Source organism: Gasterosteus aculeatus, chromosome 17, assembly GCF_964276395.1.
Source record: "Gasterosteus aculeatus chromosome 17, fGasAcu3.hap1.1, whole genome shotgun sequence".
Taxonomy (NCBI): domain Eukaryota; kingdom Metazoa; phylum Chordata; class Actinopteri; order Perciformes; family Gasterosteidae; genus Gasterosteus; species Gasterosteus aculeatus.
The window spans coordinates 14,944,151-15,086,470 of NC_135705.1; the positions used below are offsets into that span (position 1 = coordinate 14,944,151).

Sequence of the window (142,320 nt, forward strand, 5' to 3'; positions counted from 1 at the left end):
CACATCTATGCGTGTGCGCGTGTGTGTGCGTTTCCCTGCGTTTATCAGCCCAACCGTCTGTCTGGCGTTACAGTGTAGATCTTGCACTCACGCAGTCCACACACATAAATAGTCCTGTGTCATCAGGGTAAATAGGTTGTGGTCTGTTTGTTCTCGCAGGAAGCCCACAGCCGCCTCTGGAAGCCTTCCTTCCAGCACCGCCAGTCCAGTTTGTTTTTGTGTGCACATACGATTAATAAAAGGTTAAGGCAACCTTCAGTCAACTGTTGGAGGGACCTGTAAATCTCCCCCACAATCTCTTCCTTCCTCTCCCTTTCTCTCCTCCCTTTGTCTCTCTCCCTTTGCCACACCTTTCCCTGGGGGGTGGAGGGATTGTGATCAGGGGGAACGGAAGTGAGGCTCCTGGCGCAGCCACAGGTGTGTGCCTGTTTCCTCCCTTCTCCTCTCTCATGTAATGATTTCTTTGGCTCGCCACCTGCCAGGTGGAAAAAACACCCACAGCAAATGGAGTGCTTCCGTTTTAAAAGCCCCTTTTTTTGTCTTCTTGCTTGGTTTGTCTAGATCCTTTAACAAACATTCCATGTGGATCCCTTTTCATTATCTGCATTTATAGGGAGCAGTCTTCCTGGAGCTACTTGTTGCTTGTTCATATTTTGCATGACATGCAAATGATGGCTTTTCGTTCTCAAAACTGCTGCAAAGCTTACAGCGGCTTACAGCTGCATGCTTCTCGCTTTTTCAATGGTCAAAAGCTGCCTTTCGAACTCTTTTCTTCCGAGATGCTCTACTCAACTCTCTTTCAAATGGCCTCGAGGGTGGTGGGGAGCAGGTCCCAGGCCCTGGATGGTCAGAGGTCGCCCACAGACAATGTGTTCCCACTGTGGGTCATCGGTGGTCAAGGAAACAAAAGCGGTCAAGACTTGGGTTGGACAAACTATCGCAGTGTTTTAGGGTGGAAGAGTGACAACAGGACAGAGGGAGGGAGACAAGAGAGGAAGGAGTAAAGAGTGCAAAGTGAGCGCAGCAAAAGCCTCTATCACATTCGTACATTTCGCCTTAGAAAAGTGGTTCTCAAACTTTTTCTGTCGGGCCCCATTTTGGAGGAATAAAAATGTTTGGGCCCCAACGAAAATGTAACAAAATAGTCCATGCTGAATTTTTATTGACATAACGACATATTGTGACTCCCTGTGTGCTTTTATTAATAATGGAATAAAGAAAATTTAAGTCACTTTCATGTAAACCAGTTTGCTCCATCAGACAAAAACAAATAAAATGTGCAATCACTTTGTTTGAACAATGCAAATTTGTGTGACGTTTTACAGTGCGGTTCGATCCGTGTTCTCTCCATAGTTTGCATGTTTCAGTGTCCTTGAGCAAGACACTGAAGCCCCAGTGCTTCAAAGCAGCACACTGCTCCTTAATTACTAAGGATGGGTAAAATGCAGCGAATCATTTCCCCATGTGGGATCAATAAAGGATTAGAAATCAAATAATAATTAAAAAAAAAGAAAAAAAGTAAAACAATCTACAGAGGGTCACGCCCCACAGTTTGAGAACCACTGCTTCAGTGCATTCTTTACCAAATAAATAATAAAAAATAAAAAATATTATGCCCAAATGGAAAAAGTCAGCCAAAGTTGCTTAAAGGCTGGACGTACAGTAGTTTTTTCACCGTCCTCTGTACTTGTTAAATATACATAGATGAATGTTCACTTTCAAATAAATGCATTATCTAATTATCAAGAGTGTTTTTGCTTTACTCTGCCCGTATCTTTTCAAATCGCTCCCCTCCCCCACGCTACCGTATTCCTCCTCTCCTTTTTATTCAGTGCCATTGATCATGCATGCAGAAGTTCAGCACGCCCAACCATAGCTCTCGCCAGGATAGGTTAGCAAGTGCAGGGCCTTGTCCTACATACTGTTCTCTTGCCATGGTCCACCAGGCCACAGTCGCACCCTCCCACTGATACGCCTCCCCTCACTGACTTCCCCCACCGCCGAACACACACACACACACATCCTGCACAGAACCAGCACATGCACGGATCATCATGTGGTGCACGGAATGTTAACTCGTTATTACCAAAAACGTAAAGTCCCTTCTGGGTGTGATTCAGTCTCACTCCTAACACACACAAGCAGGTGTTTAAGTCAAGTCTCTATCCTGCACAAACCACAGAAAACTAAATCTTTGCTTGGTACATTTCCTCGGTGATGATCCCATCAAGAGAATTTGGTTGGTGCTGCTTGATTTTGCTCCGCTGGGTGTCAAGGTCACCATCTGACGAGTTAAGGCAAGTGCATTTCACATAACTATGTTAGCACTTGTTTCACTTTTACTGGAGTAGCTGAGGCATGTGACAAACTGCTCAGCTGACCGGGCTTGGCCTGGCCAAAAGAGAGGCTGACTTAGAGGTAACACTGCTAATCTACCACTTAGCTGGTTGGGACGGCCCGTCACGTGGGCTGAAAGAGCAGCCTGATCTCCAAAACCTGTTCGTAAAAATGTATACGAAAATCTTGAACATACAAATTCGTAGTTCTACATACTAAATAAATACGGACTGCAACTGATGACGTCACCCTATTCAAAGTGAACGGGGGCCTGCGCCCCGTAAACACACTTTGTGAAGTCTAACGATGTAAAATAAACGTGTTATGATTTTTAACGAGAAATCAATGTTAAATTGTAAGAATACAATACTAAACCTAACCCCCATCAAAAAATCCAACATGGCGGAGAGACGTTCACTCAAGAATCCGACATGGTCCGCCATGTTGTTCACTCAAGGGGCGTGGTTAACCACCGCCAGTTCGTATGTATTGTTACGAATTTGTATGTTCAAGATTTTCGTATACATTTTTACGAACAGGTTTTGGAGATCCCGTTGGAAAGAGAGGAGGACCGGTTCAGATGAGGGTTGAACTGTGATTGGACGAAGGATGGAGAGTGGTGATCACAGCTGTTTTGGATGCAATGGATTAGGATAAGAGCTCGGCAGCAGGAACAGGTGGGCCGAGGGTTGTGTGAGGGTTGGACTGGGAAAAGACGATTGATGGATGAGGAGGAAATATAAGAAGGCGGCTGCATCGGGTTTTGAAATGCTTCGGGTATGTGGGGTTAATGTTGATGATATAAAAATAAGGTAAGTTAATGAACACACATACTGTCATATACTATGACGTAACACCAGGTCCAGATTCATGTCATATCAGATGACACCGTATTAGATCACATTAAATTAAAGCTTAGCGGAACACATCACATAGGATCACAGCACATTACATCATATAATATCACATAATCTGGCATCACAACTCACAGAACGTGTGACAATATCATATGATTGTATCCCGTATATAATGATCACATTACATCACATATGATGCCATAAAGGATGATCACATTACACTGTATGAGATCACATCATAGAATCATGTTGTTGTCCTCTTTGCAATCTGAAACTAGAAGAATGACTTCCATATCCTGTTTTATATAACATGGTGAAGTCCCTGATCACAGATGCCTTATTTCACCAGAGACCTAACCTGGTACCATGGGGAGACATCATTTTCCATCAGCAATACTATACAACTATCAAGAAAGGCCAACAAATGACTGACAACGCATACGTCTATAATTAGAAACGCACCTTGCATGGAAACATACAGCGTTATAGTATTTATGTATTCTAATTGGTTTCTAAATATTTATTCTTCTGTTTGCATTGCGATGTTAAAATAGCGAAAAGCTGCGGTGCATCTGAGACGCGTTTAACGAACCGTGCTGTTGTGAGCGCGCAATGACGAGGACGGAGGGGAAACACTACAGAGAGAGAGAGGCGGGGGGGAGACAGATAGAGAGACAGACAGAGCGAGAGAGAGAGAGAGAGAGAGAGAGAGAGAGAGAGAGAGAGAGAGAGAGAGAGAGAGAGAGAGCGCCACTGGCAGCATGAATAAAGGCAGGCAACGTGCAGGAGGGAGGGGGAGGTCCTAGGCCCCGGGTAGGCTACGGGAAAACGAGGTAGAGGCGGGGCTTATCTCCTTGCGCGCACGCATATGTGTGTGGTGTATTTGTGTGCTTCCTCGCTCACCCCTCCTCCTTTTAGCCCCCCTCCCCCCCTCCCTCCCTCCCTCCCTCCCCGCTCGTCCCCTCTCGGCTTGCCCGCCCCTGAGTCTGGAGCAGCACAGCAGCGGAGCTTCACTGCCTCTCCTCGCCTCACAGTGCGGGAATACAGCAGCGGAGAGCGGAATGGAGACGGAAGGGAGCCAGAGCAGCCTGTCCTCCGACAACTCCCCCCACGACCCCTGGTAACAGCCCGCGCCCGCCTTTCCGCGCGCCCCCCTCGGCCGACGATTCCGAGTTCACCTTGGACTTTAGCGGAGTTCTGTGCGGGAGCCGCGCCGAGACAAAAGACGAGCACGCCGCGTGTGTGTGTGTGTGTGTGTGTGTGGGATGGATCCACTCAGCGAAGGAGACACAGACGCGCCGCTGCTTTCCGCCTGCCCCCCCTCCACCATTCTTGTTTGTTTATTTGTCTCGGTCTTTCCGCCAGAAGGCCACATTGCAACTTCTCCCCCATCATCTGGGGGGGAGAGAAAAAAAATCCTCTCGTTTTCCCTTTTTTCCCCTCCTCTAGGGGATTATAACGGCGCGACTGGCCGATTGGTGACTTCGCAACATGGCCGATGCTTTCTTCTTACTTTATTCATGCTATATTACACACACACACCCTCCTCCCTCCCCATGCCGAATGTGTTGTACCCTAAAGACCGCGTGTTATTTACCTGTGACTTACCGCTTGTGTTTCTCTCATTCAGCAAAATGTTCATCGGGGGTCTGAGTTGGCAGACGACACAAGGTGAGCTGTCCCGCACGCTACTTTAACAAGTGTGAACGAGCGCCCGCTGTTCGCCGCACGCACGCGCGTCACCCCGCGAGATGCTTCCCGAAGTTGAGCGCGAGCTCCGCTTTTAACACTTCCACATCCAAATGGGGACCGCGGCGTGGATTCCACGTGAACGCGCGTCTGCCTCCGCGCGTCCTCGGAAGGGCATCGCGGGTGGAGGCGGTCGACGGTTCGCCGCTCGGGCAGAACTTCGGACCGTCCTCGTCGCCTGCACCGTGTCGCTGAATCCATTCATTCGTTTTTAAGACCGGCACAGGCGCGCGCTTGATGCGCGAACACAGTTCTTTTTTTTTTTACCCCCGTCACACACACACGCGCACACAGAACAGAAACAAAACAAAAACAAGCGATCGTCACCAAGTGCAGCTTTGTTTGTGGTCCGCGGGGCCTTAATGGGCTATTATTCTGTTGGGTGTACAGTCTCTTAGGACCAGGAGGGGGGGGGGGGGGGGGGGGGGCACAAACACAACGTGGTCCTCCGTCCCTATTGTCTCTGTGCAGCCACTGCCAGCACATCATCGGGGCCTGAAATAAAAAAAAGTCACATCGGTTTTCTGCATTTATGTAACCAGCCCCTTGCTGTCTCCGCAGAGGGCTTGAAGGAGTACTTCTGTAAATTCGGCGAGGTGAAGGAGTGCATGGTGATGCGGGATCCCGTTACCAAGCGGTCGAGGTAAGAAGGAGGCGTGTGCGCGCTGCCGTCCTATCGCTGCGCGCCTCATGCCTCTTCCACATGCTTTTTTTCCTCCTTCTCCTTTTTTTGGGGGGGGGCGGTGGGGAGGGGGTTGTGATGTTGCGAGTTTGCATTCTGGCTGGTTTTAAGAGTTGCGTTTGCTTACGTCCTCTCCTCCGCAGGGGCTTCGGGTTTGTAACGTACGCGGAGCAGGCCGGCGTGGAGAAGGTTTTGGCGCAAAACAGACACGAGCTGGATTCCAAAACGGTGAGTTCTTCATTTTTTTTTTGAAGAGCTGGATGCTGAGGGTAAACTTTAGCAAATCCGTGTTGTGTGTCCCCCCTCGGTGCGCTTTGCCTCCCACCGTATGGCTTGTAAAGTTGAGCACCCCCCCCCCTCTGCTCATTTCCCTCTACAAATCCCGGTTCAGGGCGCCAACATGAAAGCGTTCTTTCTTGGTCTTCATTGCCATGGTTACCTGGGGGACCTGAATGGGGTAGGAGCCCCTGCTAAACCCCCGTACAGCGTTTGTGCAGAGAGCTCACTTTTTTTTTTTTTCTCATAGAAAATATCAGCCAGTTTTTTTTAGTGGCAGAAAGAAAAACTTTGAGGGAAGGAAACAGTTGGGGCATAAAAAAGGAGTCAGGAGGAAGTCTGTTAGGTTCAAATGAGTCTTAAGTTGATCAGGAGGGGGATTCTCGGTGATGTCCCACACAAATGTGGGTAAATTAAAACAAAGATAAAGGTCCCATGGTTGCTTGTGTTCGGCTACGTGGGGGAGAGTAGGACTACGAGGACGTTGGAGTCAAAGCTGCTTATTAAGGTATAAACATCTATGAAGGTGTGAATTTTGCTGTCTCAATCTCGGAGTTTCGTTGCAGAAATGGCGGCTGGGCGTGTCGGTTTGTGGCCTCCTCCTAACCACGCGGTCTCACACACACACACACACACACACACACACATCAGGATCATTTGAGAGTGAAAATCGGTGGCACAGAGAGGCATCGGAGCCCAGGGATGGAGAGAGGTAGAGTCGGTTAGTTGTTGGAGCAAGCCTGTTGCCGGGGGTGACGCTAGCCACAGGAGACAGAGCAGTGACTGCACAGCCTGATGGGATTTATGTCTCCATAACAACTTCTGAGCTATTTTGCATTAACTTAAGACACTTTGCTCGGTTGGGCCAGCAGAGCTGTGACACACACACACACTCCTTTAATGTTGTTTCAACAGAAACGCTTAGCTTGTTTGTGCGTGATGGGGACGTTATCCGTGTGCTCGAGAGGTTTTCAAATGTGAAATTGGACCTTTCTGCACAGTTACTGTGAGGTTGATTACAAAATAACCTTTTTTTTTCTTCTCCAGTAAGCTTTGGAGCGAGTTCTGAGCAACTCACTGTTACTCAGTGAGTCAAATTACCTATTAAACCCAGGTATAAAAGAAAAGCCGGAGCCGGATCACGGCTGTGTGTTTTGTGAACCTCCAGTTGGCAGGGCGCTGGTGGCTTATGAGTTTCCCTGTTATAAACCAAAATACAGCATACGACTAAACAATAATAAGGATAATGTTAATCACTGAAATGCAGCTTTGGTTGCTCAGGTTGTCGTGGCAGCAGCCTGTGGGGGAAGCGCACACCGTGGTAACATTTACCCAACCAGGCGTTTTAAATAGGTTGCCATTTTGTCGTTCCATTTTCGAAATCAAAAGCTAGAACAATAATAATGCTACTTCCCCCCTTTTTTTATTGCATATAGCCTAATTCTACGAGAATACGTGAAAAATCACAACCCAGCGGCAAGACAGCGTATTCCTCAACGACTCGGCCCGGCTTTGCTTCCTTAAGAATAATTATGAATAAAGTCTTGCAATAGTATTTTTCATCAAAGCTTAGAGTCAACCGCGGGTCAAATTCGGAGGCGAATATTTTTTAATAACAAGCGCAGCTTTATGGGATCAGTGTCAACCTCTCTGTAACATTTCCAACACCTGTCCCAGTTTAATTATTGTTTCGACATTTATTTATTTCCATGCACTTTGTGTCTGGCTCACACCTGGGCCCTTTCCCGCCTCCCTCCGTAGTTAGAGCAGATAGCTATTGTTTGATCAGCAGGAGATGTGAGAAGGACATTCCTCCCCGGAACGAGGAAGAATGTCCGATGCTCGGATCCCCCCCCCCAGTCTTTTTATTTTTTCCGGAGCCTTTGGTTTCGCGGGAGAAGACACTACGGGGCCCGAAGCAGGAAAGGAGGGAGACGAGTAAAGTGAATGAAGGTGACAGAGCGACGTGGGGCTGTGTAGGGACACAGAGGTGAGAAGGAAACAACATTACCCGGAGCCAAGGTTCATGCCTTGGTTAAGTGGTATTAAACATTTACAGTCCTGTTACGTCCAATATTGTAAAATCCCCCCGCTGGAAGGCTCCAGCAGCGATTGAACATAATGGTTACTTTCAATACCTGTGGGGCGAACAATTTGAATGCTACGAATGGGGGGCTGTCTATTGTTTTTAGAGCGCGGCTGTTGTTTCGGTTTGGAGGTTAGATGTCCGGCCTCAGGGCAGCGGCGTGCTGACGTATTTCTCTGGACAGAGAAGAAGGACACAACTGGTGTTTGTTTTTCTCGGGGAAGAAGAAAGGACGGGGCAGACGTTCTCTGAAACGCACTGGCTTCTCGTTCGCTACGGTGGACAAAGGGGGGCGATTTTAGATTTCGGCATGTTCTTTTTTTGGTGTGAGTGTAGTTGCGAGTTGAGAGTCTTCAGATGAACCCAAAAGCAGCGCTCAGCGGTTTTGTGACAGGAAATGTGAGGAAAATGCGACTTGGTTTTGTGCACATTTTTGTTCTTATGATATTCAAATATCAGACAGCTCTTGATTCCGCGTTGTCATTTGTCGAATTGTTTTATTTAAAGGGATGTGGCCAAAACAAACCCTAAAATATTAAATGAAAGAAAAAGCTATTTTTAGAGAAGGGAATTAGAAAAATAAACAACATACAAAAAATGATTTCCTTTCCGTTTGCTTTTGTTTAACTAAATAACAGTAACATTGCCACGTTTACTTGGTCCAAACTTTCATCGTCATTTTGACACAAAGCCGACAGTGAATGTGCATGTGGGCGGGGTGGGGGGGGCGCGGGGGTGCTGGTATAGCTGCTTCCTTCCATGTCCTGTGCACTGTAACAGCATATGTTAGCACGGCCCAGTCGAACACATGCTTAGTGGGGAGTCGAGATGCCCGCACCGGCTCCTCGTCCTGCCTGGAGATTAGCTGGTACTGCTGACGTGGAGCAAACTGGGGATGGGGGGATGGAGAGAGGCAGAGCGAGGGAGGCCCAGCTTCCCGTGCTGTAATTAGTATAGATCTGAAAAGGAACTAATCCGATTGAGGGACACAAACTGGATTGGGTGTCCGAGGCCCGTGCACGGCCTCAGATCCGGTGATAACGGCGGGACGGGCTCAGAAGGAGGATCGAGGGTTCTCCCTCCCATGCTGCGTGTGCACAAACCCACCCCGCCACCACGCATGGCCTGACGAGGCACCCCACCAAGGTCACAGGGGTGGGGTTGAGTTTTGGAGCGGGGGGGGCTCCTCATTAGTGAGCTTCATTAACTAATTACAGTGCCGTTGTTCAGCTGTGCAGGTTGACCTTACTGGCCTGAGCCCGGACCGGGTCTCTCTCTCTCTCTCTCACCCCGCCTGCATGCATTGACGAGCCAACTGCTTTTGTCTCCTCTTCCTTTTATAGCGTTTTTTGTTTAGTTTATATTGATTACATCGCCATAATGGGGCCCGTGGTGCTTTTTTTGTGCGTGTTTGCCATTTTGCTGCAAGGGTGTGCTGGCCTACGTGTCAGAGCCCAGACGTGACTGAATATATGTGACGGGTGGGACGGCAGTACACTTGTTGTCTGTGGAGGGGGGGGGGGGGGGATTAGTGCCTGTGCTTATTTAATTACATATATGCGTCACTTTCTGTACATGTTGTTGTGTTTATGTTTATGCTAGATTATGTGTGTGTGTGAGTGTGTGTTTGTGCCTGTGGGGGTAGCAGGGGAGCCCCAGTTCCTCTACGGGCCCCATCTGTTTTGTGCTCTTTGTCCTGTTAATTAATGAAATCAGAGGGGCGGCCTGCTGGGACGGCCCTGCTGCACCGCCACACTGGACAGGCCCACTTTCTCATGGGCTCACTCTGTTTTCCAAATGAATGCCTTCTCTTTCTCTCCCCGTGCTCCACTCACCTCCCTCTCCCTCTCCCTCTCTCCCTCTCTCTCTCTCTCTCTCCCCTGTTTATCTACCCATTGATTTTGACGCCCACTTTTTTATTTTTTTTTGTTTTCCAGTTTGTAACACTGGTGGACGTGGCGGGCCACACGAGGTGACTATTGGTCGTAGATGAGTCTAGTCTTAAAAAGCTAAACCACTAAAATCATATCGTAGGCTCTGCCGTCACTTTGCTACTTTAGATGGAGCGCAGGTTGGATGTCACCAAGCAGGATGTTAGTCAGACCATTTCCAGAACACTCAGTCATAACTCTTCGTTGTCAGTCCGGGAAGAGCAACGTCGTCCTCCTACAAATGTTTAAACACCATTGACGAGCGGGTACGTTTTCACCACGGCTGATCGGGACTGTTACATCGCAGAGCCGCTTCTCAAGTGTCAAACCTCCGAAGAGTTATTTCTGAGTGTTGCAAACTTTTTGCTTTGTGGCCTTTCTGTCTTCTTTAAGGCTAATCAGCCAGTCTGATAGATGCTTTGAGTGCAGCCAGATTTAGAAATGAGTAGATATATTTTTTCGCTGAAGTGGAATGATTTGTTAACAGCATGGCATGACTGTAGCCGTAGCAGCACTACTGCAGATATTGCATTAGGCCTAACCTAGTCTAGTTGGTAACCTTCTGATTTTCAGGATGTTTTTTTGTAAGAGCTCTTGACGATTTAAAAGCTTTGAAATGACGTTGTTGTGACAACATGTGAAATGTGGGTGGAAAATATGATTATACATATGACGAGACATTTTTCTCCACCGCTTGCAGCGTGGATTTGATATTTTTAATGTGTCCGTTCTCATTGCATTAACAAGATTGTTGCATTAACGTGATGACGTTTCTCGTTACGTCCGGTGTTTCATTTACTGAATAAGCCGTAAACAACGGTTTTCCAATCAAGCTTAAAGAACACATGTATTTAAAAATAGATATATAATCAACATTACTGATCTCGAACGCCTAACCCATAAACATATCTGTTCCCAAGCAGAATTAAAGAAGAAATATCTCTCTCAAAGACTGAGTATCAAAATCACAACGTGCAGTTGTGATAAAAAAAATGATTTCTTGCATATACTCTGTACTGTACTGTGTCGAATAAGGGAGTTGGTCTGTGCCTGATGTCATCGTCAGCTCATAGTCTGCGTCTCTGCCACATTATGGCCTCAGGGCTGCACCTGCCCGCTAGTTTGTTAAAGCAGTTAAAGGCACCTCTCAGCAGCTGCGATTCCCTCCCACTTTACAGACGGTTCAGTCGGGGGGGGGGTTAAAAAAAATGCATTTACAGGACAACATGTGAACACAATATTGAATCGTCACGAGGAACGTTCGTCTCTAGTCTTCTGCTGTTATCCTGTCGGGTCACTGCAGCTACTCCTCTGGTTATTATCGCTTGGGGTGTTTTTGCACATGAAATACATGTGCAGGATTTTCTTTCAGGCGTACAGGTGCACTGCACTTGCATTTGTATTTGTTTCCTTTGCGATAAGGTCACCGTATGGGGGGTAATGATAGAGTACGCACGCTACATTTGGAAATGCGCTGTCGTCATTGTTTGTGAGGGCGCTCGGTTGTTGCACTGCTGTTGCCGATAGTCGCCAGTGGCTTTGCGTGTCCTTGTCACCGTTGTCTTTGTGCTCGGACCAGCTGGAGGTGACACCACTCCTCTCGTCTTTGTGGCCCACTTCAAGGTGCAAAGACCTTCTGCAATCCCTCCCAAGGACGCTGCAGCTGCATCTTAGTTACACAGAGCCGTGCTCTCAAAGCAGTGTTAAATCGGAGGTACTTAAGGTCCTCGTGGGATATTTTTGTCTGTAGATTTGTCATCAAAAGCAGGGAATCATTGCAGGAAAGAGATGAAAGTATCGTTTGAATATTGAATGAACATCCCCCCCCCCGTATTGTGTGCATTGTTCACGTTAGGAGTACTTATTTCTGGCCTTTTGATAGGCTCCCTTTTAGTTGCCAATATCAATTCAATACCTCTGATAGCGGTTGTGTGAGACACTAGGGCTCTCACTTCACACATCCAATTATCAGAACAAAGATGGAACTCTAAGACCATAATACACCACAAGGTCCTGTGACCTGAAATCATCCCTCCCGTTGGCTTGAGTGAGAATACCACAAGATTCCTCACAAATGTAAAATGCCAGGCCGGGCTTTGCATATTTAGCATTATTAAAGGCCAGCTCATTCAAAACTCATTTGCTTCTAATTTTATCTGTAACCTTGACCACAGCGAGGACATTCCACTTGGGAGAAATGTGGATACAGTCAAAAGTGGCTAATCCAAAATAGAGGCTGTCTAGATTCGTGAGATTTACCAAAAAAAAAAATATATATATAAAACGTATTCAGAATATGAAATGCTCTGTCTGGCTTGTGGCGACGATGCATTTAGTTGTGTCTCAGCACACAATTTAGAGAATGTACGTATTCACGTCTCGCTGTGTGTATTTTGTTCGCCGCGCCTCTTTGTTTAGATTTTTCGGCGCTTGCATAAACAAGGGTCTACTATACATGCTAGCGGATTAGCATACGTTCTATTTCTGGACACGTCGGCCGTCAGATGGGCTCAGACTTAGAGGCTCCGTAAGTCATTCTAGTTAGTAAACAGAGCGATAATTCATTGGTGCCCAAAAGTGAGATGTACATGATCGGCTACTGGACAACATATCCGGAGCCGCGAGAGTCTTCGCTCAAATAAACTCAAGCTGGGGGGGATGCGTTCAAACGGGGGTCTCAGATGAGACAGGAACAAATGTTTGCTTAACGCTTTTACACCAGCAATATTTGTTGTGTTTGTGCCCTCCATAAATGCTCAAAAATGCATCTGACTCAAATAAATAATTTTGCAGATACGATTTCAGAACTGATTGTTTGAAAGACACATTACTCCCAAACAGTCCCAAACAGAAGTAATGAAATAACTAAACTAAAGAAATATTTAAAATATATAATGCATATTGCTACGTACTATCTACAAAATATAAAATATTTCCTTTCTTCGCTTTAGTAACAATGTAATTATTTTTTTAAATAAAATTCTGTAAATTCATGTAAAAATGTTGCAATTATTATGACATTATTATATTATGTGCCCCTCCCAACATGTGTCAACAACGTCCCCCGAAATCTGTCATGAGCGAGTGCTACCTGTCACATCTACTCCCCAGCGGGAGGTCATTTAAAAAAATAAAACCAAATGTTTCACTGCAGCTCACGTTAACTCCTCTCTCCCCTACAGATCGACCCGAAGGTGGCGTTTCCCCGCCGGGCTCAGCCTAAGGTGAGTGGGCGAGGACGAGTAGTCAGGATGTCGCGTGTCACCGCTCATCCCTCTTGGCTGGGATTAGAGTCAGGCAAGGGACCAGAGATGAGCGGCAATCCACTTGTCCAGCCTGACCCCGTGACCCCGTGCCCCGACCTCACCCATCCCCCAACCAGCAGCAGCCAACATCTTACACGCACACACTGGCGCAGACATAAATGAATGCCGAGACGAATGTCTCGAGAGTAAAAGCCTCACATGTGACAGACCTAAAACTGAAGTGAATTAAGTTGAACGCGCCAAAGAGCTTTTAGAAACTTCTGAGATTAGATAAACTCCCACAAACACAAAGTCTCTTTTATTGCAGGCATCTAGCTGCGGCCTAAAGTGATTAGTGGTAAAGGAAGCCTTCTCCCTCTTCTGCGTTTCTAGCTGGTGACCAGGACAAAGAAGATCTTTGTCGGAGGACTGTCAGTCAATACCACCATCGAAGATGTGAAGCACTACTTCGACCAGTTTGGAAAGGTAATAGATACACAAATCCATCCCACTGTGATGAGCTCCTGCCTCGAGGACTTTTTTTTTGTTGTCAGAACTAAAAGCACCCTTTTCATCAACAGACCCCTAACATCCTCAACATTGAGTGTTTTAACAATTTGGATAATTCTAAAACCATAGTAAATAATTGTAATGATATTAAAGCGGTCGTGATAATGTTACAATCAACATTTGTTTTTCATAAAATGAAATGTGTTCAATACTTCAACCATTGAGCTACTTTTAGCTCCTTCAATCAATTTAATTAGATCAGCTGTTTATTACATTTTCAACCATTAATTCGGCACTTCTGGCTCACGTTAAATGTTTAGAGTTACAAACTGATAGTGGCGCTAAAGCGGTAAAACCGACTCAATCTGTTATCAGTTTTTCTTTCTATCAAAATCAAAAAATCTATTTCCTCAAATGAGCTGCTCCAGAATCTTCACCTCCGGACTGGAAACAGCAGAAGTGCCCCCTGGGGTACAAGTAGTGTTGCCCTGTTTGGGAATCAGCGCTCTAATGGGCTGTGGACCGTTGATAGATTAAACTCATCTGTTGGCTTTATTCCTTTGATATCTCTCTGCTTTTGAAAAGCTTGTTTTGCTCTTTTTATTCAACTCTTTCTCCCCTTTTCATTTGATTGAGGCGCAAAACAAAAGTGCAAGAGAGGTCTAATGTCAGAGAAAAAACAGCCAAGATCTTGGGGGATTGGAGAGAACTGAAAGAGAGGAATAAAGGACTAAACGACTAGAACAAAGCAAATAAAATGCTCTTTGGTCATCGATGATCTTCTCTGCCAGCTACAGTATTAGTCAGTTTGTTGGTTCATCTCTTTTGTCGGCTCTGCTGCTCTTTTACAATCACTTCTTGCTTTCGGGGTTCTTCATTTGTCCTGCTCAGCTCCTTTGAATGAAATTTGGTGAAAGGCAAACATGCTGTGGAGACAGATGAGTGGCCGGGGAGAGGGAGGCGAGAGGAGGGGAAGAGAAGCGGGAGACGGCGGGGGGCTCATAGGGAAGAAGCAACCCCCCGTAGAGACGGAGGGAGGTTGGAGGGGGGGTTGGAAGGGTTGAAGGGCAGAGAGAAGCAGGAATGTTGAGATAGTGGGGAGGAAAAGGGGAAAACACCAATCTGATGGGCCATAAATAAATCAAAGTGTCCATCATTCATGAGACGCTGGGTTACTTTTTTTTATCTTACTACACTTTGGGAGGTTCGAGAGTGTGTTTTTGAGTCAAGTTAAGGCTCTTCAGCATCAACTAATCAAATGCAACAGCTGCTCTTGTAACCCCCCCCCCCCCCAAACCCCACCACCATACCCACAATCTCCACCCAAGACACCAACTCCCCTCCCATCCCACACACACACACACACACCCTGTTCCAGTCCCTCTCTGCTCGTTGCCGTGGTGACCTGCTTTCGGGCCATTGTCCCACTCTAATCCAGATTTTTTTTTTTGTTTCCTTTAAAAAAAAAAAAAACAAGTGTGTAAGAAGTGCCCATTTGCATGAATGGAAAGAAGGGTGTGTGCGTGCATGGAAGTGTTACAGCCGCTTCGCTCGGGCTGCGACGGGAGGCAAGCTTGCATTCATTTGCACTGACTGCGAGGCCGGCGGCCAGTGATCCAGTCCTCACAAGCGTTGAGCGGCCACTTCCGCGGCTGGGCTGAGCAGGAGGACTGGAGTCTGAAAATGAGCATCGCTTCAGATCGTAGGCCTAATGGATTGGAAGAAATGAACAGCACGAAGCCGCCTTCTGCTTCGTGTCTGGGTGTGTTTTTCTCTCAGTTGGCCTTTGACTCATGTTTGGGCTATTACCATATTTTAGGTGCTAGTTCAAATTTGCGTATTTTGGATCCCGTAGATGTGCGTTTGTGTGCGTGACCATCGCGCTTTAAGGGGCATGCTGTGACATGTTGCCTGACTTGTGTTTTGTAAAATGGCAGCTCTGTGCCGAATCGGTTCTCCCCGGTGATCACAGACACTCGTATCTAAGACAACACTCCCTCTGCAGGATGAGGGAACATTTGGACTGTTTGGACACGTGAGACCAAAGCTGTATCACGGATAGCGGCAATCCCACAGTGCATTCCTGCTGAGCGGGAGGTATTTCTTGTTTATTATCTGAGCCTGGCTACAAGGCGCAGGTTAGGATGGAGCAGGACGCGGCGTACTGTTTATTTTCATACTGTAGCACCGCCTCGCAGAGGAAAACACAGAATGCACTATGCATTCGCCCGCAACTCTTTGATGCATGCTGTGGCTTATTTTTTCGAGTCCAGTTCCGAAGGCACACCTACGCAAACTTCATTAGACCGGACTGGAAAGGCTGCGCACCGCACAGTTCAGGTGTTTTGGACCGAATCGAGGAGACGTAGACGTTGCCGTTAACGCGAGGACTTGAAATCTCCTAATAGAGAGTTGAAAACGCCCGTGTGGATCTGAGAAAGGGTTTTTCAAACTGGTAATCAGGGTTGGATCATTTGATGATTAGCATTTCAGGTATTTTGGTCGTACGGTCAATTATGCGTAACTTAAAGGAAATCCCTGCTCTCGTTCTTCCTCTCCTGCCTCTCCGCACCGCTTTGCTGGAAGTACCCTACGCGACGAGCTACCATCAAAGTCCCTCTTCTGAAATGGAGTGAGGGAACAGGTCAGAGCAGCAAGCAAAGGAAGGATAAAAGATGAAAAATGCAGCATGGACGGGGCAGACGGGAAAAGTTGGGACTCCACTCACCCATGTGAGCTGGCGATTAGGAGGCTTGACTGAACACTTTGTCTGCTGGCCTGTTTAGAGAGCGATGGCTGGAGTGAGGGAGAGAGAGGGGAGAATGAAAGAGGGAGATGTGAGGAGACAGAAGGGGGGGGGGGGGAGGAAAAAAAATGTGAATGCCACCTTTCATAATCCCGCAGAAAGTGTAATGAACTTGTCAGCAGACGCTTGTTCTCCAGACAATAGCTGCACGCTTCGCTAAAACCTGGAAATGCTGAACGCTTCCCTCGGAACGCCGCGTGTGATCACGGCTGACCCTCGTGTTTCGGCACATCTGAGGATGTCAGAACCTCATGAGAATATGACCTTAACTTCTCTTCCCCTCTCTGCGTGCATGCTGACTGGTTAGTGATTGAGCCGCTTCTGAGCCAATCTCAGACCCCCGCGGCTGTCCAATCAGATCGTCTTACAGCGCCCCGGGCAGTGGACATCGGAGATCGTCTTCTTATTAGTTCTGGCAAGGGCAAGGGGCCGGTGCGTGCGACCACGGCAATAAGCTTGCGCACGTGACCCCGAATGTGTTTTTTTTTTCTTCTTCTTCTTTCAAATCAGCAAACGGCGCTCCGCTCCGACGGGAGACAATGCGACGAGCCGCATTAGCACGAGTCCGCGCAGCGCGTTGTCTCCACGCTAAAGACGCGCCTCATAAGCTCCTCGGACGGCCAGCGCTGACCGTCGTGCATCTCTTCCCACATAGATGCTGTTAATGCTAATGCTAATGCTAATGGAGGGGGGGGGGTGTAACTCCACTCTTATGATAACATGTTGGCTTGCAGCTGTCTACTTACTGTCCTGTTCTCTGGCTCTCTGCTGTGTCATTGAGTTTGGACGACCGGAAGGGGGGAAGGCAGGAGAGGAGGGGGGAGGCAGGGGGGAGGACTGAATGAAGGACAGAGAGCGGAGGGAGGGGGGGGCTGTATGTGTGTGTGTGTCCATGCTATATGTCGACCAGGAGGAGAGTTTAAAGGGTCAGGGAGGTTGTAGGAGCCGCCGTGATTCTCTCCGTATTCGGCGTTTAACAAAGATTTCGAAGTCCTTCCCCCACAGCGGCGTAACCTCCACGGGAAAGACGCGGAGGCCTTTCACACGTCAGGTGGCCTGCAGGTCCAGAGGCTTCCACCGCTCATGTTACGCTAGTTTGAGTTTCAGTGCCGGCTGCCGTGTGGAAATAGCCGTGTAGCAACGGCGCGATGGAGGAAGATCTGAGGAGCCGGTTTCAGGGAGGGTTCTTACAATCCTTTTTTGTTCCCTTTTCGGCACAAATAAACCGAACACACAGCGATCCGAGGCCTCGGCTTCCTTCTTCCTCTCTGTCTGTCGCTGCTCAGCAGAAGCTGCTAACTTTCCTGCCAGTGAAGGACAAGTGAGGGAGGGAGGAGAGAGGTTGAAAGGGGGGGAGGAGGAGGAGGAATATGAATAGGCGGCGGAGTGAGTGCAGAAAGGAAAGTGGAGGGAAAAGGAAGAATGAAAGGACAGCGTGTTGACAAAGACACTAGTTCACTTTGTTCTGGTTTTTCTCTGATCCGAAATGTTCATTTATCCTCCATCAAAACTTCACCTGCTACGATTCATCAGTGTCCCGTTTTATCCCCCTCGGTTACATGCTGTCTCTCCCTCTTTTTTCTCTCTCCTCTCCCTCCATTCTATTCATTGAAATTAGTTTGCGACGGGAAGGGGGGGGCTTCTAATTGAAATTCTTTACAGGGTCTCCATGGGAATAGTAAAGTTTGTCGAGAGGGAAAGAAAGACAGCAAGGGTGAGCGAATGAAAGGGGGAAAAGAGGGGAGAGCGCGGGGGACAGTGTGAGAGAACAGAGGGAAACCCTCACTTCTTTTTCACCTTGATAGATTGTATTTCATTTAATTCTTACACGCCCCCCCTCCCCCTCATTGCCCCCCCCACACACTCTCTCTCTCTCATTCTTTCTTCTTTCCTTGCTCCTTTGTCACCTGTCACCCCCTCCCGCTCCACCCTCTCCATCTGTTTTTCCCCATGCCAGTGTTAAAGAGGGACAATGGCACCCCATGCTGGGTAATGGTGTGTGTGTGTGTGTGTGTGTTAATGTGTCGAAGCTCATCTATTCTTCGCTCCCTTCTCACAGGTCGATGACGCCATGCTTATGTTTGACAAAACAACCAACAGACACAGAGGTACGTGTGATGCGCAGCTACGACGTTACTCGCGCTCGCATGTGTACACACACACACACACACACACACACACTATGTTAATATGTGTCGACACACTCGGTGAGGACACCTACGAACGTGTCCTCATTAATGAAAGTGGAAACAGCGCGATAAGAGTCTCCGCGTGAACTTTGACAAAAAGAGGAAGCAAAATGCAGATTTCTCCCCTCAAGTGAAAGACAAAAGAATGTGAGGTATTCTCTCGCAACGGTGAGGCGCCCGCCGGGGGGGCCGCAACGCAGGGTCAGTGTGGCTACATGTGACTTAATGAGACGGCTGAAGGGAAAGAGTAAACTGGAGTGAGACAAACTGAGTGGGCTAATTGTAGAAGGTGAATCTGGGCTAATTTCTCGGTGAACCGCGCCCCATTCCAGCTCCTCCACTCGATCGACAGGCCGCCCGGAGGATGCTGCCGTGTCTTTTTGCTTTTTGTGATCTGCTTTGTTCACAAAGAGAATTCTGTGTTTTTACATTATTTAACAACGAGTGTGTTTGTGTGTCTTCCAGGCTTCGGCTTCGTGACCTTTGAGAACGAAGACGTAGTGGAGAAAGTGTGTGAGATCCACTTCCATGAGATCAACAACAAAATGGTACGCATGTCCGCAGCCACACATTATCTCAGCCTGAAGAACTAAAAGTCCACTATTGAACACACCTCTGGTGCCTGTCGAGTGTTGACCATTACGATATAATTGGCCTGTTGTCTGTCTCAGTTCTTTTTACTGGACGTGTTAATGGACGCCGGTTCCCCTTATACTTAGGTGGAGTGTAAGAAAGCCCAGCCCAAGGAAGTGATGACGCCGACAGGTTCAGCCAGAGGCCGCTCCAGAGTGATGCCCTATGGGATGGATGCCTTCATGCTGGGCATTGGGATGCTGGGTGAGAATCAGATAAACAAATGGCTGATAGTAATAAATTGTCGTGAAAGGTTCAATTGCTGAACAGTGGATGTTCAGCGCAACACAAATATTAATGTGGTGGACTATTTTGTATAAAATATGCTGTCATGTAATGTCACGATTGGTTATATATTTAAGTGTTGAAATGAATGCGGTGTGTGGTTATCTATGGGAACCATTTTGGTTCCAAACGGTTCCTATTTTGTCAAAATATGTCTGTTTTTAGGCTCTAACAGAAACCTTTGGAGGCCGAATTTAATCTAGAACAGCTTTCTGCTTTCTAATTGTCATGCTTTATAACAAAACAAACCTCATGCCACGTTAAAAATGTCCTCTATGGCTCCTTAAATGTTGTGTTCTTTGACACAGAAAATCCAGTTGGCTAGAACTACGATTGGCGCCTTAATTGTGTTGATGTGAGAATCCGAGTTCCACCAATTCCAGCGCTACAAATCTATGATGTAGAAATTTAGAGGTCACAGACTGAAGGGCGACCGAGCTCTACACACATGGAGGGAAATATGGTTTGAAAGCATCCGCGTGGCATCATTGGTGCGTCACTGTTGGTCGTGTGGCTCCCTCTACTGGACGAGCATCGCAGCGCCCACCGCCTCAGAAACGCATTGTTCACTCGTGGGGTTTGGTTCGTTCTTACGGGGGGGAAAAGGGAAGACATCATCGCCTTCACTGTAGCAGAAGGAAATGCATTTTTTAATAATTAATGCTGATTAATGAACTGTGATGAACACACAGAAGGCTGCACAGATTCATGATGAAGATCCCATTACTAGTAGCCCGGCTTTTGAGGGAAAACAATTCCATACTTTATTCTAAAAGGTTCCTAATTTGTCTGTTAATAAGCAGAAGAGTCATCTAGTTTTTTTTATGACTCTTTATTCAGCCAAGTTTACTAAACAGATGATTCTTTTTTATTTCCGGCAGGTTACCCAGGTTTCCAGACTACTACGTACACTAGCCGCAGTTACTCTGGAATCGCTCCTGGTTACACTTATCAATTCCCAGGTAAGTCCATGTATCTATCATTTCTTGCACTTTATATGTCTCCTAACAGACAGAGAAGTCACTTTTAAGTCCATCTGCAGTTGATTCAGTTCTCAAGTGCTTGTCAAGCATACACATCTGTTTTCCCCTATTCTCGTGCTTATTTGATTTACGTTCGCAAACCCCTCTTTTTTAGCTCGTACATTTGTGCCCGTCCTCACAGGAGATCTTAAACTTTCTGTGCTTGTGCGTCCACGGTAGCGTTGTGCTGTGGGTAAATGTGTGCGTGGCTCTGCAGCCTCTCCGGCGCGTGGTTACCGTATTCACAGAGCGCCTCCTTTGTTTCCAGAGTTCCATTTAGAGAGGACCCCCCTCCTGACATCATCACACCCCGCTGAGCTGGCAGGTCAGTGTCTCCTTAACAAAAAAAAGACAAGCTATTTAGCAAAGAAAAGTTCAATGAATGTGAATAAGGATATTACTTAAATGTCACTACTATTTGTTTATTTCTATGTAAACTGACCTTCATCGCCTGGTTGTTCACTAGATCAGTGGACCGTTTAACCGAGGGGGACAAAAAAAACAAGAAATACTTCCTGTGCATGTGATTCTACAAATGATCATTAAGAATGTTGAGAATATTTTTTTCTGTGTATCTTCTGATGTTCAAATCCAAATTCCAAAACATACTTAAATGCATGTTATTTTTAATGAATTCAATTCAAATCAAATTCAATTGGATTTAAATAAAATGATCAATTTGACTGTAAACAGGCGTTTCCTGCCTTTAAGTCCTCTTCACAGTTTCTCCTAATTGAGTTTGGGAGCTGCTTTAAGCCTCCATGATGTTCTATGACTGGCCCTGCGTCTAGTGCTCACAGCGCCATCTGGTGGCTCTGACTTGTATTCGAGTTGTCATCCTCTCTGTTGTTATCATGATCTTTATTTAGTTCCTTATTCAAAACACGTGAAGTCAGATTTGATCTGATGTTATGGTTTTGATACGCAATGCTCTCCACCAGCTGGGTTTAAATCGGATGACAGATATTTGCACAGATGTCAAGTCAACCGAGACTCAGCTGTAGGTCGTGACTCCCGATGTGACGCGAGAGCCTTCCACAATGACAATGCAGTAATTTGGTTTGTTTGTCACCCTCAGCCATTCCCCTGACTGCTTATGGACCAATGGCAGCAGCCGCTGCAGCCGCAGTAGTTAGAGGTACTTCTGTGTGCTGAGACAAAGAAATTGTGTACTTATGCATATGCTTGCCTTCGGTAGAATGTGTGTTCATGGTTGTGCTTGGACAAATTAAAAAGTATTTATAGACGTGCGTGTGTGTGCGTGTGTGTGTGCGTGTGTGTGTGTCTGTGTGAAGCCCTCCAGTGCTGAAGCCTGACTTGTCTCCTCCATCTCTCAGGCTCCACCCCTTCACGCACAGCTGGTTTCCTGGGCACCAGCAGCCCTGGACCAATGGCTGAACTGTATGCTGCAGCCAATCAGGACTCAGGAGTCAACAGCTACATCAGCGCCGCTAGCCCCGCCCCCAGCTCAGGGTTTGGTCACGGTCTAGGGGTAAGTCATACGCCCCGCCAAAGCGCACGCACACACACCAGTATATGCATGGGCGCACGCATTATTCATAAATCTAATAGAAAGTCTACCCGCTGTTGTCCGTGTATCCCCAGGGCCCGCTGATTGCTACTGCGTTCACTAATGGCTACCACTGAGAAGACTCAGGGCACTGGAGCTGGGAGGGGCCTCTCTTCTGCTGACGAGCCAATCAAAATGCTGGCTGCCCTCCGATGGCACAACCCGATTGGCCAGCCACAGGCTTTACTGGCTCACTGTGGCCCACCGACTGAATATCTTTTTGAAACTGTTTCGCCGTACTAATCTCACTTCAACATAACGTCCCCACGTTTCTCCTCTTTCGTCCTCATGTAGTGTTATAACTAGACACCCCCCCTCCTTGGTTATCCATTATTTTCTTTTGAAGCTGAGAAAAGAAAACAAAAAAAATCTCTGCAGACCAAAAGCAGCAGAGGACCATTGTAAGTTTCTTTTTAATTATTATTATTATTTTATTTCAATGTGATATGTCGTCTCCTCATGAAATCAGCCGTTACTGATGTGAACAGAAAGAAGAAACTGTGCGACATGGGTGTTTGTCTGAAAACCATTTTTAACAAAGGAAGAACAAAATTCAACAGTCCTCTTTTTAACTCTAGCATCGCGAAAACATGGATAAAAACTGAAATGTATATTTTGGTAGTCTTTAAAAACAAAACCTTTGTAATATTGTTATTAATATTGACAAAATAATAATAATCTGTAAGGTATTTTATTCTGTAATTGGTTTTAAAGCAATGTTTTTATGTCTTCCTGTAAGATATTGTAAATAGACTAGGGATGGGGGGGGGGGGGGGGGGGGGGTTGTTTACCGAACCAGCTCGCATGTCATTGGTTGGTTTGAAAGGGTTAACAGCTATTTGATTGGCTGGCATCTGCTACTACGCGTGGTCATCTCACTCCTTCTATCAGCACGCGTACGGTGGTGTGTGAACGCTGTTGGCCAGTCAGCTCCAGCGCTCAGCGACCGATGGCGAGAAATGAAACTTCCAGGAGTTTGTCTGGCACATGCGTACAGTTTTGTCACAAAATCATCACTTTGTTTGCTTTACTTCTACAGAAAAAGCAACTTTGTCTTTCGTAATTTGATCACAAGGAGACAGATTTCTTGCATCTTCACAAACTACTTCAGATTAAGATGACGGACTACCGAAGCGTCACAGGAGGAGGAGTCCGGGGTTCATGGGGTGGGGTTTGACTTGACTTCCTCTTTTTTGAAAATACTGATATATATATTTTTGCGCGATTCACTTGTTAATGTTTGTGTTTTTATTGTTTTCTTCTTTTTTTTTTTGTATTATTCCTGTATGCGGTGTTCTCCGCCGTGAAAACAAATGAAGGACATTCTCAGAGAAGCAACTGTAGAAAACATCACCATCCTGTTCTGTCCTCTTATCGCTGTTGAAGGTGCATGTGATTGCGTCTGGGTGTGTGAGTGAGTGTTTGTGCGCATACATCAAGGTGTAATATGGAACTACTTTTGGCAATGAAGGAGCATTTTGATTGCCAATACTTTTTGGTACTGAAAAAAAGAAAAGAAGATCACCCTGTTCCATTGAGGCTCTTCTGCTCCTCTCCCTCGTCTCCCTCCCATTCCACAGTACGGCCTAATAAATTAGTGCACTCCTGCAACCAAAATGTTCTTGTTTATGTGCAGTTGCTGCTCCCCGTAGCGGTGGACAGAGGGGGGGGTTTGGTCGGTGAACCAGAAATGGAACAGGGTCTCGCTCCCAGTCGGCTCTGATTCAGGAGCTCAGTACAGACTGACCGGGCTGGCAGGAGAAGTGAAAAAGAAGTTGGAACTAATTCAACCTTTGCAAACACAAGCGGGCTGTTTGTTCAGCCTTCTTGCTGCAAGCCTGTTTGATGTTCAGCACAGCAGAACACTTCCTGATCCAGCCAGGTGTTCCTCTGTCAGACCGACCCGGGACACGGCATAAAACTACTGCTGGACACCAACACTGTAACTTTTTACCTTACAATAAAGCAATAAGTTATTTTTTACCTTACAAATGAAAATAGTACTATTATTGGTAAAAGCAGACGACGTGTGGATAATTCTGCGGCATTAAGACTTATTTTCAGAAAAAAAAAGAAACTATATTTTTCTGTTTTGAGATCTTGTTCCCCTTGTATATTGATTTTAATGATGTTTTTATTGTGTTACTGTAAGGAGGCCAATGCTTTGAACGGAGCTCGTCGCTCTACATGAGCTCTGGTCAAGTTTAAGATTTGGGCTGTCCCCTGCCAAGCTTTACAACACTGCTTTTCTTTTTTTCCCTTGTTTTATTTTTCTGATAATTTCAACTTTAAAATCCTAATAAATTATTCTAAAGCATTTGATTCTGATGTTTTTTTTTATAGAGCTGACTTTACGTGCACACTGATGTCACACCGGTCGAAGACTGCAGGCAAATCCAATTTGTTTCTCAAATCACATCTCTGACAGAAGCCGTGTTATTTGCAAGTGACCTGATTGAATTTGTGTGTCCACGCCGGCAACCTATCAGCTTGCCTTTCTGTGCTAGCAGCAATTGTCGTATGTAAAATGTAATTTGTTGTCGGCCCGCGTAGTGCTGCTCGTACTCTACTGTGGCAGCGTGGATTCTTCTCAGCACGCCAATCAGATTTAAATCTGATTGCAAACACCTCTCGATGTGCGTTTGATCCCATTTGCATTAATTGAAACCACCGACACAAGTGATCAGATAACGCACAAAAAACGAAACCTGTGACCATGTTTACGAGCTTCTCTCTTGGCCTACGTGACCTCGAAGACGAGGGAAATTAATTTGTTGGAAAGAAGTATAATTTCCAATTCACACAACTTCGTAAATAAACCAAAAGATAATCTCAAAGACAATCTTAGCGATTTCTCTCAAAAGGAAGCGTAAATCATATAGGATCAGGAAGAATTGTACGAAAAGCTACCAAAGAAGATCAATGCCAAGTTCAAAGAGTAAAAGGTAATAAGTTATATGCCGTTTTTTTCATGTGACAGCAGAATATCTGAGCCACAGCGTTCACAGGTGTTACCCGGCACTGAGCGGGGATCACTTCCACCCATCAGCGTGTTGTGCCAGCAGTGGTAATCAGAGTCTGATCCCTCACACTTGGTCTGAGGGTGGTGTCCTGGGTGGAGGCCAGCACGGCTAGTGATCCTCTCCCATCTCCCTCCTGATCCCTCCCCTCTCGGCAAACTTTGTTTTTCCAGCTTTGGAGGAGGACCACCACTTAAGACCAGTGTTTACAAAAAGAGTTTAGCCTGTTTGTGACTTTTCACTATGTCTCTTGGGGAGCTTCATTCGCAAGTAAAGAGTCCCCTGGGTGGGAGTGTGTTCTTCGACCCCGGTTCGGAGGAGGAAGCTCCGCCTCCCCTCAGCAGCTATCTTTGTTTGACTATTTTCACCTGTTTTTGTCCCGCATACCCCGTCAACATCGTGGCCCTGATCTTCTCGATCATGGTAAGCGTGGCTTCTCCCGCGTATATACATCACAGTATTCAGATGTTCACTGTGTTTCAGTTACAGTGTTTGAATGAATGTTTGGGACGCGAAGATGCAACGTCGTCACACACGCACACGTGATCTGCCTATCAAAACAAACCTACTTCCTCCTCCAAAATTGGCCTGTTGCAATCTATTGAGATTTAAGTCATGCTTTACAAAACATGACATAAAGTATTACAAGTGATCAGGTCAGAAAGCTTTAGATGATACTTTTAAGTGTTTGGTTCAGAATGATCATTGGCATTAAATGACCTTTTGATTTCCAGTGACTGACCAACAGCTCGACACGGTCTCCGAGGTGAAATCCACAAATGCATTGACAGACTTTGACGTGTAACGCAGTGGCTTCTGACTCTCAGTCTAGGAGCAGCTATTATCAGGGTGACTACGACGGGTCGAGGCGGCTGGGCAGGAACGCTCTTTATGTGGCTGTGGCCTCCATCATCATCGGCCTTCTCATCATCGCCATCTCCTGCATCGTTCATTTTACCGCTGTAAGACACGCCCCCAGAGTGGGGAAGAATGACTCTGCACCTTCCATTGCCTGGTATTTAATGCCATTGATTGGCTCATCTATCCTCACTCACCCCTCTGGCCCAGCGACCTTCCCATTAGAGGTGTTTCATAGTGTATACTAACATACTGCAGAATACCTCCTAAATAAGTATGTGCTACATAATGTCTGCTAAATGAAGAATTATGTCACAATGTGCGAGTGATACATTAGTGGCTTCAATTTCATTTTGTTACGCAGGCCTGTGTTGCATATGGAACCATTTTACTTGATCCATGATAATATCAGGTGGGAGTTTAATGATGTTTGCTTTTGCGTCATAATCATTTTCCAGGAATTAGTGCTACCTGTGTTATTGTCAAGAACGTATTCTTATGACTATTTATTTAATTATTATTTCTATTTAATATAACCAGAGCAAAGTTGTTTGCTATTTGCGTCGTGCCACATGATGTAAAAGGCAGCTGGTGAAAGAGATTAAAAGATAAAATCCCGATCGTATCTGCAATACGTATATTACGGCACATTGTTATGCAAGACAAAATATCTAATCTCACCATGTAAATAAAAGTAAATTCTACTTTTCGTGACATGACCGTGGCTAACGCGATCCTGTTGGTACCTCCTTTAAAAGATGTTTTTAATATCTGTCTGCTTGTGTTCCAGGGGGATTTTTGATGCTGTGGAGGTGGAGAGTGGGGGAGAACGCTGCAGGATAATATGGGCTCAGCTGGTTCGTTCATACTGCACCATCTGCCAGCGAAAGGACTACGACGCCTGACGTTTACTTCCATCTGTACATCACTTTGTCTCGGGTTGAACATTCTGCACGTGGACAATCACACACTATACAACATGGTGAATGTGAGCGTTTCAGGAATGAACACCAACAATGCTTTAAATATAAAAAGACAGCTTTCGACAAACGTTTTTGTCAGGCTTTGACTTTTATTAGAAAGATGCCTGTTGTAATTTATCAAGAATAGTGACAATAACTTGTCTATAACTGATCAGAATACCTATTATATATATTAAAAATACTATTTCTCCTTAAATTATGTTTAGTTTTATTAGAAAAAATTGAATTGTTTAATTCCACAACCTTTTGGGTGATTGTTATTATAATATCTCATTAATAAATTGATTAGCAAAAACTGCTAAAGTTTGAAAGACGTGGAAATTGAATTGGCAGTTTCTGAGAGGTCGACACTACTTAGTTATTTGCACAATGGGAAACAGGATGGAGCTGTTTTCTAATAATAACCCGTACCTGGGGTTAAAGGTCAGCACCAGCCTTTGTAGCTTCATTTTAATTACCGTATATTCCGGACTATAAGCCGCTACTTTTCTCCCACGCTTTGAACCCCGTAAGGGCGGCTGAGTCAGATTCACAAATATATGAATTCAACTAAGTAGCATAAGTTCACCATTCAACTGGCTGCTTGCACTTCGACTACTGGTTATGTTTCATATCCCGTATCGTATATTCTTTTATAATACGGGGCAGATGAAATCAAGCGTTCTGATTGGTTGATGATTGGTGCCGCTTATATTCAGGTGCGCTCTATTGTCTGGAATTTACGGGAGTAAATTGTTCAACTACTCCTCTAACATTATACTAATAAACAATTTGACCTTTTCTATGTCACATTAGATGTCTAATCAGTTGGCTCCAGACTATTCCACATTTGGCACAATATTCATGTCATATCATATAAAACACAAATCAAAAGATAACATTACATACTAAATATTTGAGATATGTTGCACCTGTTGCCTCTTACACCCCAAACACCACCCTTCTTTTAACCTTTAAAGGATGCTTAAAGAATTATGTACAGAAACCAATGTTGGCCTATTTCTAATTTATTTTCACCCACATTCATTTCGAAAACTCCCCCGAAGTTCAACCTGCTCGGCTGGGAGGTTTTCTTGTAGTTCGATATGTCATAGTAGAACTCTTCAACTTATAGACGATCCCGTCACACGGTCGAGCAGAGTACCTGTATCGAGGTAACGTGTGAAAAGTGTCACATAAGGCAGAGGGGAAATAAAGGGTTCAGATTGGTTCAAGCAGGATGTTCCTGATCCTTTACGTCCAATTTAATTTCATCTCAGTTCTTTCAGTGTTGCTGTTGAGCATCAATCCTTTTGGGCTGTTTTCATGTTTTCAGGGGAAACGATAACCTAACACCTACAATCAGTAAAGTTTTCATTTGTGATTTGCAGGATGTACATTTTCCTTCAGCGCGTATGGAGGTGGAATTCAAAGCAGTGCCTGTGATGAAACAGGCCTGCTGCCAAGTTTCACTCGGATGAATTCGTTTTGGCAGCGATCTTGTACTGTTATCTCCCAATACTCCAAAGGGCAATTTACAGCTTGTTTGTGGTGCCGCCTCTTTGATGTCACACCAAAGCAAAACTCAAGCCAACGAGGTGAAAAATGAAATGAGTGCTGGGATTAGGCGACTTGAAAGCACTTAGTGAGAACACTTTGTGATCAAGGTGGACTTTGTGACAGGAAGCGGATCACCTCGCTACGCAACGAAGCGAGTTGCATGAAAGATTCACACAAACAAAATGAATTAGGTAGTACAGTAAAGTAAATGTACTCATTACACTTTTTCCAGCATTGTGAGACAACTGCGTTTTTTTCTTCTCTTCTAGAACAATAAATGCTATTATTTTCTTGTTGGCATTCAAAGCTTTGCTGTTGTGTTGCTGGCTGCACTACAGCCCAATTCATTTGGAGAGACCACCATGACTCACATGAAGCGCTCATAAATAGGCCACTCAAAACAGCTGCTTCCATTAGCGCAAGATAGAGGCTCCGTGCGTACATATCCCATGACACATTCCTCCCAGGGAGCAGCAGTTTGAGCCGGTTTGAATACGTGAAAGAGGATAACTGTGGGAGTGATGCAGAGCGCAGACGTGCATTCGGCTACAGCCATGATTGAAATGTTTGTTGTAAATACCGATTTGTTCCTGTTTAATAAACTTTTTTTTCAAAATAAGCTGCAGAGGCAACATTGAAAAGGCATCAGCTGTTGCAATGTGTATTGTGTTTAAATGTCACCGTTTGAACATCCAGCAGACACGGAGCACATCAGCATTCACCAGAGTGGTGACCAGCTGCAGATCTAATGCTGTGGCTGCTAAATGCTCCTCTATATTCATTGACCGCCGCCTGTTGTGCAGGTGACGTGCAGCAGGGGAGCTGACTCAGGAAATAGTTTACTGAAAAGCTCTAATTGTATAGAAATTATTTATAGATTCCATTTCAATATTTTGCATTCAAATAAATTAAAAAATGACATGCTATTTTCTATTTTTCATGCTATGTTATCAGTTTCATCTTTTAATGCTGGCGAATAAATAAATCAATGCTTTTGTTTTGGGAACTTAATCCTTTAAAATGTGTTTAAGGCAGAGATTCAACGACAATAAATAGAAAATAAAAGGTTTATTTTCACTACTTTTCTCCCCTCAAACGTCGACTGGCCAATCACAGCTCAGCCTCGGGAAGCGACCCCCTGTGGCTCACAGAATGTGAGGCAATCCTTTCAGATTTCTTTATCTTCAGGCTGCTTTTGTGTATTTGAAACTAGTCATGATGGATCATTATATGTCCGTTTCTGGGACAGTTGGAAGGTAAACAATGTTTTTAAAATGACACGAATGAAAACCAGTGGACATATTTAGGAAAGTATGTTAGTACATCATTATTTCGCCTTGGTACTTGTATGCTTGACATCGATTGCTCACAATGGACATGGAAGGACATCCTTGACATCTGCAATGTTGTGAAGTTTAGTATTCAGTGTAAATTATGCAAATTTCAGCGCTAGCACAAGTTTCATTGGGGTGTTTTTGGCGTTACATCATGCAGTGTTTGTCATGAATCACAGTTCATATGAATAGCTGATGGACGTAGATGACTTTGACATTGCTACCACGGCACACGCACAGTCCACCAGGGAATATGCAGGCTCCTGATTTGTTCCATAAAGCCTGTTAGTCTGCACACATGTTTTACAAAGGTAAATCTAACTCTCCTACACTTGCCAGTAATACTGTTTGTGGCCTATAGAGGGGCCTCAAGCTAAGTGTAATGTACAAACAGTAAACAGACATGGATATGAAGAACAGAAAGTTCTAACAAATCAAACTCTGTCCAGCACACAGAACGAACCATGTCTGTACCGACTCTAAGAAGAACAACGTATTCCAATAAACATTAACATGCAACAATTGATCCACATGGTAGGAATGGACTTTTTAGGCGGGACATTTGCCTGTTGTTAGAGTCTGTCTTCATTTAATTTCTTTAAATTTCAATTCAATTTCAATTTAGATTGAAACCGATCATATATTCAAATTCAACCATCAAAACTCATTTCAGTTCACCCTCCTTGCGTAGCAACCACATGTAGGTTTAAACCTCACAAAGAGCCCATGTTGTGTCACAAGCCCCAAACAAATTGTCTCAGCAACTTGAGCATCCTGTGAGGGAGGTCATTTCCACTGACAAAGTAGAATCATTAAACTGACGCAGACGCCTCGATGAAAAACAACACAGAGTTTTTCCTTTGCAACAGAACATAATGTCCTGTGTGTGTAAACTCACCCCGCACACGCTGCCAGCTGCTTTTCAGCCCGTAAGACAGCTCTGTTCATGATAGTGACATATGATATGTAATATATATATATATATATATATATATATATATAAATAAATATATATATGTGATCCCCTGCCATACAATTGTGCGCAGCTTACATAAGAAAAGGAAGCATCAGGATGGAAGACGCAACAGAAACAACCATAAAACTTGGATGAACGAGGAAAGGTTCTGTACAAACTTAGCTTTTATCATTTGCAAAATGTCTGAAAACATTAAATTGAAGCCTGGGATGGAGCCTTTATTGGGGTTTCTCTCATGACATACGAGAGGGAGCGCTCCTCCCTTTGTTGCATTGTCTTGTCTGACAGGCGGCTCCATCCTCCCCTCACACGCTGCTGTCTGCAGGAGGCGCCCCGAATAATCACATCCAACCCATTCCCGTCTCCCGTACGCTTGATATCACTGCTGACATCGACTACACCCCCTCCTCCTCCCCCTCCCTCCCCCCCCCTCTCTCTCTCTCTCTCTCTCTCTGCTGTCAAAGAGCTCTCGCACCAGCGAGTGTGCGGTCCTGCATCGCCTTCACTTGTGTGCGTAGTGCAGCAGATGAGAAGGGAGGAGGTGAGGCAGAAGACGGAACTGTAACCCGTGTGAGCAGAAACGCAGGATGGAGGATGACTGAATTGCACAGAGGGATATTTACTCAGGGGACAAAGTGTTGGCGGGGCAACTGAGGTAAGTGAGCAACTAGTATGAATCTTCGGCATGTGACAATACACATAACGTGCGAGTCGTAGTGAGCTGAAGTAAACGTCCGGACTGTAGGAAAGATGTTTTTCAGTCCACAGCACTTAAAATGTGAGCTAATTAGACACTAAGTTAATCAACAACACACCAGGGGGGGTCTCGTGCAGTCTGAGTCTCTGGGATTGATGACAAGCCGCTGGAATTTCTTAAAAGTGGGAGGCTCCTCTCCACCCGAGACCAAACGATCTGGGACTTTATCAAATCCCTGCGTGAGCAACCTGGATTAGAGTTGTGGGTGTAGAGAATTCACTGAGGCAGGCAGATCAGACTGATTGAAAAGGAGCAGTGGTCTGGGTGTCATTGTGCTGTCAAGGTTTTTGCTTTTTGTGCGTTAATCACAGAAAGAAACAAACAAGTTAACGGTTGACTGATGTGTAGAAAGAAAAGGATTCAAGTCAGATAACATTGGAGTGATTTACTTCACAAGCTTTTCTCACAAAAAGTGAGTGCACTCGTGCTACTGGTCCCCTTTTTGACAAGGCAGAGCAATTGGGAACTTTTAGTTATTGTACTGCAAATTAAGATTCAAACTCAATAGTGAAAATATTTGTGAAAAAGAAAAGCTGCCTCTCTCGGCGCTGTTGTAGGATATCCTTGTCTCAATTGATTTAGCCATTCACCCACAAACATGATAATCAATTAAAATTGATGGCTTTGGTTGAATACTGAACTTTGCAAATTATTTATTTTAGGGACCAGAATGCACATTGAATGTCAAATAACTCAGATATCTCTAAAATGTCTTTGATCTGTTTCCAGGCTGAGTGAGTACTTATTAATCCAACGGGTCACAACAACAGTAACTCGGAAAAAGTTTTTATGATTGATAAGCACTCTCCAGATGAATACTATTCATGACGGTCACATTAATCCATTGTTAACTATGCACAATACAAGTGCAATTCCAATGTAAATTTATGGGTATGCAAATGTGCTTAATGGAAAACTAATGGGAGTGCATTTTCAGTACTGCAGTACTGCAGATGTTAATTTGAAGGACTATGAAGAAAGATGAGGACCTGGAGTGTCGATGTGTGCAGTATGTGTGAGGATAGTGCACGAGAAACCAAAAATTAAACCAATTACAGAATTAAATTTGATAAAGAATTTGGGTTTTATTTTGGTGAACTTTATTTTGTGAGTATCTGAAGGCTTGCAGTGTAGCAGAGGTGCGTGTGGAAAGAGAAGATGTTTGGGAGGAAGCCAGCATCATACATTTCCAGTCTTAGAATGTGGTTTGGGGCCAATAACAGTGATATTGCTTGTTACTGACATTTTATCAATGAGCATACTTTGATGGGTGACGTGCAGCGATTGAACATGACACGTGAAAATAGGCCTAAGAATATGGGATCACTTTAAATGTGGTTGTGTTAAACTAATTGAATGCACTTCATGGGCTAATCCAAGGAAACACTCATTCTACCAAATACAGCATAGTATCACGATATTTTGTGTGGCGATATTGTATCAATACACGGAAGCCAAGTATCAATCTTTAAGTATATGATTTATACTTTTTGGTCCGAGAATAATAAAATAAATTGCATTTTCAGTCCACTAGGTGGTGGTGTGTTTTATGGTGAGGCCAGCAGAGGTCACAGGCCAGTGTGATTGGGAAGTTGGTCGAAACAAAAATGGAGATACTGGAGAGAGAAAAGAGAAATGCGGCGCTCTGCATGTTTGTGAAGGGGTGGAGCTCCCCCTGCAGAAAAACAATAGGAATTTTTTATTTCAACGAAGGGAAGAAAGAACCTGAGACGTCGTGGCCACGACCCATAGATAACGTAACCAATAACGACCAAGCCAACGCTAAATCAGATCCACCGAAACATCAACCAACACCGGACACACCTTCCCTCGCTCCCTACGCATCTGATGAATGTTACGCTGTTGTAAAATAAACAATGAGAGAATGTAAACTGAGTAACACAAAGCTTGGTTCTACGTCCCATTTCATTCTTTGATTGTGTTCAATTTGCCCTAATCCTTCTATTTGTCCCTATTTTACAGGCCCCCGGAAGCCTCTCTTGGTAATCTCAGAAAATGCCACGAGGCTCATCCGTATGGTGGAGTGGTGGTGTTTCCCCGTAAAGAAGCTGAAGAGGAAAAAGGCGCTTTGAAGTCTTAACATTCAAAGCTGCAGTGAGATGTACAGGCAGGTTTCTCTGCTTCTGTCCAATCGAAATATTCAGCACAACGCAATGTGCATCGTGCCCCTTTTACATTCCCAGTACATATCGACTTTCTTCTCCTCACAACACCATGCATTTAGCTACGTGATGAGAATACACTGAGCTAAGTTCATCTGTGGACAAGAGCAATCAGAATCATACGGATCCAGGCTTCTGCAAATAAGTGTTAAATCAAGACATTGGATATATTGAGTCTCACTTGTTCCATAATAGTGAACTAAAGATCAACACCAGACTCTGCAGACCGGCCTTCATCATGGAATCTGAAGAGAGGATGACAGGCCTGTCCACAGCTGCCATGGTGGCCATAGCCTGCAACACATTCGTCGCCATCCTCCTCCTTCTTCTGTGTCTTATCCTGTACCGAGCCTGCGGGGTCCCCTCCAGCCAAGAGAGGCTGCCGGTGCTGGGCCTGAGTGAAGAAGAAACCCCTCAGGTGAACCAGCACAAGTACCTGTTGACCTCCTGACTGCCGACGGATGAGTCAAATGCAGCGTTGAGAAGCTGGCGAGGGAGCACTGGGACCGACTGCGAGCAGGAATTAGACTTTAGAATTAGATTTTAAACTCAGCTGCCGAGCTGGTGGCAGGAGTGTCGCTGAGCCTCCCGGAGGTAGCGAGGATGGATTGTGGTGGAAGTGAGTGGACTACTTTTCTTATGCAGCTGTCGCTCGTCAGATCGCGTCGTGTGGAGGAACGCTAAATGAGAATGTCTAGCATAGACGCACGCGCACACACACACACACACACACACACACACACACACATATGCATAGGAAATGACAAGGCCACAAAGATGGATGTAGGTTACATAAAGGCGGAGAGAGCGCGACGTTCAGTACACAAAGAGCGGCTGCCCTGTTGCTGGAGGTTTCTAAATATATCTTCTCTGTACTCTCTCCGGGAAAAAAGACAATGCCAGTATATTGCTGAAAACAGGGACTTCAGCCTGCACAGTGTGTGTGTGTGTGTGTGTGTGTGTGTGTGTGTGTGTGTGTCATTGTCACTCATAAAAAAACAGCGATCTGTGAGGCATAGCTCCTTGATGAGGGTGTTACATAAGGACTAGAGAGGCTTAGTCGAGATTTGTGTCCTCTTCAACACGGCCCTCGCGCTGACATCTGCTTGCGGCTGCACGTGACGTCCCACCCGCTCCGGACTGAATCACAGCTCGCACACATCAGTCATGTGGAGTTCTACAGATCACAAAAACAAACCACTGCAAATGATCAATACTTCTTTGTGTGTACGTGTATGGCCTGTGCTTCAGAGTCAACGAGTTGTAGAGTTAGAAGATATAATGTACCACTATGTACATTGTGTATGTACACAATGTAAACTTTAAAATCAGAGGACTCAGAATATATTAGTGTTGATGACATTAAAACAATTGTGTGACTACTGTGTGTAGAATTTAAGATTTCAAACTTCGGGGTAACCCGGGTCAGTGAGTGTGCAGCCGAGGCGCCCCGGGACGGTGGCATCGGACCCATCGTCCGATGGACCCTCCATGGAACTGCTCCACCACGATTTTAGTACCGCATTCCCCGGCTGCAGCCATCTATCCAATGCAACCGGGGAACCGGGCCCCTCCCTTGGTCCTCGAGGGGACTGCCCCAGCCGGTCCACGACGGCTCTTTTTACTTCTGCGTGGATGCGTCTGGCCTCGGGTGGAAGCTCTGGACGAGATGCTAGCATGCTAACACCCTGTTCGCTTGCAGTAACTAACCTTTTAGGTAGCGGAATATAGAATGGGTTTAAGAAATCCCTGCATTAAGAATGAAAATTCTAATGTTGCGTTGTTTAAAATGTATTAAGTACTACAGCATGAATAAATGCATTGATTATTCAAACTGAATCAAATGTAGACATCAGACAAAAAACATTTTTAATAAAGATATAGAAATACAATTTGTTGTTATGTTGATGGCGTTTTACTACAGGCCAGAATACATCTTTCTCTGTGTTGCTGCAACGTTAAGCTGGCAAGCTTTCCTCGGGTTCCCTCAGCAGACTGAGGAGCTTCTCCATCTTGGCTACTTCCACTTCTGTACGCTGCGGCGGATCCTGACCCCTCTTGGCCTACGCACGCACACACACACACAAACAGATGCAAAGAATAAGTGACAGTAATTGTAAATCATATTATGCTTAGCAGGCGCTTAGGGAGACCACCCAGCCTTCAACCAGAGGAGAACACAACACAATCAGACATACGTTGGAATGAATGTTAGGTAAATATCAGCAGAGTGGTGGTGTTAACTCTCTATATAGTAGTTTATTTCCACCCTATGTGATGTTTGAAGACATGAAGCTACTGCTAACAGGATGCTGATTCAATATACCAGTTCCCACTTTTCCAGAGAAAATGTTGAGCTCATCCAGCTGTCAGCCTGCGTACCCCTAAAAAAACATGATACAGAATGGATGATTAGCTGTGGGGAGACTAAGAGGTGTGCGCTCACTCACGGACGGACTCACACGCAAACTCACACTCGGACCAGGTCGCATGATCCTCCTTTTAGGGGTGGTGGTACCGATGGCTCGTTACATTTCCCACTATCTGCTACAATGATATTCCATCATGGCTGCTACGTAATGCTAATCTAACATTCAACATGAGGGATGAAACTACCTTTATGCATACTGAAATATACTTCATATATTTTGGAGTGAAATGTTGATGATGGACACCAGCATCCCATAACGCCACGAACAATACACAGTACAAAAACCTGGTTGCAACAATAAACACTTAAGTCTTCATGAATCTCTCTATTTAGATTATCTACTGTAAGTAAATTGGCACAAAATGTTTTTTTAATAGATTTATGAATAGAAGTGACTGACTGACCTCAACTCAGTAGAGAAAAATGAAGGGTGACATCAACTTGTCCTCTGAAGCTTGAGAACTGTAGATTGGTATTGTGTTATAGCGGTTTCAACGTTTCAAATGGATACAGTGAGTGGGTTGATCCAGAGAGACAGACGTGTTCCCAAAACAAATAAGCATCAGATCTCGCTGCAGCATAATATCTGTGCCATGATTAATGATCCAATAAAGCTTCCTCCACAGTGGAGAGGAAGGCTGTCCAGGTACAAACCGTCACTTCTATTGAATACAACTGCAAAAGTGAGCATAACCAGAAAATATTGTCTTCTCTAAAGACGTCAACATGTGTCCTGATTTATTTTCTTAATTTCTTTCTCGCTTGCTAAACACAGCAGTGAAATCCCAAACTTGTTCTTTCTAAAAGTAATAGGAGACAGGAGGGCCCATCTGCATCGTAAGGCCCAGACTGCCGTGTCTGCTCACTTTCTAGCATTCGTGAACACAGATATTCTGTATCCGGGGAGACGTTTGGGATTAGTAGACAATTACAAAATATTGCACAATGCTTCTTTTATGTTGCCACAAGAGAACACACAGGGGTCATCTGTGGTCATCTAAAAATGATGAACACTTCCATAGTTGACTACAATAAGCACTTTCGGTTGCCTAATATGCATTGTGTGAATTGTGAAGCGCTTTCATATAAAGTGAACTCTGCATAAACTCTATTTCCCTTTAACTCAGAGACAGCAGACAGTTGTTTCAAAACCACAGACCCTAAACGAGAACTCCACATCTCCACAGACACATCTGTGTGCATCAGGCACGCTACCTGTCAACCTCATGCTTACAACTAGGAAGTAACAGCTCAATTCAGCACAACAGCGAGCCCTCACCCTCTAAAATAAGTACTTTCTGTAGTTAATTCTGTTTTCTGACACTTGACAGAGTTACGACTTTTGACCTCTCATTTGGGAAACCGCAATCAAAGAATTCCTTTTGAGGTCAGCTACAAGTGGTATTGTGCCAATAGTGTGAGAAGGTTAATTGGCCACCATGTCCACTGTGCAGGTTTTAAAGGGCTGCCGGGCAATTTTACAACTTACTTTTACTAATAATATATTCCGCTGGATGTTGTAGCCTGATTCGTATTTGCCACACTATATTCCACTGTCACTGGCAATTAACTATGTAATTACTCCCGAAATTGTTTGCTTTAGAGTTACAGCCTGAGGTTGCTAATGAGGTAGCACTGTATGTGTATGCGTGGACAATGCCGTGCTCTTCCAAACTGGGTTCATTGTGAGTAGTTGACCAAGAATTGTTCCTGTGTGTTAAACTAAATTGTGCCACGAAGAAGATGTGTGACCAGCACAAAGCAACACAAAAGAAAAGGCTGGAGAGCTGCAGGACTGACTCTGAAGAGGCGCTGATTAAAGTGTTGTGACTCGGCGGGCCATTAGGTTTCCTCCTGCGTTTAGTGGGGCCGCTGTGATTACGCCACTGCTCATTTACCATTGTCACTTGGTGGAAAATAGCCTTCAGTGACTCATCTATTGTAAATGGAGGAGAGTGGAATTTGGTTTTACTGTATAGTGTATATAACAACTTTGGAAATCCATCATTTCTGTTGGCTTTCTTTTCTTTAGGATTATTTCCCCCATTGTGTCCTGTGATTTATAGTCTAGCTGGTTGTATTTTCGAAAGACAGGAAGATGACTGACAGATCCACAACCTTGTACAGAAACCGGCCTTTAAAACCACTGGGCTACCAGCAGTTGATTTGCAGTACCATTTGTATGTAATGACAATGACAATGTATGTTCTGCTGCTCCTTTGAGGGATTTTTACTAACAAGCTCATTAGATTACAAAGAATTATCTAATTTGCTGCGGCTGATTGCTTACTGGCCTAAATGACAAGGGAGAGAATAATACAGGCGATTAGTGATTCTAATGATGACCTGCTGAGGAGGGGGGAGAACAGTGTTGTTTTGATGAAATAAGCTTGAGGTCAGGACTTCACTGATACTGAACAGTAATACAAAAGGAGGACTTGCATGCACATCATTCTCGGACACGATGGCATATGGGGAGTTTAGAATGTTATCAGGTGATTGATTGGCATCATCAATGGTCATTACTATCAAGGAAAAGGTAATCACTAATGCAAGGAACTTTGTGTTTCACACAAGACTCAACCAATTGTGTACAAGGGGAAAGTCCTGTGGATGTTTGAACGATGCATCGCCACTGACCACCTTCCTAAATGGATTTTGTCCCAGCCTCCATGAAGACCTTTTATTAGAAGCAAATTACATGTAGTGGCCAAGCAGTGGAATTATATATCCACTCCACTTATATATCCTAAGCCGTCACTTAAGGACATTGGAAGGGAAAAACATCAGTTTCCTATACACTTACACTGGTAAACAGACCTTTGTAACTTGCAGTACATCAACCTCTCAGTAGTAAAACACAAATACAATTCAGTTCGTCTTCTTGTCTTTGTATCTGTGATCAAATACCCGCAGGCGAACCGGCGCTGATAATGCCTTTTCAATCCAATGCCTGGACAACCACACAATCGGCCATTCAAATGCCGTGGCATGCAGAACTCACGTCTCCACAGTGCTGAAAGTAGCAGAACATTTGGTACTAAATTTGTAATGTGGACGAGCTCCATTCCTTTGTGTCAATAGAGCCTTATTATGAAGAAAGAAAAAAAACATGCAGCAGTAAAGCAGCTGCATTTGGAAGGATGGGTTTATTTTCTCACCACTCATAGCCAGGCTTAGAACAGGCAGAGCTTTTGTGGTACTATACTTCAAACCATTGTGCCGGGATGGAAATTCCCTCTCTTGCAACTTGATCTGTTTCTTACCTTTGGTTTCTTGCGGAGGTTAGGGGAGAGTTTGAGGCTGATGACATTGCCTCGGTCATCACCCACTATGAGGAGAGGATAGATGGGATTGAACTCGATGTGAGTCAGCTCGGTTTTCTTTTTGACCACCACTGCCTGCTTGCAGATTTCCTCATATTTGTTGATGTTGAGGTCAAAGACATGAACCTGAAAAAGATGAGCAATCAAAAGAATGATTTTTTTTTTTACATTTCCGACCGACCGAACTGAGATTTGAAAAGTTTCCTTTCATTGTTAACACTGACTGATCTATCAGACCTCCAAATTCATGAGGGGCCAACGTGATCTCCAAAACCTGTTCGTAAAAATGTATACGAAAATCTTGAACATACAAATTTGTAACAATACATACGAACTGGCGGTGGTTAACCACGCCCCTTGAGTGAACAACATGGCGGACCATGTCGGATTCTTAAGTGAACGTCTCTCCGCCATGTTGGATTTTTTGAGGGGGTTAGGGTTAGTATTCTATTCTTACAAGTTAACATTGATTTCTCGTTAAAAATGCAATCATAACACGTTTATTTTACATCGTTAGACTTCACGAAGTGTGTTTACGGGGTGCAGGTCCCCGTTCACTTTGAATAGGGGGACGTCATCAGTTGCAGTCCATATTTATTTAGTATGTATCACTACGAATTTATATGTTCAAGATTTTCGTATACATTTTTACGAACAGGTTTTGGAGATCAGGCTGGAGGGGCAGGGGGCGGGCTGAATGCTCATCATCTAATATATGCATAATTGTAATGGACGCTGTAGAACGAGCGGCTTTGCGCAATACATCTTCAGTCTGGACGTGACATGTGGGTCTCCTCTCCGCGCTGACTGCGGCTGGGACTGCTGCGCGAGCCGTGAGGCTCCTGTGAGACTGAATCGCTGAGCTCAGGACAGTAACTGCAGAACTGTCTTCAAATTTGTTGTCCTAACACATTTTTTATAGTTAAGGCAACAAATACCTTTGAAAAAAGTTGAACTAACTCAAAATGTTAACTCTACTAATAAGTAGTGTAATCCACTGAAACCTTTAAGTAGAGAAAACCGCACCCTCAAAAGAGGAAGAACATAAGTTTCTCTTTTTCTTTACTTTGTACGTTACAATAAATCGCACCCTTTTCTTGTGCAGCTAGACGTGTATCCGAGTCCGGTGATTACACCCACACCCGTTGGTTTCCACAATACATATAGGGTACATTGCTTTTTGACACAGTTGTTGTTCTTTTTGTTTAGATACCTATTTTTCACATTTCATTTAATTGACATTTTACTTATACCTAAATCTTAATTGAGTAAGAATGACCTGCTGTAACAATGTCTGTTTACAAGTGTCCAACAAAGGGAGAAACACTTGCTAACCGCCGTAAAAGCACAAGGAGAAGAAGAGGAGAAATAGAAATACTTTTTCCACTGCGCATGTGCACGTCTGCAGGGGACAGCGCATCACAGCTCCAGTGTTGCTGCAGAGTGCCGTTCACTTCATGCATAATACCATGTCAGACTATTTTTATTCTTGACTAGTTAGTCAAGAGGGTTAACATTAACAACGTAACAGACTTTTCACGTAACTTCATGTGTATTCATTTAACGATGGCGATCCGAGCCTTGCGGTTTGGCTTTAGGGAACATAAAATGTTCAGTGTTGTTTTCAATCAAAAAAGAACACATAATTTCAAGTTCCTCAAATTTAATATGAGTGTTCTGAACTTAAGTACCCGAGTAGATGTGATTATCAAATGCAATATTTTGAGTAGAAGTATATTAGTAGGTCTGAATAATGATAATGTTATTCAGTAAGTTAGACAAACGTAGGATAGCACTTCTTATCAATCTAATCTATATATTAGTTGAATATACTTAAGTTAAGCAACTACTAAGTACTAAGTATACTTGAGTATTCTCAACTTTTTTTAGTTCGAGTTTAGAGTGCAATAACACCAAAAAAAGTTGCTAAATTTCTCACATCACCCTTTCTCATTGTCTCACTCCTATCTCAGCAATGCTGGTTTCTCCCACTTGCTGGCTTTTTATTCTCACTCATCCTGCCCCCCTTTTGCTCAGAGAGAAGCCTCCTCCTCTGAACGAGGGCTTTCTATGTGCAACAATTTGCTAGCCATCCTTCCCGCCTGAAACTAAACCGATTCTACATTATCACCCACCATCTCACACAACACATACTCTACAAGTAAAGGGCTTTTCATTGAGGGAATTGAAACGCCCTCATTTCTTGCTAGGTTGCGTGCGACTAAGATGGGTAAGAATGCCCCCTGGGAGGTTTCTCGGCAGGGACAGCTGAGACTCCACCTATCATTCAATATTGCTGTACAAAATAGATGATACAGGTTTCATTATTGTACTAACTGTAAATACATCCCTGTGAAAGTACTACAGTAGTAGAAAGAATAGTACAGACACAGTAGCATCAAGATTTGACTGTTATGAAATACAATAAAATCACAACACAGGTGCAGAGGTTAAGGAAAGGAGAGGATGAGGGCAAATACAGGCTGGTAAATTGTGCATTGGCATGAAACCATGCTTGCACCATTTGAGCTTGGTGGAACCTAACATTGTCCCACACAATGACATCGGTGACACCATCAGCTCTACAGACCTGATCTAGCTCATCAAGGAAGGTTACAAGGAGAGCGGCATTATAGGAGCCCTGCGCCCTACCACACCATCTTGGTGTTGGCACAATTGGACAAGTAATTACAAGGCCTGCAGCATGGCCTGAAAAAGTGGTACATGGGACTGTAGAAACAGTGTGATAGAGAATAGAAATAGAGAGATAGAGAGAACAGAAAATGTAGTCCAAAAGGTTTATTGTTGGACCATACGATCCACGACTTTATGGGCGGGCGGGCGATGTATGTATGTATGTATGTATGTATGTATGTATGTATGTATGTATGTATGTATGTATGTATGTGTGTGTCTGTGTGTGTGTCTGTGTGTATGTGCGCGTGTCTGTGTGTGGTGTTATAACATTACACTGCAGGATTCCTGCCGAAACTCATGGAATGTTTGAATTTCTTCCAGTATGAGAGTTTCACTTTCTTCTTTCCCTCAGAGTCTTTCAGCACGTCCACGTTTGGTGAGTGGAGGTTTTCCTCAGTCTGGCTGGTCTCGGCATTGGTCTCCCGCTCCTTGTTGGTTGAGGCCAGTGGTTCGTTCAGGCCTTCCAGGTGTTTAAAATATGTCTTCTTCTCAGAGGCGTCGTCCTCCAGGGTCTAGATCTGTTTCTTCATGTGGTGAACCAGAAGGTCCTTCTCTGCCATCAGCTGTTTTGTGGCTTCCAAGTCCTCCGACATACTTTTTACTTCAATCATTAACTCCATTTCATGGCCCTGTTTGGTCTGAAGTTGTTCTTTCAGGTCCTCCAGGTCTTTGAAATGTGTCTGGTCATTCTCAGACAAGTTGTCTTTCAGGGTGTTGATGTCGAACTCCAGTGCCACGTGGAGCTTGGTGGTATGAGCCAGGATACTTGAGACGTGCTTATGTTTCAGGTCGTTCAAGAATTTTACACCATTCTTTTCTGTTTCAGAGGCGTTGTTTTTAAGGGTGATGATTTCAAACTCCAGTGCCACCACCTTCTTTTCAAGAGCCTCCTTCTCGCTGATTTTGTCCGCGTGCTCTTCTTCGTGGATCTGGTTGGACTTAAGCTGAAGTTTCAGCTGCTCAAGTTCGTCAAGGAGAGTTTGTTTTTCCTCCCTTTTGAGCTGAAGCTCTGCTGAGAACTTATGCTCAAGGATTACATAAGATGTTTTCATGTTCTCATATTCCATTTGAAGGTCCTTCTTCTTTTTAGTCTTGATAGTGGTGCGAGCCTGGCTAGCAATCCCGAAGGTGATCATGGCCTCTGGGTTACTGGCCCTCTTGAGTCTCTCCATCTCCTCACGGGTTGATGAACATCTCTTTCAGGCCCTTTTGGCGGGCCAGCTCCTCTCTGCACTCCTGTAGTTGTTGGAACACAGAGCTGCTTGCGTTGGTGTCTGGGGCGGCTTGGACATACCAACTCTGCTGCCTTGCTTGGCCCTGGTTGGGGTTTTACTGAAATGTTTGTTTTAGGCAATCTGGATACTATAATTTAACGTTGCAATTAGGACTAAATATTTGATGATTTCTTGAGTCAGTGTTCCCACTAGGAATACCACCCAAACTAATGCTCATTCACGCACACTCAACCACTGATGGCACAGCTTTGGAGCCTTTTGTCATCCAGTATCTCGCCAATCCCCACTTTGACACGTGGACGTGAGTCGCTGTGGAACCAACAACCAACCCCGAATAGAGGACGACCCGTTCTACTTTTCAGCCAGAGCCCGTAGTATACTTGATTGCATACTTACACTGTCAAATATATTCATTTTAAATCAATTTTAGAATATTGTTTTTTATACTATTATTTGTATTGCTTTAGGTTGATGTTGTTGTCAGATGAGAGTGATAAAGCTAGCATGAGCTGATGTAGGTTTTCTAACTAAAACATGGATGACCGCATGTGCAGAAAGTTACAAAGAGCTGCACAGTGAGCAGATATGGATTGGGAGTCTAATCAACGGAGGATAGGCCTGGTCCTTTCATTATTTCACCCCGACACTCTTATTTCCTCATTTGTCAGTTCAGATGGAGAGGCAGGGACAGAGAAGATATATTTGTTTCACTGCGAGTCAGTGCCACTTTTACACCTCAACTTGAAAGGCAAGTCATTATCATGATGAACACATGTACGCACGCACGTATGAGCGCACACTCACCCACACACACGCACGCACAAAAAACACGTACGCCACCGTGTCTGTGAGATTTTGCAGTGTGACAGCAGCAGCAGCAGGTCAGGTTTTCATCAACAGAAAATACACGTCAAGGGGCGCACAGCTCACGCTGAGTCACTCAAAGCTCCACCAGGCATAGAAAACAACAACGTGCTGAATAGAATCAGCAATCCTGGGGGTTGGAATATACTCACTATCATCACTCACGATGATCTCAACAGTGACTGTGGAAAGTCTAACAATATTCTTCCATTCTTTAAAATGTGACAGCGACCATAGAGCAAGTTTAGCCTAAACTATTAGTGGATCCAGTCAATTCCGCACAGCCCTCAGTGCCATCCCTTAGTTTAAAGATGACATTTACTACTTTGAAATGTGGCATCACACCAAATAGTAATATAATATTGATGTACAATCACTAGCTGGCGTCAACGGGTTAAAAGGCTTTTTTTAAACCTTAAATCTCAATGAAAGATTTGAGTTTAGCACAAGGAGGAAAAAAAGGACCAGTACACTGACCTCGATCGACTCCAATTTAATAGTCTTGGTCCTCCTGCTGTAGCGGATATTGTACTAGAAAAATGTATGCCAACTTATGAGCTCTAAATGAGTTTCTTTAATAGCTGCTGAAACTGCCAGTATCTTAGAATAAATGACTAGATGTGCTTTCCACGAATGTTGTTTCATGTTGTACGTGTTTAAGATTGAAAAAGAACTGCATTATTTATGTGAAACTTAACTACATCTATAGTTGTGCCTTTGTAAAAAAAAATCCGATGTTTCCTCTCTTCCATAACTAATCAGAACTGATGTTTGGTTGTGAAACAATTTGCATAATCATTGATACACTAGAGTATGTATTATATAATGGCCGGCCTCAATTTGCCATTGGAAGGGACGGGAACCCCCCCCTCACACACACACATACATATACATATACACACACAAACACACACACACACACACACACACACACACATACGGTGTGTCTGATATTGCTCGGCTCTCATTTCCTTTTCATCATTCTCACACAAATCCACTTGGCACACTGGACAGGAAATGTGTCAGACGCAACACTCGGACGTTCATAGCGGGGGGCAGGCTGGTGCGAAGACAAACAGGTGGGGACAGCTCGCTGCCAAACTTAGAACATTTGTGGAGATAAGCAACACTGGCTTCAAGGATATTACTGGCAGCAATCACTGACCACTGGCAGGGTAGGAACCGCCTTTGTCTCAACAAACCGTGTCTGACAAAACGCCATTGCCTCAGAATATTCTGCATTCATTTGAGGTTCAGCATATGAGCGTGGCAAGGGTTTAGGCAGCTGAGTCTATGAGCCTCATAATGAAGTGGGATGATGGTGCAGCACTTCACCGTCAGTCAGATAAGTGTTGAGTCCTCGTCATATTAGCAGATGTGTGCTGATGATAATCAGCGAATGCATCCTACATGCTATATATAGCTCTGAGATGGCTGTACAGTCAGCATACATCACATGGAGTCAAACAAATCAGTCAGAAATCATGCACCGTGCTTTGAACTAGATTACTGCTGACGAGATACAAAACGTCTAAAGTTTAGGTGAACACTTACCTTTCCATCTGTTGTGACAGCAGCAAATATAGTAGAGGAGTATGGAGCCCAGGCAACATCACCAACAGGTACTTTCAGATCAAATGTGAACATTGGAGTGCTGACAAAAGACACAGATTCAGTCAGACAGGATATCTGTAACTTTCCGTTACATTGAATGTAAAACCTATGGGAATCAGAGAAAGATCAATTCCATATAGACAGATGTATCTGTCGTCTTCTTACCGACAGGTACTAACTAAAAAACTAAAATATAAATATACTTTATGCGTGTCACGCACTAACACACACGAACAAGCCCTTTCTATTCACCCGACAGTTTCATGGCGACTGTAACGCAGAGCGCCGCCCTCCTCTTTAAAGACACCCGGCCCACAAGCCAATTATAAAGACAAAATAGAATGATTGTTATAGCTTTTATAAAGTAAAGAGTTTGTAGAGTGATGCAATATCAGTTTCAGCTTTCTTACTTGATGGTATGGTCCCAGATCTTGATGGTCCAGTCCGAACTGCAAGAGATGAAGACCTTTGGGTGGAAGTGGTTCCACTTTATAGCATCCACTGCCCTGCTGTGGGCGTCATACGTCTCCAGGTACTTGCTGGAGTAGGTTTTGGAGCACTAATGGGAGTAAAAGAATAAAGAGGCTTATCTGGATGTCCGTATGACTTGACAAAGGTACTTCCAGTGAGTTATGAACCATTTACACAGGCTGAGTAGTAGTAGTAGTAAACAGAGGAAAAATAAGGACATAACTTTTAACTTGAATCTTCTCTTATTTTCTAAGGAACATTTAAGAACTTCATTGAATTATTTCTTGAGAGTGCTTTGTTTGTCTGGGAACGTGAGAAACAGCTGGTAGAAAACTCTTGCTGTGAAATCGGTGGGGGTGACAGTTTTAACCAAAGAGACTAATGTCAGCTTCTGTGCTTCAACGTTGAAATGCCCAATAAATTCCCAGTTGGTTTGCAAAAAGCAAGAAAACACCTGCAGAGCTAGCTGGACGGGTCACAATAACAGGACGACTAAAGATAAAACAGCTCCTAGCTTGTGTTGCACTTCCGAAGCACTGACAGTTTGTTTCCTACAGCAAGGTGAAAGGTTTTTAATCTGCCCTCTCCCAGGGTTTCTGTGCCACTAAAGCTTGAGGTGACAGACAACACAATTTATCACACATACCGGGTGTGTGTCCGCCCATATTCAATTCCTTTTTTTGTGTGTCCTTATAGGCAGTGTGTTTCTAATCCTCAGCCATCGTAGGGAGTAGACAAATCATTCACCTGAATTGTGTTCCAAGTCACAGAGCATCCAGCGTGCAATCACAAATGCTTCAGAAGCGTCTGATTAACATTAAGTCTGACGAGTAAGAACCATTTTCTCAGTTAGAAATTCTAGAGTAATCTTTGCCTGATATGAGAAGAAACTGCCAAAGGTTTTTTTTTTCAACACAGAGACACGCGTGACTAATGACAGTCACATGTTTTAACCCTTTAAATACTATTTAAGCACCATCCCATCTCTCCGTAGGTCCCTCCCCTCTTGTCTTGTATGAGCGGGACTTTGATTTGAAAATAGGAGGTGAGGAAAGCAATCAAGGAGACACGTTAGCCTTTTGAAAAGCAGGAACTACCACAGAAGCCGTTTTGACTTCCGTCCCTCCTTTCTTCTTCACTCAAGCACTAAGTCTTATTATATAAACATCGCCGATTTCAATTATGTTTGCATTGGTCAGTGAGCTTTTTTCCCCAAAAAACAATTATTCTATGACTCATAGACTTCTATGAGGGTCTTTCTGCCAATGGTAACAAGAACACAAGGAAACTACCATCTGCCTGATGGTAAGTAACACAATATTTCTTACTTGTTAGTGCAAGCCCAGCACAATATCTATAAGTGCACCACAAGCAAAACCAGTATCAGTTTTTCAGGGCAGATGGTCAGAGGAGTTGTTGGGCAAAGGGCCTAGTACATTTTATTACTGACACAGCCTTTACAGCCTGTTAGGCCCAGGTGAATTAGATTAGCTGACGACCCTCCCAAGCCTGCTGCTACGGTCATTAAAAACAGTCCTAGTTGGACGGGAAAACCAAGCTTCCATCGGAATGTTCACCCAACTAAAGATATTATCTCGATTCAAGGCTGGTTGTGTCCGTCCTCTTTGGTTGGTTCCTTTGTTAGTGATCATTTACATGAGTGACTCCACTGGTGGTCCTCTGGATAATTGATACAGTGCCATCCACTATCGCTGTTGGTCTGGCACTGGTTCTGTCTTGAAGGGTTTTTAATGGGAGCCAGGACAAGGTAAAACCACCACATGGTTGTAAAATACTACCAAAGAACTGCATATTGACTCTGAGACTTCAAACGGGGGAATGAGGAGGACAGCTAATTAAGAGACCTGTGCTCAATTGACTAAAACGTTATTTTGTTGAAAGTACACCATCTGCTAAAACAGCTTACGATCAACATCAACACATGGTGAATGTAGCACACAATATGGAACTGGGACACATCTGTATTAGTACCGGATTATCTCCAGAAAGTTTCAAATATCTAATGAAATCTAATTTCCATTACCTGTGTGTTTGAAAATCTAAAATAAATAATAATACATATTAGACTGAATGAAAACCATCTGGTGAGTTAAAAGTACCTCAATGAAGTGTTTTCATTGCCAAATGACAGTTGATAGTTGACCCAGACTACGGTCAACACATACCTTGTGTATTTTGCCCTCTCCTGTGCCCACAAGGAAGAGATAGTCGATCTGTTTATGGAAGTCCAACGATGTACCACAGGCCACTGTGGACAAGGGGCATTGAGTACTTAAATTAGACACGTACTGTTACAGACCGGCCGGGTGCACCAGGCTCAGGAAAATCTGACCTAATGTCGGGTGACATTTGATGTGAAGCCCTTTGAATGAGTAATATCTGTTCAGATGGTATTTCACGGCATACATTCTTACATATATTTACTAAATATGTTATACGTAATGGAGATCTTACAGATGCCACGCTGCTGTGCACTTTCTGGTCCCGCCAGAGACCGTCGGATAATGTCTGTAAAGACCAGCTCATTCTGCAAACATGCAAACACACTTTGATGCAATAATACATATATAGTAAAAGCAGGCTAATTGTAGAAACTGACACAATCAAATGAAAACGACCGTAAACCATTGCAAATGTGAGCTAAATAGGATGGAATTAGCCTGAAAATTTGTGTTAAATTATTATACTGTACTATTATTAGTGCTATTTAACATGAAAATAATAGAAGATTATCTTAGTTAAAGTGAGAATAAATAAATCAAATGGCTCAGCTAACCTTGACGAGTGCCCAGGAAACAACTCGGCCATCGGATGACACGGAACAGAAATTGTGTCTGTCGTCCATGTCATTTTTCTGCCAGCAGACCTGAATCAGAAAAAGACAGAATAAATCTACTGAAAAAATCTCTCACCTAACATGACATTCCCTGTCAGGATATTGTAACTCGTTGTGTTGCCGCATACACTTCCAACTAGCTGAGCTGGGGAACTGGGGTCTCAAAATAAACTTCCAAGTAAGCGCACAACAGAAAATATTGCAAGGGTGGAGTGACTACACCTAAATACACACCCTGAACTCACACCACATCTACCTCGCCTCGTCCTCTCACCTGCCAGACTGGGTCTGTGTGCTTGCCAGTCTTTACTGTGCTCTTGTACACAGGCTCCGATCCCTCCCTCTTCAGGTTGTAGACAGCCACACAGCCATCATAGAAGCCCACCGCCGTTAGGTAGGAATGCTGCTCGTGGATGTCCAGGCACATTACCCCAGAATCTGTGGGGTAGATGCGCTCTGGAAAGGCAGAATTCTTCAACGAGTAGAATACGAGCATTCCACGCCCTTGGTAATTGAAGTCGTCTGGCCAGCAGAAGGAGACAGAGAAGAAGAGACGGAGAAATGGCTAGGTCAATAATAAAATGTGCTTCATTAAAGTTCTATCATTTAAAAAAGCTGATAGTGACAATTGAAATAGTCTCAGATATGTTAACATAACTTATCCCTTTGCTTTTACACTGCGTACTTACACGATCCCATTCCCACAGCAAATAGATCCGGATATTTCTTATTCCTGTTGAGGACAGGTGAATCAATTAGTCATTTGAGAGATTTACAACCCCTAAAACACTGATAAGGGGGGTTTACAATAAATGGCAACTCTACATATTGGGGGAGTTGCAACTATATATTCCGTGCAAGAACAAAAATGAACATCATTCTCGTCAAAGGTGAACAGGGCTCTTGAGCAGACCTACCAGCAGAGGGCTGTGACGGATAGTCCTTTTGCTTTGTCATACTGAAACTTCCACAAGGGGAGAAGAGTGCCCTCCTGCCCCCTGAACTCATCGGATCCATCCTCAAAGTATTTGAAATCTGAAATGGCATTAAGTGGAGCAGGGAGGTGAGAAGAAGAGTCTTCTCTCTGTAGCAACTCGAGTATCAAATAGGATTATAGTGTGTCAGTGTGTCACTTGAGAGATGTACTTGAGCATACCTTGTGCAATGTCATCAAAAGTATTCTGATGGACCATTCGTTCAAGGATCTTGGCCCCTTTTCTTACTTTGGTGATGTCATCGTTCTGTAACATAAACATGAGATAATGATTTGCCTATATCATAATACTGTGGCCAATGTGATGTTATTGTAAGTCCAAGTGAGTCAACAGTATAATCACATGTGACTGTGATAAGAAACTAATACTATATACATTATTATGTCAAATGAGGTAAGAAAAGTTGAGGACTCTCTTCACCGCAGTTTCTGTCAGCATGGTTTTATTCCTGCTTTTGTCAACATCTTTCCTCAAAGTTGGAGCTTTTTGCTTTTCTTTGTTTTTTTCTTGTTTCTGCAGCTCCATTACATAGGCATCATAGATCTCCCACTGCAAAGAAAATACAGTTATTACAGTCAGCCAATGTTAATAGAAATATTCACCATTGCTCAATAGTCAGAAAACACGCCTCGGCAAAACATTCAGTACCTGACTAACAGTGGCACCAAAGACGCTGCGTGGAGGAGGTTCAGTCTGGCAGCTTATTTCCTGCAGCAAAATAAAAATAACATTAAAACTCATGAAGCACTACGCTATGAAAATGTTATTACACATTCATCGTTTTATATCTTTTATACTATCTAATAATTTAAAAACTACTCTTTAAAATTTTATCCATCCTACTACTCCCTATAAGAAGTTTACTTCTTACCCTGGGTGGGTTGTTGAGAGTCTGGGAAGCCCTCTCACAGAAGTTAAACTGGTTAGTAGCTTTTTGCTCCTTCATCCCAGTTTTGGAGGCAACGCTGTCTGGTCTGTCCTCTTCTCCCACTTCATCCACTTCCCTTCCACCCTCTTCAGGTAGGGCCTGTGTTAAGCCATAAGGAGCGATCAAGTGTTTCCGCTTAAGTTACACTCTTGTTCAAAGTAAAATATTCTGTTCAACACGGACAAGTGCTGTGACATTAGATCGACACCACAGTTTTACCAGGTTTACCAGCTCCTCCTCATCAGCTTCTGCTCCAGTGTTGACTGTTGCCGGCTCTGGACACATTAGAGATGTTAAATCATGACTTTTAAGAAAGTGACACCTTGTGGCCCCTATTATGTACTGCACCAGAGAGGAAAATCAGTTTTAGTGCTAAAAAACACCATGGAACACAGCATGCACTTGTTATGAGAGAATAATATGTTAGCTTTGGATGTCTAATAAAGTGTAACTGTGACCTGTAAACACAGAATGCAGCATGTTTCTGTAGGTACCATTAGCCAGAATCTCCTTGGCCCTCAGTCTACGACCCTCATCAGAATCTATGTGCACGAGATTTCCTTCCATCTCAAAGAGAACAGCCAACTGATCCACAGCGCTGGTGACCTTGAAGGAACGTTCCTGGGATACACAATGAGCAATGACGTGAGGAATAGCGAGCAAAAAAAACTCTCAGTTTTGTTTGATTGTGGTTAGACGAGAAAATAAGAAAACATATGTTAACTATTCACTTATTTTGTATCAAGCATAAAAAGAAAAACAGGAACATTGTTTGGGAATAGCTTAGAGCACGTATACAAACTCGCGGCCCGCAGGCCAAATCTGGGCCTGGGCGGCACGCCGCCGCTGATGACTTTGCTATTGTGAGAATTACAGAACGGTCCTCACGCATGCACGGTGGCTTCTGCTTCTTTTATATCAATTCGTACGGCAGTAATTGATGAATCTATAGTGAGTGTTGTAAAGTAATACAACTGGATATAGCTTTTGTTACCTTGAAGCTGTAGTGGACAATATTTTGAGGAGCATGTGGGTTGTTTGCAGTCAGGGTCCTTGTGATTTCCTCTTTCAGCTCCTAATGATACCATTATTATAAAGCAGAGCACATCATAGCACAGGTTACACTTACCTGAATAATTTGGTCACGGTGTTGATTGCAAAAGTAATAACCAAAAGATGATGATGGGAATTATTCTAGTTAGAATTAAGCAACAGCAGCTGTGTGAGCCAACAGCCCTCGACATGTCAGTCATAAACTAAAGCAATGAAGATGTCTTACAGCCTCGGTGAGCTCCAGCTGATCCGGGGGCTTGATAAGTGCTTTCCCATAAGAGACCCGTCCACCACCGGCATCCACTGCCTCCTCCTCATCCTGTAATAATCAAAGTCAAGCTGTAATAATGAGGTGTTTCTCATTCTTCTGAATATTGCAGCCAAACGACAAAACTTAGAACTGCCATTTCTGGGATCTGGTCACAGGTTTGAGATTTGGAAGTGAAGTGCACCCACCTTTTTTTTATTTTTGTTTGACTTCGGACCAGGTGGAGCTACCTTCTGAACAGTTGAGGCCTGTGTGAAAACAAATGAAACCCAGCTATGTTGTTACATTAATACGAATATTACTTCACCCCTACGGTGACTGAACAGCAACTGTTAAGTTAGCAAAACACGTCAGGTGACGGTAACTCATTCATAACGGTCGAAGTTAGCAAACCTTAAACGAAAATGGCATTTAAATTACCTTTCTCATTGTTGCTCCAACTATATGCTTTGAGAACCCTTGAACAAATTGTCCGTTTTAATGTCTTAACCACAATTTAGTTTAGATATATTGCCTCGTCAACCTCAAATAGTCAACGCTAGCTGAAAGTAGCAGGAGAGCGGCTCTTCTGAAGCCTCCCGCTGCTGTGTTTAGGTTACCAAGACAACCAGTAGTCTCGGCCAGTCGTCGGGGTCCAAAGATATGTTCTAGTTTACAACATTACAATTATTCAATTTAAGGTAATGCGAATTGAAATATTATATAAATACAGATTAAAAAAAATGTTTAATTCGTAAAACATTTCAATTCGACGTCAATGCACTAAAAGACTTCCCTACGCATTTAATTATGATCTCCTCTGTGATTGGTCGGACTGCTCATGAATATTCCATAGACCCGGAAGTTGGGCGGTACTGCTGTTTTGCTGTCGAGTCACCTCTGTCAGGATGGAGGCAAACGAACTGTTATCATGCTGAAAAACGAAGGATCCTGACAACCGAGCATCGTCTACCCGGATAGTTAGAAATAAACCAGCGTCAATCTTCTCCACTATTGTACCTTTTCTATAAACGCTTTGTTAAAATGATGGAAGAAATCGACCGGTTCCAAGTACCCCCAGTCAACGGAGAGACGCAGCCTTTGGTAAGAGACGAATGACGAGAAAACGCATTCTATGCAAATAATCCCATTGAATACAAACGGAAACATTTTAGTCTCTTGTGGGTTTATCTAGGCGGCAGTCATAATCTGCGTGTGTGAGCTAACAGATAGCAATTTGCAGCTCGTCACAAACTGAGCCTACGGGATGGGTGTAGATTGATTCCCTAAAGATGAAAGGATAGCTGCTAACGTTCATATCTCTTTCTCCATAGTGATAGCATTAATAAAACATTTAATGATTTAATAGAATTCACCGTATTGTATCACAGTACTTAAACCACGCCATTTGACTAAAATCATGTTGTTGTTGTTGTCTTTTTTCTTAAATCCACGTCAGCATGCGCTTATATTTGCATCCAAAGGCGTCATAGAATACTGTTTTTTACATTTGGTATTTTTGGTGACGTGTTATTTGGGTCGGGATGGATGTAGGTGCTGTGAGCCCAAAAGATCGCGTGAACAGGAGCTCCGTCCACATCGATACTGCAGACTGCAACCCTCAGGATGGCTAGCCCAAGCAGGCCCATAGTAAGAGAATAGCCTCTCCTTCCATGATTCATTATTGGACACAGACCTGCCAGGAACAGTAGACACACTTCCAAGTCATGGTGTTCTGTGGGCAATTCTCAAACTGTATACGACACAAGGATGTATTTCTCTAGGTTTGAATGCAATTATAATACAGGCCCAATTCGCATTGTGGAGAAGATCTGAAATGACAATTCATTAATCGTATTTCCTACATTGCCATACTTCAAAACAAAGCAGTCTAAAACAGATGCCACCATTTTTTTTAAGTGTTTGCCTTCGGGTTTTAGGCAAAGGCAGCGCTCCAAGTTTTAATGTTCATTATAGTACCCATGCTTCTCCATTCGTTCTTCCCCTGAGGCTAAATTCCAGCAGAAATCACAGAAGAACACACTTTCTCTGGTACAGAAAGTCTCCTTTTTATGCAGAAGCTACTGTCTCTCCTTATGAAGATTTAATCAGTCTACTCTTAATGTTTCGTCCAAGGAAATACTATGGAATTCCATCTAATATCAGAGATACTCTGATTGTGGCTGCAGCGTGTTGGTTGCAAATCGTATTGTTTATTTGTTATCATGTAATTACTTATCATCACGCCATGGCCTCCTAAATGTTAGCTGCTATTTTGCAGTTCCAGCCTCTGTAACAGTCCCCCACTTTCCATTCAAAAACCGTGCCTAGTTGTTTCGGAATCACAGTTGCTTTTTAAATGCTAATAACTTAATTGTGATTGATATAATGCATGAATACAGCTGGCACCTGCCTCCTTGTTGAGAATTAATTTCACATGAATGCTGCAGCTTTTTATAGACAAATAGAAGTGTTGGCTGGATGTTTGTGGTGAATGATCCCATACAGCTGCTCTTTAGATCCCTCAGGTGGGCTGTGTTTTTCCCAGTTTGTAAAGGGCTCGTTGTGTTGCTGGAAAAGGGTAAAATATGAAATGTAAACTCCCATGGAAATTGTTCCATGGCAATATGCCTTCATAAGACACTGCTAAGAATGACCCCGATGAAGATCCATGTCACCACAGTGGTCGTTTAAAAAGCATATTCCAATGTAACGTAAAAGCACTTTGAGACGTTATTCCCCTTATGAAATAATTTTCTTATGATGGAGGAAGCGTCTCTTTATAGAATTTTGAGGGATTTAAATCCCTGACGTATTGTATATTAGCATAGATGTTTCACTTTGGATTGTGAATGTTAACACTAAATTTTAATTTACATTTTTTTATAATAGAAAATGATCTCCACTAACACCTCCTTTTTCACAAAGGATTTGAGAATAATTAATGTTGGCTAAATCTAATTATGACAGATGCAGCCCAGTCATGACATTGTCATAAGGATAACATGTAACTGTCTTAGTGGTCACCTGACGTATCAGTCGACTGCTATTGGCCAGTGATGTGTAATCCTACCAGTCGCTTGGTGTCTCTGCTGCGTCAGCAACCATGAGGCTCTACATCATCAGAGGCAGTAAAGGAGGCGGACGACAGGTTTATGAAGCCGATGCTCTTAAGAGGGCATCTTTTTTCATGTGTGTGTGTGTACACATGTTCTCTAAGTGTGTGTGACCCTGAGTGAGTGTCGGTGTATTGGAATGCATGTTCAAGGTCAGGGCCAGCAGTTTGATTTTTACATGCATCAAAATCAATGTCTCGCCCCTTATGTCATAGGTCAGGTTGCAATCATTTGATAGTTACTGGCAGGGAACTATAGGCTCCAGCAGTATGTTTTAAATGGCCTATCTGGCTTTGATTTGTTGTCAATGACTGCTGAGCAAGGTGGTCCACATACAGATTTCTTTCTGTTTATAGGATTTAGGTCCGAGAACCTCTGGTAGCATTTCTTTAGGACAAACTTCAGAGTGATCTAGTGTAAGCTGGTCTATTTGTAAGTCTAATCTGTTTATTACGGGCTACCCCGCTAGTTGCTATGAATAATTTAGTTGTCTTATATTCAAAAAGTGGCAGGGAATTCTGTCACATTTCTCTTAATACCAAATCCCTTCCATTATTAACTGCCAGCTCTGTTGGCATATTTCAAAGGGGATTTACTTGACAGACAATATGACCCTACCTCGTCACAGTATCTGTCTGCGGTGGAAGGGAAGTGGGGAAAACAAGACTGAAAGCAAAATAAATCCTGTGGGTAAGCCTTAATGATCCAAGGGAAGGGCCTGTCAGCGAACAGAAAGGGCTCGTGTTAGTGCTTGTTACGGTGCGAATGCCTGGTCCATGCGCCGTGCTTCCACTGCTCCTGCCAGGCACTGTTGCGGCTCTCATTAATTATTCCAGTTAAATGGACGATACTCCATTGCCGGATGAGGATGAGACTATCGAATGCATCAACGGTGCATTAGGCACTAGTTCTTGTAGACGAGTGGAGAAGTGGAAAGAGGTGATCGCTTTTAGAGGTGCATTGGTCTGGATGGCTGCTGGGAAATATATCAAAGATACAATATAAACCTTTTTTATCCGATGATCACTTGTATATAAGCGTTATACATTTTGTTGTTTTACCAGATTTTTTATCTCCTTGGCAGCTTGTTTTTAAGTGCGTTACGAGAGAATTGATATTCTCGCTGTCTCCGCTAATACTCATGAATGTTTTATCAGGCCCTGCGAGATTGGATAAGCTCTATTGGTTTCACGGAATTGGTCTGAATTCTTATAGTATTTTATAGTGACAGCATGAAAGGGTTTTTGATGAAATAGATTGAGGCATATTTGTGTTATTTATTTTGAAATCCCACCAATCCCCCTGCAATCTTAAAAGACTCTTTAGTTTTTGATGAATTTGATGGGTATTTTTTTAATACAAGTATTACTTGTTATGTTTCTTTAAGCTACCCAACATTTTACTTTCATTTATTACCAGATATATTACACAGCAGTGGTGTCAGCCGATATGAGTTTTTCAGCTCCGGTTGTTTATTTGCTTAAAGGATGCTTTAAATGTAGCAGCCATTTTTCTGGAGAGACCACAGAGTTATTGAAAGCCAAATGGCCCGCTAGTCCTTGCGGAGACCCTCAGAGGGCTACAAGAGGAGGACTGTAGGGCCGACATAATGCGGCGCTCTGTCAGCACATCGGGCCCAGCTCCCCTCTCTCGATCGGGGGAAACCGTGGCTCCAACAGCAACCCCCTCTGTTCTCTCCCCGGCCTCCTCCCCACGCCATCACTGCTCACGCATAAAAGAGACAGAGCCGAGCACACAGCCAGAACACTCGAGCCCATTGATGCAGAAAAGCAGGCAGCCATAGTAGCGCATAGGCCTCGGGGAATATTGCCAGGGTACTGGACACAAGCAGGTCCTGAAAAAAGAGCTGATTTTCCTGTGGCTGTGTGGGCCGGGCGATAAATCAGGCGGTTTGCTCTTGGTACTGACTTGATTGTGCCCTCAGGCCTTTTGTTGAATTTCAGCTTCCCAAATGGGTTTGAAATTGCCCCGAAAACATCTCTGATCCAAGTTGAATCCCCGTCGGCCGCTGCAATAGCAAACAATTTAGTCTATGATGAGATGATAGCAGTAAGTTATTTCTTATTGTTGTAATTTAGTCCTATCAAAGGTGACGTGCTGCGTACTGTTTCCAGGACCCCGCAGCATCCTCCAGCTCGGAGGCTGACGCTGACGCCAAGGGAGAGACCGTGGCCATGAACTACAAGCCCTCACCACTGCAAGTCCAAATAGGTATCACCGGAAACACGTTGCAAATCATTTGTGTTAAGGCATCAGAAAGGGTCAAACTAGGCACAAACCTTCTGTTCAGCGGTAGTTCTAATCCAGTACTGCACGGTATTCACAGAGAGGACTATACGTTGGTAAAATTACAGTCCTCTAACATTGCAGTTTACTTGTTGAAGGTGCTTCAAAACTCTGTCACACTCCAAAACACACTGAAAACATCGGAGTCAATATCTACACAATATTCAGTTCAATTTTCCACTGACCTACAGGGACTGTGCTGCTTGTGTATACCTCTTTTTACCTTTTTAAAAAAAATGGATTTCTGAGACAAACAAATTCCTATAAATGGGTATGAGATGGTCTTGAAGTTGAGGTTTATCGATGCATTCACCGATGACCTCCCACCCTGTGGTTGCCCAGAGAAACAGAGGGACCATGCCAGGAAGGGATCAGTGAAGAATGGCACCGTGGGAAGTCCTGTCAATCAACAACCCAAGAAGAATGCTAGGACAAGGTAACCGCTCCCATTGCCTGCTTGTTTCCTGTTATGTGGACCAACTCGAACACAAACGTTACACTTTGCATCAATTAGCATCTCAAGCGTCTTTTTTAGGTTTGCGTCGGCGCGCGGGGCCTGCTAATGAAGGCGTTATTTGCTGCCAGCCTCCAGGGGAACCCGTTAGACTTCCTAACTTCCGAAAGCAGCTTTTTAGAGAATTGGGTGTTTTCCTGCTGGGATTGAAAGAGTCAAGAGATGCAAAAGTGTAACCAAAAACATTGACAATTGGCTCATCTGTCTAATCCCACTCGCTTGTGGATTAGTGGAAATATGAGAAAGGCCCCGAGTCCCACAGGTAGATAATCCAGAAAGGCCTGCAGCCTGCAGGCTACAGATTGGTCCCAATTTATTTTTCTATGCCTGTAAGAAGAGCGACCATGATCCTGTTCTCGTTCCACTTAATATGAAATGTTTGGAATGGTGCTTTCGTGTTGCATTTTCAAGTCTTCTGTCTTCTCCCGTGTTGTGTCTCGCTGTCTGCGCCCACCTTCAGGTTGGTGGTTCCAAACAAAGGCTACTCGTCTTTGGACCAGAGCCCAGATGAGAAGCCCCTGGTGGCACTGGACACTGACAGGTATGTATATGACATTATGCATTTTATGACACATTCCGACGACCATACTCTTCCGACCCGAAGGGATAGAACAGGAGAAATTTGTCACTGCTGGATTGCACTAATCCATAGAGCAACTTGACTGAGTTCTCAACAGAGGGGATCATAAAAAGGGGACAAAGCCTCTTCCAGGGTGCGGGATTAGAGGATAGCTGGGCGGGGATTTGGGCAGGGACAAGCGGCTCAGAGGGGGGCGCCCGCTCCCCCCCCCCCCCAGTACCAGTAGGTCTGCATTCGACACGTACGAGTGTCACCCTTTGTGCGCTCCGCCTGCTGCGACACGAGGGGAAACTCTACGGTGAACTCTGGAAGCCAGTCAAGCTTACATCATGTATTGCTTCATGCACGCCCTCTGGAAAGCTTTCTGACTCATCACAGGACACCAGTTTGTTTATTCTCGCGTGCAGAGCCTTTGGAACAATGTCGCTCTGTTTTCTTGTTTGCAGATCATTCGTTCATTCGGGGGGAAAAAGCCTGTTGGGTGCATTAGACCAATCTTATTACTTGTTAGATGATATTTCATTTGCAATGTGTCCTGTATTTTGCCAATCATATAACCTTGATGATGTAGACTAAAATAACCCCAATAAACAATAGAATGTGGGCATTTAGCAGGCAGGGATACTGAATAGCTAGTGGTTAGCTAGCAGTTAACTGTTGACATTCATATGATGTCTCCAAACGTCTGTCTAAGCAGTGATGTCTCTTGTCTTTCAGTGATGATGACTTTGACATGTCCAGATACTCCTCATCAGGATACTCCTCAGCCGAGGTGAGATGTCTGAGGGACCAGGTATCTATACACGCATTATACTGTTTCACAGCGTCATTTGGTGAATCCACAAACATCGCCACCCGATCACCCAGTTCCATTGTCACACCACTCACACCAGGTACATGTGCACCCGTCTGAAACAAAACGTTTTGCCGGCTCCTCCGAGGATTCATGGTCACAGTCATCTGTAGTGCTTTTTCCATAGTTCTCATTCAAACCCCTTTTCATTAGAGTAGAATCCTTTTTTGTTGTACTTCTTGCTCTTCCCGTTGCCACCTATAAACTGCCTGCACAATGATGTCGCTGCCCTTTGTTTCTGTAAAAGTGATTTCCAGTGAGATTTGTGGCATCCACGTAGGAACTGATTTTACTAACGAGGTGGTTCCCAGCTGAAGGGTTTGTCAAAGTTGTCCCGACGCCCGGCTCACTCTGTGTCTCCTCCCCCCTCTGCAGCAGATCAACCAGGACCTGAACATCCAGCTCCTGAAGGACGGGTACCGGCTCGACGAGATCCCCGATGACGAGGACCTGGATCTGATCCCCCCAAAAGCCGTCAACCCCACCTGCATGTGCTGTCAAGCTGCTCCCTCCACAGCTTGTCAAATCCAATAGCGCCCCACCCCCCCCGCAACCCCCTTCCCCTTCCTGCCTGCCACCTGCACTGAGGCTCAACTGGCAGTGGCACTAAGGGAAAACAACGGTCAGAAATGATAAGTTAGGAGATGGAGAAAGGTGAAGTCGTGGGAGATGTACAGTACCCGTGCACGCTCCTCCTATGGTAGGACCTGTGCATCTTACTTCTGCGCTGTTGCTTCGGCGAGGACTCGACTGATCGCAGAAACATTGCCCCTGAGGGAAACGTGTCTTCGTTACATCTCATGCTTGTGGATATTTTGGTTTACGGGGACCCTGAGGGAAGAACAGCGCGTCAGTTGGAGGATCCAAAATGGTGATGAGGTGACATTACCGTGACAGCGCATCATCAATGGAGTCCACTTCTCCTACTGGTGTGTCATTGAAAGTGTCAAAACGAAAGACAGGAGGAGATTGGAAGCGTTGTTGTGGCCATTGTTTTTTCTTTGTCTTTCTCATTTCTCTTTCAGCCAGTCTGCTTTGTCTTCCTGTGTGTAAATACGTGTCAGCCATGAAAATGACATGAGTGTGTCTTATTTCGTCCTAGGGAGTAGTGCTTAAACCATCAAGCTGCTGGTGAAACACTAATGCTCACATTTATGACACAATGGGAGTAATCCCAGATTTTAGTTTGTCTGTTCCACAACAGTTGTTCAGTTTAAAACTAAAAAAACAAAACAGTTTTGCATGTTGCCTGTGAACACGGCGTCCTACTAACCGGCTCGTGCAGATGATTTATCAGTCTTTGTCAACTTCTCAACGCACCCTCGTGCTGAAGAGACAATATGCGCGGCGTGCTTTTGAAAAAACATGGACCCACTAGTATTTCGGTCCATCCACAAGCGGCTCACGAGTTACTGCTTACTTCCTTTTGAGGAGTGGGTGTGTAAGAGGAACACAGCGGCCGTCACCACCGGGGAATGTGGTTACAAAAAAATAAAAATAACAATAGTTAGAGGGTTAGAAAATGAGCAAATACATAGAAGCTTTGGCTGTACCTGTGTTATGGTTTCTCAAGAATGTCCTTAAAGTAGTTCCACATCACTCGGATGGAAATAAAAAAGATTTTTTTTTTTTGTACATCTGTGCATATTCCCCCTTCACTTATATTATGAGCTGTTTGATTTGGGGACCGTGTATGTAGCACCGGACACAGCTGTGTATTGTCGATGCTTTATGCCAATGGATGTTTTCCACTGATGTTGAGTAGGAAGTTATTTGTAATGTTTACATCACACCACGTTAGATCTACAGATGATAAAAGTCACTTGCATGAGAATCTGTTTTAAAACAAATGACACAGAACAATAGACCCCAAAAAACACAAAATGCACATGTTACACCTAAAAATATATTTTCTAATAATAATAACTAAAACATAGATAGACATGAATCTTTTAGAGCTCTGTTTGTTTAGTGTGTGTGTGGAGAATTCCAGATCTGAAAGCAGAGGAAAAAAAGGAAGCATTTTTCAATTAATTTCAGTTTGTGAATCGAGAGTAAAGAAGCTACTTGGAAAGGGAAACAAGAAAGACTCATTCAATCTATTTACCTGTAAGAGGGCCTCTCCTTCCTGTCACCACCTGGTTAAACTGCCCCAACGCTTCCACAGCATTTGAGTTACAAAAGAAAACAAGCATTAAAACAAGTTCCAGGTGCCATGTGTGTAGATGATAAAATGACTTTATTAAGTAGAAAAATACCAGAATAGAAGAGTAGGTCAAGTATTATGTCACTTATGCAGCTACTAGCTGAGGTGTGTGTTTGACCAGTGGTTGTTTGCACTTCACATTAACATGTAGGGACTGACTGTAAATGACTATGGTGCTGATATTTTCTGTCTCTCATTAACGTCATCCATATAGACTCACACACGGGCCGTGGCGGGCGTGCGTGTGTGTGTGCGAGCGCCATTGTCGTCTCACTTGGGTTGTAGCTTCACTAATCTATTGATTTCACAGTGTCAATCGATGCGTTGTAACAAAAGCTATTTATTTGAAGTTATGTGACTTTTAAGTTATTTTTTAAGATGGGATATATTCATGTGCAGACATTTTTTTTATTTAATTTTTTGTCACGTGTTATGATGATTGTGAACTGGTTCCATTTAGATTTTAACAGTGTCAAAGTTCTGTGTATAGTGCAACATATCGAAAAATAAATATTGGATATCTGAAGTGTGATTATGCTATGCGTTTCTGTCATCTTTTTAATCGAATACGTGTAGTCATTAGTGTTTTTTTTTTTAAATATTTCCCTGATCGACCAAAGGGGGGGGGGGGGGTCAGATCTTTGTGCAGCCACAGTCAGCTCTGCAGACCTCCGGCCCAACCAGCTCCTCAGAATGCTCCACACGGATTGTCCCTGCATGACGTGCAACAAACCGCCACTGTATGAATTAAAGGCCTCTGCTGGGGATGTGTGTTTACCTAGTGGAGTGACTGAAGGCCAACATTTTAAGCCAGGAAGGAGAGAATGGGGAGAAGGGAGGGATAGATAGCGAGATGGAAGAGTAGTGGCTGTGGGGGGTTGGGTATTTGTGATTAGCCTGGAGTTGATCCCTAAGGAGCAGATGGTGGATGGTGGCTTACCTACAGAAGGCGACTTGAATCCCAGGATCTAGTTTGTGTCCACGCCGAAAGGAGTAGCACTGTTGTTGAGAAGGACCCAGAACAAAGGCTCATGAGACGGGACCGCCGGGAGACAGGTGAAGGACATTCCCCAAAAATAATGGTTGAACATAATTGACTTGATGTATAATGGTAGAATATATTGTCGTGGCAGTGGGTCCATGTACTGTACGGCATTGGATGAAGCCTACTGTAACATCAGCTCTCCCTCGTAGAGACCGCATAACGAGACGCAGTCGGGACGTGGCGCCATGTTGCCTAGAGACCTGGGCGTAGCTGGCGAGGTGCTGCTGCTGCTATTGCTGATCTGTGTCCGGCGCCTGCAGGGCTCCGCTCTGCCTGCTCTTTCCTCCTACGAGTTCACAGCCTACAGGATGCAACAGTTCAACCTGGCACAGAGGACGCATGGTGAGTTCAAAGCGCTGCGCCTCAACTCTAGAGTGATTGTGTCCTGTACGTTTACTCAAGCTCTGCACATGTAAATTCTACTCCGTTACATTTCAGAGGGAACTATCATAGTTTTTACTCTGCTTCTTCTATCTGATAGCTGCAGTTACCAGTTACCAGTAAACCTTTTTAGCTTGTGACCTCTTATAATAAATCTAATAAAGTCTACTTGTTTCAGATCAATCTGTTGTTGAAGAGAGATTTTCCATCTGGACTCATTACATTTTAACTGTTGGAGGCCCAAAGTGATCAAATCGTCCAATATTTCCCACAAAAGTGAAGATTAGAAGTTAGTCTGAAAAAAACACCTATGAATAGACGTTGTTCTGTCCTCCGGCCCCATCGACCTCCTCACAGAATAAAGGTCCTTACATATGGCTTGATTCAGAGAGTACATTATTATATATACTGGATGTGACTTATTGTGTTGGGAAATCCATATTGATACACTAATGCTTTTTTCCAGGAATCTATAGCGGCCCGACCAAATCAGCCAAATCCAAATTCAAAATTGCCGACTAACTGAGATCAGATACAAAGCACCAGCACAGAACATGAGTAGAGTGGCTTTGGTTAATATTGTCGCCTGTCTTGTGAGGTTGCCGTGGGGCCATCGTGGTGGCGGAGGCGCGCTCGGCAGACGAACCGGTGCTGACGCGCCGCTGCGTCGTCATGAAGGTGCCGGACTTCACCACAGAAAATTACCTCGAGGCCCAGAGGCAAAGTGCTGCTGCCGTCCTGATCCTGCTGCCCAAAAACATCTCCGCTCTCCCCCATGACGCTGTACAGGTAACGAGAAAAAAAGACCTGCAGCTTCTTGTACCGATACAGTTTCTGAATATCATGCATTGTACCTTACAGAAGTTGTATGATCACTGCTTCCTCTTCCCCCTCGCAGTCCTTCATGGTGAGTGAGAGCGAGGCCTTGCTGAAGGAGACCCTCATGCCGGTGTATGTGGTGCCTGAGGACGAGCAGCTGCTTTATATGTACGAGGAGGTCAAGCAAGCCGCAGCCGCCAGGACTTCATCTGTATTCGTCAGAGGTAAGACGAGCAACAGGATGTTATATTTTTTTTATTTCTGGGCGATGAAAAACAACACGGCAAGCCCGTACTGATGGTTTTATATCCTATATATATATTTTTTTTTCCCGCAGTGCTTCGAAGTATGGTTACAGCCACGGCCTTCCAGATCTTAGTGAGCAACAATGTCCCCATTAAGGGCACCACTGACAACATCATCACCACACTGGAGGTGACCATGGAATCGACGACTGACCACCTCTTGCTGCATGACTTGACTGGATTAGTTTGGTCCGCTGCACCGTTTAACTCCTCACGTTTCGTTCAAGGGAGTGCTGCCCGGCACGGGGGAGGATGCCCCCACCGTCGTCGTCACTGCCCACTATGATTCCTACGGGCTGGCACCAGTAAATCACATGTTGGAACACACTTTTCTGCACTCGTGGTAATACTATGTTAGTTTGATGGAGCATTTTGTTTGTAACACAGTGGTTGTCGTACGGAGCGGACTCTAATGGCAGTGGCGTCACCATCCTACTAGAGTTGGTGCGTCTCTTCCAGAAGCTTTATAGCAGCCCCGGCACCAGACCACCGTGAGTTACAACCCCCCCAAACCCCCTCCCAGAGATACCTCCTAATTTGACATTAGCTAGCATATGCTGCGCCCTCTATACAGTATGTGTCCAAGGCTCCATCTGGTTTGGTAGATGTTGTTGCTAGTAGTCATCTGAAAAAATGGCTCCTTTCACGTGAAGACAGACAACACGACATTAAATGCTTGATTGCTCTTTTTAAGATATCATTTAATGTTCTCCTTAACTGGAGGAGGAAAGTATAATTTCCTGGGCACAAAGAGATGGATTGAAGATAATCTGGACCATGCCGGTGAGTTTTCTGGGACTTTTTGAAAGTATCCTGCAGTACCACCATAGATAAAAAAAGTAATAACCTTTTTTTTTTCCTTCCCCAGAGTCCAGTCTGCTGCATGACAATGTGGCATTTGTTCTGTGTTTGGATACGCTGGGAAACAGTGATGAACTGTACATGCACGTGTCCCGCCCTCCCAAAGCCGACACTCCCATGCACTCTTTCATCCAACAGCTGGAAGAGGTAACACGCCTTCATGCTAGGTCCAAAATATGGAGTAGGCTTTTCTCTGTGTTCATGGTTTTAAATGTGTGATCACTCCGCTAGGTGGTGTCCTCCAGATTTCCCTGGGTGAAGGTGGGATTGGTCCACAAGAAGATCAATCTCGTGGAGTCCACATTAGCGTGGGAGCATGAACGCTATAGCCTGCGCAGGATACCAAGTTTTACTCTGTCTCATCTGGAAGACCCCAAATCTGAGTTACGCGGCTCCATGCTTGACACCATGTGGGTTCTTTATTCTTTTTTGGATCATTGTGACTTATGACCAATGAGATTCTGTGAAAAGACTCTGCAAAGAGACACATCAAAGATGTCTTTGTGTCTTCTCTCAGGTCACAAGTGGACTCCAGGAAGATGAAGCGAAATGGCATCATCATAGCAGAAGCACTGGCACGTTATATGTACAATTTCTCTGACAAGGTGATTGAAATTCCTACAAATAATTGAATGCATCGATCTTATTTACATATACTGTGGCTTAATATTCCATCATCATTTTATTGTGTGATTAATCTTGATTATATTCTTCAAGGATTCACCAAAAGATATGCAAGTTTTCAAGGGTCAATTGGTAAGTTGGCTTCTTTATTTTGCTCAGTAAAAAGAAATGCAAGCGCTGACCTCTTGTGGTTTAAAGATGGGAGCGTTTTTGTATGAAACCATTTATTTACACTGCAAAAGCTTTGAGGCACCTATTATATGGATCTTCTTTCAATAGTAACTATTTAAACAGAGGAAAAAAATCTTATTCACAAACTAAATGTATTATTTACATTTAAAAATAGTGTGTTTAGTCTACATTTTGAATGTATTTCTCAGTCCAGAAAGGCATTATTGAACCTGGATTTTGATTAATGGTACTTAATATCATTTTGTAGTCTACTTGATGATTGTAATGAGGAGAATTAAAGAAGTAAACTGTGTGTCCAGATGATGTTCTTTGACACGGGTCCAATAATGCTAACCAGCCTTCTATTTCTATTGATGTGTGTTGAAAGTAGCCTTGATAAAGCAACACACCTTTTGATATTTCAGCCCAGAATTGGCTTCATTGTTGTACACTTGGCATTATTTCAATCTGCAAACATGTTGAATCTAAGTTTACGTTTTGATTCACTGATGACGGATTTCTACTATTTTTATTCCACAGTTGTTCAGAGCTCTCAGCCATCAGTTTGTGATTGTCCGCCATCAAACTTTTGTCGGGGACAATCACTTTTTTTGTTCATTGTGTATATTTTGCAGTTTAAGAAATGAGTTTGTTCATGCTTGACATGGAATACTTTTATTTTTATATGATGGCACAGCCTTTTTCTTCGTTCTGTGAATACACATCTAAACTCTTGATGCAGGAGTTTCACGACAGTCGCATGGCCAGTGTGATGTCATTCCTCACGTCGGTGCCTCGAGCTGCCCAGCTGCTGGATAAGGAACCCGGCCACATACTGCTGGTCAACTCACTGGAGCACGAGTTCAAACATTACCTGCAGCAAGTCCACAGACACGCCTACCGACAGGATAGGAGGTAAGATGTGGGAACAATATATACTGTGAAATGTTGTCTCGATGCTAAAGATTCCCCCCGTTATTAACTGTATTTCTTCATACAGGGACCCTGATATCACCTTTTTTGATCAGATGAACCAACCTATAGTGATGTACAGGTAAATATCTAAACTCACATGCATTTTGCTCATCTCAAAAAGCCACTACGTCAGTGACAATTTTTTTCTTTCCAGAGTGAAACCTGCGGCCTTCGATCTCTTCCTCGGAGGCTGCATTGCCGCCTATTTAGGGATTGTTTACTATACCATCCAGGTTTGTTAATACATCCTTTTTCACTGTCCATTCATACTGTTAAAGTGTATTGCGTAGCACCGTAGATGATGTTAACACTTGATGTAACAAGTTTGGTTTTCTCACACACCCTCTCTGTTCTCTCTTACAGAATTTTAGTTATCTCTACGCAAAACTCAAAGCGGCAGTGAAATCCAAGCGCGAGTAAATAAAACTGAATACTGAGTCGATGTGAAGGGCTTTGAAGTCTGCATTGCACACGTTGGACCCCTGCTCGACTGGCTGTGCAGAAGTTGAAAGCATTGCAGCACGAATCCTCTAAGACCATGAGCACAATTTACAACTTGTGCATTACCTTTGAAATGTATATTGTTTTCATAAATACACTGTATTGTAGACCATTTCTCAGACTGAAATCTGTTGTGTGGGGGAGACAGATAAACCAAAAGAATGGGATATACCTATAGACTCAAAGTATACCGAAAAAGGGAAGAGAATCCGGAAGTGGGATTTGATTTGAGCACCCGGTGAAGCATCATTGCTATGATTCCCCATGCCCCTTGCTCTGCATCTGTTGACATGGATTTGACTGAGCTTAACGTGGCTGTCGAACAAGGCCCAGCCACTGCGGCGAGACGAACAGCCAGTTCCTGTCACAGATAACTCAGTGAGAGGAGCGGGGAAACAAAGGCACCCTGCAGCGCTTGGTGAATTATTGATGGCCATGTGGCGTGCTGACAGTGCATAGAGGTGACCCTGGGTGGGGGGTTGGCAGAATCTTAGAAATCCCATCCCTCCTCTGATCTGGCAGTTCTATAGATCGGATACGAATGGCCCTCTTTTAACTGTGAGGCGGCTAAACAGCTGGGAGCTGAGTGTTTGAGATCAGTGCTGGCTAGTCTGTGTGGGCCGCTGGGAGGGAAGTAGGTCATGGACAGTGACCCGAGGTATGTGTGTCTCTGCAGGGGGCCTTGGGCTTTAGGAGGATTGGTGGCCAAGTGCTCAGGTAGCACAAAGCGTTGTTCTGGTTTCGGCATTATGCTTGTAACCTTTCTCTGCTCCCTACATATAGATCCATCACAATAGCCACAAGTTAAGCATAGTTTACACCGTGTATTTGTTTGTTGCTGGAGATCCCATGAGATACTGAGCTTTATAGCTGATGCATGCACAAGTTTGATGCTGCGATCCATCAAACAGAAAAAGATTTCTATACAACAAAACAGGTTGCATGCACAACCAAGCAACAATTTTCAGATGATAAAATCAGAACGCACACATTTTTTTTTCTTTTTTTGGTGCGAGTAAAAATACAACAGACATTATGAGGAAAAGGGAGGAGCCACCAGGGGACAGGGGGGGGGGAGCCATGTTTGTGACTGGAAGCGAAGCAGTAAGGTAAGAGAATAAGTGAAGATGGGTCCCCAGCTCTACCTCACCATGTACAAAGAGCAGTTTGTCCCTCCTGGCACAGCGAACAGAGAACAGCCTCGACCCACCTCTGCCCACCGCAGGAACAACCCACAGCCCCGTCCGGTAAGAGGCCCAGGCACATGGAACTTCTGCTTTTAAAGGGACAATGGCACTATTTATGAATACCTGTGTGATTTCTTGAGAAAATGAGAAAATCAACTTAATCAACACCTTCTTTCGTTGCTTTTCAGAAAATAATGTTACTAAATTAAACACATTTCCGAGTGATGCATGTGAGGTCAAATAAGGCTAATTGGAACACTTATTATTGGCAGTCTCTTTATTGCTCTTCATTTAGCAAGACTAAGGAGTCTTACACTAATTAGCGACTGGTTGTTTACATTTCCCTGTGCTTGGTGAAAGCTGCATAACATCTATTATTCAGTACTTCCTTCGTGCCTACTTATTTATCCTGGCATGCAGTAAACAGAGCTAAAAACAGAGAGTGCAGTTACCCAACTGTAAAGACGTTTTTTTTTAAATAACCTACACTACATTTGTTGGGGTAATTTAATGAAGAGGAAAGCTATTTAGGAAAAACTACCAAATGGCATTTTAATACCCTTTTTGCGTTCCATTTACCAAGAAAAGGTCGAAAATCTTATTAATTCTCTATTCTCAGTGAAGGTTTATTCAATGAGAATAAACAAATAAATAAAAGTACATATCAAAACGATATTGAATGTGGGTTTCTATGTATGCTACGTGTTGACTCTAATGTTCCAGGTTGCCCTTATCTTCCACTCACACATTTACTGTGTTTTCCAGGACTTTCTGTTTCCCCGGAATCTTCAGCGTAACCTCAGGTCACGCCGCACACATCCACACCCCTCCCCCCCTGTGGACGGTGGCCAAGGTCCACTCTTTCCACCTGTCAGACATGTGTCATTCCACAGTCCCCTTCCGACTTGTCCAGACCACAGTCCACTGACCGCAGTGGACCAACCAAACCACATGCCCCCTGCCCGCCCGTCCACAGTACTGCCTCTGCCCCCTGCTGGCGGACTGCACAACCTACAGCTGGCTGAGGCTCCTTCCGACACCGGATTTAAACTCCAAGCAACTTTGAGGAGCCCAACTCGGTAGCCGTAGACCAGTTTAACCGTTGCTCCAAAGTGGCTGTAAATTCACATTGATTGTAATTGATTGCATTGTTTTTTTATCAGTGGAATGAGTTATCAGAGGAATGTTCATCCACTCTCAGCCCAGCAACAGAGGTGAGAGAATGACCTCTGACCTCTTTTTAGCAGCTTTTAAACCCAGATAACCAGAAAAACGACATACATTGGTGAGCAATATTGCGCAATACTTGACAGATTGTACTAAATATACTTCTGTTTTTATACAGGCAACACGGAGGAGCTCAGCTTCGGACAAGACCGCAAACCATCAACCTACAACACCACTTCCCACGGACACAATACCGGAGGTCTAGTTATAGTTGCAGCCAGGATTATAGGGGCAAATTCTTATTTTTAAATGTAATTATAAATAGGTCGTAAATAAAGACCAAGTGGGTCTAATTTCCCCGTGTGTGATGGTCTCTCAACAGCGGAGGCTACAGCTGCTTCCATGTGGTGAAGCCCTCCGAAGCTGGGCACTACATCATACACCCAGAGTTTGTGTCTGAATGCCGTCCTTAGGACCATTAGAGCCCTGGCCTCCAACGTGGGGACCTGGGACCTGCAGAGCTCCTTGAGGACATCATCAACTTCACTATTGTTTAATTCTCCACTAATTAACCCAGCGAGACAAGGTGTAAGGATGAATAATGCAACGGTAGGCTGTACTCTCGCCCCTATTATCTCCCTACACACAGCGTGACCACTTTTACAATTCAGTACTAAATCAGCAGCAAAGATCTTCCCCATAAGGGGCTTGTGGTGATCAAATCGGATGTGGCACTGGACCCCTAACGTGTAATTCTCTGTGGCATTGACATTTTATCCCACCATTAGAAAGAGCATTTTTTTTTATATTTGATGTAGGAATTCTTTATTGCATGATTAAATGGTTTGAACAGAAATACCACAGGGAAACATGAACTTTACACAAGGGAAGAACGTATCATGTTTATTATTATAGGTAATTTATAGCCATATTACTTCTCTCACAAGATATACCTCTGCATTGCATAGATGATCCCCACAGAAATACTGAGGTGTGCACATCATATATTTTTCTTCTGACTTATTTATTAAAACACGTTTTTGACACACCAATATGTTGTGTGAAGTTTTATAATAGAAAAAGAACCAGCCGGTTCCGACCTTCCGGACTACATCTCCCACCCCGCAAGGGGCGTGTGGGGGGCGGACTCGTTTCGACACGCATGTCTTGGGTGTTTTTCTGTGAACTGTGGCAAAACAAGTTGAGCTTGGAGCCGCTGAAGGGGCTGCAGCTGATTGGTAGGCAAACAAACTATTGTGTTTTTTTTAATGAACAGCTGAGAGTGAAAAAGCGCGCGCGCAATAAGGACGACAGCGCGTGACTGACACGGATTCCGCGGAATTACCTCCCCGTTAACTTTCCCGTAAGACGCCTCAAACGCGCACAACGGCTGCTTCTGCACACATCGGACTAATATAGGCTGCCACGTGTAGGACTGAGCGCTCTTCTTCTTCTCTACGATTATTCACTCAACACGTTTGTATGCGCGGCACGTGTTGTGTACTAAATGTACTGTGTACTAAACTGTTGGAAATGTCTCGCTCACAATCAGACGCGTTCAAAGTTGCTCTGTAAAGTTCTACGTGGAGGGATACTTCATATTCAGCTCTAGTAGAATTGGGGCTTGTGACTCACAGACTGATACTAACTTCAGTATTCGAGGATAATTAGAGCGCTGGAACGCGCCTCACGCGCACGCTACCTGTAGGCGCGCGTGTGCATTTTGAGGTAGTGAGCCTCTCTCACGTTTCTGTTCCGACTGCATCAGCGCTCCTGTGTTTGTTTTCTCCATGTCCGAGGAGATAGTGAATCGGCTGAAGTGGCAGATGTGAATCTCGTAAACTAACGGAAGCCTCCAGTCAAACATTTTCTCCCCTTTCAAACTGAGAAAAACACGTTTGAGTTAAATGATGTGTTCACAAAAGCCACTTCATGTGTGAAGGGCCGATTATTCGACTCATTAAGAAAGAAAAAAAACCTTTTAATCTATAACTTGTTTCTCCAGAAATGTATTTATCTGCTGTAGAGATGCAGAAATTAATCGATTAGTTGGATAAGTCTATTATTTGGATAATTTAAAGACTTCGCACTCTGAGAAGATGGATATCTGACCTAGTTTGGGTATATTTTTATGGGCTGAACAATTAATTTAAAAAATAATCAATCATATTGATTAATAACAAAGACTGATGTGGTGAATGTAGTGTCATAGATTGTGAGACGTTAAATTCTTATATGTGTTGTTTTACTTAAGAAAGGGATAAAAAGACATACACAAATAAATACCGTAAATCTTCTGCGGACTTTCCTGGTCAATTCCAGCAGTGGATCTCCGAATCACCAACAGTAAGTTCTCTGTTAATTAATGATGGGCTCATGTTATCACTCCTGTTGTTGTGGGAAATCCATACTAAAGGTGGTTGAACACAGAATTAGTCAATTAGATTGCTAATTAATAGCACGCATTTTTTATTATCGACCCTTGCTGACAAGACAGACCATCGGGTCAATCGCAGTTAGGACTAGTCAGCAAACAGAGAATGTGGAGAGGACCGAGCTTCCCTCGGTCGGCTGTGCACCGTAATCTAATCGACTCTGATTAGCTAAAGCCATAATAACTAACATCAACCCGTTGATTGCCTTAGTCTTCGCAGTATCGCTGCCGGAAGGGACAGCCAGGTCAAGATGCAGCAGACAATGCAGAAATGCATTTTGAAATTTCTGTTTTTTTGGCTTGAATGAGCCAGGTTAGTTTTGTTGGTCTGGCTTGATGGAGCACACAATTCAGTATTCTTTCCTCTTTCCTACCCTTGGCATGGCTCTAAGGCCAAAATCCCCTTTTCTGCTTCCTTACATACAAATTAGTTTCCTTTCAATGAAGCTCATATGTTAGAATTACTGCTGGAAACCACGACTTTATCCTCTTCTGGGTAATTGGCAGGAGATTTGTTTTGTTAAATCTCTGACACATCTTTTTAAAGTTTACATCCTGACAGTGTAATGCCTCTAATGCTGTGGTATCACTTTACACTGACAGGCAAACAAGACAGACCAACAAACGGACCGGCATTTCATGCGGCTCTGGCTGGGGCTGTTCTCCTCGATGTCCTTGAGAGTTCAGTGATTTAAAAAAATGATTTGACGAAGCAGAACTCAGAATCAATATTAGGTGACTGCCACGTACAAAGCCTGCTATACAATCAGCCTTTTTGTTCTACTTTAAAGCCATTTCTCCCTCAACCCGTGTTGATATAAGAAGAGCAAATGCCTGAAAACCTTAATACTGACTTTTACAAGCTTGTTATTTCTCTCGACAGGCAGAGTGCAAGTCATGTATCAAGTTGTTCCGGGTGGAGCGGGAGGCACAATTACAGATGTTATCCCCAAGCAGAAGCACAGCAAGGACACTCGACCATTGGTTTGGGCTGGAGTAATTGGCTTGGTTCTGTTAATTGCAGCAGTGACTGCATGGTGTTATTACATAGCCTCTCTACGCAAAGCTGAACTGCTTAAGACTCAGCTTCTGGATCTGAATAAAGATGGGTACATTATCCGCAACCAGGGAGGGTCTATCGTTTTCAGAATGGATTTCAGGTTGGTATTTTTTCTAATATAATGATACATATTTCAGATATATGTAAAAGTATTTTTAATTTAATTTTTTGAACTGTTATCGAAGTAAATGTGTATTTTACCCCCGGCAGGTCAGGTACGCTGGATTTGGATTCCTGCTCCAAAGAAGGGGAGCTTCTGAGCTGTGGACGCACCACTGATAGGAACCTGAACTTCTTCATTGAGACAGTGCGACCCAAAGACACGGTGCAATGCTACCGTGTGCGTTGGGAGGAACTGGTTCCTGACATTCCGGTAGAGCATGCCATGACGTACACGTTTGCACACTGGTATGGTGGTGCGGTGTCAGCAATTCAACACTGGCCTATTTCTATTTCTGGCCAACAGCCTCCCAAACCCTTTGTTACTGGTGACATCTACTCCAACCGAAATGAATTTGGAGGGATTTTGGAGAGTTATTGGCTTTCATCTAACGCTACGGCCATCAAGATAAATAATTCGGTTCCCTTCCACCTCGGCTGGAACGACACGGAGAAGACCATGTCCTTCCAGGCGCGATACAATGACAGTCCCTTCAAATCAAACCCGGGTGAGGCCCCATGTGCGGAGCTTAGCTACAGAGTCTGCGTGGGCTTGGATGTCACATCCATACACAAGTACATGGTCCGCAGATACTTCAATAAACCAAACAAGGTGCCTGCCAAAGTCATGTTTCGCCATCCTATATGGTCGACCTGGGCGCTGCATAAGACTGACATTGACCAAGAGAAAGTCTTGACGTATGCCGCCAACATCCGCAAATATAAGTTTAACTGTAGCCACCTGCAGCTAGACGACCGCTACACCAGCCGCTATGGGGAATTTGAGTTTGACCAAACGAAGTTCCCCAATGCCTCGTCCATGTTCCAAAGGCTAAAATCAGATGGGTTTCTGGTGTCACTCTGGATTCACCCTTTTGTCAACTATGACTCCGAAAACTTCCATTCTTGCGTAGAGAGGGGCCTGTTTGTCCGAGAGCCTACAGGCCGGCTTCCGGCGTTGGTGCGCTGGTGGAACGGTATTGGTGGCATTTTGGACTTCACAAATCCGGAAGCCCGCGATTGGTTTTCCTCTCAGCTCCGATCACTGCGCTCCAGGTATGGAGTGTCCTCTTTTAAATTTGATGCAGGCGAGACTAACTACTTGCCCTGGAAGTTTAGCACCAGGACTCCCATTCGGGACCCAAGCTTCTTTACGAGACGTTACACGGAAATGGCTATTCCCTACAATGACAGGGCTGAGCTGCGCAGTGGCTATCAGTCGCAGAACATCTCATGCTTTTTCAGACCCATTGACAGAGACTCTGTTTGGGGCTACGAGTTGGGTCTCAAGTCTCTTATCCCCACCGTGCTCACCATCAGCATTCTGGGCTATCAGTTCATTTTACCGGACATGATCGGAGGGAATGCATATCTGAACCGCACAGATGGGAATAGTGTATTACCCGACCGAGAACTCTATATCCGCTGGCTGGAGCTGTCAGCCTTCATGCCGTCCATGCAGTTTTCTATTCCGCCATGGGCATATGACAACGAGGTGGTTGAAATTGCTCGGAAATACACAGCCCTCCATGAGAGTATTGTGGCGCCACGGGTGCTGGAGCTGGCTGGCGAGGTGCTGGACACCGGAGACCCAATTATACGGCCCCTGTGGTGGATTGCCACGGGGGATGAGACCGCCTATAAAATTGACTCCCAATTCCTTATTGGGGATGACCTCATGGTAGCCCCAGTTTTAGAGCCTGGGAAGCAAGAACGTGACATCTACCTCCCTGCCGGCCATTGGAGGAGCTACAAGGGGGAGAGATTTGATATCAAGGAGCCGCTGCATCTCACAGACTATCCTGTTGATCTGGATGAAATTGCTTACTTCGTTTGGGTGTAGCAAGAGGGAAATGTCCGGCTGAACAGATGTGATAAAGCACTGCTGCAATTTGAGTCTATAAGCTTCAGAAATTCAGCTTTTATGCATTCTTTTATTCTTAAAAAAATACATGTAAGAAATATGAAACCGTTTCACTAAAACAAATGCTCATATCATTTTTTTTTTGTGTCAAAAGTGACCGTCTCACTTTAAAGCCTGTTCACGTATATGAAGCATTAGTTGAAAAAGGGAATATGAAAACTGTGAATGAAATAAGGGATCCTTGTATGCTATGAAGATGGAAGTTACATTTAAGCCAAACAGATTGTATCATGGGAGGACAACTGCAGGGATGTGGTTACCGTTGGCCTCATGAAACCTTCTATATTAACTTCCATTTGACTAAGATGTCTTACTTTTCTGTGACACTAATGACTGTTCTTCTCCTTTGCATCGAGATACCTTTCAGGAAGTCAGGTTTTATGCTTCACTTATTAGGATGAGTGCTTGAAGTTTAATCATTAAACTCTCATTTGTGGAACACAGTGTCATGTAACAACTCTTAGTCCAGAAGAAGATGCCTTTTATTGGGTGCTAAATATTTTATGCTCCTCCTCAGGTAATAGCTTTTTCTGGTGTGGTTTGGAGTGTAGTTGTGTGTGTCTTTATTGTGCTTTGTCGACTCCAAATCCAGCTAAACAACTTCAGTGTTTAGTGTTCATATGATGAACACAATAACCTAAGTGATAATGGTCTGGTTAGTGTGTACCTACTTGGTATGCAATGTGGAAGTCTGTGGATGGAGTTAATTTGGCAGCATTTCATTGAAATACATTTAATTTAATTTAATTCAAATGAAATGGTACAATGTATTTTCTCACTTTGTTGTGTAGATGTGAAGAGTTTGTCACTGCGGCGATACTCCTACGTGCGCTGTGCTAACATTGACTCATTGAATATTTTACATTGATTGTATCTCATATTTAGTTTTTAATATTTGTTCATTTAACCCTTAATGGGGGCTGGGGGGGGACCCTTTAACACCCTTTACTAAAAATGTTATGTTCAAATAAAACATTTCTTTAGTAAATCATGTGATGATTAAGACACAACAAATATATTGTCTAATAAAACTGGTTTGTATGTTGACCTTAGCGGGTTTTATTTGTGCCTTTTGGCATAGTTTCGTCATAACTCTGCTCCCTATTTATAGCACTTCTCACTCAGCATCTGGGCCAGGCCAACCTCTCAGGCTATTTCTGAGACTCGCAGACTGTCTTGCTCTATGACGAAACACAGAGGCTGTATATCCATCTATATATATATATATATATATATATATATATATAGAAATGTGCCTTTGCTTTTAGCTCTTTTGACACAGTGTGAGGAGTCCGTCTCTCTAGCCATTGTAACTGAACATTGCACTGATTTCAATGCGAGTTGAAATTGAACTGAATTGAATTGAGTGCATCTTTGATGTTCTTTTGTGCGAATGCATTAAAATACATCAGGTTTAAATCGTTATTTGTTTGTGAGCATTTTTGTCGTGCTTTGAATATATTAATATGTGTTGAAGTACCCATCACGCGGTACAAAAAGTACTGTTGCCAACATGAATACCACGAACAGATGACCACGACACCCACACATATAATACAAGGAGAAAAAAGACAGATGGACATTAATTCCAGGTCAGTAAGCTGACCGTGCGACCAGCGAGCCAATAACAACCTGTAACCTCTTATAGGTCTGCAATACATGAGAACTAATGTGCCTATCAGTTCAATATTGAAAGAGACACCCTTGAGGGACTTTTCCAACTTTTGGTGCCTGGCTCATCAGAGGGGTGTAATGACAAGGTGATGAAACAATTGTGCAGGTTATTTGGGGGCTGTGCTCGGATCAATAAATCATCTTGTGGCTCATGATGTAAGGCCAGAGAGCAAGTGATATAAAATGAGCAGACACCAAAAATAAAGAACATCAACTTAGATAATAGCAACACTATTCATTAGAACCAGAGCTAAAGCATGATTGCACGTCTGGGTTCAAACCGCCTGGCAGGACCATATTCTTACAGCTGGAGTCGATCTTTCAACGATTTGGGGAATTCATTCCATTTCAAAACAGCGAGATATGCTCAAGAACTACTTCACTTCATTTACTAATGCCTCATCTTTGTTCAAAATTGATCTGGACTGGCAGCCTGTGCGGGGAGGACATACATTCATTGATTAGCTGTCTGTGTGTTGCAGGGATCAATATTATTTGTCGGTTTGCTTTCTGCAATCATATTGTTTGCTTCTGCCCATCTTAGGCTGGACAAGTTATTTATGTGGGCAAGCTTTTGAGGGTAAATGGAAAATTTCTAGGAGGAGGAATTGGAAAAAAGGGCTATTTTATCGGTGTGTAACGTAGTCTTTAATATTTATTTGGCTATTAGGCCAAAGGTTAAAGTTTTTAACGTTTGTTGATTTAAATGAAAGAAGAAAAGTAAACTGATGTTTTTTGAAGGAAACTAAACATATTTAAAGTTAAATAAACATGCATATAATATAATAATACAAGTATGTGTTTTTTAATGAATAGGTTTATTTCTCATATTTGTGAAAGGGCTTGAAAAAGACATGGAAAGCAAAACAAACCATGACATCTGTTGGCGATTTTGGAATGTGGTGCTGCAGACGTCCAGAAGGGCGCAGTGTAGCTTCATTGATATTTCTCTCTCTGATATGACAGTGGACCATGGTCCAGATGTTAGGTACGCACACACACACACACACACACACACACACACACACACACACACACACACACACAGCAAGCAAGACACAAAACTGGCAGAGCCCTTCTCCCCCTTCCTTCCCCACCTGTGAGCCCACCTGTGTGTCCATCTGCAGAGGAGAGACGCCAGTTGTTCTGGTTAGGAGCCAGTGTGTCTCAAGTACCTTCCCATGTCCTCCTTCCATGACTGGAAGTCTGTCGTCTGTCCTCCTCAGTAAGATATATATATATATATTATATTATTACACACAGAGAGAAGAATATCTAGGAACAAAAATCATAAAACACAAAAAAATAGATGCATCTTTTGCAATTTCAAACTTTTCTAACCGGTTAATATCCTTAGGTGTTTGGAATTAAGTCATGGCCACATAAAATAAATGAAATAAATGATTAAATAACAACGTTGTAATCTATGTTTTTGTGTAATAAAATGCCCAAAATTTGACATAACATTACCTCAATTCAAGTTGTAATTTGAACAGCATAATTTAGCATGACTTGAATCAACCACAACCAAAATTAATAATACATGTTGCAAACAGCCTTTTAACCATGATCGCTAAAATCAAACATTAAATGTACTGAATACATCATGAAATTAAATGCTCTGCCATAATTCTGAAGTAAATGAACAAGAGACAGACCATGATGAATAAGCTTCAGTTTTTATTAAAAAAGCGCTCAAGCTTCTTGGAGCCAGAATGGGCGTTTATTGTAGAGGGCCACTGGGGAAATAAAACCCCATGGCTGTCTCTTGTGTGAAGTGAGAATATTTGTCCTTAACCCAAGATTTTCACTCCATAACTAGAATGACCTGGCATCTGGAGCTGCCATGGCTTGTCTGACAGAAATACGTCTGTCCTCCCTAGGTAACAAATGAACCCGACACCCCTGGGACTTGTCTCGCATCTGTTTATCTGTTCCCTGCACTGTATCGGGCTCACACTCCTCTCCAGCCTTGGTGGATTTCAGAGCCTGCCTGTGGCATTACGAGGTAAGAGATAGTTGGACTGAACTTTATTTCTGGGTTTAGTATCACAGTGTGTTAGTCAACTTAAATATTAGCTTTTTTACATCTCATATTTTGTTACTGTGGCACTCATTGTCCTTTTCTCTATTGACTTCATTTGTATTTTTAAATTTGGGGTTTTTGTTCTTCTAATCTGTATCTGAAACATCAATTTATTAAAATTAAGTTAAGTTAAATTAAGTTAAAATAAAAAAATAAATAGTTTTGTCTATTTGCTCAAAACATAATATATTCAAGCAGTTGCTAAAGATTTGCATGTTTAAGCTCCTAAATATACTGCCCTTCTTTACTTTTTATTTTCTACACCAAACAAACAACTTCTATTTTCAGACAAGCAATTTCATGACATCACCTCCAACTTTAGGAAATTATCATGGGGTTGTAAACTTTTCTGGACCAAGTTAACCATGAAAATAATTAGAAAAGGATTTGATAGTGAAAATCATGAGTTGCTGCCAAGTGCTGGTTGTAGCCATAGGCTGCAACTGTGATTGAGCTTTTGCAGACAATGATTAAGCTCACGTTCCGTCTGTGCAGATAGTATATACTGTAAAGTTAAGGTAAATGGCGACAGGTATGCTTTAACAGTTAAATTAAGCACTTGGGGGAAGATAACAGGCAGGGCACTTCCTCTCTGCCTCGGTGGGGGTAAGAGGTTGAACAAAATGTCAGCCACTAAGGAACAGATGCATAATTGAAACTGCTGCTACAGCCGTGCACAAGGTTGTGTGATTGATACCGCTTTCCTGTCCCCTCATGCTCCTGGGGTTTACCTGGGGAGAGACCAAGGGAGGGGGGGAAAGGTGCTTAGGTGGCTCATCTGGGTTTTGGAAGGAAAATTGGTGCCATCCATCAAACATCGCATTTAACAAACGCTAACACAGGCCGGGCCAACAAAGGATCCAAATATAAGGCAGCGAACCGGAAAACATGCGAGGTGCGGGGACTGCTGAGGGTCTATCAATCAGCCAGTCAGCTCCTTTATTTAACAAGCGAGGGCCACAGACCCCGAGGGCCACACTCTATATTCTGGCTGGTTGGGCTTGCAGTCTTTAATAGTGAAAGGATGAAAAAAGGGAGAAGAGATGAACGAAGGGAAGAAGGAAAGAGGAGCATGAAGGGATTGGGGTTGGGGGGGGGGGCGATGGAGGTGCGCAAAGGTTTGGCCCGTGTCCCCTGGCGTGCTGGTGCGCTTCATCTTCTCAGTGCAAGGGCCTGGAACTGCTGCTTGATGGGATTTTCAGCCCTGTGGCCTCCGCTGTCCCAACATCCATCTGGAGGGCTACCGTGTGCACAGCGGAGAGCCGGCCAGAGCCATGAAGTGCAACCCGTAGGCCAACCAATGCCACTGATCTGAGGCTCGCGGCTCTGTTCAGTGGACAGGCCAACACTCGATGGCACACATTCCTGTCGGGCACACAGGCTGATCCCTGAGCTACTGGGTGCTCAGTGGAACAGAAGACATGCTCTGTGAGGCAGCCCACATCCAACCACTGACTACTTCAAAGCATTGGGAAATTGGAATGGAACAAGGACTCCACTATTCAGCATCCTTAATGGTATGAAGAGGACTATCTATCCTCTCTCATTGTGTTTCACAGCAGTAGAGTGTAAACACGGATATCTGTTTTTAATATTGCACGATTTTCTCAAAACTATCAATTGAGTTCAGCATCTGATAAAGATAAGATGTAAGCTTTAGTGGGCTCCTTGTCCACGGGGTCACACAGATTCCTAATTCTAATGAGTCTGTTGGACGGGTGGCAAAAATAAAATGACGCTTCCTTTATATGTTAAACAGTCAATTTTCTTCACCGATAAGTACATTGTGATACCCCAAAGCACAGCGTCCAGAATAAAATCATTACTGCCTCTCATTACAGGATCCAGTGTGTGTATATTCCAGGAGACAGGGTAACAAATAATGGTTGAGAAACTGTATATGACGGGTTGGTGGTGAATGCGCATGAGATCCTGGGCCAATATAACCTATACGTCCGTTGAAAGCTTGGATTGAAAATGTTTTTGTTTCTCCTCAGGGCCACGCTGCGCCATTAGCATATTTTTTCTCTCTTGACGACTGTAAATTCAGTGAATGTAGCCCTGTGGTGGGTAAGGTGGGCAGACGGCAGAATGTATAAATAAACAGAGTCTGTCTGAGGGCAGCACTGTGGCCCCCACCTGCCCACCATCAATCAATATTACAGCGACCACTGGCAGCCCAATCACCCTTTTATAGGCCTGTGAAATGATCAAACATCTGTTCATAACCATGCTTCATCTATAGATGGATCATACATACGACATCAAACTCTGATGATGTCATGCTGCACAACAAGATGTAACAATGACAATAAAATTGATTTAGCCTAAAGTGTGTACAGTTGCAGATTGGGGGGTTCAAGTAGCTTAGCGATCAGTGTTTTTTTTTAAGGCTCAAATACTTTGGATTAATAAAGCCCAAATTGATGACACATGGAGTCTTATTGTCTCCTAATAATCTCATGTCCTTTTACGGCGTCCAACTGACTTGGGTGGGAAAGCACAATTCAGCGACAACTTTTTCCTTGTTTAAAGTTGTTAGTGTCGACTGAAGCCCAGTGAACATGATAAAAGTTGAGCCCGGTAACTAGTTTGGCAGCTGTAGTAGACAAAGGTTGCAGGGGCTTGGTCCATGGAGAGAGGGAACGAATCCAACTGGTCCAAGGTTAATGGTGGCCTCGAACAAAATGGATTCAATGCCAGGGGCGTGCTGACAGGTGATCTGACATGACTGAAGGTGGGCCATCAATCTCCAGTTGGCCCCATGACCCTCCCCCACCCAGCCGCAACAGCTAGGGGGCGCCAGGTGTCATGGTGCCCTGACCTGTACGGGCCTCCCGATAGCCCACCTGCCGTCTGCCTAAAGCTCCCCCTACGGCTAGAAGAGACTCCCATCACTTCACGCTTGGCTGGCATAATGAAACTGTGATTGGGAGATAGTGAACTGTGACAGGCTGTAGTAGACTCAAAGTCTTTTTGCCAAATTCGGACCACTTGCAGACGGTTTCCTTTGACAGGCCGCTCTTCTTCTCTTGAGCCGGCCGGACAATTTAATGGTGCAGAAATGATAATCTGCCAGAACTATCTTTAATACGCTTTCTTACTCTGGGTGACTTTTTCTTCATGTACTGCAGATATGAAAAAAGATATGGTAAAGTATGCTGAGGCAGAAACTACTTTGTGTAGTGCGAGCGTCATTATGTGTATGTGTGTACTACCCTCCCTCCCCCCAACCCCCCTCCTGCTCCTCCCCTCCAGGGAAGCTGGCTTCACGTTAATACCTGATATAAATTCCCTGTCACAAATCCCCGGGGCAGCCAGGCTTGTAGGCACAAAAGCAAATATTTCCGTTCCTGATCACGGCCAATCCCTTTTAACATCCCCACCCACTGACCACGCTCCCCACCCTCCTCCGAACCTAGCCCAGCACCGCAAGGCAGCCATTTGTCACAAAGTAATTATAGAATTATCGATTGGCAAGCAATTAACACCTTTCTTCTCTTTTACCACCTTCCTCCTTGCCCCAGCCAGCGCACTCCCCCTCCACCCCATCCTTTAATTTGAACTCAGAGAGAGAGAGAGAGAGAGAGAGAGAGAGAGACAGAATAACAGAAAAACAGCTATGGAGTACCACATTTAATCCTGCAGGCATTTTCTCCTCAAATGAATAGGGCGACAGGGACAAAACGGCTTTTCTCTTTCTTACTCAGTTTCTCCCCTTGTCTTTCCTGCTGATCTACAACAGACAGGAGGCTGCTTAGAGTCACAGCCAAACGCTCCCTTTAAGCTGGGATGAAGGAACGCGTCATTAAACCGCATTTCCAAAAGAACACCTTCTTGCATCCTTCAAAACAGCATTGCTCGCTATATGGTAGCTACGACGATGTTGTCGGGCTCCCAAAGGGAAAAAGACAGATACAGAATATTTTCCTTTCAAATTTGGCGCCGTTTACTTTTGCCTCTTTCTCCTGTCCTGTTTTCCAGCTGTCACCGGCAGTAGTGGTCCAGATGGACGTGCAGGGAAACGGTGCTAGAAGCTCCGGCTGGCAGGTGTCTTAGTCAAGATGGATGTCATGGAACATCACCTTAGTAACATATGGACACGGGCAGGGGACTTGATTCCCCTTCTGGCCAGTTTGATAACACACATATTCTCTTTCTGTTTATCAGTCGCTGCCTCCCTGCCATCTCTCACTCTCCTGACTTTCATATTGTGCTTACGGTGTCTATTAACAGGGATTTAATTTCATTGAGATTTTTTTTTCCCAGCTTATTTTTAATACCAGGATATTTGCCGCCTGTGAAATGGAGCATAATATATATATATTCTTAAAGTATGGATCAGACCTAAAGTGGGTCACGGCTCTCAAGTAAAAGTACCAATAAATATTAATGAGTCCGTATCCTAGGATAAGGGACTACATTTCTAATTTGGGTTCTGCAATGAAAAAGAAACCACTGAGTTACAGGATTTCATTTCCTCTGCTTTCTCAAGTTGGGGACGCAAAAATACTTCTAAATTACAATTCATGTCACCACGGCGGGTCGGTTGTGTGTTTTTTTTCTGTGGAGAGTAGATAATATCGAGCTGCTTTTGTCACTGATCACATCAATGGAACAAAATGATTGTTGATGTTGTTGAACAAAAGAAAGTAACAAACTTTTTTCCTAACAAAAATGGATAAATAATTATTTTGAAAAAGTATTTATCCATTAATATCTATAGGGATGAGCTATATGCAATAAGGTCATGGATACAAAAAAACCCCCATTTGATTTAATATTTTAACTGCCCGAATAACGTGAATATTCATTAGCATATTACAATAATACCTAAAATGATTTAGACCTCTACCCTCATGTGAATGGAATTCATTTGACAGCAATTTAGGAACAATTTGAAACCATTCTGAGACCTTTCTCTTTCGTGCTGTAGTGTTGATCAATAAATCCCTCTGGATGTTATTCAAACATACATACGGCCATATGGCTTCTTGAAAAACATTGTGATATTGACCTGTTTTTCTTGCCCCGCAGGCCTTCTTATTTTCTCAAAGAAGGGCTAACCCGAGAGACAGACATTGTTGTGGCCCTCTGCTCTATGCAGGTTTTATGGCTTTCATGTCTCTAACACCACGGCTCTCCATCACAGCTTCTTCAAAGCCTTCTCACACACATGGAAGGCTTTTTGGCCGATTGACATTTTGAGAGAGTTTTAAAGGAAATACGTGTTTGATCTGAGCTCGTCAGTCCTTCGTATTTGTTTTTAGGTAAAGTGCACTTCATATTTTTGTGAGCTTCTGCAATCCTCATGAAAGTCATAATATTGTAATCTAACCAACAGAAGCGCATCAAACTCATTCAGAAGAAAACCAACACAGACACTCACAACTTTCCTTCTCACTTTTTCTTTTCACTGACTTAAGAAATTCCTAAAAAGTCAGTTAGAATCCTCCGGTTCACCAATCCATGATCTTTTTAACTTACTTAAGGTGCTGAAGGAAAACAAACACTGTTTATTAACCCAAACCGTGACCTTTCTTTGCCTATAACTAAAGCAGAGTCATTTTGTTTGCCGAACTAAAAACCAAATGTTCTTTGTGGTTGCGGCGAACGTGTACATGACGTTCTTCTGACTTTAAGACAAAGCAGGATTTTTTTATTAAACCTAACAAAGGAATTTCCATAAGCTTTTGTTTTCATTTAAAAAATCAACAACGTGTTTAAAGCTGATACCGTAATCAGGAACATAATAGAACACCTTTGTTATATGAACTTTCTAAGGTAAATAAAATGTCAATGGTGTGCATGCCCGAGTAGGAGAAAAATAACAGACAAATAAGAGATAAGAGACAAAAAAACACATAGAAACTAAAACATGGAGGTGATGAAACAGCCCTTTTACACAGCGGGCACGTTGACTTACTGTTGCTGGAAAAGCACAAGTGAAACACATAACATTAATGATGGCTCGGAGCCTGTACACTGTGAATTCTGCCCACATAAATATAATCAATTACACTTGTGCTTGGGTCATGTTGTTTGTGCGTTACTCACTCTTTCCCTCTGACACGGCCCACCAACTCCTGGTAGAATATTCTGTGTCTCATCGTGGCTAAATGATGGAGTAAAGAAAAGAACAGGCTCATTATGCTTACAGTAAAAGTGCTTATAAGTAGTACAAGCCAGGAGCAAGACTCATGGGATCACAAGTGAGATATGCCAAAACTCAAACACTTGCATTATTTTAATGATGATTTTATGGAAGAATACAAGTAATAAATGGATAGATGCTCCATGTATATTTGTTCACTTTGGCTTCCCACCTTTTGATATGTGTACGAATGGCTTTTGTGAGCTTACAGGTAGTGATGAACGGATCAATTCCATAAGTATTGATCCTGTAAAACCTGTGTCATTTAGCAAACTATTGATTTCCAAAAGAGTGGGATCAATGTTTCGCACAAGAATACTGAACCCATTTACTTTCCTTTTACCGCTAAATCGTTACAGAATCAGAAAATTACATTCATTCAATATTGTTCCAACACATCAGAATAAATCTGGAGATTGCGCTTTCAGTCTACTTGCAAGTATTGAAAGAAAAACATGTAGAGGGAAAATCAGCGATTCAAACATCTTTCTCCTTGTGGCTGTCAACCATTTGTGCTTCATTCACACGTAAAAATCACGTCATGTGAGAACCGCGAGAAGTCAGTGTTTGTTTCTACCTGTTCTACCTAAGCTTTATTTCTCAAATAGAAAGTGGGAATGGTATTCAAAACTCCCCCTTCTTTCAGGGGGACACTGTCATTCACTGACAGGTGTGTTTTCTGAAAGCCACGACCTCGTTCAGTTTTTCCTCTAACAAGTCACCCAAAACAGCCCAATCCTTGTATCCTTATTAGTGCAACATCTTGCACTAATAATTTATGAAAAGATGTGTGGTGATGGCCATCAGCAATCACCAGAAAGAGACTACCCACAGATTTACACAAGCTGATACTGCTTTCAGCTAAGTATGTCAACAGCTCCTTGTTCACACAATAAAGGGTCATTTGGTACCTAAATATATAACTTTAATACAATTGTTTTACTCTTTCTAACCTTGAAGTCAACCCCACTGACAACAATCTTGAAATGCGCGTGTGCGCCTGTTTTCTAAACGTTTAAAGTGAGACGTAGCGTCCCGGTCTTGTTCACATTTCACTTCCTGTTTTATTTTGTAACCACAGATCCATGCATCTCAGTTTACTTTACTTTCTGTCTGGCTGTTTCCCACCGGTTTTGAGCCACACCCGTGGTCAGTTTCCAATCACCATTTAGACCCCAGCCATTCACCTACATGTGCCAAATTATACAAAGTCGGACCACAACACCGGCTTCAGGGCTTACTCGCTGTTTGTATTCGTTGTTTTAGTTGTTGTTGCCGGGTGTCTAGTTATTTTTGTTTTTCTCAGGCTTTGTTGCCAGTTTTTTATTGTTGTTTTCATTTGTTCTCCTAGCGTGTTAAGTCCACAAGCTGTTTTTTTGTCTCGTGTTTTCCCCTAACTTGTTAAGTCCGCTGTATACTTGCGCTGTTGTATTGGAAACAACATCCCAGTAAAACTCTAAGCCTCTTACAAAAATATACCTTCTGTTGTGTGGTGCCTCTGCACGTGATCCGATCTCTGATTCCTAGGAGCAGGAACGGTAACAGGCATATCTGGTGTGACCCAGAACAGAAGGTGGCTATTGTTAGCGACAAAGATTGAACATTTTTACTTGTGGCAACGGTGGCAGCTGTTCATTAAAAGTTTCACTTTCTTCCTCTAACATTTGTGCGCAACACCTCTGGACCAAGCTGTAACCCAACAGTTCAGAAACAATTTGCTGCATTGTGAATTATCAATGCCCTTGTATATCATTGCACTCGCTGGGCTTTGGATAGTGACTTGTTGATTTGTTTTTGCATAATGAACACAGGGAATAATGAATCGACTAAACAGGTTGGTTAAAATATCATTCATCCTCTTAATTTTTCCATAATGACTTAATAAGCGAGGGTCAGCTGGAGGAGCAACAGGTTGGCCTTCGGAAGGAGGTGTGAGAAACAATGGATGGAGAACAGCGTTGTGGGAATGTTGGATGGAAAGGGAGCAAGCTGGCAGACAGATCAGAGGACCCCGGCGCTGATATTTCTCCCAGTCGGGCCAGGACCTGTGAGCACGAGGTGGACACCCCTCATCATCCCCCATCCACACCCCTACACTCTCCTTCCAGACTCTCATTTTCCACATGATTAGCTTGCCACCTGTCCTCCGGCTGGCCCTTGACCCCCCGGGCGGCCCGAGTCACAGCACTGTTTAGCACTGGCAGAATTTCCGTTGCGACGTGCTTCATCACTGTGTACCTGACGGAAAGGAGGTCTCAACAATAATTTCATGGATTTATGCTTTGAAAGCTTTCATGAACAGGTAAAGTATTGTAGAGAGTTTGAAGAAGTCCAAACCTTTCATTCACATAGTCGATCACTTTCCGTTCACCGTCTTAGTTATTCATGCATTGTGTCTGAGAAATACAAGCTTAGAGTTGTGTGTTTGTAGCAAAAGCAAAGTTTGTGCTGAAATCAACCGACACCCCCCCAGCATATTACACAATAACTCAACAACCAGAAACACTTGCCTGGATTCCCTTCAGTTTTAGATGGCAGTCATGTCAGTGTAGTTCTTTCATGAATCAGCGGAAGGCACTGTTCACTACCGAATGCCTGCTCTTCAGCTGCATAGCTCGTACTGCTTCTGCTCACGAGACACATGTGAATGGTTTCATTGACCATCGTACTAATGCACAAATATAGTAATAATCATTTTTAGTACATGACAAACTATGACCGTTTAACAACTGTTTGGACCTCACCATGAATTAGTGCTCAAGTCAACATTTGTTTAGATGGTTATCAAATCTATGATTTGATAGATTGGTTCAAATCTTAAAATCCCTGCTCAGATCATGTCTCACGGAACAGTTAAATCCACATTATGTTAAAGTTGTGTTTCTTGTGAAAACTGACGGCAGGCTGATTTTACTTTCCCCCTCTGAATACATTTTCCACCTGTTTGAATCGGTTGTGTGATGCACAGTGGCGTGGCGTGACACACCGTGTTATCCCTTGGTAATTCAGCCCGCTGGTAATACATTTATGCTCCGTCAGAGCAGGGGATTGGCCCTGACCCATATTGGCCTTGCCTCTGATGTTGGTGGCTTTAGACAGCAGGGACAAAGACGGGGGTGACTAAAGAGGGATGGAGGTCACGGTGTGAAGAGAGAAACCTCCTCCATTTAAAATGATGACATGCCCGTGCAGTTAATACATTGTGGATCTCCACGTTCGTTTTCAGGCCTGCGTGACCATACATAATAGGCTTCTGAAAATTCATTACCAGAGTTTGGGTTAACTCAGTGATCTTCACGAATATTCAAAGAGGCTATCTGTAGTATCTGCCTTGTAAAAGTGCCACGTGCCGGTCTAAAACGTTGCACTGATGAATCTTTCAAAGGATGTTGACATCAGCTCAGTACGTATGGACAGAACAATTCAAATATATACGCATGCCAACTGATGAGGGACCTGGCTGTGACAGACGTTTTTGAGACGTTTAAGGTCATGGTACCGAGCCTACGGTCTTCATGTCATTTGCCAATTAGAGTCTACGAGCATGGAGACGCGACACAAATTGTCATATCAGACTGTTTGATGCAGATCCATGGCATTAATTGAACACAGGTGACAGTTTAGCAGCAGAGAGAAAGAAAAAAGAGGGGTAGGAGGTTGTCAGACAGAGTAAAGTTTTTCAAGTCTTTGTCCCTCCTCAATTTGCGTGCCTAATGAAGCTGAGCAGGAGTTAATAGCGAGTGTAATGACTTCTGACTGGCTGGGCCGTGGGCTGCTTCTGAGAAGGGAAAAGGCTCCGAATGGCTAACTGTGGAGCAAGGTGGGCAGAGGCAGGTAGGGAAACACTCTATGGGTGACGGAGCTGTCAGGGGGGTGATGGAAGGCAGGACTCAAATGCAGAGGATTCAAAAAAGGGGTTTATTTAATAATTAACGAAAGTACTTCTTGGGCAAACGGTCCTTCAAGAAGGGGAGGGGAAATATAACAAACTCAAAATCACTCCGTCCGGAGGAAATAACCCGGTCTACAAAAACTAAGATCAAACAACAGGCAACAATAATCGATCAAACAACAGGCAACAATAATCTTAACTTAATCTTGGCGTGATCGTGGCGAGAATGGCTTTGGCGAAGTCGATGGGAACGAAAACACTTCGGCACAAGACGAGGGAAGACGCTGACTAATAAACACATGAGGATAATGAGAAACAGGTGGACACAATCAGGGATCCGGGTAATTGGACAGGTGATACGAGAGGAAGGGCAAGCGATCTGAAACGAGAGGAGGGAACAGACTTTCAACATAAGACAGGAAATGACAAGACCAACACACCGGTGTTACAGTACCCCCCCCCTTAAGGGCCGACACCTGACGGCCCAGGCGGGTCAGGGCGAGCCCTCATCAGGTCCGCTATGAGGGAACGATCCATTATGAACCGGGACGGGACCCATTGCCGTGCCTCCGGCCCGTACCCTTCCCAGTCCACCAGGTACTGCTTGCCGCGACCCCGATTGCGCACCGCCAGCAGCTCCTTGACCTTGTAGACGGGACCCCCGTCTACCATGACCGGGGAGGGGGGAGGCGGGGTAGGTGGAACCATGGGACTCTCCTTGGCTGGCTTGACCTGGCCGACATGAAAGGTCGGATGGACGCGGAGAGACCGGGGCAGGTGAAGGCGGACTGCTGCAGGACCAACCACTTTGTCGAGCGGGAATGGACCCGCGAAGCGTGGTGCCAATTTCCCTGAGATTCCCTTGAGCCGGAGGTTCTTGGTTGAGAGCCACACTCTCTGGCCTGGCTGGTACTTTGGGGCCGGGCGTCTTTTCCGGTCTGCTGCCCTCTTGACCCGGTCCCCCTGTCGGATAAGGAGCTGTCGTGCGGCGGCCCAGATCCTCCGACAGCGACGAATCATGGCGCGGGCGGACGGCACCGACACCTCCGGTTCCAGGTCCGGAAAGACCGGGGGGTCGTACCCATGGGCACACTTGAAAGGCGTGAACCCGGTGGCTGAGGAAGGCAGGGTGTTATGGGCGTATTCAGCCCAGATCAGGTGCTGGCTCCATGTCGAGGGTTTCTGGGACACCAGACATCGGAGAGAGGTCTCTAGCTGCTGGTTCACCCGTTCAGCTTGTCCATTGGCCTCCGGGTGATAGCCTGACGTGAGACTGGATGTAGCCCCAATCAGTTGGCAAAACGCCTTCCAGAACCGTGACACGAACTGGGGCCCCCGATCTGAAACAATATCTTTTGGAAAGCCGTGGATTCTGAAGACCTGGTTCAGCATTATTTCTGCAGTCTCTTTGGCTGAGGGTAATCCTGGCAAGGCTATGAAATGTGCCATCTTGGAGAAACGATCCACCACTGTGAGGATTGTGGTGTTACCTTGAGAGACCGGGAGCCCCGTGACGAAATCCATGGAGATGTCGGACCACGGTCTGGACGGGATGGACAGCGGCTGTAGAAGTCCCATGCGCAACCCGGAAGACGACTTATTCCTGGCGCAGACCGGGCAAGCCCCGACGTACTCCTGAACGTCCTTCTCCATGGACCGCCACCAGAATCTCCGTGAGATGGCAAACACAGTTCGTCGAACCCCCGGATGGCAGGAAAGCAGCGAGGTGTGAGCCCAGTGGATCACCTGTGGGCGCAGCTCAACTGGGACAAACAATCGGTTCTCGGGGCACCCACTAGGTGGCGGACTCACACCGTTGGCTTGCTTGACCTCCTTTTCTATCTGCCAAACCAATGCTCCAACCACACAAGACCGTGGAAGGATCGGCTCTGGTTCTTTGGCAGCAGGCTCGGGATCGTAAAGACGAGACAGAGCGTCGGGCTTGACGTTCTGAGACCCCGGCCTGTAAGAGAGGGAGAAAGAAAAACGGTTAAAGAACAGTCCCCACCTTGCCTGGCGTGAATTCATCCTCTTGGCCCCTCGGATATACTCAAGATTCCTGTGGTCTGTCCAGACTATAAAGGGATGATCAGCGCCCTCGAGCCAGTGCCTCCATTCCTCCAAGGCCAGCTTGACCGCCAATAACTCCCGGTTGCCCACGTCGTAATTCCGCTCGGCTTTGGACAAGCGGCGTGACATGAAGGCACATGGATGCATCTTCCCATCCTGCTTAGACCGCTGGGACAGGACCGCTCCGACCCCCTCGTTTGAGGCGTCCACCTCTACAACGAACTGACGTCGGGAGTCCGGCATTATGAGGATGGGAGCCGTGGTGAATCGGGTCTTGAGGTGCTGAAAGGCTGCCTCCGCCCCCGGGGTCCAGTGGAAGCGCTCCTTTGTAGAGGTGAGTGCATGCAGTGGGGCCGCTATTGCGCTGAAACCTCTGATGAATCGCCTATAGAAGTTAGCAAATCCGAGGAATTGCTGGACCTTCTTGCGGCTATCAGGTGTAGGCCACTTGGCCACAGCGCTTACTTTAGCTGGATCCATCTGCACCCTTCCAGGGGCTACGATAAAGCCCAGGAAGGAGATGGTGTCAGCGTGAAACTCACTCTTTTCACCCTTAACATACAACTTATTGTCTATTAATCGTTGGAGAACCTGGGTTACATGACGCTTGTGAGTCTCTAAGTCGGGTGAGTAAATAAGAATGTCGTCCAAATAAACATAAACGAAGTGATCTAGGAACTCTCGGAGAACATCATTAATCATGGTCTGAAAAACTGCCGGCGCGTTGGTGAGTCCGAAAGGCATGACCAGATATTCATAATGACCGCTAGGAGTGTTAAACCCAGTCTTCCATTCGTCCCCTTCCCTGATGCGAATTAAATGATAAGCATTACGTAGATCCAACTTGGTAAAAATCCTAGCCTGCTGCAACTGATCGAATACTGAAGTCATGAGGGGCAAAGGGTATCGATTCTTGATCGTGATGGCATTCAGAGGGCTATAATCAATGCAGGGTCTAAGTGATCCGTCCTTCTTCCCCACAAAAAAGAATCCAGCCCCAGCCGCGGAGGAGGAAGGACGAATAAGCCCTGCGCTCAGAGACGACTCTATATATTCCTTCATCGCGACTTTCTCCGGCCCGGAGATGGAGTATAATCTCCCTTTAGGAATGGGGGAGCCCGGTATCAGGTCAATGGCGCAGTCATAAGGACGGTGTGGCGGAAGGGACATGGCCTTTGTTTTACTAAAAGCCTCCCGGAGATGGTGGTAGCAGGAGGGCACGGCGCTTAGGTCTGTGACCTCGGCTCCTGTGGCAGAGACGGCAACACAATTAGTGGAGGTTATGTTGGTTCCGGGAGCCACTGTGTGTCGGCAGTGGTCCGCGCAGTCCTTTCCCCAACCCACGATTGCCCCCGTTCTCCAGTTAATGTGAGGCTCGTGTTGGCGTAACCATGAATTTCCTAAGACGAGTATATGGGTCGGTGACTTAAATAAATATGGGGACAGGAGTTCTCTATGGTCTTGAATCTGTAATTCTATTGGCTCTGTAGTGTGCGTAATCGTGAAAATGTCCCTGCCGTTAAGAGTTCTGGCCCTGATGGGGTTAACCAGAGGCTTAATCTTTACCCCGAGTGTCTCCGCCAGAGCCCAGTCCATTAAACTCTCGTCAGCCCCCGAGTCTATAAGCGCCACAATGTCTATTGTCCTGGCGTGGTGGGTTACCTTAACGGGTGTTCGCCCGTGTGATGAGGTGTCCATGGCTGGGGTTTGAAACGGCGTCCTGGTTCCTTTGGCGGGGCAGGCTGCGGCGAAGTGGTTCGTCTTACCACAGTAAAAACAGCTCCCCTCTCGCAGGCGTCGTTCTCGTTCCTGTGGTGACAGCCGTGCTCTGCCGACCTGCATGGGTTCCTCTTCCGTAGTGCCGGGGAAGGAAAACGGACTCTCCGGCGGCGCGTAATGGTGACTCCATCCATCCGGGGCTTGGAGACGATGAGACCTCTCTGGCTTCGGATTGCAACCCCGCGGTCGTCGAAGCTCTCGAACCCGGTTGTCTGTCCGGATGGCCAGCGTGACGAGTGAATCCAGGTCCTCTGGCAAGTCCCGGGATAATAGCAGCTCCTGGACGTGGGTCGCCAGTCCCTTCAGAAAAATGTCATACAAGGCGATGTCGTTCCACCCGCTCTCCGCCGCCAGCGTGCGAAAGCGGATGGCGTAGTCACAAACGGAGCCTCCGCCCTGTGTTAGCCCGCTCAGAGCCCTGGCCTTTTCTCGATCTGTAGAAACCGGATCAAATGTTCTCATGAGCGCCAATTCAAACTCTGTGAGAGAATTGCATAATGGGGATTGGCGAGCCCACTCCGCGGTGGCCCAGGCTCTGGCTCTTCCGGTCAAGTGAGACGTCATAAAGGCCACTTTTGACCTGTCAGTGGTGAATGCATGTGGAAGTTGTTCAAAATGTATCGAACAGTCCGTTAAAAATGCTCGGCATTGTCCTGGATCTCCGGAGAACCGCTCCGGTGGCGCCAGCTTAATTCCTACTCCAGCCATGGATGCCGCCGGGGTCGGGACTGCTGCTTCCGCGGCTGGGGTCCCTGGCGTTGGTGGTCTGGCTGTCTGCTGCAGGTGATCCCTAAGCTCCCTCACCTGGTTCGTAAGTTGACCCAGCTGGTTCACCATCACAGTCTGGAACTCCTCCTGGCGGGAGATACGGACCTCCTGAGCCCGAACCCGTGCCTTCCACTGGGTATCCTCTGCTGAGTCCATACTGGCCGAAGTGTACTGTCAGGGGGGTGATGGAAGGCAGGACTCAAATGCAGAGGATTCAAAAAAGGGGTTTATTTAATAATTAACGAAAGTACTTCTTGGGCAAACGGTCCTTCAAGAAGGGGAGGGGAAATATAACAAACTCAAAATCACTCCGTCCGGAGGAAATAACCCGGTCTACAAAAACTAAGATCATACAACAGGCAACAATAATCTTAACTTAATCTTGGCGTGATCGTGGCGAGAATGGCTTTGGCGAAGTCGATGGGAACGAAAACACTTCGGCACAAGACGAGGGAAGACGCTGACTAATAAACACATGAGGATAATGAGAAACAGGTGGACACAATCAGGGATCCGGGTAATTGGACAGGTGATACGAGAGGAAGGGCAAGCGATCTGAAACGAGAGGAGGGAACAGACTTTCAACATAAGACAGGAAATGACAAGACCTACACACCGGTGTTACAGGAGCACGGGAAGCTGTGCTCGCTTCTCAAGAAAACTCTCTCTGGACCTTCTCTTAGCTATTCCTGCATGTCTTTGTCAAACATTACATTGTATTCGTTCCATATGAGCAGGATTATTTATCAAGTGTTCATACAGCTGAATTCCGTTACCTACCCCCCTAACTTTGACAAAAGGTAAAACTTCAAGGTCTACTAAATGAACCCTGTTTGAATGTAGCCTAGTCTAGGCCTATCGTGCATAACTTTGATCACCTCCAGTCCATTTCCTGGACATGCTATTCTCATGATGCAACATAGATGTATAATAATATGGGTAAAGTAAAAAAAGTTCTTAACTTCATGTATGAGCAGACTTTAGCATACTATCTTACGAAGATAACATATTACCTGTGCCCTGCATTCCAATTGCATGCAGGGTGAGCAACACAAAATACTCAATGCACTTACAAGACAGACCTTCGCATCACAAAATATAGAGCCCCCTCTCACTCCTCTGTTGAGGCGAGATGGGTCTTGCCATAAGATGTGGTTACCCTTTAGTTAATTAGTTTTCTCTGTGATAGTTTGTTAAATCTGCAACTATCGCTAGTTACACAATTTTACATTCTTGTACATCTTCTTTGGATGCACCCAAGAATTTATTCAATAGTAAGCAATGCTGCATTTATGTACATATTTTTCCTACATTTTGTCATTTTTGTTGAGCGGTATGTGTATTTATTTAGTATAGGTCTATATTTGGTATGGCAAACATTTCATTTGGGATGAAAAAGGCCTTTATATCATATTGTTGATACATTTTTTGCTTGCAGCCACCTCTCCCACTCAGACCACATTAGAAATATTTTTCTAACTCACCATGCTGTAATGTGAAATCTGTTATACAACAGTCACTTCATAATGAAATATGTAGACATTAGGGGCCATAATAGACAGCTTTTACAGACGGCTTCTCGCCCGGATGACATGAAAAATAAAAGTGGCAGACACTACATGGCGAACCAGACATTTTCTCTTTGTGAGATTATTGCAGTAGCTCATGTTTAGGTCTGTTATGTCCGTCGCATCTCACATCACAAGTATGATGAGCTCCCTCGTCTCTTATTCCAAGTGTCATTCAGCTTCTTATGAGAAAAAATAACTTATTATGTCAAATGCTTGGATACAAAGTAGAGAAGGAAAAAAACGTCTTCAAAATTTGGCACAGCAGCCAGCAAATATTTCCACAGCTGCTTGAATCTTTTTTCTTCTTTCGCATCTTCAAGCTGATGTGTTTTCCTGTCTTCTCTGGCTCATCTCACAGAGAATTCAGGTTGGCACCATCACCCACACTGGCCACAGTGTGCCAACACTTCTGCTGGCCGTAGGACACACTAAGACACACACGCGCGCGCACACACACACATGTACGCACACACTCAGTCCCGATGGCCACAGATGTAACAGTGACCAGCCCATCTCCAGCAGGTGTTGCTTTATAGCTATGTCACTTTGAGCCTGACTCCATCTGCCACACACAGCAGGCAAAAAAGAAAAATCCCAAACCACACTTTTTTCGGAATGCACACATGCACATATGAATAGATATTGATGTATATTTTGGGCAGTTTGTCTTTTTTTCATAATATCGCATCATATGTTCTTGCACATACAAATTTCATATATAATATATTGTCTCCATTGTCCCTGTAAATTCCATGTATTTTTCTGCAAAGGTTAATTCAGCAATATCGCAGCTGAATCCATTTGATCAGATGTCATCCTTTGTTATGTGGGTTGCGGGTGATTTAGTGCGACAATAAATCAATCTTGGTTAACCAGCTACATTTCCATCCAACATTTTTATTAAATTTCAGTGCAAGAAAAAGTACCGATGTCAAATAAATCTTGAGATCAGACAACTTTACTTTCATTTAGATTAAAGATACCCGAGGTTCTCTGAGGCATTAGTATAACATTGCCTGTGTTATAATCATAATTGTATAATCATAATTAATCACACTCTCCAGTACCTCAATAATGTTGTTTACTTGCAAAACCAAACCTGGGATTCGAGTTGCATGCATCCTTTCCTAATAGCATTGTTTAGGCTCAGCAATCCGTCATCCCACCAACAGGTAATACGATAGTCGAGGAAACAGGCAGCGCAATTAGATTTGTGTTGAACAGTGGGGCGTGTTTCTCTCCACCGTATGCTTAAATTTTTAATAACAATTCTATTTTGGAATACACCTGCCTTGACGCAGCGCTCCAGTGTCTGCGAAAGAGCAAAAGGTTGCCCACTAAAAGTGATCAAGAGATGGAGATGCTCATCACTGGCTCATGCATATTTATGCTTTATTTAATTATATGTAATGAGAGGGTGTATTTGATCTGCACGGTGCTCCTAATCAAGAGCTCGGGATGATTTTCTAGTCTACCAAACGCAGACATCTTCTAAGCGTGCATGGTAATTTGATATTTGAGATGTAGGTTTGGGGATTATGTGGGAGTAACTGCGCAGATTCCTTACTGGTAACCTTGTAAATATAATAAAGCTCCAGGTTTAAATTAAATTATTGTGCAGTATATTAATCTATATATATATAGATATATATTCTTACTAAGAATCATTTTAATGGCCTATTGCCATGAACAAAGAAATTGCCTAATTAAATTCTGCACAATTCTTTTTTTTTTTAAACTAAACGATCAACAACCATCACCTCCAGCTTGCTTAGAAATGTCTGAAGGTTTCAAAAATAGAAAAAAAATCTGTTAATTTTATTATTGGCCAATGGTTGATATGGCAAAGAAAATAATTACTAGTCTGGAATGAGCTGACAAATTTGAATAAAGAGAAGCATTTCAGTCAAACAGCTTCCATTAATTCAGCAATATAACTTTATAGGGGCCACACGATATTCATACAAGTAATTGTAATGATGCAATCCAAACATAATATACCACACTGAACCACAATCTCACAACTAATAAACTGTGCAAGAAAGAGAAGGGAGACATGACTAATGTATCACCAACAGCAGTGAAGACAAGATTTCATCAGAAAATACCAACTAAAATTGCACACAAAGATCTGAAGGCATATTTCACCATACCATATGACCACCAGAGGAAGATCAAAAAACCCTGATCATCAAATAGCCCACTAATGACCGGAACAACACGACGACAAAGAAGCCAAAAACAAAACCCAAGCAACTAAGGGGCAGATTAGTAATGCATGACTTATCCAACCTTCTGAAGTCTGAATTTGCTGTCTAACGTGACCAGTCAAGCTGACACAAGTCAGAGGAGCGTGTCAGCATGCCTCTTAAAACTGTGGTCATAAACAGAGTTGTCCTCTCAGCTAATGTTCAGCATTTCCTAAGTGTCTGGTGTCTGTAACACCGGAGTCAAGTCACTGTGGGAAAAGTATTGCTAAGTGTCGCCCTTAAATCCACATCTCCACACATCCTATCACCACACATCCTGCTGTGGATGCGGCCCGTACTCAGAGGGGGGGTTTCTCCCCCCACAGCGACACTAAACTGCCTGTGTTTCCTAGGTTAACTTGACATTGCTTAACGTGTCTGTGTTTCCTAGGTGAACGTGACGTGATCTGTTTCCTGGTCTAACGGGACGATTTCAATTTTCAAAAAGATGTTCGAGGTGGACCCAATAAGCTGGTACCATTTCTGTTTGGAGGTCTAAACATGATGTCTGTTTCCCGATCGGAGCGAACCCGGTCAAGTTGTTTTTTTGTGGGTGGCCCCTCAGCAACTATGTCTATTCTGCGGTCCCACTTGACCTTAACTGTTCTTTGCTGCACTCTAGCATGACCACAACTTATCTTGTTGTGGTCAAACCTGACCCCGATGTCTCCCGTCCTGCGGTGTGACAGACCCTCTCTTTCACTTCTGTGAAAGATCTGTTGAAATACCACCATGACTCACTGTTGTCCAGCCAGACCCTCACTATGTCCTGACCCCCTTATCCAAGTCTGTGGTCCATTGAGACCTTCCCCTAACCGTGTCTTGTTAAACTTGACCTCTGTTGTCTCTCTGTTTCACGTGACCTACTATATGTCCCCCTAACAAACTCCCTTTTAACCTCAGCTCAGGATGACAAACCAGCTAGGATCTCTCAGTGACCGTAGTTAAAGTATTTATTTTATTCATTCACAAAATAAACCTTGTTTTGGGGGATATGTCTCATCTTGGCATTCCGCCCCCCTGGTCTATCGTAAGAAAGGATGGTCCAAGGCCTGTTAAGTATCATTGTTAAAAGTTGAAGTCTCCTGATTGAAATGAAGCTTAGGCTTAAATTCAGTTAGGAAGACTGGACAAGCTCTGCCTTTACCAGGTTGCTCCTCTCTCCCTGTTGGTACGCTGTCAGCTGATTGGGGGCGGGTTCGTTCAATACTAGCCAACCAGACGTGGGCCACCACCCCTCTCCTCCAATCAACAGCAAAACCCGGCATCATAGCTCCAATCTCCAATTGCTCCAATCCATCATAGGATTGGAGCAACTTATTCTCTACCACCACCACCACTGTCTGGACTCCCAAAGGAGGCATTGCTGCTAGATAAACTATGGAAGTGCACACTCACAGTTGTGTACCATCTGTGCACAAGAACCACTGCTGTCACCAATATAACCGAGCGTTCTGGATTTGTGGAGGATGCTCTCATGACACATTAATAACTGCCTTCACCCCTCAACCCTATTGCCTCTACGGCAACACTAAAGGGACGTAATGTCTCAAACGCAAAACATTAAACATGAGCCAGTCCAGTACACTACAATAAAAAATATAGAGAGCGATATACAGAATTTCACCCGTCAAAGTGGCTAGTACCAGGGATTGCTTTGCCCGCACAGGCCAATTTACCTGCATTTGGCGGGTGGGAAAGTGCTAATGTCAAGGCCTGTTCATGTTCCATTGTGCTCGTTTATACAGACGGTTGTCAAACTGAAATAATGGCCGATTTTATCAGTTCATAAAAAGTTGACATTATGGAGAAAAGTTTTAACTCGACAGCAGCTTCATTCTTATTCCAGACAAGCTGCGGTTGCTCTTTCTGTAAATATTAACGGCATCAACCCCTCTGCCCTGGAGGATTTTCTCAGAAAATTCCTTTTGGGTAAGTGTTTAGAACAGCGAGCATAAAAGCTTTCATTAGCTGCAGGGCTTGAGGAATGTGGTTTTGATCATAGTAAAAAAATTCTATATGAAAACATGCTGATTATTGGTTTTCTTGATGGTTCATCTGGCATTGGAGTTATTTGGCACATGAGATGAGAGAGCGGAAAGACGCGTTCCTGTCACATCTGTGGTTCCCAGTTCCTCTTTCCTCCACTCTTTTATCTCCTACTTGCTCCTACTGTTAGAAGTGTTCCTTAATCTAGCCTTCATTGCAACTTGTCTCTGTCTCTTTCATCCTCTGCATCTGTCTGCACGTCTGTATGCCAGCCTTACCTCTCACCTCAGCGGGCCCCCCCTACTGTCCTCCGCCATGAGGAGATGAATGGTGCTCTGTCACTCGCCAGGCTCTTCAGAGGGCCGGCGCTCCGTACGAGGAAAGTGCCAGTCATTAACAGGAGAGGGAGGAGGGAGAGAGACAGGATGAAAAATGAGTTCATTTACGGGCAAGTCCTGTGAGCCGAGTAACGTCAGCAGCAGCAGCTCACCTTCTCCTCCCTTCTTCCTCCCATCACCTTCTGTTGGTGCCCAGTGTGTGTGCGTAGCTGTGTGGGGGGGGGGTTAGTCAGCAGAAAAAAAAGGTAGCCACTTCCTGAGAAGAAGCAGACACAAGATTAAGGGTGGTAAATTGGGGTGGGAAGAGCTGAAGTGCAGAGGAGACGAGGGGAAGCTTTAGCAGGTGGGGGATAAGACGGAGGCTCATTATTCAGACTGGAAGGAACAGGATGAATTCTGGCCAAAGATTAACGCCTCTGGTCACACCTAACATCTAAAGTGCTAGGGTCAAACCATCTTAAATAGGGTTTCAGTTACTGGTATCTCAGTTACTGGTACAGTAAAAGCTACAATGCAAAGTAAGGAAAGGCTGTTGTCTATTTGTGTATAAAAAAACCTGTGCATGCCTTTAGTTTACATATAAGTCTACTATAATTGTAAATGAAGCTACATTAATTAATGAAACCGGTGTTCAAAGGACTTTTCCCACAGCATTTAAGATGGGATTTTCACCACATAGTATATTGAGTCATGCACCATAGAAAGTAAAAGATAAAAGGTGTTATGCAAAAAAAAAAAAATGTGTGTATTGGGTAGCAAGTAATGAGTTAAGCCTAGTTTATGCTTCTGCGTTTTCAGAGACGCAAGAGCCCCTTGCGTGTCCCTTGCTTGCCTTTTCACCCCTCCATGCGTGCTTGCGTGTGTCGACCCATTTTTCTAGGCATTCGTCAAAAGCTGCGCAAGTTTCTCGCAGCCCGCAAGGCTGATTAGTCTGCTAACTGCATCCTTTACGGAGTCTCACATTTCCGGTTTGATAGCACAATACCGCCATTATTAAAACAAAGTTTTACGAGAGAATGGATTGAACTGATTGAAGTGCTTTTGTGGGAAGAAATCCGTAAATATGATCTCTTATACAAGCCGTCATTGGTGGACTATAAGGACGCGCGGATGGCCTCGGATTCATGGAAGTTGTGGAGGAAAATACAGGACAAATGTGTCCGCGATGAAAAGCAGCAGTGGCGATGCACGGGGCAATAAAGTCTATGATAAATAAATAAACAAACCAACAACTTCCACACACAAGACAAAACACGTTACTCCACCTGTTGTTCTGGCGGTGAATTACTCTGCAACACACGCAAGCCTTTTAGAACCATGAATGAAACGAGTGCGTCGACACAGCGGTACGTAAAGACGCCGACGCAGAAGCATGCGCCAGCCTTTAGGCCTTCTTTGTTTCTTCCCTCTCGATTAGATACTGATACAATGTGTCAAACATAAAGAAATTCTAAGCATGTTTCAGTTGTGCTTCATACTCAACAGAATAGATAAGCTCGGCGTTTTCTTCCAAAATTCCAGACTGAAATGTGAGTTCTACCCAAAAGTTTGATTGCATAATTTATAGTTTCTGCTGCTTCTGTAACACTGTTTGTACATTGCTAAGCTGAAGATTTGAAGCTTACTTAACAGGAAGTGCTTTTACTTTGTAGAGGCAGGAAGTAGCATGGTACGCTTTGCGTGATGTAAAATGATTGGTATGTGAACCTGATGTAGAGTACGAGAGTGCGTTATGCACACTGTTCTAATGCTGGAGTTAAGACAGTAAAGAGTTATTGTTCATGCAAGAAGTGTTCTTGTCCTCATTAGAAGCTCTATTTACTACTATCTAAAAACTAATAACCCTATAGCCTGTATTGCTGTTTTGCACAACTAGAAACTGAAGACACTTGCGTTATTGTAATTTAAGCACTGCAGAAGAATTTTAAAGCCAGGTTATGAACTCCTCATAAACTTCAAACCTTGCAAGTCCTATTTATGACTGGCCAAGTATCCAAGTACTTAAATCCGACATTAACTAAAAAATTATATAGATGTTTTGTTGTTGTAGAGAGGGCACAAGAGGCACTGGAGATTTGTTTGTGCTTTGGCTTGCAGCTTGTCTGGAAGGACAGGCCCAAATTATTGTAATGTCCCTCTTTTGCTGCAAAATCATTAAAAAGATAATCAAGGATTCGGAAGTGAATGCCAAGACAACTTCACAATTCTGGCCGGTGTAACAGCCTGTGATTTTATGATGACCAACTTGGCAACACAAGTAACATAAAAAATGTCATAGACGTAATTACGAGTGACGCTAGGACCGATGTGACCATGTGCATAACATTTATTCATCCCACACACTGCAAACAGATATAATAATACATAATTATTTAGAAAGGTTATCTCTCTTACATATAATGACATTAAACAAGAGTCTATAGCCTGTCTACATACAGCATTTGCATTTGAAAATCAAAATTATTTAACACAGTCTTGCAAATAGAGGAAGGACTGTTAGGGAGGTTTTTTGCAAGTATTTGACCTAAAGTGACACTAGATGAAAAGTCAGAGGATTCTTTCGCTGGAGACCATGACGTCTGAACAAGAGCCATTTGTTAGCAGATGGGCTACTGTCCTCTAAGCAAACGCTGAACCATTGATGATGGTAATAACTGGGGCTGTCAACATAAACACGTTCATCTTTGCAATTAATGTGGCCGAGATTAATGCAATAAAATATTTTAATGTAGTTAACGTACGTTTACGTTTACGAACCGTCGCTGGCTGCAGTCGGTTACATCGAGATGGAGAAAGCTTTTTGCATTCGAAGTAAAATAGAACACGCGACAGACAGCGGAGAAGTTGGCAGAGGAATTGCGTGTCAAACAGAAGGGGGGGGTGAGTGTCAAACGGACCACTTAAAGCACCGATATGCTAAGCTATCTAAAACTGTAACTGCAAAGCAATCAACTGTAAAATAACATTAACAATTAAACAACAGTGTTTAAAATACACGTTTTTCTAAATGATTACTCATTCTTTTTATGATTTAGTTTTTAGAAGAAAAACAAACATTCATTAAAAACAACATTGTAACAACAACATTCATCAATGGCCATTTATTGAGATTAATTAATTTTGTGCAATGAATTAGTTCATTTTTAAGAATCTGTTGACAGCCATAGTAATAACTTATTAACCTAAAGTTCAGAGACATATCAGTCTTAATGCGTTTACCGTGCAAAATGTGCTTCTGATAAACTTACAGTGTAACACCCTGCTGGGCATTACTGGTTGTAGTGGCACTGAACTGTAGCCGACCCTTTGCTCTGAACCACTTGGAAGGAGAGGGCATAAAGCAAATTCCTCTGTGGGGATCCATAAAGTGTCACATCAATACCTTTTTTTTGGTTGAAGTTTTGGTCGTTACTACGTGTTTCCTCTCTAACTAGTGTAGCATTAGTCCCTGGTTTGTTATAGAGTATTCAAATCTAATCAGTGATCAGTGAAAGTGAGGGAAGTGGATTTTACTCCTTTTTTTTCCGACTTTTCCGACTTCCGCTTTTAAAAATAAGGAGTACTTTTGCATTATTTCAACACATTGATTTTTACTTCTCTTAGCATTTGATGCTGGCTGGATTTATGTTTACACCACTTTGGGGAAGTAATCAATCGCTAACGTTGATCCATATCAGTGACGAGCCAAATAGGTCGAATAGGCCTCTGTTTAATTACAAGCTTAATTTGATTTACTGTCCTGCAGTTCTGATGAAGAAATAGCCAAAAATAGATAAATGGAGAGAGACTTGTTACAAACAACTGAAAGGCCGTTTTCAGTTAAGCCATTAAGGTGAGAAAAAAATGTGCAGCATTGTTGTGCTTTGTGTGCGGTGGTGTTCCCCTCCGTGATTTAATTTCATACATCATAAATGCCACTTTGACACTTAGTCAGGCGTGTGGCGACTTGAAAGCAGAAGCCATAAATTAAATCAAAGCCATTTCCCCCTTTTCTCCCCGTCCAACTTCTTCCTGATTTACTCTGCTCGGCTGGAGAAGGCTGAGGTGTTGGAGCGCTGATTAATGTTGCTCTTTGAGTGTTGAACACAATCGCGGTGGTTTGTATTAGTTAGAGCTTTCACACAGTCCTGCGTGTGACTTCAGACGGGCTTACAGACAAAGCTGGCAGACAAGGAGAAAAGAAAAACCTGTGTCCTAAAACGGCATTTTCCAAAATAGTAAAGTAAAACTGTGCAGGCCTAAAGAATGTACTTTGTACTCCCTTCATCATATGGAAATTCGAAGCAAATTCTGGAACACCGCGCCTTGTGGATACCGAATGAACGTCTCCTTCTCTGCATCTCCTGTCATCAGCATCATGCTGCCGTGATGCACAAGCCATTGCACTTCCATAGGCCACACGGCTAAATGATTGTGAATGCTTCATGTAGCTTGACTAATAGTACTAAGCTTTTTGACAATGCTCTTAAGTGCATCATACATCTTCAGTTTATCACCCCTGTGTTTGTAACACATTTTAGCCACTCATAAGCCAACGCTCCTTGGGGGGGGGGGGCGAGAAAAACTGTGTTTATGGCTGAATTTTCCCCCCGGGCTCTGCCATTAGGTGCTGCTGACTTCCTCAAGCACTGTTTAATTTCGGGATCCAATTGGAAGTACACATTACAAGTGAATGGTTAAGGTAGTTATTGATTTTAAGATAAATAACACACAGAACCAATACATGCCAGCTTTTGTTTTACATGTACCTTTTCATTACTTCACACCCCTCTTTCTTCTTTTATCCAAGCCGTTTTCATGTTTGTCTGTCGGCATGGCTTTTTCTTTGTCCTCCATCCTTTTTTTTCTTCTTCCACAGATCACAACTCACCCTGTGTCTTCACAATTTTACAGTTCGGCTCATTTCACTGGTGTATCAGCTAGATAGACCCGCTGTGAAGAAAATCTGCCCCAGAGCATTGGGGCCACATGCGCGTCGTGGCTGGTGCAGCTGCGTCTCGGCTCGCACTGCTGGCTTCTCCCTGCCTGTACCCAGCGGTCTGTCAGGCAGCGAGGCAGGGGAAACGGTGGGATAAATGATTATTTATGATCTGCCACCTCCCATCCTCTCAGCTATCCCCAGGCCCCATTCATTACTGCTGCAGGCTGCCACTGCGCAGGAGAAAACACGCACACACACAGACACACTCACTAAATACAGTAACGTGAGCAAACACGCACTTTTGGATACTGAGCCCGGGCAAGCACGCGAACACACACATAGTATTTTTCCCTGTATCGCACTCTTTACAGTTAAAATCAACATACCTCAAGGAATAATGTGCTATTGGGTAATTTGCATCGTCCTACACAACATAAATGGGTACTCCACTCGTCCATCTTTCCCCCAGCAGCGCGCTGTCCTCTGAGGAGCAAAGACATTATTCCATTCGCCGCTTTGAAAATCAGATGTTTCATTTCTCACGTTGCCTGCTTTGCAATAAGTGGCACATGGCTGATGAGTCTCTGTGGTATTTGTGTGTGTGTCTCTCTCTCTCTCACTCGCCATGCATCATGTTTTTCATTGTGCCAAACTTCCAGCAGCTGGACCTAATAAATCCTTGGAAAACCCAGAGAGCTCAAGGTAGCTTAAATAATTGATCAGACTGAGCATAAAGCCTGGCGGCCAGCTTGCCTAAAATACAAGGAGATCAGAATGAGATAGAGACCACTACATGTCTGTGTTTGCTTGTGTGTTTGTGCATGACTTGAGTATGTACTTTGTGAAACTTTACCACAAAATCAATAACGTTGGTGGATTTTTTGTACTGCACATTTCAAAGCAACATGTACGCATGCAAGCACATCCAAACCACTGATGTGCGGTCAGTGTAGCAAAGCCTCATCAAAGCTACAGAGGAATTGTTGAGATTACATGATTTTATTGATCATTTCTTCATATTCTTAATTCACAATTGCTTGAAATATATTTAGATAAATATATATCATTATTTATGACTTGAAATACTTCAGTTAGATGGAATAGTACAGTATGCTTCTTTTGCCGCTTGCTCCTAAAAATATTGTTTAAATGGAGACAGCGGCAAAGGCCTGTCTGCTCTGCTTGAACATCCATGGTCTGCAGCTCCGGCACGCTGACTTGCGAAGTTGGTTCTCACACTATGTTGAATCTGCCCACGGCGTTTCTTTGCAAAACCTGCCATGCACTGACCTCAAGTATGTAAGGTTAAGATAGCCCACTGGTTGGTGATTGGACCAGGTATCTATAACCGAAGCCTTGAGCCAGGACAATCTTTGTGCCTAAATTCCACGTAGGGTGACTTTACACAGTAGGTGTTTTCTAGTGAAGCTTTCTCTCTTTCTGTCTCGTTTGCTTTTGCCTAAATTGCTCTTGTCTGTGGATACACTTTTGCATGTTTCTGTTGTGCGCTGACACAAATATTACTCTCTCTCTCTGGCGTATTGTGGTTTATGTCTACCTGACTAATGTGGACTACATTTTAAACTATATTTTATCCCTTCATGAGCAATGTATAGACATACCCTTATGCCACATTGATTAGTTCCTGCATAGGAAAACAGTTCATTGCCCGCTACTGATCCAAGCACATACAAAGTAAGGGAATCGTTGGTTTCTTTGCCTTACGAGAAACACATAGACCCTCCTCACCCGCCCCGCCCACCCCTCCTCTCCGGCAGAATGCAGTCCCAGAGAGGAGCTTTTCTCCTGTCAGTGTATCGGGTTTCGACACCTGCAGAACACGGCTACTTCATGTTTTAGAAGCTCTTTGTGACGTTTTACCTATAAGAAGAGAGTTAGGGCGTGCTTTAAATGGAATATACATCACATCCATCAAGAACTTGTTAAGAGAATATCTATATTCTCTTAACAAGGGGATTTATTCATACACTATATAGAGTGTATGAATAAATCCCAGGGCTAACGTGAAATCTTACAGCAAGTCCATTTAGCTGGAAATACATCTGTACACGATGGACACTGTAGTTGTCCACTGGGTATTGGAGGCCGTAGAGCGTTGAGCCTGTAGGTGGAGTCCCACCATGATAACTCACATTGACTGTCCACAGTAGACCATTTAAAAGGGGGAGGGAGAGGGGATTCTTGGAGCGTGGTGTCTACGGATGATGAATCAATATATTGGATGATAATATATGAAGGTTAGGAGATGTGTTCAAAATGATGTTCCATTAGGGGGCCATCATCAGGGTCTTCCATAGGCAGGAGAAATCCTGCAGCATTTGCCAAGGTCTACAGATGGATGGATGCCCAATACATACGCCCGCTGGCTCACCTACTGCCTCCTTATATCTGCTTTGTGTAAACCCTTTCATGTTAAAATGATCAAAATCAAGTGTGGACCATTCTTTTCATTTGACTCAGGGAATGGTATGACAACATATTTGCCTTTAGAACGCCTCCCTGTTCCCACTCTCTGCTAAGCTGACTGAAACCAGCTTCATGTTTATTTTACAAACATGATATCAATTTCCTCATTTGCCTCACTTTATCAATCGTGTTTACCATAACCAAAGTCAATCCATAGGCTTAATCAGATTTTTTTGACTAAACCCGCTGGGAGACAGGGTTGCTTGTGATGGTGTTCATTGATTGCTAACACAGCTACTTCAAACTAATCAACTTGCCACATCCTCCCCACTCTGTCCTGACTCCAAAGCATGGTGCATCTCTTTTGTGAAGTGCTTTTTTATTAGACTTTAATAAGACTAAATTTGGATGGTGACACAGCTAATGTGTCCATCTTTTTTTGTTAAAGCTTGAGGTCAAGATGGTTCACAATTAGCCAACACAAAGTTGAGCTGCATGAATGCTCATCAGTGACCTGATGTTGATGTCAAATTTGCTGTCACAACGTCTGGTGCAGTTGGGCTCTTAGGCCTTCCAACATGTGTACAGCAAATGTTTCCTCAAGAAAACCGACATAATTGCCCATTTCTGATATTTCATTTGAACTTAACCACACTCCCTCCCTCCTGCTGAGAACACCTGGCAGTGAGTGATACAGCAAAGCAATAGGCTGCAGGAGAAAAGCCTCATTGTCACCATTTCTTGTTTATATCCGCTTTTCCACCACGACGACCCATTAATAAGCACACGCACGCTCCCTCTGGCTTAAAATCTCTCTCGCGCTCGGTTTCATCTCTCACTTCCCCGTTTCTCCTTTGATTTTCTCCCTTCTGCATGTCAACACAGTCAGGTCCCTTGGCACCGACCGAGCTATCCGCTGTCGCATCCTCCCTCCCTCTGCCCTGTCCCATTACAATGACAATAACAGATAAGAATATTTATTATGTTGGCTCACCACTCCCCGTTCCTCCAAACATCTCTCAGGGGAGCAGCTCCCCACTATCACCCTCAAAAGCCTCATTCAGTTACCAGAAAAAAACACATCCACTCCTGGCCTTGATGCTTTCCTTTATCAGTCCAATGAAAGGAGAGCCAGAGCATGAAGGCGTCTCATCTCCTCTTCTTCTTTCTTCTCTCGCAACGCTCCCTCCCCGATTTTAATTTCCATCTCTCTTTTCCTACACATTTCAGCAAAAAGGGGGAAAGGAAAAGGAGGAGGGAGGGAGCGCGTGCAAATGAGAGTGGGACGCTGGCTTGTGATAACTGCCATGCAGAATGGACATCTCCCTTGTTTATTGGCTTTTGAAATTCAATCCATTGTCTGGGACGGCAAGTGATAAAGGAGAGGGGAAATACAGACGCTCTTATCATGCCTGCTCAGTGAAAAGAACTTTTTTTTCCCCTTCTCCAGATGCCTCCGTTTGTTGTGGGGTACGTCTGTTGTGCGCGCATCGCCACATCCGAATAATGGTTTCTGAAAAATGCATTCATTCAGCTGATTATTTGGACCCGGCTATGCCACTTACTATTGTGCGCCATCGTTGTGTGTAGTCCTCACATTTAGAGGAGGCACACAAATGAGAGTGGTCACACTTGTCTCATAGGCTTTTCCCTGGACGTGTCATATTTAAAGGTTGAAAATGCTCTTGTTCCCGAGTTATGTTGCACAGACTGTGAGTACTGTGCTTGCTTTTTGGACCACACTGACCTTTCATCCCTTTTATAGTCTTGGATTAAATGGACGCATCGTGTCATTGCAAGTCTGCGTTCTTCTCAGTTGACTTTTATCATGAGCTGCACCAATCTGGATGTTAAAACATCTTGGAAAATCACAATATATACGATGCATAAACGGCACTAATAATGCAGATGTAACTTTTGTTAACACTTTTGGTTGCTGTGGCGGTTCTATTGTTTCTTTCTTGAAAAAAAGGGTGTGCTCACAATCAAACACAATTTGCTGGGCTTTTTGTTTCACCAGCATTTACATTTCAGTTTTGTTGCACATTTTGCACATTTGTAGGTTTATCTGCGTCAGAGTTCAAAGCTGGTTTCCTCTTCAGAAACGCTCTTCAGACGCTCCAGACCACATGACTGTTGGCCTTTCTCAGGAAGTAACCCTTCTCTGTGCTCATCTGCTTTAATGGTTTACTAAAAGAAGTGTTGAGAAAATGCACCTAAAAAGAAAAATGGGTGAGACCATAATAACTTTTATTACACACATTTTACACAAATGGAGCTGAATGTAAAACCGTCTTTCCATTCAATCATTCCGATGAGTTTGGGATATCTTGAAGGGCAGTGTAAATTCTTGAATTATACAAATGTAATTCCAAAATGAAAGGGGTGTGGTTTGCAAATAGAAACTGATGAAACGTCATAGGAATCACAGTTTTATAATACTAAAGAGAGGGGAAAAAAACAGCAACAGCAAACAAACAGCAAGTTTAGGCATGGTCTTAGGTTGAGAGTCTTCTCCTCACCAGCTCTCAGCTTCCATCCTACAGTCACCAACAGAAGTGTGTGCATGCACAGTCTAAGAATGGGGAGATTAATTCAAACCAACTTCCTGCAATGACAACACTGGCGGCTGTGAATGCAAATCTAGATAATCTCTTCGCATTTAATGTATTTCTTGAGTGACAGGGACTCAATAAAATCAAAAGCAAATGGGTAGGAACTTGCTGTTACGAGTGAATGAATGACGGTATGAAATCATATGATCTTACATCAGCTGTATCTTATTAAATTGAGGCAATTTCAAATGAATATTACTGAATATACAGTTTTCACATTTGCAAGTTCATAAAACACATCCCTGAGTTTTGACATGACGCAGCTATGAATATTTAACCGTTCACCTGTGGGGTTTAGAAACAAAAGAGCAATAGATGATACAATATTCATGAATTCATTTGAATAGAAACTGTATCCGTGCAAGGACATTCAGTTTGCACCGTATTTAGGGAATTGGAATAAAAAGCACGTCATCTAGAAAGCTGCTAATAGTTAAAATCAAAAAGGATTCAAAGTTTGCTTAAAGACTTAGTTAGCCAGCAGCCTACCCTGGTTATTTAAGAAGACAGTAAAAAGACGGTAGTTCTTCCCTTCCCAGTGGGTTTATTTCCATTGAAGAGCAGTTTGTTAATGTTAAGCGCTTAATTAAAATTTAGCATTGAGTGTTGGTGTGTCTACCCAGCTGCAGTATGCCCCCACTGGTCGGAGCCCCCGAGGAATCCCGCCAATTGGAACCCGGTGTGCAATGTGCCTGCCCTTCTTTAGATAAATAAATAAGGAACTAAAGACAAAAACGTCTATTCACAGGGCCACAGCGTATCTAGACAAAATATATATATATGTTTCTTTGAGCCTCTCTCCATAGCTCGGTTACCTGCTGTTCCTCCCATGTCTGCTATGGGGCTCTGTCGCACAGGAAATCACAGCTCACTCTCTCTCTCTCTCTCTCCCCTGCTCACCTTCCCTCCCTGCTCTCAATTCACCATTTCCTTTGTCATCCATCCCTCTGATCCTTTCTCGGTCCAACAGGGAGACATCAAGACTCTTTTTCAATTTATTATTATTATTATTTGTTGTCCTTGACATGTCACGCTTTGCGTTGCTCAAATGTCAGACGGACATGGGCATCAGACTTTGAAGTATGATATGTAGCCGTATGGACTATTTTGTTGTTTCCTTCATTCTAGACACTTTTCACTACTGAAAATGCGTGTGATTGCAGCAATGAAGAGATGATCCCGTTTTAAGTAACGCATGATTATAATCCTAAGGATAATACATTTAATGGTGTAGCCCTTTGTCAAACTAGTGCGACACCAAACAGAAAAACAGTAGATGAGCCTTTTAAAATTGAATAGTTAAGAGGAGATTTGTACCCAAATCCCCGGACACCCTGCTTGGTCAAAAGGTGTAGCGTCACGCTGCCATGGAAAATGGTACAGCGTTAGGAAGACTTAAGTATTAATTACCCTATTAACTGCAAAGGATTCACTGTCTATATGGGGTCAGCCTCTTGTGTTGGAGCAGGCTGTGGAATTAACAGAGGGCTGCATTAATCCCCTCTTATTTTCCACATCAGCACTGGCGCATCCGAAAAACATGGTCTGTCCAGGCTTTAATTACATAAAGTTCAGCGATGTGTGTGTCTGAGAGTGCGTACGTGTGTGTGCGTGTGTGTGCGCCATTTGTTCTGTAGACAACATCGGCGGTGAAACACATTAATCAATTAGTCTTAGGTGATAAACATTGGAAGCTCCACACAGGTTCCACATGGGATTCCCGGGTCTCAAGGTGGCTGCCGTCCACTGACAAGCACACACACAAACGCTGTAGTGTACACCCAGGCGCGCTCACAGATCTAATTAAAACCATTGTTGTGAATAGATCTGATTCCATTTCAGTGTGGTTAACAGTCCTTCGTGGATAAGTAATGAGCTGCTGCCGGCGGAGGCGCAGCCCTTCAACGCTTTAAGTCTGGACTGCAGCAAGACTCCCATCAGGAGTTACTATGGTGATCGGTACTGTATCGCTCTATGGCAGAGGGAGGGAGGGACGTGAAGCTGTAATAAACTAAAATACACTGTACAGGTAGCTGGGGGCACGCCAGGTGACGTCCGGTATGAATGGCTTGTTTGTGAAAGTACAACATTGTAAGTCTTTACTTTAATTATCACGCATGTAGTTGACTGGAGAGGGATTCTCCAGTTGTGATGGACACAAGTTTATTTTATCTGGCTTCTGTATACAGAATCGGCTTTCATTTTCTTGTAAAGTAATGAGATAATCACAGAAAATAACTGTATGCAAATTTAATGAAACAATGTATTAGTATTTCCACATGAATTAGAATTCTAACTGTGGCGATGCCCCAAAGATGAAGAAATCATTGTGTCACAATCAGTTTGGACGAGCAAACCTCAGCTCCCGTCTTTCATTTCTGTTAAATAATGAGTCATTATTTCTTTACTTCAATAGTCGTACTCATATCACTCTTCAGGGACTATTATGATAAAAAATGAAGACATTTTCACATGCACAGTAGTAGTGCTTGTGTGGATAAATGAATGATTCATTTGGTTCGGTTTAGCTTGTCTTCCTTGAGAACGGCCTGTGGTGTAAACTATTCACAGGAAGATGTGAGGGAGAAGTCAATCGAGCACAGTTTGTACACATCCACCATGCAGATGGAGGGGCAGCAACGGCATGACACTGAATTGATATTATAACTTGTGACACTTTTGGAGCATTTCAACACAGTGTGGTTTCGTTGACTAATTTACTAGTAATTTACAGTAATTTTAGTTTCTTCACAAGAATCCCATAAAAGTCCACTTTTAAATATGATTCTAATCATGCACATTTACCCATAACAATATTTGAAATCAGGTGGATACTAACGAAAATAGCAGGTAAATAACCCAACTCTAATGCATCATACATTCACACTGGAACGTTTATGAATGTTTACACTGAGTTTTTACGAATCAGTTGCTGTATTGCATGGATTTAAATTATAATTGCTCTTATAGATTATTGAAGTTCCAGGTACAAAATGAGTAATCTGTAGTTATATTATTATTACAATCATCAGAATTTTCCTAAAGACCAGGTATCGACAAAAAAGTCCGATCGGTGCATCCAGAGATGTGGTCATGCGTTTCTTGGAAGTGAGTCATTGACCTTGAAAAAGAGTAACAAAATGACTAATCGACTAATACATCTTTGCCTAAAAAGATTGATTAGTTGACTAATCGACAAACAAGGGGCAGCCTTTGTGTACAAACTGATGTTGGTTGAGATAGGGCACTCTCTCTTATCTTTCTGTCTGCTGGTTGTAACCGAAGGTTGGCAGGACCGTGGTGAAGACCACAAGAAGGAAACAGAGTGAGAGTGAGTGTTTGCGCCTCATTGGGGAGGAAGAGCAATTCCTCATTGGTCACAGCGCCCCCGACGAGAGGCCCACGCCCCGACTGGTTGGAGGGAATTCTCTGTACAAAATAGGAAAATAAAGCAGGACAATCTTCTCATGTCTGTTTGTCTGTCTGATTAACAAAAAGTGTGACTCTGAATGCGTGTGTGCGCGCAGCGCCTCTCTCCCTTTAACATATTTTCCTCTCTGTGCCTGTCGGAGCAGCGGGGCCACTTTGATCAGAGCGTTATCTGCACCGCCGCGGCCTAATCCGTGTATTTGCTCCGAGTCTTAGCTGGATCACCGCGCTCAAATCAAAGCACTACAGAGTCAAACCAGGAGGGAGCAGAGACATGCGGGAACACACACCTTTCAAACACTCTGTCATACTGTATGCACACACGCTCTCAAACACACACTTTAAATAAATCACAAGCGCTCTGATGGGGTCAATGGACTCTATAATGATGATTAGACTTGAATGAATGCATGTAACACGGGCAAACGCGGTCAAGTCGGTCGTACAGTCTGCAAATATAAGCTCACTTGTTGCCAGGAGTTTGAGGAGTTACAAAGCTTCAGCTGCTCCAATACATTTTGTTGCAATGCTCCCAAAGAGGCTGCATTGAAATGCTCAGCTTCCTCAAATACTACTAATAATAGAATGCTGCTAATTACAATTCAACTGCTTACGTTACATCATAAGACAATCAAAAGATGTTTTTTGCTGCTCCCCACTCAACAGTTCCCGGCTATTTCTTCTTGTGTGCTTCCTAATGATGGTTAAAAGTAATTAAACCATATCCCACAAAGAGTCCTGCTAATTATTCTGCCATGGAAGAACAAAGTAGCTAAGTATCTGGAGCCCTACAAGGATTTAATCAATACTTTTGCAAAGCTCCAGGTGTGTCATTGGCCATTTGACAGTTGTAACCATTTGGCTGTCGACTACTTCACAGCTGGTTTTCCATCATTCTTTTAGAGCAAATATTCACCTGATCTACATCCTTTAGTTCATTCTGCACCAGCAAACGTAGTCCTCTGACTCGTAATACGCAAAATACAGATATGAATAATAAAAATAAATAAAAGGTAAGGGTACAGTATCTCCTCACCATAAATTAAACAGCAATGACTGAAACTCAGTTTAGCAGTAGTCCATGAATGAAGTAGTGTGGCAGCTTGGATTGTTATTTCTAGCAAATAAGCAAAAATCCTTTGTGGAATGCCCTCTAGTAGATAATGCCGTACCCTTGTGTGTGACCTCCCAAAGGAAGCAATACATACAGGGAGATAGACAAACCACGCAGTGAAGAGAAGGAGAAAGCGGAGCTACTGAGATAATGAAATAACTTATGGAGATGTGGCTCCATCCTGGGTGGGGGGAAGCGAGTGGGGATGAAATAGAGAGGGAGAGGTAATTGCTCTGGGCTCCAACTACCTTGGACTGAGGGCAGCAGGTGTTTAAAAAGACCTCCTCCTGTTGGACACAAGTTACTGGAGACATAGACAAGCTTGAGGCCATTACTTTGAGGACGCAAGGGCAGAGTTAAGGATTTTCTGCTTCAGTTAAATACTCAATTTGTGTTCTAGTCTTCAGCTAATTACAAAATAAATCATATGTGGTCCAGGGCTCCAACTGGCCCTCTCTAACTTCGTAGAGGAAAGCTGTCAAAAAAATGTTGTTTATTTATTGCTTACCTGAAATGCTGCATTAGGAGGTTTTGCAGTTCAACAGCCATCAAGACCAGCAAAGATCTGCAGCACCATAAAGAGTAATGGACAGATGCTTCAGATCAAAAGCACTGACCGAGAAGGAGCCACAGGATCCTCCAAATTACTTATGATCTGCATCATATCTTACCTGTCTGTGGTCCTTGTGTTTCTAATGAATATGTGCATTTTAAAAAACACTCACAAACACTCTAATGAAAAAAGTAGCCCTTTAAAAGCTACAAAAAAAGTTCAGTCATTTCCTAAAACAGCTGGAGAAGCATAAGCAACCAGCATTAAATTATGCATTTGTTAGGCACTACTTTCAGGTGTGGATTAATACACGCGCACCACTCTAATGAGTATTTATGGCAGCAGCATGGTGTGTGTGTGTGAGATTGATTCAAAATGAACTACAGCGTTCATCATAATGAAGCAACATGCCGCCTAGTAAAATGTGTCTGATGTGCTGTTTATAGTTTTTGGACAAAAATGGAGCGGCTTTGGCCACACAGATTATACTTTTTTATATTAGATTAATTTATCGTTGGTTTTGGTGGTTTGAGATATGTCACAATATATATAATAAGTACACTGGTTAAGGATAAGGTACAGAAGATGATGAACATTTGGCTGGATACATGATGCAACAACAGTGTCCCCAGACAAAGTTACATGTCACATGCTTTGTGTATGCCCATTCATCTAATAATGTCATGTCCTTCTTTCCGAAAAGCTCCTAAAAGACTCATTTTCGGTGTGAAAATTTGATTTTCATTCTGGTAAAGACAGATTATTAAATTTGAAATGAATACAGTCGTATTCAGAGATGTTAGTGGAAATTTCAAGTGCTTCTCAGTGATGATGAGAGGAGTGAAGAGGCAAACTTTGATGCTGAGCTTTCTGATCCCTGTGAGACTTCCATGTTAATAAATGAGATATCCTGCAAAGCAATACTGCTTTAACCCTATGTATTATGTATGAGGCAAAGGAGAACAGAACTAAGAAGGAGGAATCATCTTCGCACACATAAGTGCCAGAATCCAATCTCAGCTCCATTAGTGCAGGACAAATCCTATACAGTGAGAAGGGGTCTCCATATGTTTCCATGAGGGAGCTCAGGAAGCCATTATGGAAATGAAAGGGGACAAATCACACGATACAGATCACCGGATGAAGCGGGAACAAAATCATGGTGCAGGATACTTTGGATGGGTAAGCTGAACAAAAGAAGGCTGAAACCTGCACACTCCCTTCCTCAGACTTTTTAATTAACTTCCGCAGGGAGGACAACAGTCTGAGAATTCCATTAGTTTACATTTGTGTCATCTTGTGTCTTTAAATAATGCTGTTTTGTTGATCTGCAGATCAGAGATTACCAGTCGCTTCCTCATTTTTTGATGGTGCGGCCATCTTTCCCAAGACACACTAATGTTTAGCAGCACGGCGTCTTATTTAATCACGTGTCAGCACATTATCACCATCTCTCCATCTTGGCAAGGCACAAAACTCATTCTAAGTGCGCTCCGAGTCACAACTACTGCAGAAGGTTAAGGTGGAAGACAATTTGTCTGTTTTTTTTCCATTGAGTTAGCATCCCCTCCGAGCGTATGCTCCATCACAGTAGATACAGATCCTTACAAACAATCTCCCAAATGCTAATTGAGGTAATTAAAGCCGCAGCATCCAGAGGAAACAGGTGCAGGTGGTAGGCATTATTCATGTCCCCGTGCCCGTGGAGGTAACCCTCTCAATCTACTGAGGTAAACAAGACAGACAAGGGTGCAGTTTTCACTGTTTTCTTTGTTAAGGTGAGCACACAAGAAGCTTTATTTCCCACTGGTGCTGGAGTGCTATTCTTTGTTGTGTGTATGACATCAACAGATCTTCACACCTCAATGCTAAAATATATTCAAAACACACACATATTTCTTGAGCTGTATCAGTAACGTGATCAACATTCACGTTGATTTTCTGAAGGGAACGTACTTTTTTTGGTTGCTATCAGCGGAGGTATGATGCAGCTCTAAATTCGACAAAGCCACCGGCATCAAGCACATTCAGTTCCCAAGGAGACACAATTACATAATTAAGAAAATGACAAGTTTCTTGTTTGAGAATTTCTTCTAAAGGATGGACGAGGTAATTTTCACAGGCCGTCATTAGCACCCCCCTTCAATGTCCTTCAATTTGTCAAGACTTTTTTTTTTTTTTTGAAAATGCAAATGCCCTCGTCCTAAATGTCAGACGCAGGTAGCAATGGCGGTGGGGGTCTGACATTCAAACAGAGGCCCTGTTTATATCAGACAGTGATTAGATTAATACTCATTAGAGAATATTTGTGTCTGCACCATTCCTGCACAGCCTTCCAGGCAACCAGGCAACAGGAACCATGGCAATTAGAAATGGCAAACTGTCCTCCTCCATCACCTCGTCCATTTTATGGCCTCTTAAAAATGCACATACACCCTATGCTGAGTAATATATACACGAATTAGATAATAAAACAAAGTTCTAATGAAACATAACACATTTTCTAAAACCAATAGTACAATCACGTTATCTTACTTAGAAACATTTTGCATGCAATAAAATAATGTCAAAAAAGATGATACTGCAACATAATCTGCCCTACAGAGGTGTAGACTCTGAATAATGTGCAATAACGATGCCTTTTACTATTTCAATACCACAGTGTTGTAGGCTGTAATCATCAAGCATTTATTTACTTACTGCCACATGAAGTAAATAAATGCTTGAAGATTCCTCTCTTGGCATGAACAAGGCTTTTCATTTCCTGCAGTCACATCCCTTCCACGAATCCATGTCCTTCTCATTTTGACTAAGAAAATGGAAGTTAATTTAAATTTGGTTCGGATCTGTTTTACTATTGTGCTGTTCTTTAACATTACAATGAAATGCCTCAAAAATGAACAATATACAGTGTGAAATGAACCATTCTTGTGTTAAGTATCTTCTAAACTCCAAATGCCACTAAAGCCTAAATGTTGGGTTTACTATACAGCTTTAAAATGGTCATATTAATGTACATGTCATCAAACTTGCATGCTCTATATGTGCATTTGATCCTCATTAGGTCTGGTTTTCCTTCTCATGAGACACTGGTGAAAAATAATGATCTTGATGACCGCAGCTTAATTAGCGCTTGGAAACTCTATGATTTTAATTCAATGTTTTCAAGCCACTTTTTGAATCCTTTTACCCGTCGTTTGGTGCTCCATTAGCTATGGGTTATGATCATTACGACAAAAGGAGGTTACTTTAACATTCTGAGAGTTAGGCCTGAAGGGATGAACTTCAGAGAATTGTCGCTTACTCAAAGACTAAGGGTAACTTTGTGCTCTGTCTGAGGCCACCTTAATTATGTCGTAAAGCCACCACTCCCCCTTCCTATGGAGAAAAAGAAAAACTCTGATCTCATCTGTATCCTTTAGATGTTTGCCGTGAAATGGCCGCTAGCTGGCGGCTGCTGCTCTCTGTGTGCACGTTATCAGCTGGTCTCTGTCTGCCTCATTCGGTCAGTCTCCCCTTACCGGCTCATTATCTGAGGTAAAAGCTTCTCTGCTGAGCATACCCTTTTGTTTTTCCACGTCTCCTTCCCTCCCTCTTCATGGCCTCACTCCTCTGCCAAACTTCTGAATAATTAGAGTTTAGGAATCTGTGGAGGTGCTGCTGTGGGACGAGGTTTAGTTCCGGGAAAAAAAATGGTAAACGGTGGTCTGGGAATTGGGAGAATCTGCAAGCTCATGTTTTATTTTCTCTGGCAGACCCACTTAACACCACCCTAATGTGCTGTGAATGGCCTCCTACATCGGACAGACAGGGTCACAGTTTTGTCAGTTATATTGGCTTTAGGTCTATCCAAAGGCAGAGGCATTTTGGTCGTCTGACCTTTTACTCCTACTTTCTTCTTTTGCTCTGTCACTCAGTCCCTCTCCTTCTACTCACAAAGCCGGAAATCACCTTGACTACATCTTCACTAGAAACTGCTTTACCGCTAACCTCACTGTAACTCCACTTCTTCATCTCCTACTCTCTTCCGCTCTCTCTAACTAACGACTAACATGTAACGGTTCGTCGCAATATTGGCTCCCTCTCTCCCTCCTCTCTGGCCTCCTGTGTTCTATCAGCTCTCCCCGCAACTGACTCTTTCTCACTCTTACATCCGAAAGCTGCCGCAAAGACTCTTCTCTCAACCCTGTCCTTCTCTCTTGACTCTCTCTGCCCTCTTACGACACAACAGGCTGGAAAATCCCATCCGGCTCCATGGCTGTCTGAACCGGTGCGTGCCGTGAGAGCCACTATGCGAGTACTGGAAGGGAAATGGCATAAATTTAAACAACCTGATGACCTGCTTGTGTTTCAATCTCTTCTCTCCTTTTTTCTGCGTCTATCTCTGCTGCTGAAAGCTTTTTCTACCAATCTAGAATTGAATCCTCTTTTTCTAACCCCCCAAAACTCTTTTCTATCTTCTCCAACCTCCTCGAATCCCAGAGTCCTTCTCCCCCCTCCACCCTTCTTCCGGGAGACTTTGTCAACTATGTTACCAAAAAAATACCTGACGCTTTCTACAACCAATCTCCTATTACTTGTGTTTCACCGACTTCACCTTTATCGCTTCCCTCTTTCACCCCCCTGTCCCCTAACCAAGTTTTTACCCTTGTAACCTCTGCCCGTCTGACCACCTGCCCTCTTGACCCCATTCCCTCCCATATCCTACAATCTATCGCTCCTGACCGTCTTCCTTTCCTAACCTGTCTCATTAACTGTTCTGTCATCTGTCTGTTTTCCAAACTCTCTGAAGGAGGCAAGAGTTAACAACCGTAACAACCTCCTAGACCCCCACCAGTCAGGCTTTAAGGCAGGCCATTCCAGAGACTGCTCTCCTCGCGGTCTCAGAACTCCACACTCTCTCCTCTGTCCTCATCCTTCTGGACCTTTCTGCTGCATTTGACACAGTAAACCACCAGATCCTTATCTCCTCCCTTCAGGAACTTGGTGTCATGTTTGGGTTCACGTCCTGTTTTATTTTGTAGTTTTCTGCTACTCGTGTCCCCGGGTAACTTCACTTCCTGCCTTGTCCTGTCATCCCCGGTGATTGTCTGCCGTGTCTGATTGTTTCCAACTGTGTCCAATCACCTGCACCTCCTTAGTGTATTTAAGCCATGTGTGTCTATTGTCACTTGTTGCGTCATTGTTGAACGTTCCTGGTTCCCATTGCCGTTTTTGCCCCTTGGCCTTTTTGCTTTTTTTGAGTTTTTGACCATTAAAGTATTTTTGTTTGAAACTCTGCGTTTGAGTCCTACCTTCCCTGCATCCGTGACAATTTGTGTCTCAGGCTCTGCTCTCTCCCTTCTTTCATCCTACCTTGATGGCCGCATCTACCAGGTAACCTGGAGAGGATCTGTGTCAGAACCTTGTCTTACTACTGGAGTTCCTCAGGGTTCCGTCCTGGGTCCCTTCCTCTTCTCTCTCTACACCAACTCTCTCAGCTCTGTCATTCTCTCGCATGGCTTCTCCTACCACAGCTATGCCGATGACCCCCAACTAATTCTCTCCTTCCCTCACTTGGACACTCCGGTGGCGGTCACGGATCTCTGACTGACATCTCTCAGTGGATGTCCACACACCATCTGAAAATCAACCCCGACAAGACTGAACTACTCTTTCCGGGAAAAGATTCTCCGACCTAGAACTTGACTGTTAACTTTGGTAACTCCGTGTTAACGGCCACTTTGACTGAGGAACTAGAAGCCAATTTTCCTTGACTCCCGACATCACTGCGACAACACGATCCTATAGATCCACGCTCTACATCAGAGGAATACGTCCTCTTCTCACTCCGAGGCGGCACAGTTACGGATTCAGGCTCTTGTCTTCTCCCGCCTGGACTACTGCAACTCCCTCCTGGCAGGTGTAATGGGAAAATAATATGTAACCCTTTTAAATGCTTCATTTGTATAACCAGTTTATTAGTTGCAAGTGGTTAGATCACAAAGGCCCTGACATAAGAACTGAAGTCTCCCACTTGGATTAGATGTTTCCAGCAGTCATAGCTGTAGAGATTGAACAAAGTGTTTGTTATGTCTATGACCACATTTGTTCTCGCATGTTGGGAGAGCAAGGACACTGTCAAAGAACTGACGTGTCTTACATGGATAAGATGTTCCCAGTACCCTGGCTGTAGATACTAAACAAGATGGTCAAAGGTTTCTGTTGACACCACCGATATCTAAACTTGGGTATAAGAACTGCCTCGATGTGTTGGGGGCGGAGAGGAGGTTCTTGACAGTCTACTGACCACGTAGCTGTTGTGACCCTCTTTCCCTTGCAAGGAAATAAACGGAGAAAAGACATACTTGACTCAGAGCCTTTGTTTCTTACTTAACGATTGTCTGTGCAAAATCTTCCACCACACAGGTCTCCCTGCTTCCGCCATTCGACCTCTGCTGCTCATCCAGAATGCAGCAGCAGCTCGACTGGTCTTTAACCTTCTGAAATTCTCCCACTCACTCCTCCTTGCTGTCCTTGCTCCGAAATGGTAGAACGAGCTCTCTTGATGACATCAGTACCGCAGAGAGTCTTCACATCTTCCGCCGCAAACTAAAGACGCACCTCTTCAGACTCTACCTTGACTAACAAATTGTAGCACTTAAATTGTACTTATAATGGCTCTTATCTATAGGAAGTTGCAGATGGGCTTATTTGATGAAATTGCACTTTCTTGTTTCTTTTGTGTCTGTATTCTTATGGTTGGAATGCACTTATTGTAAATCACTTTGGATAAAAGTGTCTGCTAAATGACATGTAATAATTATAACGCCCTATGGAAATCTGAAGTGCGCTGAGAGGTGACAAACTGATTTGGCTTGGTGGTGGTTAAAGATTAAATATCGCATTCATTTTGTTAGGTGCTTTTCAATGTTAAAACTAGTTTGATGTTAGAAAGACTTTTTTCCTTCACCTTCCTTTATATTAAAATCTTCCTTTTTTATGACCATAATGACAATTTTGATATGTGATCTTTTGGTATAGCTTTATGTGAATTAAACCTTCATGGCTCTAAAGTAATTTGAAATGGTAAAAACAGAAGTTTTCTTGAGTTATTGAGGAAAATTAGCAAGAACGTTTGGCTAATGTGATCAAAGGCTACTGCGTATTCATTGGGTGCAACACCTTAGTTTATATGAGCACAAGTTTTTATTGTTATACGCTAAAGTGCTGTCATTAGTGCCTCTTGTACCAATGTGCTCTTAACATAACGCCATATTCACATAAGTGCACGGGTTTCAAGACCGGTGTTACTGAGGTAATCACTAAAAAGACACCGGTGACCAACCTCGTGTCTTTTTCTAATCTATTATAAAATCCTCCAAAAAGAGTCTCATACTTATAGAGCGACCTCTAAGTAGGCAATTTCCAAACCATGAATATTTGAATGAAAATAAAGGGGTAAAAGCACTGCATGTTTAATTCAAAGATACAGAAGACTGACTGCTGTTTTCTAACTGAATTTAGACTGAGTCGAAGCCTAGATGTTGATTTCCCCAACTCTATTTGTCGCTGGCATTCTTAAGGCACTGATTTCCTCTTTCCATGAGTGTATTAGGTTGAAAGTCAAAGAGGCTCAGGTTGTTGTCAATAGTCATTAGAGCTGGCCAATGGCCCGGGGTTAGGATCTGTCAGACACTGCTCAATACCACACGGACGCCTGTATCCACACATCCACATTTTTTGGAGCTCATCAGTGTCACAGTAGTAAACATCCTTTTTTTTCTGTAATGAAGCTCATAGTCAAACCAGCCAAGAATAGACGGTAAAAAGATTGGTGGTTTTTTACTTTCTCTTCCACGTGATTGTAAGCAATGCCTGTTACCTGTTGGGTTCTCTTAAAGCGTAAAGACAAGTCACTCGTACAAAAGTTTTAATTTCCTATGCACCGACTAACAAGGATGCGTCGTTCTCCCCACTGCCCGTCGTCCGTCAGTCCTCTGCTTATATGTGGGAACAACACAATTAGTTCATACTCCTTACAGCTGAGGCCCCTCACGCCGCTTGCCGGCACAGTTGCCTGTTAAAAACATTACGTTTGAATCGGTTTGAGTATTTATTTATGTTATGTCCACGACACATGTCTTAGCTGGCTTCGAGTAAAGCTTTTGGAGGGATTTCCATGCATGACATTTTTTTTCGACGATCGTGGTCCCCGAAAGGACTTAAATAAATTAAATTTGAGTAACTAAACTATTGACATTCCCACAAACCTATGCTGTACTTTGTTTATTTTGCTAATCAGCAAATTTAAGCATACTTAGGTGCAAAATGGATGTGTAACTTAGCATCAACACTTTAGCATTACTGGCAACAACCTGGACCATAACCACTCGCATTGTTGTACACAGTTTTTCTTACAGTGTGACGGTGCAGACTGCACCCCAGCTTACGTTCTCTTGAGTTTTTGTGTGTTAAAACTGACTGTTTTTGCGAGCACAATCTCAAGAGCCAATTCACGTCCCTTGTTAGCAACACAATTACCTGAAAGCCCTTTCCGTTTTTTAATTGCCTCTTTCATTTTAATATTGATTTTGTATCTGGTGCAGATTCAAATGGCCTCCAGATGCTTTTACCCTTTGATTGTTTTTTTTTCTCGGTTTCCACGTGAGATCTAGCCAAGGGTGTTGCACAGTGGCCATCAAATTATGATTCTGTATAGTCGACAATCGACATTACTTATGTCCTCAAAAAAGTAATTCCAGTCAAAATTTAGGTGGAGAATGTGAACTGGACTAATCATACCTGCAGAGACAAACAGTGATGCCCGAGGTGGGTCTACTGGGCATGAGAGGACCTTCCTCTTGCTTCAGCAGATATAATTAGCTTTGGGTTTGGGATGAGCAAGCAAACGGTGTTCTTTTAAGGTCTTTTCTTCTCGTGTCCTTCCCCCCTCTCCTCCTCCCATCCATTTCTCCTCCACTTTTTTCTACTGAATTGCTGCCAAGCTCTGTTTGCCTCGGTAATTAGGAGCCAGAGCGCGCTTTCTCGACTCCATTATGAAAACAGCAAACGGTCCAGTGGTTTATTGATAAAGCATTACACTCTGCTGCAATACTGTATGGAGATGTACGGGGAGCCTGCAGCCATTTCAGGTGGACCACCAACTCAGGCACCCCCACTGCCAGATGAAATATCATAATGACATAATCGCGCTATCACACATCCCGTATAGTACAAGACTGAAATGTCTGAATAAAGTACGCAAGCTATATCGGTGAAATTTCATGCAAAGAAAACAACAGCAACGGCAACATGAGCAGAGCCACACTCTGTCAAATGGAGAAAATGAGCATGGAAAGAAATCTAGCCAATCTCGGCTGCTGCAGAAAGAGACAGTTGAAGAGGTAATTTCTCTCAGCAATATGCGAGAACAGCAACTTAAATGTGTTCGTGGTGCTCCAATCAGCTCTACCAGGGTGCCGTGATATTTAAAAGTGACACGGGTGACCCTCCGCATTTGCAGTGTCATCATGCATCAATCGGCGAGGTGGATAACAAAGCTGCCCGTAATGGTGTGTGCATTGGGATTTATATTTCCAATTAAATCTGCAAATTATATGATTATCTGCTGCACCTTGCCGAGGCCATTTTAAAACGGACTGTGGTGTTCATTTTGTTTTTCCACAAAGATAATAGTGCCAGTGGCAAACCTGCTTCTGCATCCAGAATATTAATATCTGTGTGTTCATGGAAAGGCTCACACACACACACACACACACACACACACACACACACACACACACACTCACAACAGCCTGTACATAAGCCATACTCCAGCAGAAACACACAGATATTCACTTGTCATGTACTAACAGCTTTGCATTTTTTTTTGTCAATTAACCTTGTATAGACTATGTAAGTCCTTATTAGCCGAGATTCAGCACCTGCTGCTGACTTTAATTGCCCGTGAAAATGATATCAGACCAAGGATCTGCCTGATAAACCAACACGTCGATCTGTCAGACACAGAGCACGAGGCCTCTCTGATGGCTGATACTGGTTTGAAAAAAACCCACATCATGCATGTAGACACACGCACCCTCACTGGATGTGAATTATTGATTCGAACATGTCAGCTGAGAGACAGCGCAGCCGCCACTAAGCAATGGGAAGGGTTATTTTGCCATTTCTTTGCTGTGCTCGACTGCCAAAACAATACTCACCAGAAAGTTTCCACTTTCTGAATGTTTACAGAGAGGTGCCTAACAAGACAGACATAGAAAATGAGGATTTTAGGGATTCTGGCTGTTGAGGAGGGGTAGACACACAAGAAAGACACGAGCTGAGAGAGACAGTGAGAGATAGACACTGAAGAGGTTGGGGAAAAGGGAGAAGAGGGAGAAGAGGGAGAGAGGGAGAGTAAAAACTTTCCCTCACAGGCTATTTGTTTATGCATCCCTAGGGGGCCATTTTAGCTTCCAATATTTCTTCCTGAGTAAAATGCTGTGGGAGTATTAACCCTCCCCATTATATTTGATCATTGCACCATCAGAGAAGAAACAGTCATGCGATAACCTGGTATGGCTGAGAAATGCTCTAAAAGCTATGAGTCCTCGCCCTTCAAGATGCATTTTTCATTGGACTATTCCAAAATGCAATATTCACTATCTGGAGAAAACACCAAACAAATATTTACAACAAGTGAATGCAGGCTTTAGAGTAAACCTCAGTATGGCTAAAGATTCATGACAAAATATGAGACCTTTGCTTTGGCAGGCTTATCTAGGATTTTTAAAACACAGAAGTTGCATTCAAGTTGCAGAGTTTGCAGTCTACTTTGAAACATCTACTGCATCATTTTCAATGTATTTGTATTCTCTGTCTGAAACTGAGACATACAATATAGGTTCTATGAACTAAATCGTTATAATAACATGACCGGTTATTGATAAGTACAGCAATTTAAGCACAATCCACGCTTTAATCAACTTGTACTTTTAATGTTATCTTATCTTAGTAGGTTATCTTAAACAATCCAAAAACCTTTTGGCCAAACAACATTGACATATTAACACGTTTTAAATGAATGGAGAAAACTGTTAGTGTAATGTCCAACCATGTTCACAAGCTGGGTTCATCCGGGCTTTGTTTCCCTTAAAAAATATATTTTAAGTCTTTGTCATATCCAACTCTGTTTTTTATTGACTTTAGCACACGGTTGGTTGCAGTTGCTCGCAGCATAGTGAACACATACAACGCCATCTGAAGTCATACTGATAGAGTGCCTCATTCAGAACTTTTTTGGAGAGCATCTCAACAAATCTCTTGTGTAAGAGAAGTGATTTATCAAGTAGAGGATTTGAATGTCCAAGTGAATAAATGAGGGATGGAGGAGAGAAACAGCTTGCTATCCTTCATGATGATGATCTCCTCCATGCTAATGCACTGCTCAATATCCCAGGCAACACAAGTCAGATTGTAGATTCTGACAAGTATGGATTGCATAACAGCACCTGGCTATTCCTTGCCTTACAGGCGCATGAGCATATCTCTCTCCTCTAATTAGATTTATTTGCTGCCATCATGGGAATCTTCTTTGCCATAACCATTAGGTTCTCAGGTGAAAGATGTTATTAAAATTTCTTTAGTGGGTTTTCAACAATTTCCATGTCAGCCTGAGACGTGGCTGGAGGAGAAGGAAGATGATATTATTTATTGTTGTGGCACCCTAGCGTTTGTGTATGTGACCGGGTGTTGCTGTGATACACTTAAGAGTAAACGCTATGCTTCTCTTCTTGAACCTGTGTAACGGGAGTGGAAGGCAAGTGTAGTGTGGGGCAGTATTGTCAGCAATGTGACATGTTTCTCATTGTTTTGGCTTTATTCCAACACACCGGATTTGAAATGAAACTGACTTTAAGGTTAAAGTGCTGACTTTCAGCTTTAAAGCTGTTTGAGGGTGTTCACATCTATATCGGCTGAACAGTGTAGGACTGGTAGACCTTTTTATCCTTGGGGGATACGTGTAAAGAGGGCAAGCATTGCTATGGTTAATCAGACGGGGATGTAAACACCACAGAATTAAAGCTGACAGTCAGCACTTTAACCTCAAAGTCAGTTTCATTTCTAATCGAATGTGCTGGAGTTCAGAGCCAAAACAATACAACTCAAACATACTGCACTTTGAGTTTTCATTTTCACATATTTAATCCGAACAAAAAACAGTTGGGGATAGAAAGTCACTTTCTGAGGTCAGCATTTAAGTGTGTCCTTTAGTTGCACACACAGAGGGGAGATTTTAGACCATATACAGCTCTTACTGCTCATGTTTAAATGGGATCACAAGTTCACACAAATTGAACCATTTTTTATCTATGTGCAAATGATTTGTTCCCCTTTAACAAAAATGATTTGCCCCAAATTAATAACTGTAAGCCATAACAGTAGGAGGGGAAGTTTAAAAAAATGATCAGTAGATTGAAACCAGTTTTTGAGGTAAATATGAAGAACCAACAGCTGGAAAACGTGGAAATAGCTAAGTTTTTCATTAACTCAATTTGTTTCATCCGTACAAAATCCAACCTGGAAAACAAGTTGTGTTTTTACCATTTCTTGTCCTGGAATAGTAACATAACGTAGTAGCGTATCATAACGTAACATAACGTTGCGGAGCGTTATGATAACTGTGCCGTTGCCAGGCAACCAGTTAAATCTCCAGTCCCAGAAAGAGCCAGGCTAAATGTTTTCCCTGTGGCTCATTATGAGGCTAAGCTAACTTAACAGGCTGCGACTCCAACAACGTAATAAGCGTACAGACATGAAGTGGTATGATTTTTTTTATCCAATTCTCTGAAAGACAGTGCACACATTTTTTAATCTAAAGCCTTGAACGCTAGGGATGAGCATCCAGTGTAAACGGCAGGCTTGCAGCTGTGTTTTACTCTTGTTTTTGTGTCACTGATCAAGTTATAGTGTTTGTCACATTTATTTCACATATCATACATTCATTAGAAGGAATTTCATATATAACACAGCACATAATACAGTACCTACTTCATCTGGTTAACTAAGAGGCATTGCATCAGCACCAGATCAACAACAAATATATTTTGGCCATTTTCATTGGAGGCAAAACTTGTTGAATATTCATCCCCAACTGAGTGGTTTGTTAAGACACACAATAAATGTGAAACCATTCTTTAATATAAACTGAGATTACTTGTCCGTAGATTTTAAGTGAGCATTACACTGTTGGCTATTAAACACCACACTGCTTTCACATCCATTTTATACAGTTTATGCTATTAAGGATTGCTGTTGTTAATTAATATGCCTGCATTATTGATTCACGGGGGCGCATTGGTAATTTCACAAAATATGAAAAAGTAGCCATGGCAGCTTGCGGGCAGCTCAGAGTAGCCTAACATTTTAGGATTGGAGGCTAGCGGTTTGAACTCCACAGTAAACCGCCCTACAGGGAGCTGGACTTTTCTAGCCTGTTCCTTTTTAGCCCAGAGTTGACTGTGTTTGGGCAGCAGAGATGAAGTCAGCTATGTGAAGTCAAAGCGATTAAACTCCTGTGCCCAGAGCAGAAAGTACATTCAATTCAAACATGCACCTTTCAATACCTGTCTGGGAGGAAACATCTCTGAAAAGTGTTTTGCAAAAACCTCGCAATTAGAGCTGGCAGGATTTGCTCGACCCTGTTGTAAGTGAAAGACAGTTTCAGCACGGCGCTCACTTTCCAGGCTTGAATAGGGGTAAGTCTGTATGGAGGCTAGCTAGGTTAGAGCTGGATCTGTGAAGGCTGTCTGGGGTAGATATCTTACCAATATTGTGCATGCATTTAATACATTTCTAGAATTGCAAAGTAAAGTAATATCTGAGGTCCAGTCATTTTCTTCTTGATCCGAATCTCTCATAGATAATCTAACTGGCCAAACTCATGAGCGAGCGGGAGGACTCAGACTGTGTAAATTGATAAAACTCATGGGAGTAGAGGTTCAGAGTGAGAAATATAGGGGGCAGAGGGTGAGCTGGAGACCTCAATTCAATTTTATGGCGAAGAGAAATTTGAAAATTCATCATATATGGGGTAGAGATCAAGTCCAACCTGCCGTCTATATCTTTTTCTCGGATTTGGAAACGGGGTTGAGAGAGAGGTAGAGAGAGAGAGAGAGGGAGAGAGGGACAACCCCTTGAGCAAAGCATGGCGGCAGGCAAGACGGCATAAGCACATTAACGACAAAACAGTTCAGACGTTTTGCTTGTGCTGTTAAAGGATTAAGATCTGCCGCTGAATTAATTATCCTGTTCCTGTTACCAGTTTCCACTTTTACCGTCTAATCTGGAGGCATTATGAAAGAGAGCGGAATCGTTCAAAAAAGGGAAACAAAAAAAAAACCCAGCCGCGTCTTAGATCCCAACACTGCGCGCTGTGATACGGAACATGACTTTCTGTGATCAAGGATTCATGGAGCAGGATGTTGTATCGCCCCAACACTCTGCCAGCAATGCATACACCACCAGAGCTACAAAGAGTCCAGGGCCCATACGTATCAAGGACCAGCCTGAACAAGATGATTTGGGGTTTGTGTGTGTGTGTGTGTGTGTGTGAGTATGTAAGGAGATAATTGTTTACTGGTAAACATCGCATAAGCAGAAAGAGGCGGAAGAGAATGTCATCCGTGCGATTCCCCTGCTCCCCTGTAGGACTTAATCTCCATCCCGACCTGATGGCGTGACTTCCGCCCTCTCGCATTTGTAGCCATGGAGATGTGGTGTGTAATTAAAAATACCCTCCGCCCTCTGGCTCCACACTTACAGCTGTCAATTAGCAGCTGTTGGGTCCGGCTGGATTGATGTTGAGTGTTGAGCGCTGAGCTCTACAGTGTGTGACGAAGAGTGTGAACCCATCTGTGAACAGGGTTATAAGTAGTGAAAGAGCGTACTATCTGCAAATTGTACACAATCATAATCTTATGAAATCATTCAAATGAACGTATATATATTTTTTTTTAAACTAGTCTTTTAAGAATACGGCATGTTGATTCAATGCTGCAAATTTTCCTGCTGTCCAGGGGAGGCTGTGTACTGTAATGAGCTGAGTTAATGTGTCCCTGTTATTATGAGTTCTTCAGTAATGCAGATGTTGCATGTGTTGCCTTTATGCACTAATGTTACCAGCAGAAGTCAATGTTGTTATATGAGACCTATTCCGGTGGGGGGATTGTCTCGCGAGACAACCCGAGTTCTGGGGGCTGTGTGTGCGGAAGCGTTTGTACGGCGTGGTCTCGGCCAACAGTGACCGGAGTTAAGCTGAGTTCCCTAAATAAATACACCAAAGTTGCAAGCCAGCCATCGCCTACTTATTTACGCTGCAGCACTGGGGTGAGCGTTACAATACTTTCCCTGCTTCGTTAAGGCAAAAATAAATGAGCGAGCACTCTCTCAGATTGCCCCCTGGTGTATTCTGCCTCCCTTGTGATGAAGAATGAATCAGTCCGTTGAGGAACTTTGCCTGCATTTATTACACATTATCACCTGGATGAGGGCGATCATTATTTCACTGCGTTTGCCCAAACATTGTTCTCCCGACTCAGCCTGGCGTTCCCGTTCTTCATATATGTGTTTTAGTCCACGCAGACCGATCTGTCTCTAAATCTCCGTGATAGTCACTCAGGTGCACACAGGCGCAGATGCCCTGTCAGAGTCAAAACGTTTTCGGTGTGTGCTAATCGCTGTGGGAGCTTCATACGTCAGTCGCAGCACCCCCCGACACTATTGTTGGTGTGTCTAATTAACACTCCTGTGTGCTGCTGATGCTCCACATTGCAGAGACACCTGTCTCGCAACAGATCCAGCGTGCATAGGAGACATTTTAGACGGAATTCAAAAATACTTAAAACACTTGTTTTGCTAATGTTAGGATGCGAGGCAGCAGGTGTTTTCAGGGAGACTCAGCTTGTATGACACAGTTGTGCCCAGGGGTGCTGCCGGCGTTGATAGGTCCACATGCATAATACTTCACAGAAACAGATGGATGAGAGTATTACAAAGTCTGGCGGGTGACAGAAAAGAAATTGGTAATGTCTGCAATTTAATATATTTTCTCCTCACAATGTTCCTCCCCCTCTGCAGCAAGAATATAATGATGCTTTTTTTTGCCAAGAGGTTTGTCAGGGAAGATGCCTGCAAATTTGCATTTATATTTTACAGCAAGACTTATCATAATCATCATGCCGCTGAACAAGATTAACTGCAAGAGTACAACAAAGAGAGGAGGGCAAAGATGTTCTGCATGTGTGCTCATGTGAAATACCGGGAATGTTATCAGCTCCACAGTGTTTTTAAATCGTGGTTTGTGTGTGTGTGTTTGTGCACTCGGTTATGTGCTTTCACCAGTCATGCCAGCTTGCCCTGACACCAGTGACCCAGAGTCCCTGGCTCTGCTCCAGGTAGCCTGCAGTCTCATCTTCTCTGCCTGCATCACACATCACCACAACTCATTGCTCGGCAATGGCCTTTTTTTCTCTTGGCACAAATTAAATTGAGGGGTACCAGCTGCAAGAACCGTTCTCAAACTCACCTGTCATTTTTAGATCTCACTATCTAGAGAGAGTTCTTTTCCGAAGGCTTTATCAACTTGCAGTTGACTTGCATTCTGCTCTTGGGTGTGCTGATTTTTTGTTTTGTTGTGTGTGGAGTTGCCTCAATACTCTTTTTTTAACATCTAATCTGTCCGCCATCTTTAATTTATCTTGTGATGTTTTCTCCTGACGGGTTGCACTGTCTCACAATTGTTTGTGCTATATTTGTGAATTACATGCAACCCCCAAGATTTTCTTTGTACATGCTCATCAAAGGGATTTAAAAGGCACAGACTGATGGAGGCTTTTAATGTCATGCCCAATGATTAGAGTTCAAAGACATCTAGCAAGCTACCGATGGCACATTTAAAGAAACGTTGACTAATGTGCAGAGCTTTAAAGGATAAGTCTGATGTGATCTGGTATTTTTTTTTTTTCAGCAAATTTAAAGCAAAAGATCAAAACCAACAATGCGCTAACAGGACTCAGTATTTTCCCACTTCCTCAGCGTGTCAGTGGATCCGAAACTCTTATCATTGCTTAGAGGTTAAACCGTTAATTGCTAACATGCCGAATTCTAACAAACTAAATCAACAAACTTGATCTTATAACTGCTTAACATCAACATGTTGTCATTGTGTGCATGTTAGCATGACAACGTTAGCATTTAGCTTAAAGCACCATAGCGCCTGAGAGCAGCCCGGAGGTCAGAAATGGAAGTTTATTTTAAATTTTATTCAATTAAAAAACTAGTTGCATATAATCAATGTGGCAACATAAAAAAACGGCCACCTCTTGGCTTCAAAACTGTTGTCCACAAACATAACACACAAATAGGCTACATCGAGTAGTATTGTATTGTAAAAAGGAAGAAACTCCGGATGGACAGAAGACATCTTGGAAGTTAAAATTAAAAATATTTAATAAAAGAAAAGGTGTTGTGTTAAAAAAAACGCTGGTGTCTGTAATCAACATGCCACATAGCAGCCCATTGACTACCCATAATGCCTGTCTCTTGCTTCTACCAATAAACTCCTTGAACAATGGTTGCCTACAGGTATTTATACAGATCAGTAAAGGTTTGAAAGTTAGTGTCCACGCCCCTGGGAGCCGTCTCCTGGTGAGTTCAATATAACTTTTGAATGTCTTTTGGTCAATATCAGTTGTGCTATCAAGTATTACATACCTTCATTTCGGTTGGTTACATTACATTGAATACAATCATAGCTGTGCATTGGTATTATTCTATTGATTACATTTCAACATTACAGTGGTATTACACTATTCTCATTTCTTTAATGATTACATACTTTCAGAATCATGGCTGTATCCTGGTGTAAACTAAATCCATTGTATCAATTATTAATTCATGAACCGGGACGTCAGTTTATTCATAATAATCTACAGTAGAGTTAACGGGCACAAACCTCTTCTCCATAGAAGCCTTCAGCCTCATCACTTTGCTCAAAAAATGCACCAGGTTGACACATCTAAATGAGCTGTTAATTTGGTGATTGAAATGATTTGTTCAAGAAGAAAATGATCGTATACCTGTGCACAAAGTAGCTTTCAAGACCCTTAAGTACATAAATCTGCTCAATAAACAACTATTCGCCACCCTTTAAACCCTGCCAACCTTCCTAACACCTTCAGATTGGCTGGATCATGAGTGGCAGAGCGTGGCAAGTTGCTCTCCGATTGGTGACAGCCAAAGATGAATCATTTAAAGTGCTTGTGTGCGGCCTCACAGAGCAGTGTTTTCTGGACTATTAGCTACACAAGCAGCATTAGGTAGATGAGGCAGACTCTCCTCATATCTCAACACACGCCTGAGGCAACAGACAGAGGCAGAGACTTCAAAGTGTTCAGATAAGGAGATAGACCACTCACACTGAACTTGAGGGACCTTGACAGATTTAATAGCTAAAGTACTCCTTTGCCTGGTCATTAATGTATAATTTACCCATAGCTTAATTTAGCCATCAATTTATTGATTATGATTAATAATGATAATTAAGTATATTGCCAAATGTACATTGACTTTTTTTGAGAAAAACCACCTTGTCAAAATGTCAACATAATCTGTTTTGACTGTCTCCTTGGAGGATTTTGTCCCAACATCTGAGCTTTGAAGACTTGCAGCGGAAGAGAAGATGCTGTGCTGCTAAAGACGGCATATGGGAATGTCAAGGGGGAAGGGTGAGGCAGGTTAGTCTGTTTATGTGAGTGCATGTGTGGACGTGTTCCATGGTGTGTGTGTGTGTGTGTGTGTGTGTGTGTGTGTGTGTGTGTGTGTGTTTGGGTGGTTGTTGCTGGGGGGTTGGTTGCCTGTGGGACCTGCCTCTCAGTGTAATTGAAAAATGTGACCTGGAAAATGTTTGCCCAGCGGAGCATGAAAGTTACCTCCACAGCAACGGTGGCGTGCTCAGAGGCAGCTCACCTGGCCCCTGACAGGGAGAGCCCCGTATAGGGCGGGACATCACGCTAAGAGCCATTTTATCCCTTCACCACATGCTGAAAAAATGCACTATTAAGTAGTACTGAGGAAGCTCAGATTGACCAAAATAAAATGCAAATAAATTCATCCACACTAAGCCGCAGCTGGGAGAAGACTGACCTAGACGAGGTCGCTTGGTCTTCTCACCTGAAATTGAAGGACATGTTTTCATATTATAATAATACAACAAACATTCACTCAAATATTTTGGCATTGGAAATAGCAGCCTTTCAGATAAAAGGATTAATGATGAATGTATACCTACAAGAAAAGAACATTACTGCGTCTTAGCGTATATCACAACTATTTAAGTGGGGACGGGATGTTATCAAAAACACAACCTCCGTCCTGCTCATTCAGGGTTCTCCGAGGCGGTTTCATTAACCCACAACCATTATTTAAAACATCGCCTGTCGAGGCATAATGACGCATGAGCGGGACTACGGTACTTCAGGAATGTAGAAAGACTAAATGAATATTATAGAATATAATATAGAAGCCGAGAGTCAGCACAAGGTGGAGGCATGGCGTACATTTAAAGTACAACGTTGAGATGGGCCAACAGCTGAGCATAGCTTTACATAAGGAGCAAAACTTTGTTGAAAAGAAACAGCAGCAAGGACACAGCAGAGGTAACACAAGGATATTGTCAATGAGATCTAATGTGTTTTAAAATATGAACATTCAACCCAATCACACAGCAGCTTATGGCGAGACTCACTAAGCAGTAGACTGAAAAACAGATGCAAACAGTAGCAGAATAAACTAGTCTGAATAAAACCAAAGTAAATAGCCTGTAATGATTGCCTATAATAGGAAGCCTGTTGTTTGAAACAACATCTGTTTGCATTGCGTTTTACAAACGTTTTTTGTTGTTTTTGCAACCATGATCTGCAATGTGGGAAGAGTTCTGCAACTGAAGCACAAATTTGGGATGATGTGTTACTTTGAAATACCTCATGGGCCGTTTTACCTCGCTGCTGTTGGTCTGCGGTGAAAACGTCATCAACGTGAATGTGATAAAACAAAGTGAAGAGGTGAGATCCAGTCTACAACAAACCGTAAACAAGATGTTGTGCTACTGCAGGTTCATTGATAGAATAATGTCACAGCCTGTAAATCAAAAATGATAATAATAAAGATTTAAACCGAAATCAAATTTCTTATCAAAAGTCATCAGAGGCATCCAAAGCCACACAGTAGTTTGTATTACCTGGTTAGCCTTAAATAAATAGTTAATAGTTAGTTAATAGTAGCAATAAGAGAGATTTTGATATTCACTATCCTACCATCAATTAGCTGAGAAGTTTAGCTTGAACGCTGGATCAGGAGAAAACAGCCAGTCTGGTTATTTAAGAAGTTAAAGGGATCTGTCTACCTCTGAAGCACACTTACTAAAATACAATGTCGTGATGGTGGGTTTGGTTTGGGACCGAGGCTAACTCCGCTTGTTGGCCTCCAACAGTATCATGGCAAGCGCTTCAGGGCCAGCGAGGGAAACAAGCTAATTATGGATTAAGCCTGTGTTAGAGGGACTCGTGCTTCCGCCTTTAATGAGGACATTTGCATCTTTCATTAAATTGATGTATGTGTGCATACATCAGTTTATAAAATATTTTACAGGAACTGGAGGGGTGAATATTGTATTCCCGCCCACTCAGGTGAGGATCTATTGGTCTGCCGTCTCTCCCGCATTTCATCTTTTGGAGTATTTAGACAGTTGGAAAAACGTGACTTGAATTAGGTTACTTTGTGGGTATGTAAAATAAAAGTTATTTGGGACCAAGTTGAGTTGGATCCTCCCCGTCTCTGCATCACCCTGCCAACACCACCAACAACATCAACTTCTACAAACCCCACGTGAAGATAAAGGAAAGCCATGTCAGGTAATGTATAAACGAGGACACAAACAAGCCAGTAAACCGTGCGTATCTAATTAAAAGATAATGTCAGCCATTTTGTCACAAATGTGCCTATCTTCCAGCCCGTAGGCCTCTCTATCTGTTGAGGGCCATTGCTCTCTACCTGCGGGCTGAATCTTTAGTTACGCTGCTATCTCCACTTCCTCGCCCCGGACTGTATCTTCCTGTCTTGGTGGTATTTGTGCTGGCCGTCATGCTTGACTGTGCTGACCCAGTATTTCTCTCAAAGATCAAATGTCCTGTTCACTCTCTGGTTGCTCCTGCGGTTCAGAATATTCAGCTGCAAAAAAACACTAGAATCAGAAGCAGATAAGTGTTTTGGTTTATATACGGCCGTATGCTGTAGGTCTTACGAGCTTTGGTGTACTGCTTTTTGCTAAATAATAAATAAAGTCTTGCTCAATATGGAGAAAAGTAGCAGAAGTACAGTACATTCAAATTCTGCGTCTGGAAGCCCCGTGTTTTGCACCCCCCGCTGAATCCGCCTCCAGGCTTCCATTCTCTTTGAGGATTGCTAGACTTTACGCAAACACGTCTCGCCAGGAAGATGATATCTCTGACAGGAGGATTGACCAGCCGTATCTCCAGAGCGGCAACTGCACATCCAGAGTGAACATCACCCCATAAACTGGCTGCTGGAGGGGAACTTGAAAGAACAGGAGGGGGAGCACTGCCGTACCTCTGAAGATGGTTCAGCACCAGCCACTGACAGCCGACTTCAAAGACCCGGTTATGAACATGACAGGCAGCCAGCGGAACAGCCTTTGAATCTAGTGCACATTTTTATCAAGAATTTATGGTCTATTTAGAAGGGTTTTTTTTTTTTTGCACCAGCAGCACCGGGAATTTGATTTGACTGTACATCTCATCGCTGACATGGTAACTCTCGCAGGTCTCTTCTTGATGTTGATATATATGGGACTTGCTTTTTCATGAGGGCCTGATGTTATTCCCCGTGGCAGACGGTGATATTACCACCTTTGATTCCTGAGGAGTTCTAAAGAAATGCTGCACAGAAAGCCCCCCAAGGCACAAGTTGTTTATTTGCCCAGATATATATTAGTCCAATCAATTTTCCTCAACTCACACCTTGTGGAGAATTGTAATGGAGCAGATGGGCACATAGTAATCTCTAAAAACAATCTGATGCCCCGAGACAAAATCCAAGTGGGTTTTATGTACCCGCATAATTTGGTATTTATGCATTCATAGTACCTGCAGTTTTGTGGTGTGAAGCTCATTTGCTTTCCGGTATTGCTGATGAGGAAATAAAGTGAAAATGATCATTTGAAGTAAAAAGTCTATTACATAAAAAATGCTATTGTATTCAAAACGTTATATAATGTACATTCAAAATAAACCTATTTGAGGTGCTTTACTTGCTAATACATTTAACTGTAATATCCTCTTTGTTGTTTTCTCCCTACTAATTGCTAATTAAACAAAACACAGATAATAGGAGAAGAATGGGAGTTAGTGTTGTGCAATGTTTTAATCATGTTTCCATTTCATATGTGTTGCCCTTTTCTCAAAGTAAAGTCACTCTCTAGACCACTGCCAGTGTATCCAATTTTTTCACTCCATCAAATATCAACCCCCCCACCCCTCTACAAAGACATGGTCACACAGTCTTGTTTGTATGAGAGGGTGCTGACAGTGTGAGGCTGTGTGTGTGTGCCCAAGCGTGTGTACTTGTGGGTGTTGCAGTGTCATCCCAACCTGGAAAATGACTTATTAAAATGAAATTACGTAGTTCCCTGACCCATGGCAGACGGCATGAGCTGCAATTTGTCTAGCAGTTGAGCTGTGAATAAAATGTGATTGGCAATAATTTGGCTTTGCTGTTGATATATCATCCCACCCGCCACATCATTCCTTCTATTGCCCCTTCCCCGTCCTATCGTGGATGTGTTGATCAAAGGGTGAAATTTTACTGATGTAGTGATCTGGGGTCAGTGAGCAGAGCACTGTGGTGATGGTAAGTGGGTGGTTGTGAGCTTAGGGAAGGGTTTTATGAAGCAGGAAGGTGCTGATGGCAATGTTAAATGCCAAAAGTGACTACTGATCTCCTGTAAAAGGGTGACTGTCCATCCGTGTGTGTGTGTGTGTGTGTGTGTGTTGCACAGTGTGTAAGGGAGTGAGAAGCTGCACAGGCTGACCAAAGTGCACTCGGCTATTTAAGCAGTTGTCTGATGCCTTGATTTACGTCATATCAACGTGTGTGTGCGAGTGCATTGGTAAGAGCGTGCGTGTGCAGTAGTAAATGCCTGTGTGTGCGCTAATGAGGAGCGCCTCATTTGCTTCATACAGGCCATTTGCTATGGTCATCTCTTTTAGCATGAAATGGAAAACAATTAAAAGCAAGTTTCTTTCCAATTTATCTCATTTGTCCAGTTTAATAAATGTCTTTTTCTCCCCTATGAAAACGCACAAATGCACACTAGAAGGAAAAAAAAAGAACTAGGGCTGTATGATAGGAGGAATGATAGAGGTTAGTAATAGAGGAAGGGTGTTAAAGACCCCAGTGCAGTGGTGGCCTTGGACAGGTTGATGTAGTTCCAGCAATGAGCAGCTCATAAAAAGTGCTTTCCTCAGGCCTTAGGAAGATATTCTATCTCTCCGCCTCTAACAGCAAGCTTAAAATCACCTGCTCCATCAAAGTCAGGGTGTCAATAAGAGAACAGTTTGAGGGAGCGTTTAATTGTGAACTGTGGAACTATGAGCAGTAAAAGCGACAGAATAATTGCAGCCATTATTGTAACCGTCGTTATCATCACTGTGCCCACTGTCAGTGGCTCCGTGGCGTAAGATTTCCCATCAGCAGCTGATATCTACATTGACCTACGTGCCGAAATGGCTTGCTTTAAAGCTCTGGAAGCTTATCGTCTTATATTAAGACGGCGTGCTCCTAAATGCTCCCCCCCCCCCCGGACCACCCCCCACCCTTTAAAGCGCTTCCCCTGACAGTTACTATTTAGTGGTGAACCCTGCGACTCGTTTTAAGGTTGCGCTGTTGTCATCTGTCACATGACAACAGGGGCACTTTGCGTCTCCTCTCGAGTCTTCCTCCAGAGACAGAGAACTTAAATTTCCTCTCAAAGCTAATAGAAATTTAACCCTGCCCATAACTCGGCCGAGTCCTGGAGGCTCGACACAGGCAAGGCCCTGGAGGAAATAGCTTCAGATGTCATTTACTTTACTGTTCTCTCCTTATCTTTTTCATTTCTTCCCCCTTCCCTGCTCCCATATCTTTTCATGATGTTTGCTGTCATCGGCAGTGGCTTGAGTGGCCACGTCCTAGAAATATTGATTTCCCCCCTCCCTCCTTTTTTTATTCCCCCCCCCCCCCCCCCCCCCCACACACACACATCTCTACGATCCCTCCTCCTCCTTCCCTGTGATACATCCAAGGCTCGGGGTTAACGCAAGACCAACCCATCCCGCTTCGTGCTTTTCCCATTTTTTTCTGTTCTTCTGTCTCCAGATTTTTGTCCTTTCTCTTCATGAGACCGCTGTCTTCAAAAGCTGTCTCCGTTTTGGCGGTAGCTGGGTTTAGGAGAACGTCATGTGTTGTGGGAAGGCAGTTTCTCTCCACCGTCACTTCACTGTATTCTTCCCAACATTCATCAAAACAGCAGAGGCCCACGTCCAGGCGCTGTCGACCTCAGCGACTGTTTCTCCCTGACATCACTGTAAACTTTTGCTATTAGCGAAGTCACCACAAAGTGCAATGTAATTTTTTTGTGCAGTTTAGGCCCTTCAAGCGAGAAAAAACTGTGTTTCCCATTCTTTGTTTCAAATAATAAGCCACGAGGTTATTTCATTTTCTGCTATCACAGCTCATTGGTACTGGCTGTGGAATGCCAGTTTTGTACATCACGGGATGTTTCAAATTTCAGCCGAGCTAGACATTTCCTCAAATTAAAAGAAGAGGCTCTTTGAAATTTAACAATGCATGCTATTTCTGTGCAAATGCCTTTTCAACACTAGCATGTTTGCATTCTCCTTGGAACTGGAAGTCATAATTTTTTCTGAATGTTGTGGCCACAAAGACACAAGGGATATGCTTTTCCACAAGAATATCAAAATATTTCATTGTGTGTCCGAAAAGAAATCGTGCTTTTACTATGAACTACAGGAGCTCAGGGAAGCGATGGCAGTAGCGTAATTACTCAACTTATAAGTGAAAATTGATTTTCATTTGTAAACACCGTCCTAAACTGTGAATTCAAACTAATGGATGGAACCGATTTATAGCCCAGCTCTGCTTTGTAGGCTACTGCTTTTACAGCTTGTGTCCTCTCTTGAGATTCTGTGGACCCGCAGCCTCGGGTCCTTAGGTCAAAGTGTTCAAACTAATTTGGCGTCCAGCCTTCAAGATCCTCTGGTTAATTATTGGAGAAATGGGAAAAAAGACACTTGATGAAGTGACCTGACTGTCACTGTCAGTTCTGCCTTAAAGAGGCTGAGGGGACGAATGTGTCAATATGTCTTTGTCCTTCGTCCCCACTCGGGTCTTATTTTCATTGTGTGTCTATCTTTTCTGTAGGTTGTCAATCTAACCACACGCCGTTTTTTCAACACCGAAGAACTTGTTGAAACATATTCTAAACTCACACACACGAGAATGCAACTCAACTTTTCCATGCTTAGAAAAGTGCATGGGTTGCTGTGACTGCTTCGTCTGATTTCTAATGTGTACTGACAATAATGACTTCCCACCAAGCAGATGCCCAGAGTCTGCTGCTGAAGAGGACATTAGCATTGTTGCTTTACTAGCTCCCATTAGCAGTAAACAAATGCACCTGTCTCTGTTTACCATCTCTGCTATATTACCTCTGACAACTTACCGACGCCAAGTCATAAACACAGAGGAGGAGCAATTCATCTTTATTGCATCTAATCATTCTAAACATCCACATGGGCTATCCGTCCCTCTAAGACGGGCGGGGCGGTAGCCAAATAATATCCCCCCTGTGGCTGAGCTTCATCATTTCACCATTGGTCCTGAGTCAAGAAGTATCTTGAGTTTCCCCATGTGTGTTCCTCTCTTTCCGCCGCCTACGTGGCGCTTACGATGTTAACAGCAGGTGCGACGCTACGTGGGTTACAGTAGTTCTGTGATATAGTGGCTTTTATTAGTGAGCATGATTAAAGTCAGCCAGAAGGGGGAGCGGGCAGGTGCTGGGCTGATGAGCAGAGTGACGGTGCTAATAGACTGAAGCTCCAGGGAGGTGGCCCCCGTTTGCAGCACCAATCCGTCTTGATTTTTCCACATTGCCGTCTTCAATTACACTAAGTGTTTAGCTCTAGTCACCGGCAACCTGGGCATGGACGGAACCCCGCTGGGGATACGCAGGAGCACGCTGTACATCATGCACAGTAAGTTGTGCACAGGAATAAGAAATTCAAGTCGGTTATTGTGAAATGTCGTTGTAACGACGCACGGCTGTTACTGCATTGACTGATTGGGATCAATTAGCTCCATTTGGAGGCAGCTGTACATAAGGTTCACAAGGACTAAAGGGAGGGACTGGTAGAGAGGCCGGAGGCTTATTTTTTTGTGAATGTGATTGAGGTAATAAATTAAGATGAACGGTGAAACGGAAATCCCTGACTGAAGACCTCATTGTTTTTCACTTGCCAATGGCCGCTAGGCCACCTCGTAACAGTCGTCAAGTCGCGCTTAAACTTTCCCCCTGAACTCGTTAGCGGCGAGACGGTCGCCTGATTGGATATGAAGTGTTGATCTGTAATCTGTAGCTGCTGCTGCTTCACTATCTCTAAGATGTGTCCAGGCTCTTCGCTCAGCGAGAAGAGCGAGATGACGCAGAGATAAGACCTTGAGGGATACTCTCCTCACCGGGGCACAAAGGGAATTAAAGGTGTCCTCTCCCATCTGAAAAAAAGCTTATTATCTTCATCCCTCTAGCCCCAGCACCTTACACCACGCAACGCCTTTACTC

General features: G+C 43.6%; 7 protein-coding genes and 1 long non-coding RNA gene across 18 annotated transcripts; 7 read left to right on the plus strand and 1 right to left on the minus strand.

Annotated features, from left to right (window-relative positions):
• The first annotated feature begins 3,984 nt into the window (after positions 1–3,984).
• LOC120835846 (RNA-binding protein Musashi homolog 1) lies at positions 3,985–24,495 on the plus strand. 2 transcript variants are annotated; one of them, XM_040205124.2, is made up of 14 exons: positions 3,985–4,314; positions 4,825–4,865; positions 5,505–5,586; positions 5,769–5,853; positions 13,101–13,142; positions 13,557–13,649; positions 18,539–18,587; positions 19,134–19,216; positions 19,388–19,505; positions 20,468–20,548; positions 20,877–20,933; positions 21,687–21,746; positions 21,946–22,100; positions 22,214–24,495. In XM_040205124.2, exons 1-14 carry the CDS (start codon positions 4,256–4,258, stop codon positions 22,253–22,255), a joined length of 1,047 nt encoding a protein of 348 aa, XP_040061058.1. In that variant the 5' UTR covers positions 3,985–4,255; the 3' UTR covers positions 22,256–24,495. The 2 variants fall into 2 exon arrangements, with proteins under 2 accessions (XP_040061058.1, XP_040061057.1); XM_040205123.2 differs by having other exon boundaries at positions 3,986–4,314; positions 22,181–24,495.
• An 831-nt stretch (positions 24,496–25,326) lies between these two features.
• Positions 25,327–27,106, plus strand: LOC120834913 (transmembrane protein 233). Of its 2 annotated transcripts, none has more exons than XM_040203296.2 (3): positions 25,327–25,621; positions 26,026–26,213; positions 26,847–27,106. In XM_040203296.2, exons 1-3 carry the CDS (start codon positions 25,442–25,444, stop codon positions 26,959–26,961), a joined length of 483 nt encoding a protein of 160 aa, XP_040059230.2. In that variant the 5' UTR covers positions 25,327–25,441; the 3' UTR covers positions 26,962–27,106. The 2 variants fall into 2 exon arrangements, with proteins under 2 accessions (XP_040059230.2, XP_077947600.1); XM_078091474.1 differs by having other exon boundaries at positions 25,334–25,621; positions 26,026–26,160.
• A 4,093-nt stretch (positions 27,107–31,199) lies between these two features.
• LOC120835849 (uncharacterized) lies at positions 31,200–35,720 on the plus strand. Its single transcript, XR_005714622.2, has 2 exons — positions 31,200–31,543; positions 33,629–35,720. It is a non-coding gene; the product is annotated as an uncharacterized LOC120835849 (long non-coding RNA).
• On the minus strand, positions 35,675–53,374 carry dnai1.2 (dynein, axonemal, intermediate chain 1, paralog 2). 2 transcript variants are annotated; one of them, XM_040205116.2, is made up of 20 exons: positions 52,988–53,374; positions 52,756–52,815; positions 52,526–52,618; positions 52,241–52,321; positions 51,741–51,867; positions 51,466–51,521; positions 51,190–51,345; positions 50,967–51,026; positions 50,739–50,867; positions 50,480–50,564; positions 50,241–50,358; positions 50,013–50,056; positions 49,598–49,845; positions 49,264–49,353; positions 48,942–49,014; positions 48,653–48,735; positions 46,406–46,554; positions 45,936–46,035; positions 39,526–39,711; positions 35,675–35,891 (listed from the first exon to the last, which is right to left on the minus strand). In XM_040205116.2, the coding sequence occupies exons 1-20, from the start codon at positions 52,994–52,996 to the stop codon at positions 35,787–35,789; spliced, it is 2,052 nt and encodes a 683-aa protein (XP_040061050.2). In that variant the 5' UTR covers positions 52,997–53,374; the 3' UTR covers positions 35,675–35,786. The 2 variants fall into 2 exon arrangements, with proteins under 2 accessions (XP_040061050.2, XP_040061051.2); XM_040205117.2 differs by having other exon boundaries at positions 51,475–51,521; positions 52,988–53,370.
• Positions 53,375–53,386: 12 nt separating this feature from the next.
• Positions 53,387–62,654, plus strand: fam219aa (family with sequence similarity 219 member Aa). Of its 4 annotated transcripts, none has more exons than XM_040205129.2 (7): positions 53,511–53,650; positions 54,101–54,196; positions 57,798–57,894; positions 58,312–58,405; positions 58,944–59,024; positions 59,781–59,856; positions 60,292–62,654. In XM_040205129.2, exons 2-7 carry the CDS (start codon positions 54,173–54,175, stop codon positions 60,448–60,450), a joined length of 531 nt encoding a protein of 176 aa, XP_040061063.1. In that variant the 5' UTR covers positions 53,511–53,650; positions 54,101–54,172; the 3' UTR covers positions 60,451–62,654. The 4 variants fall into 4 exon arrangements, with proteins under 4 accessions (XP_040061062.1, XP_040061060.1, XP_040061063.1 ...); XM_040205130.2 differs by having other exon boundaries at positions 59,781–59,835; XM_040205128.2 differs by lacking the exon at positions 54,101–54,196 and having other exon boundaries at positions 53,387–53,650; positions 59,781–59,835.
• Positions 62,655–62,815: 161 nt separating this feature from the next.
• LOC120835845 (BOS complex subunit ncln) lies at positions 62,816–67,909 on the plus strand. The gene is made up of 16 exons (XM_040205121.2): positions 62,816–63,178; positions 63,317–63,509; positions 64,147–64,337; positions 64,447–64,591; positions 64,705–64,802; positions 64,900–64,977; positions 65,060–65,163; positions 65,367–65,455; positions 65,541–65,680; positions 65,765–65,943; positions 66,051–66,138; positions 66,251–66,289; positions 67,071–67,243; positions 67,329–67,382; positions 67,458–67,536; positions 67,667–67,909. The coding sequence occupies exons 2-16, from the start codon at positions 63,353–63,355 to the stop codon at positions 67,721–67,723; spliced, it is 1,671 nt and encodes a 556-aa protein (XP_040061055.1). The 5' UTR covers positions 62,816–63,178; positions 63,317–63,352; the 3' UTR covers positions 67,724–67,909.
• Positions 67,910–68,879: 970 nt separating this feature from the next.
• Positions 68,880–71,210, plus strand: LOC120835847 (uncharacterized). The gene is made up of 5 exons (XM_040205125.2): positions 68,880–69,051; positions 69,757–70,070; positions 70,155–70,205; positions 70,337–70,417; positions 70,541–71,210. The coding sequence occupies exons 1-5, from the start codon at positions 68,932–68,934 to the stop codon at positions 70,629–70,631; spliced, it is 657 nt and encodes a 218-aa protein (XP_040061059.1). The 5' UTR covers positions 68,880–68,931; the 3' UTR covers positions 70,632–71,210.
• Positions 71,211–71,279: 69 nt separating this feature from the next.
• myorg (myogenesis regulating glycosidase) lies at positions 71,280–77,160 on the plus strand. Of its 5 annotated transcripts, none has more exons than XM_078091475.1 (4): positions 71,296–71,396; positions 73,196–73,327; positions 73,476–73,752; positions 73,863–77,160. In XM_078091475.1, the coding sequence occupies exons 3-4, from the start codon at positions 73,490–73,492 to the stop codon at positions 75,652–75,654; spliced, it is 2,055 nt and encodes a 684-aa protein (XP_077947601.1). In that variant the 5' UTR covers positions 71,296–71,396; positions 73,196–73,327; positions 73,476–73,489; the 3' UTR covers positions 75,655–77,160. The 5 variants fall into 5 exon arrangements, with proteins under 5 accessions (XP_040061044.1, XP_077947601.1, XP_077947602.1 ...); XM_078091476.1 differs by lacking the exon at positions 73,196–73,327 and adding an exon at positions 72,413–72,504 and having other exon boundaries at positions 71,349–71,396; XM_040205112.2 differs by lacking the exons at positions 71,296–71,396; positions 73,196–73,327 and adding exons at positions 71,405–71,521; positions 72,413–72,504.
• Positions 77,161–142,320: the final 65,160 nt, after the last annotated feature.

What these genes read in the sequence shown, in the direction of transcription:
- LOC120835846 (XM_040205123.2), top strand. Translation starts at nt 4,256, where the DNA reads ATGGAGACGGAAGGGAGCCAGAGCAGCCTGTCCTCCGACAACTCCCCC. An exon ending in AACTCCCCCCACGACCCCTG is followed by an intron (nt 4,315 to 4,824) that starts GTAACAGCCCGC and finishes TCTCTCATTCAG; the next exon opens with CAAAATGTTCATCGGGGGTC. An exon ending in CCCGCCGGGCTCAGCCTAAG is followed by an intron (nt 13,143 to 13,556) that starts GTGAGTGGGCGA and finishes CTGCGTTTCTAG; the next exon opens with CTGGTGACCAGGACAAAGAA.
- LOC120834913 (XM_040203296.2), top strand. Translation starts at nt 25,442, where the DNA reads ATGTCTCTTGGGGAGCTTCATTCGCAAGTAAAGAGTCCCCTGGGTGGG. An exon ending in CCCTGATCTTCTCGATCATG is followed by an intron (nt 25,622 to 26,025) that starts GTAAGCGTGGCT and finishes TCTGACTCTCAG; the next exon opens with TCTAGGAGCAGCTATTATCA. An exon ending in TCTGCACCTTCCATTGCCTG is followed by an intron (nt 26,214 to 26,846) that starts GTATTTAATGCC and finishes CTTGTGTTCCAG; the next exon opens with GGGGATTTTTGATGCTGTGG.
- dnai1.2 (XM_040205116.2), bottom strand. An exon ending in TTGTCCACTACAGCTTCAAG is followed by an intron (nt 51,868 to 52,240) that starts GTAACAAAAGCT and finishes TGTGTATCCCAG; the next exon opens with GAACGTTCCTTCAAGGTCAC. An exon ending in ACACAGACCCAGTCTGGCAG is followed by an intron (nt 49,354 to 49,597) that starts GTGAGAGGACGA and finishes TTTCTGATTCAG; the next exon opens with GTCTGCTGGCAGAAAAATGA.
- fam219aa (XM_040205126.2), top strand. Translation starts at nt 53,591, where the DNA reads ATGATGGAAGAAATCGACCGGTTCCAAGTACCCCCAGTCAACGGAGAG. An exon ending in GTGGCACTGGACACTGACAG is followed by an intron (nt 59,025 to 59,780) that starts GTATGTATATGA and finishes CTTGTCTTTCAG; the next exon opens with TGATGATGACTTTGACATGT. An exon ending in TGAGATGTCTGAGGGACCAG is followed by an intron (nt 59,857 to 60,291) that starts GTATCTATACAC and finishes CCCCCTCTGCAG; the next exon opens with CAGATCAACCAGGACCTGAA.
- LOC120835845 (XM_040205121.2), top strand. Translation starts at nt 63,353, where the DNA reads ATGTTGCCTAGAGACCTGGGCGTAGCTGGCGAGGTGCTGCTGCTGCTA. An exon ending in TCATCCAACAGCTGGAAGAG is followed by an intron (nt 65,681 to 65,764) that starts GTAACACGCCTT and finishes TCACTCCGCTAG; the next exon opens with GTGGTGTCCTCCAGATTTCC. An exon ending in AAGTTTTCAAGGGTCAATTG is followed by an intron (nt 66,290 to 67,070) that starts GTAAGTTGGCTT and finishes CTCTTGATGCAG; the next exon opens with GAGTTTCACGACAGTCGCAT.
- LOC120835847 (XM_040205125.2), top strand. Translation starts at nt 68,932, where the DNA reads ATGGGTCCCCAGCTCTACCTCACCATGTACAAAGAGCAGTTTGTCCCT. An exon ending in ACTTTGAGGAGCCCAACTCG is followed by an intron (nt 70,071 to 70,154) that starts GTAGCCGTAGAC and finishes TTTTTTTATCAG; the next exon opens with TGGAATGAGTTATCAGAGGA. An exon ending in CTCTCAGCCCAGCAACAGAG is followed by an intron (nt 70,206 to 70,336) that starts GTGAGAGAATGA and finishes GTTTTTATACAG; the next exon opens with GCAACACGGAGGAGCTCAGC.
- myorg (XM_040205110.2), top strand. Translation starts at nt 71,321, where the DNA reads ATGTCTTGGGTGTTTTTCTGTGAACTGTGGCAAAACAAGTTGAGCTTG. An exon ending in GAAGGGGCTGCAGCTGATTG is followed by an intron (nt 71,397 to 73,475) that starts GTAGGCAAACAA and finishes TTCTCTCGACAG; the next exon opens with GCAGAGTGCAAGTCATGTAT. An exon ending in GTTTTCAGAATGGATTTCAG is followed by an intron (nt 73,753 to 73,862) that starts GTTGGTATTTTT and finishes TACCCCCGGCAG; the next exon opens with GTCAGGTACGCTGGATTTGG.